Source organism: Syngnathus floridae, chromosome 12 (assembly GCF_059516105.1).
Source record: "Syngnathus floridae isolate MCC-2025c chromosome 12, RoL_Sflo_1.0, whole genome shotgun sequence".
Classification (NCBI taxonomy): domain Eukaryota; kingdom Metazoa; phylum Chordata; class Actinopteri; order Syngnathiformes; family Syngnathidae; genus Syngnathus; species Syngnathus floridae.
Window position 1 is genome coordinate 12790049 of NC_142424.1, and position 127784 is coordinate 12917832.

General features: G+C 43.9%; 2 protein-coding genes and 2 long non-coding RNA genes across 7 annotated transcripts; 2 read left to right on the forward strand and 2 right to left on the reverse strand.

Moving 5' to 3' along the window:
- Positions 1-3275: 3275 nt before the first annotated feature.
- LOC148390092 (uncharacterized) lies at positions 3276-38844 on the forward strand. Of its 2 annotated transcripts, XR_015861550.1 has the most exons (5): positions 3276-3774; positions 29567-29976; positions 37949-38086; positions 38223-38387; positions 38466-38844. It is a non-coding gene; the product is annotated as an uncharacterized LOC148390092 (long non-coding RNA). The 2 variants fall into 2 exon arrangements; XR_015861551.1 differs by lacking the exons at positions 37949-38086; positions 38223-38387; positions 38466-38844 and adding an exon at positions 31368-31523.
- megf10 (multiple EGF-like-domains 10) lies at positions 10861-99563 on the reverse strand. 3 transcript variants are annotated; one of them, XM_088391144.1, is made up of 25 exons: positions 98968-99563; positions 91514-91667; positions 86154-86255; positions 83751-83851; positions 82603-82695; positions 76684-76930; positions 74466-74586; positions 70123-70259; positions 67539-67751; positions 66818-66920; positions 61729-61849; positions 38425-38588; positions 38220-38322; positions 37938-38084; positions 33081-33215; positions 32853-32981; positions 32617-32745; positions 32373-32501; positions 29823-29951; positions 29475-29699; positions 22375-22481; positions 22181-22295; positions 21910-21954; positions 21604-21819; positions 10861-12503 (listed from the first exon to the last, which is right to left on the reverse strand). In XM_088391144.1, the coding sequence occupies exons 2-25, from the start codon at positions 91630-91632 to the stop codon at positions 12337-12339; spliced, it is 3297 nt and encodes a 1098-aa protein (XP_088247270.1). In that variant the 5' UTR covers positions 91633-91667; positions 98968-99563; the 3' UTR covers positions 10861-12336. The 3 variants fall into 3 exon arrangements, with proteins under 3 accessions (XP_088247270.1, XP_088247269.1, XP_088247271.1); XM_088391143.1 differs by having other exon boundaries at positions 66746-66920; positions 98968-99562; XM_088391145.1 differs by lacking the exons at positions 38220-38322; positions 38425-38588 and having other exon boundaries at positions 66746-66920; positions 98968-99561.
- A 718-nt stretch (positions 99564-100281) lies between these two features.
- Positions 100282-108440, forward strand: chsy3 (chondroitin sulfate synthase 3). Its single transcript, XM_088391146.1, has 3 exons — positions 100282-101385; positions 102455-102738; positions 103671-108440. The coding sequence occupies exons 1-3, from the start codon at positions 100719-100721 to the stop codon at positions 105234-105236; spliced, it is 2517 nt and encodes an 838-aa protein (XP_088247272.1). The 5' UTR covers positions 100282-100718; the 3' UTR covers positions 105237-108440.
- A 1243-nt stretch (positions 108441-109683) lies between these two features.
- LOC148390095 (uncharacterized) lies at positions 109684-113207 on the reverse strand. Its single transcript, XR_015861842.1, has 2 exons — positions 112760-113207; positions 109684-110790 (listed from the first exon to the last, which is right to left on the reverse strand). It is a non-coding gene; the product is annotated as an uncharacterized LOC148390095 (long non-coding RNA).
- Positions 113208-127784: the final 14577 nt, after the last annotated feature.

Consider the following 127784-nt stretch of genomic DNA (forward strand, 5'->3'; position numbering starts at 1 on the left):
CCTCAGCTGTCATCAAGAAGGTTCAGCAAGATTCAAGATGGCAGCGTCTACACTTCCTACAGTAAGGACCGGAAGCTTATGCTGGCCTTCTACCACTCCTCCATTGAGAGCCTGCTGACGTACTGCCTGACCGCCTGGTACGGGAGCTGCACTGCTGCAGATAGAGGGAGGCTACAGAGGACAGTCAAAGCAGCGCAGAGGATCGTTGGCTGCCCTCTCCCCTCCCTCACGGACATATACAACACCCGGTGCATCAGCAGAGCTCGCAATATCATCAAGGACAACACACATTCCGCCTCCCAGCTGTTTGAGCTGCTTCCTTCTGGGAGGCGCTACAGATGCATCACCACAAGGACTACCAGACCGAAAACCAGTTTCTTCCCGAGAGCCATCACCACACAGAACTCTGAGAGGAAACAACACCAGCTATAAGACATTACCAATGCACCTTTATACTAACACTGTCACTGCTGCTGTCAATACGATGTGCATGAAGGAATGGGGTCAAAATGAAAAAGGCCTGCCTAGCTACAAAAACAGATGTGCTCAAACCTCATTGAATAAAGTACATAAGCAGACAAGTATATTCACATATTAAATCAATAAAAGAAAAATGTTAAGCATATAATTATACCTACACACCAAATCAATAAAGAAGACATAACTAGACATTTTTGATAAGTGGTAAGGAGAAAGGTTTTTATAAACTTAATGATCTGATATATATTTCTGAGCACTTTGAAATAACAAATGTCTTTTGATATATTGCCTAAATAGCTTAATGGCCCTTAAGGAACTGTGTAATGCATGCCTGATGTTTTTCTCTAAATCATGGAGACGGCCAGAGTCGTCTTGACCGTTCACTACTTGATTGTATCTTATGTTTTGACTAATGCTAGATGCCAGTTTTTGATTACTACTGAACGCTCTGCACAGAGGGAAATATTTTTCCTAACAAAGAAAGAATGAGGTACGACAGTGTATGTCCAAGATTGGAGAAGAATGTTCACAGGAAAGTCACGTGGAGATAAAACCAGCAGGTGCCAGATGGAGCCAGCCAGGGACTCGGCCAAAGATGATCGCCAAGGCCGAAAGACGGAATGGAAGACAACAGCCCCCACACACACCGAATCGCCCATAACCAGCACCCACTCCCATGGCGAAGTTGCCCGACCCCAAAGACTCATCACCCATCAATCTCGGCCCACAATGTGCAACTTAATATAAGATGATCAAAGAACCTTGAACGTTGCCTTTTCTGAATGGAGACTTTCTGCTCTTGAAGGGCCCAGCGCTGTATTGTACGTTCCTGAAAACAGACCTTTTTGAACAAGAATTGCGATTGAACTCAACCAACCTGTGTAAGTCTAATTTCTGCTTCAGTGTCTTAGCATTTTCCTAAATCTGAAGAAATCAAACGAGCACACAGTGAGTAAATTGGATAACAGGTGATTGGCAATGGCTTTTGCCGTGAGGCGCAGATAGCGCGGTCCCTAAATTGTGGACAAAATCCAACATGCAATAACTATTTATTATTTACTTCCTGTACTTTACCTCATTCATGTTTATATAAATAGCCATATTGTATATACTGTAAATAAGATTCTTTCACTTTTTTTCCATTACGGTCCCTTTATACTTCTTAATTTTTGTAATGTTTATTTTTTGGGGATTTCTTTTTTCTACCTTCTCACTGCACTGGAAAGGGAGAAGCTCTCCGATCTTGTTGTACAATTGCATTGTAAAATGACAATAAAGGGCATTCTATTCTAAAACCAACCCAATTCATAAACTCAAATTACATATACAGTAATCCCTTGTTAATCGCGGATAATTGGCTCCAAAAACCACCCGCGATAAGTGAAATCCGCGAAGTACAGTCACCGTCTCATATGTACATTTTTTTTATCTATACATTTTTTGTGTCATTAAATGTATATGAAACCATTTAAGTGCATATTTTATTATTAGAACATTAAATAATTGTTTCAAACAAGTAAATAATACATTCATAGTATAAATAACATCCAGAAATGTTTGTATAAATATTGAAAATATAAATATTATACGTGTGTGCGTGTAACAAGAAGTACTGGGCAGGCTAACGAGTTGGGGGAAAGATGCTAATTCGCGATCATGCTAATACACGAAAACGGACCTCTAAAGGAATTTAAACGAACATTTGGAGCAATACTACATTGTCCTAAAGGTTAGACACATGTGATCGTTCATTTCTCTTGTTAGGAGACCCACTTACATCGTCAATGACTCCTGTACCACTGTAACCGACATATGTACACGAACGTAAAACAGGAAGTGGTATCGCCTGAAAACGGTCTTCAAAATGAATCACCCTACCTCAAATCAAAGCACGGCTGAATAACATAAATAACATGGAGAATTCTTAACACATACTGTAAATATTTTTTTAGCACAACTTTTAATATGATAATTTTTTTATAAAAAGGTACAAGGGTACGTATTGCAATTGTGTGGGTACTCCTTGCCTTCTGCTGGCGTGTGGGCAGGTTTTGTGCCATAATTCCTCAATTTAGAAGTTTTATTTTGACTTTTACATTTTTTTAATTTGGAAAAAAATCCGCGATGTAGTGAAACCACGATAAACGAACCGCGATGTAGCGAGGGACCACTGTACCTGCAAATCAGTGTGACTTCTGCTGTTGCCTTTGCAAGACCAGTTCAGATATGCGTCATCACGAATTTACACGACATTCAGGTGTGTTTGGACCTCCGCAGTGGAGGCTCTGCCGAACCCCTGGGACCGACTGCCCGAACCTCTAGGGTTTGATCGAACACAGGTTAAGAACCACTGCTTTAACAGTATTTGCATGTGATTGCGTGAACTCTATAAAATAAAATGGCTCAAAACCTTTTGAGCAGACAATGTAATTTAGGATTATTTTTAATTAAATTATATGGCAACAGGGTTGAAATTAAGGCAGCGCTTCTCTATAATTTTCTGTGATGCCCCCCCGAGGGAGAAGAAAACATCTCGCCCCCCCCATGTTATTAACATTAAAGAAAAAAAATATATAAATAAAAAAGCTCAATTTACAACAAAGAATTACTATTAATAACATTGTTTTTTAGTCTGTAACAGAACAGATTCCGTGCACTTTGCCTGCAATTAAAAATAAATTATAATTATTTAAACTATAAATATTCTTGACCAACTGCGATTTTATGCTGGAAAAAATACAATAAAATAATAAACATACATAATATTAAATTAAATAACAGCAATAAATAATATTCAATTCAAAGTCATCAGCAACATTAACTCAGGAGCTATCAGGATTGAGTTGAGCCAGGGCGACCAAATGCAGCTTGAACCAGGATTTATTGAAGGGAAGGGGGAAGGTGTACAAAGTAATCGGCGGAAAGAGGCTCACGGACAGCGAGCGGGAAACGGGATTCCCCTCGTACCAAGCGCAGACTAGGAAGAGGTTCTGACCGGGAGCCTGCACACGAGACCCGGTGAAGACACAACAGGCGTGGACACAAACTGGAAGTAACAGGAGACACCGACGGAGAGGAAACACGCGGACAGGGTTTAAATACATGAGGGAGCAGGTGACAGTCATTGCGGTAATGAAGGGGTGTGGCCGAGGGAAGTTGCCGGCTGAGCGTCCTCTGGCACGGGCGTGACAGGAGGACAATATATAAAACATTTTAACCTACAAAACAAAAATGAATAAAACAATTTGTGCTCAAAATGAGGCAGCATGACGGAGACCATATCCACGGCTGCAGGTAGTATCAGCTCTTCTGCAACGGTGTTTTTTTTTTTTTTTTCTTGCACTGACCAATTTGGTACGCTGCTTTATATGATGCTTACAGTGCTTCCTGATTGACTGAAGTAGCATTCACAAAGTGGGATGATTGTTGGCAATATTCAGCCCATTTTCGCTGAAAAACCTCAAGCGTGATTGTGGTGCAATGACTTCATAAGTGCCGCCTTAATTTATTTGGCTTCATACTGTCTGCTGCCAACATTGTAAGGCACAGTAAATCGTAGTCGCACTGAAGCCGAGCGCTACGTACGCTTCGTCATATTTCCTTGTCTTAGCTTTCGTGTGACTCTCAATCTTATCTCCATCTCTCTCCGCCGCTCCTTTCAACCCTGTTCAGTATTTTGCCATGGTGTCCCACTGCACTTGTTATCGCCTGCTCTGTGCTGTGTGCCTATGTTCCGTGTGCTCTACAATAGTGTTGGCTCGTGAGTGACTGATTCGTTCATAAAGAACAAATCTTTTCAGTGAATGGGAGTGAACGACTCACTTCCTAAAGTGATTCGTTCTTTTTTTTTCTTTCATATAACTTCAACCAGTAGGTGTCAGTAATGCCCATTGAAGCTAGTGCCACCTTGCCTTAAAACAAAGCGAAGAAGAAAATGACATAACGACCGTTCACGAACGAGTCGTGAATTGCATTTCCCGTTCACCAACGAACGATTCTGTGAGTGAACGAATCACTCAGTGAGTGAATCACTCACTGAGTGATTCGCATTTCCTGTTCACCGCGAGAACGGATCAATGAGGGAACGAATCCTGGCTTTACCGTTCGCGAACGAGTCAATGAGTGAAATGCCTTCCTATGCATCAACGGATCAGTCAGTGAATATGTTGCGTCTCCTGGCGTGAACTATGTAAGCTAGAATGTGGATTTACAATTTACTTATAGTAGGTTTTAAATAACGTGTATGCATATATATGCCTAAATGTTGTTATCCAATATATCGACTGCAGTTTCACATTAGATTGCTGGTTTGAGATGTACTTTTATTATTATTATTATTATTATTATTATTATTATTATTATTATTATTATTATTATTTTGATAAACATTTATGTTCTAACTTGTCTGGTGTTTTATTCCTTGTTTTTATATTCGCCAATCAAAACATAAAAATCAGACATTTGGTTAACTGCTTTATATGACAATATGTATGTGTTTTACGTTGTTATATGAGTTGGTGTCCCCAAAATTAACAAATGTCAGCATATCGTTTTTTTTTTCAACCGTTTATTCAAACACAAACACATTCAAAATTAAAACATCGGCATAAAGTGTGTCGGCTGGCAATGGCATAGCGGCAATGCTGTTTGTCACTCACTCGTGAATCTTCGCGAACGACCAATCAGCAGCGCCAGCGAGCGTTAGATGGAGCAGGGAATTTACGAGTCAGTAACGTAATTTCCCGTTCACGAACGAGTCAGTTACGCAATTTCCCGTTCACGACCGGGTGAGAGACTGTTGCCAACGGATCAGTGTAGGGTGTTGTATTATAGAAAGAAATGTGTTAATTACCCGAGCCAATTATTACTATATATAATAATTTGTGTGCGTTTGTGTGGGTGGGGGGCGTTGTTGTGTAGTTGTATTGTTTGATGTGTATGGGTTGTTTCCACTGAATGTAAAAAAAAAAAAAAAAAAAGCCGTATCAGAGTGTATGTTTGTGTGTGTGTGTGTGTGTGGGGGGGGGGAATTCATTGAACGATTCGTTTGAACGAATCTTTTGAGTGAACTGATTATAAAGATCCAGTTCACCCAAAAGAAGTGGAATGCACATCACTACTCTACAAGAGCGACTACTCCTTCCAGTGATACCGCCACTCCCACCTACTGCAGTGGATGTCTAATTACCCTTTAATCTAGTACAGCCAAAAGAAAAGCATGTTCCCTGGTGTCACACGCGCCCCCCTTGGTATCGCACCGCTATTTGAGAAGCACTGATAAGGTAACAGTAACATAACATATTGTGATCACATAACATAAAATGATGACTAAATACAATATTTTTTATTATAGATGTTCATATCCACCGTATTCCTGGTGTCTGTCCTGGGTTAACAAAAGTGGGTGGGCCTTCCAGTAAGAGACTGCACCCCCTTTTCCAAGCAATCATTACCCATCATTACATTGACAATTGTGTTGCATGCCTTGGAACCTTCTTGGCTGCTGGTGGCTGTACTTATGATAAAAAAAAATGTAATGTTACTACAAGCGCATGTTTTTAACTAACTTTCCCAGACGTGGTAAATGTGCTGTTTTGAGTAATAATAAATATATAAACAATCACATGATGTGTACTTGTGTATGCTTTAGAAATTCTTTTGTGGCTTCTGAAATGAAACCTTTGAACAATGGCATCCCTCTGACACAGGAAGTAAACTAACTACAAAAATGTCGGGGAAATCCAACTCAAACATCTGAATTTAAGGTTAATCAGAGGCACTTCAAGTGGTTGCAGGTGTAAGACTACAGTTTAATATGAGTTTGAATGTGACTGGTTAATTCTGAACAGCCACATCCCCAGTTATTGGAGGGTGTCCACAATTGTGATACCACTTTATCTCAATTGTTTTAGCTTCTCTGTAAAATATATATATTTTTTATCCTCAAATTCAGTTATACGGACGACAGGTCACAAGAATAGTCGATAACATTTTGAAATTCATCTTGGTCTCATATTTTAAATAATGAAAAAAAGATGTAATTTGAATTCGTTTGCATAGACACCGTCTATGTTCAATGTGATCACAATGATGAACAAAATAAGAGTTGGGACAAAAATACAAGCAAAATAAAAGCAGATTGGAAATGGCTTTACAATTTAGATAATATAAAAAACAGTAAACAGTACTCAGAAACAAGACAATGTTTTTTTTTTTTTTATTACACCAGACCAGATCAGAGTATGCACTCTATTTATTTTTTAGTAAATTCAAAATACAGAGTCTTGAAATTGGTTTTCTATCCCATGTTAAGACAGGTAATGAATGACATTAATAACATGCAACAATCATGATGAATGTATGTACTTAATCCATATAGGGCGCACTGCATTATATTATTATGCAGGACTTGGGGTAAAAAAATAAAGTCACGGGAACGAAAGAGTGTTTGGTTGTACTTTCCTACTTTTCTACTATTTAACCATGTACGTACTATACTGTACTCACATTGTTGTTAATCGATACTCATCTGCAAAACCATCAATGTCCTTATTATCCATCCATCCATTTTCTGTACCGCTTGTCCCCACGGGGGTCGCGGGCATGCTGGAGCCTATCCCACCAGTCATCAGGCAGTAGACAGGGGACACTGAACCAGCACACAAAGACAAACAACTATCTGCACTAGCCCTCACAGGGGCAATTTGGAGTGCCCAATCAGCCTACCACGCATGTTTTTTGGGAAGTGGGAGAAAACCGGAGTGCCCGGAGAAAACCCACGTGGACACGGGACGAACATGCAAACTCCACACAGGGAGGAATCAAACCCACATCCTCTGAACTGTGAGGCGGACGTGCTAACTAGTGCCCCACCGAGCCGCCAAGTCCTCATATTGTATATTCAAGTTAAACAGTTGGGCAAGTTCGCCCTTACATACCTAGTTCCTTCTCGTCTTTGTCTCGTCGTTGTCACATTGCTCTTCAGCAATGTTCCCCGCCTTTCCAGAAAGCTTGAATTGTGCCTGGTAAGCATGTCTCTTAGAGGGTGCTAATGCTTTTTGCTTTGCATAAACCGATAGTATTTATTTATCAATGGCGGCGTAGGTTCATACTCTACGTATTATGTACTGTTCTCTGATTGATTTACGTAAGTTTACGTACAACGTAATGTCCTCTGATTGGTTCATTGCGTGTACATATACATATTAGGTCTCTAAAGATTGTGGAATTGGTCCACACAAAAGGCGCACATTATTGAAAGGTGTACCTTCGGTATTTGAGAAAATGAAAGGCTTTTAAGTGCGCCTTATGGTGCGGAAAATACGGCACATTAGGGTGACACTGTTAGGATGTGGAAATGTCTGACCACTTCAAATAATTCTAACTTAAAGTTAATTTTTTGAAGAAAATATTATATTATAATACAAATTATAAATAAAATGATATATGTCGTTTAGCTAAACTTCATGGGTTCATACATTTCAATTCTGATTCAAAGTATTTGTTCTTTCCTTTTAATTGTAATTAATCAAAGGAAGTGCTTAAAAGTTGTGCTCTTGTCACTGTGCTTGATTTCTTAGATTTGCTGCTACTGAGATTCCAGCTTTCCAAATACCTACCTTAGTAAGCCACGTTAGTCACATGTCCTCTTTTAAGTATTCACCAAGTATGCTGTTGTATGTGTTTGGTGTTCATTAACTTATAGGGCTGGTTTCGTTTTCAAAAAAAAAAAAAAAATGCTCCTACAAATTGCGTTGGGTAAATGAAAATACAATTAGGTGGGCAAAATGTATTGTTTAATTCATCAATGAAAGCCTGTAATTTATGTATACTGACTGATAAAGGCTTCTAAACAACTTTTCCTTTTCATGGCACACGATTAATTTTTAATAATGCGCCATTTGCACCACGGGTTGCTTGAAAGAAATATAGAAATCTGATCCTGATGCTGAGCTCACTTCACAAACTGCAATTATCCATATGCTGTACATACTTGTATGTTTGACATACTAATACTTAAGTGGATAATTGAATCTCAGTGAACCTTGGAGCTCATTGGATGAATTGCAATCGCTTGGCGAGACAGATACATTATTTTAAGAAAATACTACTATGACAGATAAATCAAGACAATTACAGAACTGTATAAAATATATATATATAAAAAGTAATAACATATTGTAAGGAAGAGAATCTTATGCAGAGCTACTGTAAATGGCACCAGATAGTGACATAAATGGAAGAATATTTTATCTACATAATTTATGCATATGCATGATTAGTCAAGAAAGTGGTAAAAATGGGGCTTATAATTTGTGATTATTTTAACAGGAAATTTGGTAAAGCGCCCACCTTTGTGTAACATACAAAACACAACAGAAATAAATCATTTCAGAGGGAGTACTTGCACTTTCACTCAGTTTGCATTTACAAGTGTTATAGACTTTTGTCACGTATGCTGCCTCTCCTCCTTGAGCCCCAGACTTTCTCCTCCTATGTACGTATGTCACAGACACATTCACATTTAGCTCAAAATAACTGTCCTCTTGTCAAATTTGTACTTTTTTTGCAACATTTTCTCACTTATGTTGTTTAAGATCATTAAACACATAAATATAATAAAAGACAACCCAAGTAAACGTTAGTTGCAGTTTTTAGATGGTGATTTATTAAGAGAAAACTATGATTCAAAGCTAATTCATCTTATAAGGTTATGCTGCAGCATTTCAATCAGATCCAAGTCTGGTCTTTCAGTCCAAAATCTTGTTTTTGTTTTATTTTAAGCCATTCAGAATTTTATATGCTGATGTGCTATATTGATAGTTTTCGTGATGCGGAACCCAAATACTTTTCTTTTGAAGTAATAAAATGATGGCCAAACGATTATCTGGTAAAGAGCAGAATTCAAGTTTCCATCAATCCCAGAAAACCATCCAGGTTCTGAGGTGTCAAAGCAACCCCTAAAGTCTAGGGCCTAGAGTCCCTAGACCAGGAGTGTCCAAACTTTTTGCAAGGAGGGGCAGATTTGATAAAGTGAAGGGGCCCGGGCCCGTTTTTTCGGACATTTTTAACTACAAAAATTTCATGCAAATACTCACTGTTCTGCCTTTCATTCATACCTGAAGAGTCAGATACATTGACCATGAAATACCTTCAATTTACATGAGTTTAAAATTATTTTTGCCTCATGAACATTTTAAACAGGAGTTATAAGTAATGCAAAGTTGTTTGTTATTATTAAAACTTAAAACAAGTGAATTTTGCTCATCGTTTACAATATCTTTCAGAATGTAATAGTTTGTGTCACGTCTACAGGTTCATAACATCAACAGTATTAACATGACCACTTCGTAATGTTTAATATTAAGTAATATTTACTTTTGACTCACAGCCCCGTGTGAAGAATCGCTGTTGTGATGCCAGTTTAGCTTGGAGCTGCTTCACTCCCTGTTAGCTTGTCGTATGTGTTAGCATGTTTAGTCTGATAGTGTCTCTTTAGGTTGAAATCCTTAAACAAGGCAACCATCTCTTTACAAATTAGACAAACACAATTGCCTTGATTTTCAGTGAAGAAGTATTGTAATTGCCATTTCTCTTGAAAGCAACGGCCCTCAACATCAACCTTCCTGTTTTCTTTGCAGTCACCATGGCAGAAATAAGCAGAGAAGAGAGGTGATAGGAGGTATTACAGTTTCAAGTTTCATTTTTTTTTTTTTTTATTCAGTTTGACAGTGTAGGCGGGCCATAAATAATATATTATAAGACCGAAGCTGCAGGCCGTATGAAATCTCACCGAGGGCCGGATTTGGCCCGCGGGCCGGACGTTGGACATGTTGCCCTAGACAATCACACCATGTTGCACTGTTGGTATGATGTTATTTTTCTGAAATGCTGTATTACTAACAAAACACAGACCTTCGACAAAAGTTTAACTTTCTTTTTGTCAGTCCATAGCATATTGGCCCAAAGGTTTTGGGATTCAGGAAGATGTGTTTTGCAAAACGAAGACGAGCCCTTATGGGGTTTTTTGGCCAGCATACTGGAGTCCCAAAGCTTTCAGAATGACTTTGCAGCACATTCCAAAACAATAGATGTCACTTATTTTATTTCTCAGCTGTTCTTGAATTTCTTTAGAACATCGCTTTTTTTTTTTCAACTTTTTGAGACGTTTTGGGCCGACTATATAGTATTTTGTCAAATAGGTTCCCTTTGGGCGAATTCTTGACTGATCAGTGTCTGGGGATGATCAATCTTGGGTTTGGTCCATGAAAATGAACTAAAACACAGTAAAGTCATGCTTTAACAAGTGAGGGCAACTACTTATTCACAGAGGGCCATATAGCTTTGAATAGTTTTATGTCGTAAAAAATATCAACACCATTTAAAAACTGGATTTTCTGTATTTATTGGCTATTATTGTGTAGCTTCTATATTGGTTTGATGATCTTAACGTGGGGGAAAATTAAAATAAAAAAAAAGAGAAAGGGCCAAAACCTTTTACTGGTACTGTAGATAAACATTTACCTTCATCTGAATCTGCATTTATATTCCTCTCAGAGTTTCTTTTTCTGTTCGCCAGAACCCACACTTGTGTGCCCTCTTTTGTAACACTATCTGGATAAAAGAAAATCTTTTCTAATCACATAAAGTAAATCTGCCTGTCCCTGGTTTGCTCTTGGTTCCTCCTTCCCACACCGAACTGCAATAAATTTTTCCTTTAGCAGTTAGTACCTGAAAGGTAATAAAGAGCATCCGAGTCAAAGTAAAAAGAAAAACACTGCTAATGTACAAGAATAAAGTTATAAGATGAGAAAAGGTTATAATATTGTGAGTATTGTAATTTCAACTAGTGAGACAAGCACCTCTCCCCTGCCCATCTGCTTACCACCATACAGTACTGTATCAGGTAATATTTAAAAAAATTAAAAGCACTGTTAGTTGATGATCAAACACCCCAACAAAAGCGATTATATTAGTATTTGTACCTCTTTGACATGGACAAATACAATAGTTATGTCAAACTGTTAACATTGATGCTGGTGATGAAGCACAACAAATGTTGACTTACACTGATAGACAAGTTTTCACATTCACGTGAGTGGGAATTTATTTTATTCAATTTAGTCAGTGTTTCCCAACCTTCCCAAGGTACCCATTTTTATCCATTCCAAAAATCTCATATCGCACAAACAAACCAAATATCACAAAGCATGCAAAAATAATGATGATGTTGTCTCAATTTACTCCTTGATTTACTTAGTTTTGTGTGAAATCTGTGTCTGTCTAATAGTAAACAAACCTAATATACTTGCAGGAAGCCATTACATATTCTGTTGTATGAAAGGTAGCAAGTGGATAACTTCTGCAATCTAATAGAAAAGTGTTGAATTGTTCTGAGTGTCACTGTTATGATAAATTTGGAGTTAACAATTTTTGGACAAATGCAACATTTTAAAATTTCCTGCAGTACTGCTGATGAGCTTTCACGACACATACAGTAAGTACTATAAGCTATAGCAACGCGGTTGGGAATCACTGAATTAAAGTACAATGTGTATTTGGAATGTGAACCGCAACTTCTCAACTATTAGACAGATGTGTCCGGCCGGAAACACAATTTTATAAAATAGTCTGAGGTGCTACATATTAAACATATAAAATTATTTCATTTGACTTATTATAAAATGATTTCAGTTGAAAATAAAAACTGTAAAATTATGTTTTGTATACCCACTATGTTTACAGATATTATAAAACAAACATGTGAAAACACAATATGACAAAAATGAAAGAATGCAAACTTTTGATGCTTCCACTTGTGGAGGTACAAAACTTATTACTCCCGTGAGTCTCTCGTCAGTCACTCTCCAGCTCCTTTGGCTCTGACGTTGGACTTTCTCGGGTTGGTAGTACATCATAGTGACAAGGAATGTGGCTGTTTTTTGGTAGATCATATGGGTCCTGGCCTGGCTGCATGCAGTCGCTACTTTGTCCAGTGCCATGAACAGTGCTTACAGTTGGCTCTGAAAAAAAGACACAGAAGATTACGTGACATTCATTTATTGAATAACTACTACAATAATTATTAGTCTGCTCCATAAAAAGGAAAAGAGACATGATCATTCTTATTACCCATAACTGATAGGGAACCAAAGTAACAAAAAAATCATAACAAACTGCGAAAGTTTGGGGTACGTACAGGCTGTGAAGTAAATGTAAGCAAATCAAAAATATACCTGACAAGAAAAGTAGAACTGTAATGTACTTACAGTTTATACATTATAGTACAAAGTGATGTGGTCATTTAATCAAAGAGTAATTCACACGTCCTATCAAAATATAGTGGTAAATGCTAGCAGTCCGTCCGTCCGTCCGTCCATCCATCCAGCCATCCATCTACAAATAAATAGTCCATCCATCCATTTTCTATACCGCTTGCCTCCACAGGGGTCGCGAGCGTGCTGGAGCCTATCCTAGCAGTCATCAGGCAGTAGGCGGGGGACACCCTGAACTGGTTGCCAGCCAATCGCAGGGCACATAGAGACGAACAACCATCCGCACTCGTACTCACACCTAGGGGAAATTTGGGGTATTCAAGTGCCCTACCAATCATGATTTTGGGATGTGGGAGGAAACCAGAGTGCCCGGAGAAAACTCACATCGGCATGGGGAGAACATGCAAACTCCACACAGGGTGGAAACGAACCCTCCTTACTCTGAAGCAGAAGTGATAATCAGTGCACCACTGTGCCACCCCCAAATAAGTAGTGACGTACATATTTTTAGTTGTCATTAGCATATTTGGTAATCCAAAAGTAATTAAAAGTACTCAAGCTACTTTGATAATATGGTAGATTATATTAATTATATTAGATTATATTAATAACTAAATATTTTAACAAGCAACTAATAACTGTATTGCAATACACTTTTAGAGCAACCCTCCCAATCTTGGATATATATATCTATAGATATATCTATAGATATATCTATAGATATATAGATATATATATCTATATATATATAGATATATATAGATATATCTATCTATATATATATATATATATATATATATATATATATATATATATATATATATTTATATATATATATATCTATATATATCTATATATATATAGATATATATATTTCGATCTCTTTGTGTGTCTTGGCATATGAAGAAATCGACAATAAAGCAGATTTTGATGAAACAACCAAATAAACAAAACAAAAAACTATCCATCCATTCATCCATCTTCTTCCGCTTATCCGGGGTCGGGTCGCGGGGGCAGCAGCTTTACGAGGGACTCCCAGACTTCCCTCTCCCCAGCCACTTCATCCAGCTCATCCCGGGGGACATAAATTATATATCAAATAATATATCAAATTATATATCAAATAACAGCTGAGAGACAGTCTCTCCAGCGCGTCCTGGGTCGTCCCCGGGGTCTCCTACCGGTGGGACATGCCCGGAACCGTTCTGCCCTACCGTCAATTCATCTGGCAAATGTCCGCTCCCTGGCGAACAAGATGGACGAACTGCTGCTCCTCACTTCAAGGAACACGGACTTCAGCAGATCCGCCGCGCTGTGTTTTGTTGAAACGTGGCTTAGCGAACGAACCCCCCACCACGCCATGGAGTTAGCTGGGTTTCGGCTAACGCGTGCAGATCGCAGCGCGGAGCTCTCCGGAAAATCAAAGGGAGGTGGTCTCTGTTTCTATATTAATGAACGTTGGTGTACTGATGTCATGGTGTTGAAAGAGTTTTGCAGCCCTCTCCTAGAAACACTTTTCATAAACTGCCGGCCGTTCTATTCACCACGGGAGTTCTCCTCGATCGTCATGGCGGCTGTTTACATCCCACCACACGCACGTGCGAGTGAAGCCACGCAGATGCTGGCTGACCAGGTGACAGACATGGAGAAACTTCTACCAAATTCACTAATCATTGTTCTGGGTGATCTTAACAGGGCGAACCTCGCACACGAACTCCCCAGATACAGACAGCACATAACGTGTCCCACCAGAGGGGCACAGACACTGGACCACTGCTACACCGTAATTAAGGATGCATACCACTCTGTGGCTCGTGCAGCTTTAGGACTCTCGGACCACTGTCTAGTTCATCTGATCCCTGCCTACAGGCAGAAACTAAAAACTTCTAAGCCTGTGGTGAGGACTGTCAGGAAGTGGACAGTGGAGTCAAGGCAGAACCTCCAAGCCTGCTTTGACTGCACCGATTGGAGAGTTTTCGAAGCTGCAGATTCAGACTTGCATGAACTCACTGACACTGTCACATCATACATCAGTTTTTGTGAGGATCTGTGTGTGCAGACTAAGACCTTCTGCACGTACAACAACGACAAACCTTGGTTTACACCGAACCTTAGGAGGCTGCGCAAAGTCAAGGAGGAGGCCTACAGGAGCGGCGACCGGGACCTGTTCAAGCAGACCAGAAACACACTGAACCGAGAGGTCAGGAAAGCCAGGAGGTGTTACGGGGAGAGCCTGGAGAGACACCTCTCTGCCAATCCTGATCCCTCAACAGTGTGGAAAGGCCTGCAGAGCATCACGGGCTTCAAGAAACAAACCCCCCGTCCTGTGGAGAGCCCAAGGCTCGCTAACCAGCTAAACAGGTTCTACTGCAGGTTTGATCGGTCCTCCCACACAACGGGACTTCCTGCAGCACAATCCACATACTCACCAACCCCCACAACTGCTCTGTCCACACCTCCATCACCGTGGTCACCGACTCTCTCTCTTGCAGAGGCCGCGCCCGCACTCCAGATTCGCGAGGAGGAAGTGCGCCAGATGTTCCGAAGACAAAAGATCAGGAAGGCACCGGGCCCAGACGGCGTGTCACCTTCCTGCTTGAAAGTTTGCGCTGAGCAGCTGGCGCCCACCTTTGCACGGATCTTCAATCGTTCCCTGGAGCTGTGTGAGGTGCCCGCGTGCTTCAAGAGCTCCACCATCGTTCCAGTGGCCAAGAAGCCCGCCATCACAGGTCTAAATGACTATAGACCTGTTGCACTGACATCTGTGGTCATGAAATCTTTCGAGAGGTTAGTGCTGAACCACCTGAAGGATGTCACGGGCCCCCTGCTGGACCCCCTCCAGTTTGCCTACCGGGCAAACAGGTCGGTGGATGATGCGGTCAACATGGGACTGCACTACATCCTGCAACACCTGGACACCCCAGGAAAGTACGCCAGGATCCTGTTTGTGGACTTCAGCTCGGCGTTCAACACCATCGCTCCTGACATCCTCCAACAGAAGCTCATCCAGCTCGCGGTGCCTGCCTCCACCTGTCAGTGGATCACCAGCTTCCTGACCAACAGGAGACAGCGTGTGAGGCTGGGGAGCATCACATCTGACACTCTGACTACCAACACTGGAGCCCCTCAGGGGTGCGTCCTCTCCCCACTGCTCTTCTCCCTCTACACCAACGATTTCTCCGCAAGTGACTCTTCTGTGAAGCTCCTGAAGTATGCAGACGACACCACTCTCATTGGACTGATCCAGAACGGTGATGAGACTGCGTACAGACAGGAGGTGGAGCGGCTGGTCCACTGGTGCAGCCAAAACCACCTGGACCTGAACCCGCTCAAGACCGTGGAGATGACAGTGGACTTCAGGCGAGGCCCTTCACCACTTTCACCCCTCACTATCCGCAGTAATACTATTCTCTCATCAGACACCTTCAAGTTCCTGGGAACCACAATCTCTCGGGACCTGAAATGGACCGGCCACATAGACTCTGTCCGGAAGAAGGCCCAGCAGAGGCTGTACTTCCTGAGAAAGCTCAAGAAGTTCAACCTGCCGCGGGAGCTGCTGAAGACCTTCTACACTGCCATCATCCAGTCTGTCCTCTGCACCTCCATCCCTGTCTGGTTTGGATCGGCCTCCAAACAAGACAAGCACAGACTGCAACGGACAATAAGGACTGCAGAAAAGATAATTGGAATCAACCTCCCATCTATTCAAGACTTGTACCTGACCAGGACCAGGAAACGTGCAAGTAACATCTCAACAGACCCTTCGCACCCAGGTTGCAGCCTGTTTGAACTACTCCCCTCCGGACGCCGTTATAGAGCTCTGTACACTAAAACCAGCAGACACAAAGACAGCTTCTTCCCCCAGGCTGTCGCTCTGATGAACTCACACCACTCTTAGAGTCTCAGAGTCATTACTGTGCAATAACATCCTGCTTTCCACACCTTTTTTGTTTACACTGTTTGTACTATGTGTCCTCTCTGCATCCATTGCAGCCTGGTCATCCTAGAAGAGGGACCCTCCCATCTGTGGACTTTTCTCAAGGTTTCTCATTTCCCATAGCTGGAGTTTTGAGTTTTTCCTTGCCCTCTTGGGAGTTTAAGATCTGGGGATGTTTGAGAATATCTTTCGTTCTTCACATGTGCTGAGTGTTGTTGTTAGTCACCTAAATGTTGAACAGAGGCTGTGATTTACCGAAGTCAAATTCCTTGTTTGGCACGCTCAAACATGGCGAATAAAAAACTCTTGAATCTTGAATCTTGAATCTTGAACACCTCCCCAGGGAGGCGTCCAGGAGGCATCCTGATAAGATGCCCGAGCCACCTCATCTGGCTCCTCTCAACGTGGAGGAGTAGCGACTCTACTCCGAGTCTCTCCCGGATGACCGAGCTTCTCACCCTATCTCTAAGGGAGAGCCCGGACATCCTGCGGAGAAAACTCATTTCGGCCACTTGTATCCGGGATCTCGTTCTTTTGGTCACGACCCATAGCTCGTGACCATAGGTGAGGGTAGGAGCGTAAATCGACCGGTAAATTGAGAGCTTTGCCTTTAGGCTCAGCTCTCTCTTCACCACAACGGACCGGTACAGGGTCCGCATTACTGCCGACGCTGCACCGATCCGCCTGTCGATCTCGCGCTCCATCCTCCCCTCACTCGTGAACAAGACTCCAAGATACTTGAACTCCTCCACTTGGGCCAGGTTCTCATCCCCGATCCGGAGAGGGCATTCCACCCTTTTCCGATCGAGGACCATGGACTCGGATTTGGAGGTGCTGACCCTCATCCCGACCGCTTCACACTCGGGTGCGAACCGTTCCAGTGAGAGCTGGAGATCACGGCCTGAAGAAGCCAACAGTACCACGTCATCTGCAAAAAGCAGAGATGTGATGCTGAGGTCCCCAAACCGGACCCCCTCAACGCCTCGGCTGCGTCTAGGAATTCTGTCCATAAAAATTATGAACAGAATTGGTGACAAAGGGCAGCCTTGCTTACTGCGACTTACTGCCGGAAATGCGGACCAGACTCTGGCATCGGTGATACAGGGACCGAACCGCCCTTATCAGTTGGCTCGGCACCCCATACTCCCGAAGCACCCTCCACAGAACCTCCCGAGGGACACGGTCGAACGCCTTCTCCAAGTCCACAAAACACATGTGGACTGGTTGGGCGAACTCCCATGCACCCTCGAGGATCCTGCCGAGGGTGTAGAGCTGGTCCACTGTTCCACGGCCAGGACGAAAGCCACACTGCTCCTCCTGGATCCGAGGTTCGACCTCCCGACGGACCCTCCTCTCCAGCACCCCTGAATAGACCTTACCAGGGAGGCTGAGGAGTGTGATCCCCCTGAAATTGGAACACACCCTCCGGTCCCCCTTCTTAAAGAGGGGAACCACCACCCCAGTCTGCCAATCCAGAGGCACTGTCCCCGATGTCCACGCAACGTTGTAGAGGCGTGTCAGCCATGACAGCCCCACAACATCCAGAGCCTTTAAGAACTCCGGGCGGATCTCATCCACCCCCGGGACCTTGCCACCGAGGAGTTTTTTAACTACCTCAGTGACTTCGACCCCAGAGATTGGAGAATCCGCCTCAGAGTCTCCAGGCCCTGCTTCCTCAATGGAAGGCGTGTAGGTGGAATTGAGGAGGTCTTCGAAGTATTCTCCCCACCGACTCACGACATCCCGAGTCGAGGTCAGCAGCACGCCATCCCCACTGTAAACAGTGTTGATGTTGCACTGCTTCCCCCTCCTGAGACGCCGGATGGTGGACCAGAATTTCCTCGAAGCCGTCCGAAAGTCATTCTCCATGGCCTCACCAAACTCCTCCCCCGCCCGGGTTTTTGCCTCAGCAACCGCCGAAGCCGCGTTCCGCTTGGCCATCCGGTACCTGTCAGCTGCCTCCGGAGTCCCGCAGGCCAAAACGGCCCGATAGGACTCCTTCTTCAGCTTGACGGCATCCCTTACCGCCGGTGTCCACCAGCGGGTTCGGGGATTCCCGCCACGACAGGCACCAACGACCTTACGGCCACAGCTCCGGTCGGCCGCCTCAACAATGGAGGCGCGGAACATGGTCCACTCAGACTCAATGTCCCCCGCCTCCCCCAGGACGTGGGAAAAGCTCTGCCGGAGGTGGGAGTTGAAGCTCTTCCTGACAGGAGATTCTGCCAGACGTTCCCAGCAGACCCTCACAGAGCGTTTGGATCTGCCAGGTCGGACCTGCATTTTCCCCCACCATCGGAGCCAACCCACCACCAGGTGGTGATCAGTTGACAGCTCCGCCCCTCTCTTCACTCGAGTGTCCAAAACATGCGGCCGCAAATCCGATGACACGACTACAAAGTCGATCATCGAACTGCGGCCTAGGGTGTCCTGGTGCCAAGTGCACACATGGACACCCTTATGCTTGAACATGGTGTTCATTATTGAAAATCCGTGTCGAGCACAGAAGTCCAATAATAGAACACCGCTCGGGTTCAGATCGGGAGGGGGGGGCGTTCCTCCCAATCACGCCCTTCCAAGTCTCACTGTCATTGCCCACGTGAGCATTGAAGTCGTACTCCGAGCTGCCGTTTGGTGCATAGACACAAACAACAGTCAGGACCCGTCCCCCCACCCGAAGGCGGAGGGAGGCTACCCTCTCGTTCACCGGGGTGAACCCCAATGTGCAGGCGCCCAGCCGGGGGGCAATAAGTATACCCACACGTGCTCGACGCCTCGCACCGTGGGCAACTCCAGAGTGGAAGAGAGTCCAGCCCCTCTCGAGAGGGCTTGTACCGGAACCCAAACTGTGCGTGGAGGCTAGTCCGACTATATCTAGTCGGAATTGTTCTGCCTCGCACACCAGCTCGGGCTCCTTTCCAGCCAGAGAGGTGACATTCCATGTCCCAAGAGCCAGCTTCTGCAGCCGGGGATCAGACCGCCAAGGTCCCTGCCTTTGGCTGCCGCCCAGCTCACATTGCACCCGACCCCTTCAGCCCCTCCCACAGGTGGTGAGCCCATGGGAAGGGGGACCCACGTTTCCATTTCGGGCTATGCCCGGCCGGGCCCCATGGGCGAAGGCCTGGCCACCAGACGCTCGCCTTCGAGCCCCGCCTCCAGGCCTGGCTCCAGAGGAAGGCCCCGGTGACCCGCGCCCGGGCGAGGGAAAACTAAGTCCATTTATATCAATCATCATAAGGGGCTTCTGTGAGCCGTGCTTTGTCTGGCCCCTCACCTAGTACCCGTTTGCCATGGGTGACCCTACCAGGGGCATGAAGCCCCCGACAACATGGCTCCTAGGATCATAGGGGCACGCAAAAAACTACATCTGGAAAAAAAAATTCCAGACAAAACTGGATGAGGCCGCTCTAAATGGGAAGGGCTTAAGAAAAATGGCACCAAAAAGAAACGCATATTTTGCAGGTAACAAACTTCAAGTTGTAAAATATGCAGCCGAAAACAGTAATAGAGCAGCAGAAAGAAAGAACCGTGATGTACCAAAGCATTACTGTAATTTGAATTTCAAGTGACGTCAGTGGCACGGCGCAGCGCAGCACGGCAGTTGTTTACATAAAGGACAAACGTACCGGCATCATTAGCGGCTTTGTTTCTAAGTGACACGGAGGACGCAGAGATTGAAGGAATTAAGGATTTGGAGGTTTAGTTTGAAAAACTATTATGGCTTTTACGGACGCCCGGTCCTACTCTACTGAGCTCTCTTTCACTTCAGTTGATCGAAGTCAGGGGCCGGCGCTCGGCCGTGTAGCTGTCCGCGGATGGTGCATGGGGCTCGGACATGGCTTTTACGCACACCCGGTCCTATTGTATGGCGCTCTCTTCCACATCGGTGGCTGGAAGTACACGCTGCCACACGCTTGGAAGTTTGTTTTGTTAAATAAAGAGCCGTTTACCAAACCCACGTCTTTCCTTGTACTTTGTTAACGCTACAATATAGTTATATAGTAGATTGGTGGAATAACGACGAGGCTGACGTCAGGACGCACACGCGGCGTTGTTGACAAAGGACAAGGAATTTGATCGATGGATTTAATGATTTAAAGTGCACAGATGGTTTGATAATATTGCTTATATAATAGTTATTTGAAATATAATTTATATATCGTTATAAAGGCCTGTGGAATATTTTGAAGTGCAAGCGCCGTCAGCCGCGCGCACCCATTGTTGACAAAGAACGATTGATGATTTAATGAATTGGAGTGACACCAATGGTTTTATAAATGTGTTATTTATGTAATAGCTCTCTTTAATAACTCTATATGTTATGTCAGGCCCATTCTCAGCTCTTCGTTTGTGTTTGTCACGTTAGCATACCTATCGTTTAGCCTGTTGTTGCTATCGTATCGAACGATCGATGGATTTAATGAATTGGAGTGACACTGATGGTTTTATAAACATGTTATTTATGTAATAGTTGTCTTTAATAACTCTATATGTTACGTCAGGCCTGTTCTCAGCTCTTTGTTTGTGTTTGTCACGTTAGCTTACCTATTATTGTTATTGCTATCGTTTAGCCTGTTGTTGCTCGTTCATGACTGTTCTTGGTGTGGGATTTTGTCAAATAAATTGCCCCCCAAAATGCGACTTATACTCGAGTGACTTATATATGTTTTTTTTCACCTTTTGGGGCATTTTATGGCTGGTGCGACTTATACTCCGGAGCGACTTATAGTCCGAAAATTACGATATATATGTGTGTGTGTGTGTGTGTATGTGTGTGTGTGTGTGTGTGTGTGTGTGTGTGTGTGTGTGTGTATGTATGTATGTATGTATGTATGTATGGATGGATGTGTATATATGTGTATATATGTGTATATATGATCAAAAACAATTTTTTCAACACTTGCTCCTCACCAATTTCATAGACATTCTTGTTATTGGTCAGACTGCTGCTACTAGAGATTTCAGCGTAGGGTGAATCCCGTCTGGCAGGTGACTTCATTTCCACATAGCCACATTCAGTGTTTTTTGTTGTCAGTATTGGAGGGTCCTTGATAGTGGCGTAGGGGTTTTCAGAACTGTTCAGGGAGCTGGAGCTTCCATGATATGGTATGCCTTCTTTCGCCAGGTCTGTACAATGAAACAGAGCCATTGTAAAAAACACTTTGAATTAAACTGGCAAAATTGGTCAATTGTGGACTGTGTATCATCAGAACTTACCTCGCAAAGATTTCCCCATGCATCTTCTGTCAACTCCGCAAACTCCTGGTTTGGAGAAATACAGAAATTGAAAGCAAAGTCAGTGAATGGAAGAAATTAAATTGTCTGTCGCCAGTGTGATCAAGTTTTTGCAATCTCATAGCAATGCAGTGGAAATTCCTTCACTTTCATTTTAAATCAACAATTCCATCAACCCGACTTTTAGGTTATAGTTTTCACTTTCAATTTAAATAAACAATTCCACCAACCCGACTTATAGTTTGTAGCTCACCAAGTTCATTGAAGCAGTCCCTTTGTTTCCAGCCAGCCGGCAATGTGCCAGTGGCATCAGCAAGAGCATATCTCTTTCGTCCTTCCACATTCTTCAAGTTCATAAATATGTTGTTCTTGGCCAACAAAGTACAAATAAATACAATTAAAGTGACAACAGTTATCCAAAGTAATGCATACATAAAAAATAGATACTTTTCCATATGGAGAGTTATGTTGTGGGGTAGTGCACTGGGTCAGAGTGTGGTAGCTGGGATTGGAGAAGTAGTTACTGGGGTGCACATCACGTGGTAGATTAGCATCTGAAAAGAGTGAAATTTTGAAATCAATAATTCATCATCGTCATCCTATTATATTCGTGAGACAAAGGACTGGAGAAGGAAAAAAAACAGTCCAGATCAGTGTTCCCTCTAATTTTTCAAGTGTCTGTGCAAACACACAAGCTCCCTGTGCACACTGTGGACCACTGTGTGCAACACCGAATTAATTAATTAATTAATTAATTAATTTCGTCATTGAAAACTTTAACTTGCTCGTATTTTTTTTGTGACACGTTATTCCTTTTCTGTCGGTCTTTTGCGCTCTCCCGCAATAATGTACCAATCCCCTGTCCCATCTTCAATCTTTGTAGAATTCCAACAGGTTTCAAATGACATTTCTGCTGAATGGGACGCTTGAGGTAGTCCTACTTCCATTCCTTCCATATTTTTCCCTCTGTAAACTTGCCCGCCACTTTGGCTTTACTGCATGTTTTGCAGGAGACCTTTCTCATTCAAAAAATAGAAAATCTCACCCAGTTTCACCGTTTCCTCTTGTACCTGCACACACTCCGACAGCCAATTTTAAAACAACTCCTGCATCTCTTGTTTATTTTGACTTGGTGAATGGTTTGTTGCTGCTCATTCCTTTCGCCATGATTTGCTAATTTAGCATTTGCATCGCTTGACGCCGCCGCACTGTCGTTAGTTAGGTAACCTGTGTGGCACGGATGGGCAGGACAAATGTTCAGGCACTGTCAATCCTATGATTGGCTGTGTAGCGTAAGTGAACCATATCATATGATTGGCTGCACACCTGTCAATTATTGATTTACACTACAAAATGGCACAAAAAGAAAATCATTCGTCCATTTAATTAGATTAGATAAGATTAGATTAGATTAGATATTAATCCCCTCCTTGAGTCGTCACCTTATCGTGATGGAGGGGTTTGCGTGCCCCTATGATCCTAGGAGCTATGTTGTTGGGGGCTTCATGCCCCTGGGTAGGGTCACCCATGGCAGACGGGTCCTAGGTGAGGGGACAGACAAAGCACGGCTCACAAAACCCCTTATGATGATTAAGAAAATTGGATCTAGTTTTCCCTCGCCCGGACGCGGGTCACCGGGGCCCCCCTCTGGAGCCAGGCCTGGAGGCGGGGCTCGAAGGCGAGCGTCTGGTGGCCGGGCCTTCGCCCATGGGGCCCGGCCGGGCACAGCCCGAAAAGGAAATGTGGGTCCCCCTTCCCATGGGCTCATCACCTGTGGGAGGGGCCAAAGGGGTCGGGTGCAGTGCAAGCTGGGCGGCGGCCAAAGGCAGGGACCTTGGCGGTCTGATCCCCGGCTTCAGAAGCTGGCTCTTGGGACATGGAATGTCACCTCTCTGGCTGGAAAGGAGCCCGAACTGGTGTGTGAGGCAGTAAAGTTTCGACTCGACATAGACTTAGACTTGCCTCCACGCACAGTTTGGGTTCCGGTACAAGCCCTCTCGAGAGGGGCTGGACTCTCTTCCACTCTGGAGTTGCCCACGGTGAGAGGCGTCGAGCAGGTGTGGGTATACTTATTGCCCCCCCGGCTGGGCGCCTGCACATTGGGGTTCACCCCAGTGAACGAAAGGGTAGCCTCCCTCCGCCTTCAGGTGGGGGGACGGGACCTGACTGTTGTTTGTGTCTATGCACCAAACGGCAGCTCAGAGTACCCATCCTTTTTGGAGTCCCTGGAGGAAGTGCTGGAGAGCGCTCCTTCTGGGGACTCCATCGTTCTACTGGGTGACTTCAATGCTCACGTGGGCAATGACAGTGAGACTTGGAAGGGCGTGATTGGGAGGAACGCCCCCCCCTCCCGATCTGAACCCGAGCGGTGTTCTATTATTGGACTTCTGTGCTCGACACGGATTTTCTATAATGAACACCATGTTCAAACATATGGGTGTCCATGTGAGCACTTGGCACCAGGACACCCTAGGCCGCAGTTTGATGATCGACTAGTGGTGTCATCGGATTTGCGGCCGCATGTTTTGGACACTCGGGTGAAGAGAGGGGCGGAGCTGTCAACTGATTACCACTTGGTGGTGGGTTGGCTCCGACGGTGGGGGAAGATGCAGGTCCGACCTGGCAGACCAAAACGCTCTGTGAGGGTCTGCTGGGAACGTCTGGCAGAATCCCCGGTCAGGAAGAGCTTCAACTCCTAACTCCAGCAGAGCTTTTCCCACGGCGGGGGACATTGAGTCTGAGTGGACCATGTTCCACGACTCCATTGTTGAGGCGGCCGGCCGGAGCTGTGGCCGTAAGGTCGTTGGTGCCTGTCGTGGCGGCAATCCCCGAACCCGCTGGTGGACACCGGCGGTAAGGGATGCCGTCAAACTGAATAAGGAGTCCTATCGGGCCGTTTTGGCCTGTGGGACTCCGGAGGCAGCTGACATGTACCGGATGGCCAAGCGGAACACGGCTTCGTCGGTTGCTGAGGCAAAAACCCGGGCGTGGGAGGAGTTTGGCGAGGCCATGAAGAATGACTTCCGGATGGCTTCGAGGAAATTCTGGTCCACCATCCGGCGTCTCAGGAGAGGGAAGCAGTGCAACGTCAACACTGTTTACAGTGGGGATGGCGTGCTGCTGACCTCGACTCGGGACGTCGTGAGTCGGTGGGGAAAATACTTCGAAGACCTCCTCAATTCCACCTACATGCCTTCCATTGTGGAAGCAGGGCCTGGGGACTCCGAGGCGGACTCTCCAATCTCTGGGGTCGAAGTCACTGAGGTAGTTAAAAAAACTCCTCGGTGGCAAGGTCCCGGGGGTGGATGAGATCCGCCCGGAGTTCTTAAGGGCTCTGGATGTTGTACGGCTGTCATGGCTGACACGCCTCTGCAACATTGCGTGGACATCGGACACAGTACATCTGGATTGGCAGACTGGGGTGGTGGTTCCCCTCTTTAAGAAGGGGGACCGGAGGGTGTGTTCCAATTACAGGGGAATCACACTCCTCAGCCTCTCCGGTAAGGTCTATTCAGGGGTGCTGGAGAGGAGGGTCCGTCGGGAGGTCAAACCTCGGATTCAGGAGGAGCAGTGTGGCTTTCGTCCTGGATGACTGCAAGGTTCGACAGGACTGGCTGCAAGACATATGATGATGTGGTAGGACATTTGCCGGTTTCTTTTTGGATGCCTAATGACACATTGGGTGAATGTGTCAAAGGGGGGTGGGGTTACGTTTGAATGAGTAAGTAGATATAAAATTTAATTGTGACATTCAATGTTTTTCGGATTCACTTGTTTTTGAGGCTTTAACAGGACGTGCCAGAATTCAACAGACAGTGATGGAAGGAGCAGAAGAAGCATCTCGAAAGCAAAGTTAATGGGAGATAACAATCTGAAATGGAAGCAAAGCGTGGTAACAATCTAGCGACAGTAAGGGTTAAGGTCTATCAACGGAAAAGCATGAATGATGACAAATCATAAAGCTAATAGGAATTAGACTGCAGCACAATAGACAACAAATGTTTGAAAGGTAATTAAATAAAATAGGAAATTGGATCAGAAACAAGGAATAGGGAAAATTTCTTAACACATGAATGCATTGAAGCTGCTATTAAAGGGAAAGTATTTAAGAACACATTTCGACGAAGATAAGGTACATACACAAATTGGTTGGACAAAACTGACGGGACTGGTACCAATTTGACGATATTGAGAAAAAAAAACTAAATCAAAGAGGAAATTTGGAGAGAAAATTAGTATTTGGACTGGGAAAGAGTGATTGCTGAGACGTGATTGACAGGACTTCAGACAGTGACAGCTGGAGCAGGAAAGGCTAACTTGAACGGCTAGCAGTTACTCTGCTACAAGAGAAATCGTGCGAGACTGACAGCATGATGAGAGATAAGGGAGATAATTCATAACTCCTGGGGGGAGTGTTGTTTGTTTGTTTGTTTGTTTGTTTGTTTGTTTGTTTGTTTGTTTGTTTGTTTTAGGTTCACGCGGGCTTCGGGATCATAGGAGTAGATGCAGGGACGCTTGGAGGTTCTATTGAACACTCCGATGAGACGACCACCACCAATCATCCCCGTGCCCCGAACAACCCCAAAGGAGAAGAATTGTTTGCTGACGACCGGTTATGGAGATGTCGTTTACTAGGGAACTCCTGAACGCTGACCGGGGCCTGGGAAGAGACTCTGAGGACGGTGAAGTGGACATAAAGATCTTGGATGGACAGCAGGCCCTGGGCAGTGATCCCAGAGCAATTCACGACTGAACATTCAGTGGACTGGACTTTGCATCGACAGACACATACATATGCAAGGGGGGCAAAACTAAGAGCATTTCAACTTTGCAGTATGCTGTGATATTGTGTCAATATTATGTTCTTCATTACTTTATCAAATGACCACATGTGGCATTATTTTAATTTGTCACATGACTAAAAGATTCACATCAGCGTCTGCTGTCCAGAATATCAGGTTGGCCCAGCGTGAACAAGATGAGTGGGATCGCCTTGCGTAAATCGCCTACCTGTCTATTTTTCTTGACGATCCAGAACAAAATACATTCCATTATAACGAACATAGCCAAAGCAAGATGAAGGGCTGCAGTTCTGATAAACTCTGGAATGTAAACTTTCATGTTTTTCGATGGTACTATACTATATTGTGTAAGCATATACTCATTTATACACATATGTAGTTATTAGTTGATGTTTTGTTTTCCCATGAATTCCAATGATAAACAGGGGGGAATGTTGGAAATGATATACTTTTTATCATTGGATTCTATGTAACTACTTTTGTGTGCAAGATTCTCCGCAGTATGTGACCATCTGGCCTCGTGAAAATGACTTGGGGGCATATGGCAGTCATTAGCCGCGCTATACAATAAGCCCCACAGTTAGCTAGACATGTGCAGATCATGTGATTGTCATGGGACGGCTGAAGCAGACAAAGGTCTTACTTAAGTCATGAGTACGGCACAGCAATGTATTCCCAGAGGCACTAAAGACTACATTTCCAATTACAGGGGAATCACACTCCTCAGCCTCTCCGGTAAGGTCTATTCAGGGGTGCTGGAGAGGAGGGTCCGTCGGGAGGTCAAACCTCGGATTCAGGAGGAGCAGTGTGGCTTTCGTCCTGGCCGTGGAACAGTAAACCAGCTCTACACCCTCAGCAGGATCCTCGACTTCGCCCAACCAGTCCACATGTGTTTTGTGGACTTGGAGAAGGCGTTCGACCACGTCCCTCGGGAGGTTCTGTGGAGGGTGCTTCGGGAGTACGGGGTGCCAAGCCAACTGATAAGGGCGGTTCGGTCCCTGTATAACCGATGCCAGAGTCTGGTCCGCATTTCCGGCAGTAAGTCGGATTCGTTCCCAGTGAGGGTTGGTGTTGGAAATGATATACTTTTTATCATTGGATTCTATGTAACTACTTTTGTGTGCAAGATTCTCCGCAGTATGTGACCATCTGGCCTCGTGAAAATGACTTGGGGGCATATGGCAGTCATTAGCCGCGCTATACAATAAGCCCCACAGTTAGCTAGACATGTGCAGATCATGTGATTGTCATGGGACGGCTGAAGCAGACAAAGGTCTTACTTAAGTCATGAGTACGGCACAGCAATGTATTCCCAGAGGCACTAAAGACTACATCTTTGTTGAGCTAATGGTCATGAGACGTCCATACTGCCCCGTCCATAAGAGTACCCCCTGTGTCCTGTGGTAATGGGATATAGCTATGGAATGTTTTTCTGTCTGGAAACCTACTCGACCATGCCCCTTTGTTTCTCTCTCAATAAAAGGCACGGCAGAACTCACAGCAGCGCGCGCGGGGTCTCAGTCACACTTGCTGTGTGTCTGGACTGCGCCCTTCTGCGCAGAAGAAAACGCCAAGCCAAAAAGACCTACCGCCTCTGAGATTGATTTCTGTTAAATGTTGTCAACCCAACAGTTGGACTCCGCCAAGGCTGCCCTTTGTCATTGATTCTGTTCATAATTTTTATGGACAGAATTTCTAGGCGCAGCCGAGGCATTGAGGGGGTCCGGTTCGGGGACCTCAACATCGCGTCTCTGCTTTTTGCAGACGACGTGGTGCTGTTGGCTCCTTCAGGCCGTGATCTCCAGCTCTCACTGGAGCGGTTCGCAGCCGAGTGTGAAGCGGTCGGGATGAGGGTCAGCACCTCCAAGTCGGAGTTCATGGTCCTCGATTAGAAAAGGGTGGAATGCCCTCTCCGGATCGGGGATGAGATCCTGCCCCAAGTGGAGGAGTTTAAGTATCTTGGGGTCTTGTTCACGAGTGAGGGGAGGATGGAGCGCGAGATCGACAGGCGGATCGGTGCAGCGTCGGCAGTAATGCGGACTCTGTACCGGTCCGTCGTGGTAAAGAGAGAGCTGAGCCAAAAGGCAAAGCTCTCAATTTACCGGTCGATTTACGCTCCTACCCTCACCTATGGTCGCGAGCTATGGGTCGTGACCGACAAAACGAGATCCCGGATACAAGCGGCCGAAATGTGTTTTCTCCGCAGGATGTCCAGGCTGTCCCTTAGAGATAGGGTGAGAAGCTCGGTCATCCGGGAGAGACTCGGAGTAGAGTCGCTACTCCTCCACGTTGAGAGGAGCCAGATGAGGTGGCTCGGGCATCTCATCAGGATGCCTCCTGGACGTCTCCCTGGGGAGGTGTTCCGGCCATGTCCTACGGGTAGGAGACCCCGGGGACGACCCAGGACGCGCTGGAGAGACTATGTCTCTCAGCTGGCCTGGGAACGCCTTGGGATCCCCCGGGATGAACTGGACGAAGTGGCTTGGGAGAGGGAAGTCTGGGAGTCCCTCCTGAAGCTGCTGCCCCCGCGACCCGACCCCGGATAAACGGAAGAAGATGGATGGATGGATGGATGGATTAGATATTAATCAATCAGTGTATGCTGAATTTTATTTTGTGCGCAGCATGGAGTTTCTTGTGCGCAGAGACTGCGTGACCAGTGCGCAATTGCGCAGCTGCGCAGCTTAGAGGGAACACTGGTCCAGATCCAGTCCATATCTTTTTCCAAACTATATGTAATGGTACCTGTGGTGGTATAGTCAGTGGTCGCCCTCATGGCAGGAGTGTATGTCACTACTGGCATTGGAGGTTCTTTTCCTTTCTGCTTTTTCTTATAGATGATGAAGAGGAGAAGGAGAAAGAGCACAAGGAGGACCAGCACAATAATTCCTGCAATCGCTCCAATTTTATAGGTGTCCACCTGCACCGCAGCACTGGTGAAGGTGTTGAGGCTGTCAACGACAACACCAGCTACAGATCGGAGATGAGAAAGCAGTATCAATGTTAAGCTTCTTGTGTGTGTAGACATAGAGTATTCAATTAATATTACAGTGTACAATAGAATCATATATGCACACAAGTCTACGTCCTCACCTTGGTCACAGCGGGCTCCCTTCCAGCCGTTGTGACAGTAGCATGTACCAGTGATGTGATCACAGGTGGAGTTATTGAGACAGTCACACACCTGCCGGCAGCCATAACCATATGAACCAGGAGGACACGCTATAATATCAAGTAACACACAAAGGTAAGCGCATATTCATCACATCAGGATTTCAATACGTGGCCTCAGTAGGCTACTCCAAGAGCCAGTCCCAAACCCAGTTAAAAAAGACAAGGTAAACAAATGAACTAATCATACCTAATAGGAAGATAAAAGTCACAAATCTTTCTGTTGATGTTCAATTCAGTAAGTAAAAATCCATTCATTTGTCCAAATGTTTATATTGGTTATACTGCTCAGGGTTGCAGGGAGCTGGATCCTTTGCCATCTGAATTTGGGCAAAAGTTGCCCTATAGCCTTTCCCTGGACTGGTTGCCAATCAAAGAAATAATATATTTACCGTTTCAATTTCATACTACAGTGGAGCCTCGGTTTTCGACCACAAGCCGTTCCAGAAGGCTGTTCGAGAAGTGAATCGTTCGAAATCCGAATCATGTTTTCCCATTACAAATAATGAAAAAAACATTCCACGCAAAAAAACCCCGCCTTTTTTAAGCATTCTTTCATTTGCGCATTTTTGTCCGATCGCGCAACTGCAGCGCACCGCCGAACGCGCAACCGTCGCGCGTCGTCGACCACGCAACTGCGCAACTGCATCGCGCTGGTCACATTATTGTGACAGAGCGGTCGCTAAAATTTAGAAAATATTTTTAAAGTCCTAATGGACTTTCCAAAATGTAAGTGGACCTCAGTATGCAGGGAGCTTAATTTGGCCCGATCGCGCAACCGCAGCGCGCCGGGCGCTCACTGTCGCATTGCTATAGGAGCATCTTTGTGTTTTAGGATGGCTTTACTGCTCCCACTTGCTTCCTTTGGTGGCATGATTAGAGTTGATGCAATCCTCAGAGTAACGAGAATGTAATAACGAACGGAGTCAGTTGGCATGCGAGTCCTCTCGTCTCATCTCGCGAGGTTCGACAACCGAATTTCATCCGACATCCGAAGCAAAAAAATCTAGAATATTTTTGTTCGAATACCTATTTGTTTGAGAACCGGGACGTTCGAAAACCGAGGCTCCATTGTATTCTTAAGTCAGGCGATTAAAGAAGTACACCAGGGGTCAACAATCTTTTTTAAACGAAATTAAAATGTCACGCTCCTGCGTTTTGGCCACCTGTCAAACAAATCAGTTACACCTGCCTACACCTGTAACTTAAGCACTTAAAACCCGTAATCCCCGTCCTTCCTTGTCAGTCTGTCTCGTGATGCTACCCTATTGCTCACTGCTCTCTCTCCACCTGACTCCCATTGCCGACCTTGACCCGTCTTGTCTTGTCTGCCGCCTACCCTGACCTCTCACTAGTTTCTGACCACGTCTTGCGCGCCGCCTGTCCTGATCCCTTGCTTGTCCCCGACCACGACTCACTGCTGCGCTCCCCTGTGCTGCACGCTTTCTCCGCTCCTCTTTTCTCCAGGTGGTTGCTAGGCATCCACCACCCAGTCACCCCGTGGGGAGCAACCAACCACGCTGTCATCCTAGGTCACTGATTCCACCCGGCAGAGTCGTCACTCCAGCCGTTCCGGTATCCCAGCTCCCCTCGTTTCCCCTACTCCAAACAATAAACTCTGTCATGCGGCACTTGACTGTTCGGCTCTGTTCACGACATAAAATATAATTCTTAGGTTATGATCACTCTGAAGTAGGACTGTCACGAGCAAATATTTTTAGAATCGATCATTGTACCGATTATTCTATCAGATAATCAGATCAGATTTAATTTTGCATTGTTATTACTCAAATTGTTACAAAAAAATTTAAGAACAAACAACTGAGAATGTGCCAAATGTAACATATTAAGAGTTATTCAAATAACTATAGCATAAATAATAAGTTTATCAAACCATCCGCGTCATTCCAAATCATTAAATCCAATGAAATCATCAGCCTCTGTGTCACCTATAAACAACTCTGCTAACCCCGGAAGTAGAAGACGCGATGCTTCCTCTTCTACGTGGCTAATGTCTGACTCATTGTCAGTTGCATTTCCAATTATTCCACAGGCTTAGAGCGCCCTCAGGTGGTTTAGTGAGAAAATAACATGTGAAATTATATAATGTGTTAATAATAATTTCACGCAAGTCGCTCCTGCGTATAAGTCACAACTATGAAAAAAACTGCGACTTGTAGTCCGGAAAATACAGTAAATTATTGGATATACACGATTTCACCTTACATATGTGTTGTTTCAATATTTCTCTAAAATTAATGGATAAAAAAATTGCTAATGTTTTGTATTTTCCTGATAAAAACATACCTAAACTGCGCTAGTTAGTGAAAAATTAACCATCCTCAGTTTAGCCTCCCTTTAATCGAATGATATGAGCTTAATCCATAAGTAAAATTAATGACGTATAGGCACAGTTGCTACAAACAGCAGTCAAGAGAAACCATTAAGGGAATTATTTGATTGTTTACATACTTTGTTGACAGTGTTGGCCCATGAAGCCAGTACGGCAGGTGCATTGTCCATAGATGTGGTCACAGTCTGCTCCATTCATGCACTGGCATGTTTGAGAACAATCTTTCCCATAAAATCCTAATGGACAACCTGAGAAGGAGTCAAGACATGTCAAGCCAAAACACTGATTTAAGGAAGGGAATAATGGTAATCTGTAGTGACGACTGAGGAAAATAAAAACAAAGTCTATAGGTAGTCGACTGACGTTGTGTGCAGTAAAGGCCGGTCCATCCTGGTGTGCACTTGCATTCGCCATCATAGGCACTGCAATGGGCTCCGTTGTGACAGTTACATGTGTGGATGCAGTTGGGTCCCCATTGAGCAGGAGGACACGCTGCAATACATAGACAACTTGATCAAGTGTGCTGTGAGGAACAATGAAAGCAGCGTAATGCACCACAGCAACACCACATCGTATAGAATTCGAGGGAGTGAACTGACGCTGAGAGCAGTCACTGCCAATCCATCCTGGAAAACACTGACAGGAGCCATCAATAGGGTTGCACGTGCCATTGTTGGTGCAAGTGCAGCTCAAGGCACATTTCCTCCCGTAGTAACCACTGGGACAAACTACACAAAATACATCTTTCTTAAATAACATTTATGCTGCAGTGAAGTTGTAAGTTGACTATTTGGTCGGGACCACCAATATGCTGATGTAATGCTCACCCTCATTGCAAAGTCCCCCCTTAAAGCCTGGGAGACAGTCACACTGTCCACTCACATGGTGGCATGGTCCATTACTGTGGACACACTGGGGACACGTCTGACTGCAACGGTGACCAAAGTAACCTGGAAAGCATACTGAAAAAGAAAAAGGGAACCTAAGATTAGGTAGACTCATGTCTAATGCTCACTTCATGTTAATTACCACAGCAACCGTCAGCCCCACACCCCCAAAGAAATGTGTCAACTTTAATCTTTACTGTAGTAAAATCGTTGAATGCCCTTGACGTCATATCATGGAGAGTTGATCCCAATTTCCAGGTCAAATACACCTCTAAAGGAGCTCTGTATATCCTGAATGACAGCAGCAAAAAGTCTCCACTTCAGTGGGCATCTAAATGGTACTCATCATGTATGATCAGCTTTTATACACAGTTAGTTACCGTTCTTCAAAGTTAAAAAATGACCATGAATTGAAACTGATTCAATGACTATTATTTGCTATAGTAAATTAGGTTTTAAAAAAAGTAGCAAGGACGGAGTCCACGGTGGTCGACTGGTTAGCACATCCACCTCACAGTTCAGAAGTGCAGGGTTGGATACCGCATCTGGCCTGTGTGGAGCATGTTTTGCCTGTGTCCGGTTTCCACCCACATTACAAAGACATGCATGGTAGGCCAATTGACCACTCCAAATTGCCCGTGAGTGTGAGTGCGGATGGTAATTCGTCTCCGTGTGCCCTGCGGTTGGCTGGCGATCAGTTCAGGATGTATCCCTTTCAAAAGGGACGTTACTGTTCGGCTCTCAGCGGATGCTTCATGGCCGTTTGTCTACCATCGATCATCGGACACATAAAGTATGGCTGCGGATCAAGAGGTTTGTACGGCTTCGTGCACCAACTGCACCCTTCTCTTAGAGAGGTTGTCCCTGCTAGAGGTACGTGTCCGCCAGCTAGAGCAGAATAGTGCGATAACAGTAGATGTGGCGGACACAGACGCGGACTGTAGTCAGCCCACTAGCCCAGTTAGCATTAGCATTAGCCCCAAGCGGCTTGCTAATCGCAATGAGCCAGGTAAGACGCATAGCTGTCCAAAGTCATCTCGGTCTACTGGCCCTCGCACCTTGGTCATAGGTGACTCCATTACTCGAAATATCATGCTTAAAAATCCAGCCACGGTAATGTGTATTCCTGGGGGCAGAGCACCCGACAAAGAAGCTAACCTTAGGCCTAGTCAACAGCGTAGTTCCAACAACACAAGCTACTCGGACATAGTGATACACGTTGGCGCCAATGATGTTAGGATGAGGCAATCAGAGATCACAAAGAAAAACATAGCGAGGACTTGTGTTCTCGCCAGAAAGATGAGTCGGCATCGAGTATTTGTCTCTGGCCCCTTGCCTGGGAGAGGCACTGATGAGAGGTTTAGTAGATTAGTCTCCTTTAATCGATGGATGGCTGGGTTCTGTAAAAAGCAGGGACTGTATTTTATAGATAACTGGTTCTCCTTCTGGGGCCGCCCCGACCTGCTGAGGAAGGACGGCCTTCATCCTAACCGTGAAGGCGCCTTCACTCTTCCTAGGAATATAGATGACTGTTTGAGCCACTCATGACAGGTCACTTTAGAGCAGGGCGGGGCACAGGTGCCGAGACCACCTGTTAGGATGGGTTTGGAGTCTGTTAAGTTAAAGTTAACTAGCGCTTGGCTAGACTTCCAGCATCCACATAGCTCCTTGTGTAGACTAGAGCGTCACAGTTTGAATAGTGCTACAGTACACGTGAACACACTTTCTCCTGAGGTGGTAGATAAATCCAATCACTCCACCCCGACCGGTATCGCTGAGGAAACGGTGCCTGTTTCAGATAATATTACATGTGTACCAAATATTTACTATCAAATTCCCACGGTCGTATCGTCCCACCACGCTAATAAACATTTGAGAAGTGATGTCAGGCCTAGAGAACACAATCTTACTCGCATTTCGTTTAAAAATCCTTCGATAGATAGATTACACTTAAACTCGGTTTTATGAATATTAGATCGCTTCACACGAAAGCAGTTCTCGTTAATGACCTTATCACGGAACATAATCTAAATGTTTTTGGTCTTTGCGAGAACTGCTGCCGCTTAATGAGGCCTCGCCTCCAAATTTTGTGAGCTCGCACGTGGCGCATCCTCGAAAAAAGTGGGTGTCGCCTTCATCTCAAATTCCGATCTTAGATTTAGGCCTCGTTCGATTAACGTATTTAAAACATTTGAAGTTCTCACTGTCCGATCCACCGCTTTACCGTCATTTTGCTGTTATTTACCGTCCACCCGGGGCTTACTCTGGCTTCCTGGATGAATTTTCAGAATTTGTTACTGATCTAGTGACAAATGTGGATATTATAATAATCATGGGCGATTTCAATCCGTCCATCCATTTTCTATACTGCTTGTCCCCACGGGGGTCACGGGCGTGCTGGAGCCTATCCCAGCAGTCATCGGGCAGTAGGCGGGGGACACCCTGAACCGGTTGCCAGCCGATCGCAGGGCACACAGAGACGAACAACCATCCGCACTCGCACTCACACCTACGGGCAATTTGGAGTGCTCAATTGGCCTACCAAGCACGTTTTTGGAGATGTGGGAGGAAACCGGAATGCCCGGAGAAAACCCACGCGGGCACGGGGAGAACATGCAAACTCCACACAGGGAGGGTCGGAGGTAGAATTGAACCGGCACCCTCCTAACTGTGAGTCGGACGTGCTAACCAGTGTGCTAACCAGTGTGCTAACCAGTGCGCCATCGAGCCACTCTGGCGATTTCAATATCCACATGAATTTACCGTCAGAGCCACTTACTTCGGCGTTTCAGACTTTAACTGATACGTTTGGTTTTACACAAGCCGTACAGGCAGCAACGCATAAGAATGGAAATACCTTAGATCTGGTATTATCCCGAGGACTGGCAACCTCAAATATAACAGTACTGCCATACACTACTGTTTTGTCTGATCATTACTTGACAAAATTTGAAATTTTAGTTCTTTGTCAAAGACAAGAGAGCAATCAGATTTATAGCAGCCAATCGCTCAGTCAAGACCACCGATTACCGGCGCTGACGATCATGCAATAACCCTCTCAAATTTTAAAAGCGTGTCCCTTGAAAGGCTTACACAATTGGTTAGGGCGGCTAAACAAACAACATGTTTACTCGACCCGCTTCCAGCCAAACTATTTAAAAAATTATTTCAAATTGTAGAACCGTCCGTCTTAAATATAATTAATCTGTCTGTCTCCTCTGGGATAGTGCCAACAGCCTTTAAAACCGCTATCGTTAAACCGTTACTTAAGCGACCAAATCTTGACCCGGACTGTCTCAGTAATTATAGGCCAGTTTCAAACCTCCCATTCATAGCAAAACTTCTTGAAAAAGTAGTAGCGCAGCAGTTTATAGATTACATGGTCGCCAATAATCAATATGAATCTTTTCAGTCTGGTTTTAGAGCTAATCATTCCACTGAGACAGCACTTGCTGAAGTGACTAATGATCTCCTCATAGCTATAGATTCACACACACATTCAACACTTCATCGGTATTGTTACTACTCGATCTTAGTGCTGCTTTCGACACTGTAGACTTCGATATTTTATTAAAGCGTCTTAACAGTTGTGTTGGTATTTCAGGGTCAGCACTCGGCTGGTTCTATTCCTATCTATCAGACAGGACGCACCGAGTGGTCCATGGCAATACATCCTCTGAGCTCTATAATGTTACGTGTGGTGTCCCGCAGGGATCGGTACTCGGACCAATTCTATTTAATATTTACATGATTCCACTTGGGGACATAATACGTAAATATAATATTAGTTTTCAATGTTACGCGGACAACACCCAATTATATATGCCGTTATCGATGACAGATCCGCGGGACTGTTCTAATCTTGAGGCGTGCCTTGCGGATATCAAGCAATGGATGTCTCTCAACTTCCTTCGTCTTAACCCAGATAAAACTGAGATGTTAATTGGTCAAGCTTGTTATCAACATTTATTTAAGGAAACCACTATAACTATAGATAACCGTACTATCACTCAGAGCGATACAGTAACTAATCTCGGGGTAATATTTGACCAAACGCTCTCCTTTCAAAAGCACATTAAGAATATAACCAGAATTGCGTTTTTTCAGCTTCGTAATATTGCTAAGATTCGTCCGATCCTCTCGACCGGTGATGCGGAAACTATTATACATGCGTTCAGAACGTCGCGCCTGGACTACTCTAATGCATTATTCTCTGGTCTTCCTAAGTCCAGCATCAAAAGTCTAAAGTTAGTACAAAATGCTGCTGCAAGGCTGCTCTCGCAGACAAGAACATTTGATCACATTACCCCAATATTAGCCAACTTACATTGGCTCCCGGTCCATTTAAGATGTGACTTCAAGGTTCTTCTATTAACCTATAAATCATTGCATGGCTTAGCGCCTTCATATCTCGTCGACCTAGTTGTTCCTTATGTTCCGTCTCGTAACCTTCGTTCGCAAAACGCTAGTCTTTTAGTGACACCGAGGGCCAAGAAAATGTCTGCAGGGTCTAGAGAATTTTCTATTCGGGCTCCAGAGCTTTGGAATGCCCTTACTGGCATCTCTGACCTTAAAGGGATCTGTTTAAGTATCTCCAACTTAGAAGTTCACTGGCATCTCTGACCTTAAAGGAATCTGTTTAAGTATCTCCAACTTAGTGTCATCGTTTTTTCCATGTTAAATGCTGGAATGCTCAGATCGTTACTGTGCTTTCAAAACATCACTACGTGCACAGTGTATTGCTAGTACAGTGTCTGATTTTGAAATAAAGCACTTTATCAAAACATCATCACTTACTTCTCTGACAGGTGCTGCCTCTGTATCCTGGTGCACACTCACATGTCCCTTCATCAGGAGAGCAGGAGGCCCCGTTCTTACAGTTACAGGCTAGGGAGCAGTTTGGGCCCCAGTGGCCCTCTGCACATGCGCTGTCACAGTGGATACCTGTACATACACGTGTCCGCGCACACACACACACACCACACGCATGCACGCACACACACACACACACACACACACATACACGCCTTTGAATTGTGATTTTTCAGTGATGAGAAGACCCCATGCATTTTCCCTTACCAGTCCATCCAGCCAGGCAGTGGCAATACCCAGTGGCGTGATGACATCCGTCAGCATGACTACAATCACATCGCTCTTTACAGTCAAGGCCGTAGGTACCATCCTAGCCAAACGGCAATATTACCCATCACCCATCGGCCCAGTAATAATATCAATATAACAATGCAGGTATGTGAGGAATATTATAATACACAAGATTTTTCACCTGGCATTGCAGGTCACATTTAATTCCTCTCCAACCTGCAGCACAAGTACAGTGACCAGTCACTGCATCACAAGTGCCTTCATTCCCACACAGACAGGTCATGTTACAGCCAAGACCCCACGTACCGCTCGGGCAGTTGATGGAACAATCTACTCCATGCCACCCTGATTGAAAGATTATTATATTCATTATTTACATGAATGACATCATTTCACTATTCCTAAGGAGCAGTGGATACTCAATATTTTGATTGATTGACTGATTGATTGATGTATCTTTATTTTTATTATTTTTATTTTTTCTTTATTATTTAAAACATGGAAAATGGGGAAAAAAATCAATAAAACAATTAACACTTTAAAGCGCCATATCTAGTAAGTCATGAAACAAACAAATAAACAAAAAAAACAACAAACTAAAAAAAATACACAACAAAAAATGCTCGAAAAGGAGTAGGAGGAAGCATAGCTTTTTAGATTCCTACCCCTTTCTCACTTAATCCATTAAACTAATAATTCAACATCTAAATCAATAAAACGGAACACATGTAGACACACTTTCAGACTTATTTTCATTTTTGCTTGCGTGTAATGATTTTGTCTATTTATCTTTTTTCTCATACATGTTAAGAAACCAGTTTTTATAAACTTTTTTTAAGTTTTATGTTTGCACTATTTTTGTGCTCATTTTCGAGACAATTCCACAATTTCACCCCACAGACATTTACACACATACTTTTCATAGTTGTTCTGACTTTTACTCGCTTAAAATTCAGTTCCCCTCCCAAATTATACCCACCCTGCCTTTCCATAAACACATTTTGTATCCCACTTGGAAGAAGGTTATATCTTGCTCTGTACATAATTTGTGCTGTCTTGTGTTTGATCAGACCCTCAAATTTCAAAGTTTGTGTTATTATGAACAGTGTGTTTGTATGTTCCCGATATCCCTTGTTATTGATTATTTTTATTGTTCTTTTCTGTAACGTACACAATGGCTTTAGGTTGGACTTATATGAAATTTTTGAATTTGGGAATTTTGGGAATGTCGAGAATCATTCCGAATGTGGTTTGAATGTGCTGAATGAGGTGAATTTAAAAGGGGAATCACGTAAATGTGAAATGTCGAATCTGCCATTGAGAATGAATGGGGAAAAATTTGTCGTAAATTCGCGAACTTTGCGAAATCGGAAAATTTTCGGAACGAGACAAATGGAAGCGCTCATCTCGTGAATATTTGGAATACGTCAAAAGTGGAACGGAGTGAATCGGATGAATTATGTGGAAGAAGAAGCGGGACAAAAAAGTGGCGGGAATAAAATAGAAGAAGAATAATAACTAGAAAATGCAATTTCTGGAGAAATTGCGTGTGAAGGCGAATACTTTGAATCACTTCTTGGGGAATGATGCCGAATGATGTTGAAATGAGTTGAATTTCTTGAGAAATGTGGAAAATAGAAGTGTACTACAGAATTTTGGTGAATTTGGTTGAATTTCAAATTTGAAAGTTTGGAATTTTTGGTAAGTGGGAGATTGTGGAATAGGTAGGCAAAAGATGAACAGTTGAAAGTTGGAACGGGTTGAAACGGTTAAATAATGTAGAAGTTAGAGCAAATCTTGAATCCCCATAGAGAATGAGTGGGAATTAAAAGAAAAAACAATTGCGCCAAAATTTTTTGAAATTTGGAACAAAACGATAAAAAACGGCTTCAGGAGGTTCACTTTTGGGGTTAAAATGTTGAAACGGGTTCAATCGGACAATAAATGCAAAAGTTAGCGCCTAATGTAGCTATTTAGGGCAGTTAATGTTGAAATAAGGTCACTTCCGGTTTGATTTGGGTCACTTCCGGTCTATTTGGGTCACTTCCGGTTTGATAAGAGGCACTTCCGGTCTAGCTGAGGTCACTTCCGGTTTAATTGGGGTCACTTCCGGTTTAAAAAGGTCACTTCCGGTTTGATTTGGGGTCACTTCCGGTTTACTTGAGGTCACTTCCGGTTCATTTGGGGTCACTTCCGGTTTGATTTGGGTCACTTCCGGTCTATTTGGGTCACTTCCGGTTTGATTAGAGGCACTTCCGGTCTAGCTGAGGTCACTTCCGGTTTATTTGGGGTCACTTCCGGTTTAAAAAGGTCACTTCCGGTTTAAAAAGGCCACTTCCGGTTTAAAAAGGTCACTTCCGGTTTGATTTAGGGTCACTTCCGGTTTACCTGGGGTCACTTACGGTTCATTTGGGGTCACTTCCGGTTTGATTTTGGTCACTTCCGGTCTATTTGAGTCACTTCCGGTTTGAATAGAGGCACTTCCGGTCTAGCTGCCGCACTTCCGGTTTATTTGGGGTCACTTCCGGTTTAAAAAGGTCACTTCCGGTTTAAAAAGGTCACTTCCGGTTTGATTTGGGGTCACTTCCGGTTTACCTGAAGTCACTTCCTGTTTACCTAAGGTCACTTTCGGTTCGAATTGGGGCACTTCCGGTTCATTCTAGGTTCATTGGGAGCACTTCAGGGTCAATCCAAGATGGCCGCCACACTGGAAGTGGGGGTCAAGGGTTGAATTGTGTAAGCATAGTGGAAGTGGGGGTGAAGGGGTGAATATGGTAAGGATGAAGTGACCAAAGTGAATAAAGTTGGAATGGGTTGAATCGGTTGAAAAATGTAGAATTTAGAGTGAAAAAACGAAATTTTGTAGAATTTGGTGTGAATTTCAAAATAAAATTTTGGGAAATTTTGGTAAGTGGGAAGGTGTGGAATAGGTAGGCAAAAGATGAACAGTTGAAAGTTGGAATGGGTTGAATCGGTTGAAAAACGTAGAAGTCAGAGTACAAAAACAAAATTTTGTAGAATTTGGTTGAATTTCAAATTTGAAAATTTTGAATATTTGGTATGTGAGAAGTTGTGGAATAGGCAGGCAAAAGATGAACAGTTGAAAGTTGGAATGGGTTGAATCGGTTGAAAAATGTAGAAATTAGAGTAGAAAAACAAAATTACGAAGAATTTGGTTGAATTTCAAATTTGAAAATTTGGAATTTTTTTGTAAGTGGGAAGTTGTGGAATAGGTAGGCAAAAGATGAACAGTTGGAAGTTGGAACGGGTTGAATCGGTCGAAAAATGTAGAAATTAGAGGTGAAAAACGAAATTTCGTGAAATTTTGTCGGAATTTTTAACGTGAAAACGTGAAATTTTTGAATTTGGGAATTTTGGGAATGTCGAGAATCATTCCGAATGTGGTTTGAATGTGCTGAAGGAGGTGAATTTAAAAGGGGAATGACGTAAATGTGAAATGTCGAATCTGCCATTGAGAATGAATGGGGAAAAATTTATCGTAAATTCGCGAATTTTGCGAAATCGGAAAATTTTCGGAACGAGAAAAATGGAAGCCCTCATCTCGTGAATATTTGGAATACGTCAAAAGTGGAACGGAGTGAATCGGATGAATTATGTGGAAGAAGAAGCGGGACAAAAAAGTGGCGGGAATAAAATAGAAGAATAATAACTAGAAAATGCAATTTCTGGAGAAATTGCGTGTGAAGGCGAATACTTTGAATCACTTCTTGGGGAATGATGCCGAATGATGTTGAAATTAGTTGAATTTCTTGAGAAATGTGGAAAATAGAAGTGTAATACAAAATTTTAGTGAATTTGGTTGAATTTCAAATTTGAAAGTTTGGAATTTTTGGTAAGTGGGAGATTTTGGAATAGGTAGGCAAAAGATGAACAGTTGAAAGTTGGAACGGGTTGAAACGGTTAAATAATGTAGAAGTTAGAGCAAATCTTGAATCCCCATAGAGAATGAGTGGGAATTAAAAGAAAAAACAATTGCGCCAAAATTTTTTGAAATTTGGAACAAAACGATAAAAAACGGCTTCAGGAGGTTCACTTTTGGGGTTAAAATTTTGAAACGGGTTCAATCGGACAATAAATGCAAAAGTTAGCGCCTAATGTAGCTATTTAGGGCAGTTAATGTTGAAATAAGGTCACTTCCGGTTTGATTTAGGTCACTTCCGGTCTATTTGGGTCACTTCCGGTTTGATAAGAGGCACTTCCGGTCTAGCTGAGGTCACTTCCGGTTTATTTGGGGTCACTTCCGGTTTAAAAAGGTCACTCCCGGTTTAAAAAGGTCACTTCCGGTTTGATTTGGGGTCACTTCCGGTTTACTTGAGGTCACTTCCGGTTCATTTGGGGTCACTTCCGGTTTGATTTGGGTCACTTCCGGTCTATTTGGGTCACTTCCGGTTTGATAAGAGGCACTTCCGGTCTAGCTGAGGTCACTTCCGGTTTATTTGGGGTCACTTCCGGTTTAAAAAGGTCACTTCCGGTTTAAAAAGGTCACTTCCGGTTTGATTTTGGGTCACTTCCGGTTTACTTGAGGTCACTTCCGGTTCATTTGGGGTCACTTCCGGTTTGATTTGGGTCACTTCCGGTCTATTTGGGTCACTTCCGGTTTGATAAGAGGCACTTCCGGTCTAGCTGAGGTCACTTCCGGTTTATTTGGGGTCACTTCCGGTTTAAAAAGGTCACTTCCGGTTTAAAAAGGTCACTTCCGGTTTGATTTTGGGTCACTTCCGGTTTACCTGGGGTCACTTCCGGTTCATTTGGGGTCACTTCCGGTTTGATTTGGGTCACTTCCGGTTTGATTTGGGGTCACTTCCGGTTTACCTGAGGTCACTTCCTGTTTACCTAAGGTCACTTCCGGTTCGAATTGGGGCACTTCCGGTTCATTCTAGGTTCATTGGGAGCACTTCAGGGTCAATCCAAGATGGCCGCCACACTGGAAGTGGGGGTCAAGGGTTGAATTGCGTAAGCATAGTGGAAGTGGGGGTGAAGGGGTGAATATGGTAAGGATGAAGTGACCAAAGTGAATAAAGTTGGAATGGGTTGAATCGGTTGAAAAATGTAGAATTTAGAGTGAAAAAACTAAATTTTGTAGAATTTGGTGTGAATTTCAAAATAAAATTTTGGGAAATTTTGGTAAGTGGGAAGGTGTGGAATAGGTAGGCAAAAGATGAACAGTTGAAAGTTGGAATGGGTTGAATCGGTCAAAGAATGTAGAAATTAGAGGTGAAAAACCAAATTTTGTGAAATTTTGTCGAAATTTTTAACGTGAAAACGTGAAATTTTTGAATTTGGGAATTTTGGGAATGTCGAGAATCATTCCGAATGTGGTTTGAATGTGCTGAATGAGGTGAATTTAAAAGGGGAATGACGTAAATGTGAAATGTCGAATCTGCCATTGAGAATGAATGGGGAAAAATTTGTCGTAAATTCGCGAATTTTGCGAAATCGGAAAATTTTCGGAACGAGAAAAATGGAAGCGCTCATCTCGTGAATATTTGGAATACGTCAAAAGTGGAACGGAGTGAATCGGATGAATTATGTGGAAGAAGAAGCGGGACAAAAAAGTGTGGAGAATAAAATATAATAATAATAATAATAATAATAATAGAGAATGGTGTAGAATAACATATGTGTGAAGGCCATCGCCTTCACACAATAACTAGAAAATGCAATTTCTGGAGAAATTGCGTGTGAAGGCGAATACTTTGAATCACTTCTTGGGGAATGATGCCGAATGATGTTGAAATGAGTTGAATTTCTTGAGAAATATGGAAAATAGAAGTGTACTACAGAATTTTGGTGAATTTGGTTGAATTTCAAATTTGAAAGTTTGGAATTTTTGGTAAGTGGGAGATTGTGGAATAGGTAGGCAAAAGATGAACAGTTGAAAGTTGGAACGGGTTGAAACGGTTAAATAATGTAGAAGTTAGAGCAAATCTTGAATCCCCATAGAGAATGAGTGGGAATTAAAAGAAAAAACAATTGCGCCAAAATTTTTTGAAATTTGGAACAAAACGATAAAAAACGGCTTCAGGAGGTTCACTTTTGGGGTTAAAATGTTGAAACGGGTTCAATCGGACAATAAATGCAAAAGTTTGCACCTAATGTAGCTATTTAGGGCAGTTAATGTTGAAATAAGGTCACTTCCGGTTTGATTTGGGTCACTTCCGGTCTATTTGGGTCACTTCCGGTTTGATAAGAGGCACTTCCGGTCTAGCTGAGGTCACTTCCGGTTTATTTGGGGTCACTTCCGGTTTAAAAAGGTCACTTCCGGTTTAAAAAGGTCACTTCCGGTTTGATTTGGGGTCACTTCCGGTTTACTTGAGGTCACTTCCGGTTCATTTGGGGTCACTTCCGGTTTGATTTGGGTCACTTCCGGTTCATTTGGGGTCACTTCCGGTTTGATTTGGGTCACTTCCGGTCTATTTGGGTCACTTCCGGTTTATTTGGGGTCACTTCCGGTTTAAAAAGGTCACTTCCGGTTTAAAAAGGTCACTTCCGGTTTGATTTAGGGTCACTTCCGGTTTACCTGGGGTCACTTCCGGTTCATTTGGGGTCACTTCCGGTTTGATTTGGGTCACTTCCGGTTTGATTTGGGGTCACTTCCGGTTTACCTGAGGTCACTTCCTGTTTACCTAAGGTCACTTCCGGTTCGAATTGGGGCACTTCCGGTTCATTCTAGGTTCATTGGGAGCACTTCAGGGTCAATCCAAGATGGCCGCCACACTGGAAGTGGGGGTCAAGGGTTGAATTGTGTAAGCATAGTGGAAGTGGGGGTGAAGGGGTGAATATGGTAAGGATGAAGTGACCAAAGTGAATAAAGTTGGAATGGGTTGAATCGGTTGAAAAATGTAGAATTTAGAGTGAAAAAATGAAATTTTGTAGAATTTGGTGTGAATTTCAAAATAAAATTTTGGGAAATTTTGGTAAGTGGGAAGGTGTGGAATAGGTAGGCAAAAGATGAACAGTTGAAAGTTGGAATGGGTTGAATCGGTTGAAAAACGTAGAAGTTAGAGTACAAAAACAAAATTTTGTAGAATTTGGTTGAATTTCAAATTTGAAAATTTTGAATATTTGGTATGTGAGAAGTTGTGGAATAGGCAGGCAAAAGATGAACAGTTGAAAGTTGGAATGGGTTGAATCGGTTGAAAAATGTAGAAATTAGAGTAGAAAAACAAAATTACGAAGAATTTGGTTGAATTTCAAATTTGAAAATTTGGAATTTTTTTGTAAGTGGGAAGTTGTGGAATAGGTAGGCAAAAGATGAACAGTTGGAAGTTGGAACGGGTTGAATCGGTCGAAAAATGTAGAAATTAGAGGTGAAAAACGAAATTTCGTGAAATTTTGTCGGAATTTTTAACGTGAAAACGTGAAATTTTTGAATTTGGGAATTTTGGGAATGTCGAGAATCATTCCGAATGTGGTTTGAATGTGCTGAAAGAGGTGAATTTAAAAGGGGAATGACGTAAATGTGAAATGTCGAATCTGCCATTGAGAATGAATGGGGAAAAATTTATCGTAAATTCGCGAATTTTGCGAAATCGGAAAATTTTCGGAACGAGAAAAATGGAAGCCCTCATCTCGTGAATATTTGGAATACGTCAAAAGTGGAACGGAGTGAATCGGATGAATTATGTGGAAGAAGAAGCGGGACAAAAAAGTGGCGGGAATAAAATAGAAGAATAATAATAACTAGAAAATGCAATTTCTGGAGAAATTGCGTGTGAAGGCGAATACTTTGAATCACTTCTTGGGGAATGATGCCGAATGATGTTGAAATGAGTTGAATTTCTTGAGAAATATGGAAAATAGAAGTGTACTACAGAATTTTGGTGAATTTGGTTGAATTTCAAATTTGAAAGTTTGGAATTTTTGGTAAGTGGGAGATTGTGGAATAGGTAGGCAAAAGATGAACAGTTGAAAGTTGGAACGGGTTGAAACGGTTAAATAATGTAGAAGTTAGAGCAAATCTTGAATCCCCATAGAGAATGAGTGGGAATTAAAAGAAAAAACAATTGCGCCAAAATTTTTTGAAATTTGGAACAAAACGATAAAAAACGGCTTCAGGAGGTTCACTTTTGGGGTTAAAATGTTGAAACGGGTTCAATCGGACAATAAATGCAAAAGTTTGCACCTAATGTAGCTATTTAGGGCAGTTAATGTTGAAATAAGGTCACTTCCGGTTTGATTTGGGTCACTTCCGGTCTATTTGGGTCACTTCCGGTTTGATAAGAGGCACTTCCGGTCTAGCTGAGGTCACTTCCGGTTTATTTGGGGTCACTTCCGGTTTAAAAAGGTCACTTCCGGTTTAAAAAGGTCACTTCCGGTTTGATTTGGGGTCACTTCCGGTTTACTTGAGGTCACTTCCGGTTCATTTGGGGTCACTTCCGGTTTGATTTGGGTCACTTCCGGTTCATTTGGGGTCACTTCCGGTTTGATTTGGGTCACTTCCGGTCTATTTGGGTCACTTCCGGTTTATTTGGGGTCACTTCCGGTTTAAAAAGGTAACTTCCGGTTTAAAAAGGTCACTTCCGGTTTGATTTAGGGTCACTTCCGGTTTACCTGGGGTCACTTCCGGTTCATTTGGGGTCACTTCCGGTTTGATTTGGGTCACTTCCGGTTTGATTTGGGGTCACTTCCGGTTTACCTGAGGTCACTTCCTGTTTACCTAAGGTCACTTCCGGTTCGAATTGGGGCACTTCCGGTTCATTCTAGGTTCATTGGGAGCACTTCAGGGTCAATCCAAGATGGCCGCCACACTGGAAGTGGGGGTCAAGGGTTGAATTGTGTAAGCATAGTGGAAGTGGGGGTGAAGGGGTGAATATGGTAAGGATGAAGTGACCAAAGTGAATAAAGTTGGAATGGGTTGAATCGGTTGAAAAATGTAGAATTTAGAGTGAAAAAATGAAATTTTGTAGAATTTGGTGTGAATTTCAAAATAAAATTTTGGGAAATTTTGGTAAGTGGGAAGGTGTGGAATAGGTAGGCAAAAGATGAACAGTTGGAAGTTGGAACGGGTTGAATCGGTCAAAGAATGTAGAAATTAGAGGTGAAAAACCAAATTTTGTGAAATTTTGTCGAAATTTTTAACGTGAAAACGTGAAATTTTTGAATTTGGGAATTTTGGGAATGTCGAGAATCATTCCGAATGGGGTTTGAATGTGCTGAATGAGGTGAATTTAAAAGGGGAATGACGTAAATGTGAAATGTCGAATCTGCCATTGAGAATGAATGGGGAAAAATTTGTCGTAAATTCGCGAATTTTGCGAAATCGGAAAATTTTCGTAACGAGAAAAATGGAAGCGCTCATCTCGTGAATATTTGGAATACGTCAAAAGTGGAACGGAGTGAATCGGATGAATTATGTGGAAGAAGAAGCGGGACAAAAAAGTGGCGGGAATAAAATAGAAGAATAATAATAATAACTAGAATTGCAATTTCTGGAGAAATTGCGTGTGAAGGCGAAGACCTTCGCACTATTGTTATTCTACTTTTTTTGAAATGAAAGACGGGAATAATGAAAAACGGAAATTAATGATGATAAATGATGAATGAAATAAATGGGAAAAATAAGTGGTAAAAATAAAAAGGGATATAAATAATGATAAATGATGATAAATAAAATAAATAGGAAAAATGATGAGTGGGAAAAATAAAATGGTAAATAAATGATAAATTATGAATGAAATAAATGGGAAAATGACGAGAGTTACAAATGAAAAGCGTGAATAATGATAAGCGGGAAGAATAAAAAGGAAATTAAATTATAAAATAAATGGGAAAATGACAAAAGTTACAAATGATAAACGATAAAAATGATAAGCGGGAAGAATATAAAGGAAATCAAATTATTATACAATAAATGGGAAAATGACGAGAGTTACAAATGAAAAGCGTGAATAATGATAAGCGGGAAGAATAAAAAGGAAATTAAATTATTATAAAATAAATGGGAAAATGACAAAAGTTCCAAATGATAAACGATAAAAATGATAAGCGGGAAGAATATAAAGGAAATCAAATTATTATACAATAAATGGCAAAATGACGAGAGTTACAAATGATAAGCATTAAAAATGATAAGCGGGAAGAATAAAAATGAAAATAAATTATTATTAAAATAAATGGTAAAATGACAAGTTACAAATCATAAGCGTTAAAAATATTAAGCAGTGAATAAAAAGGAAAAAAAGCAGTACCCAGAGTTGGAATCGAACTCACGCGGGGAAGAAGCTCGAGTTAACAAGCGCCCGTGTTACCACCTGAGCTAATTTATTTGCTTTTCTGAAGTGGTGTAATTTGCTTAATGTCATGAATGTTCATGTTGAATGCGCCATTAAGAATGAATGCGTAATTTTACACCACAAATGTACTAATTATGCAAAAACGATAAATGTTTATGACGAAAAAAACTGCAGCCAGTGTCGTGTGAGTTTGTGTAATGGTGAGACGCCGGATGTGACACGTGTAAAATTCGAACCCACGCGGGAAAGTGGCTCGTGTTGAAATCGCCATTAAGAATGAATGGGGATTTAAAAGTCACAAATTTGCTAATTACACAAAAACGGCAAATGTTATCAACAAAAAAAATGGTAGCAAGCATGCCATGAATTTTTGGAATGTGTGAAAGTTTGAACGGGGTGAATCGGTTGAAGCATGTAGGACTAGTTAGGTGTCAAAAAAGCGGGCGGAATAAGTTGTTTAATAATAATAATAATAATAATAATAATAATAAAGTAGAATAACAATGTGTGAAGGCCTTCGCCTTCACACAATAATAATAATAATAGAGAATGGTGTAGAATAACATATGTGTGAAGGCCATCGCCTTCACACAACTAGAAAATGCAATTTCTGGAGAAATTGCGTGTGAAGGCGAATACTTTGAATCACTTCTTGGGGAATGATGCCGAATGATGTTGAAATTAGTTGAATTTCTTGAGAAATGTGGAAAATAGAAGTGTACTACAGAATTTTGGTGAATATGGTTGAATTTCAAATTTGAAAGTTTGGAATTTTTGGTAAGTGGGAGATTGTGGAATAGGTAGGCAAAAGATGAACAGTTGAAAGTTGGAACGGGTTGAAACGGTTAAATAATGTAGAAGTTAGAGCAAATCTTGAATCCCCATAGAGAATGAGTGGGAATTAAAAGAAAAAACAATTGCGCCAAAATTTTTTGAAATTTGGAACAAAACGATAAAAAACGGCTTCAGGAGGTTCACTTTTGGGGTTAAAATGTTGAAACGGGTTCAATCGGACAATAAATGCAAAAGTTAGCGCCTAATGTAGCTATTTAGGGCAGTTAATGTTGAAATAAGGTCACTTCCGGTTTGATTTGGGTCACTTCCGGTCTATTTGGGTCACTTCCGGTTTGATAAGAGGCACTTCTGGTCTAGCTGAGGTCACTTCCGGTTTATTTGGGGTCACTTCCGGTTTAAAAAGGTCACTTCCGGTTTAAAAAGGTCACTTCCGGTTTGATTTGGGGTCACTTCCGGTTTACTTGAGGTCACTTCCGGTTCATTTCGGGTCACTTCCGGTTTGATTTGGGTCACTTCCGGTCTGATTAGAGGCACTTCCGGTCTAGCTGAGGTCACTTCCGGTTTATTTGGGGTCACTTCCGGTTTAAAAAGGTCACTTCCGGTTTAAAAAGGTCACTTCCGGTTTGATTTGGGGTCACTTCCGGTTTACCTGAGGTCACTTCCTGTTTACCTAAGGTCACTTCCGGTTCGATTTGGGGCACTTCCGGTTCATTCTAGGTTCATTGGGAGCACTTCAGGGTCAATCCAAGATGGCCGCCACACTGGAAGTGGGGGTCAAGGGTTGAATTTTGTAAGCATAGTGGAAGTGGGGGTGAAGGGGGTGAATATGGTAAGGATGAGGTGACCAAAGTGAATAAAGTTGGAATGGGTTGAATCGGTTGAAAAATGTAGAAATTAGAGTAGAAAAACCAAATTTTGTAGAATTTGGTTGAATTTCAAAATTGAAAATTTGGAAATTTTGGTAAGTGGGAAGGTGTGGAATAGGTAGGCAAAAGATGAACAGTTGAAAGTTGGAATGGGTTGAATCGGTTGAAAAACGTAGAAGTTAGAGTAGAAAAACGAAATTACGAAGAATTTGGTTGAATTTCAAATTTGAAAATTTGGAATTTTTTTGTAAGTGGGAAGTTGTGGAATAGGTAGGCAAAAGATGAACAGTTGGAAGTTGGAACGGGTTGAATCGGTCGAAAAATGTAGAAATTAGAGGTGAAAAACGAAATTTCGTGAAATTTTGTCGGAATTTTTAACGTGAAAACGTGAAATTTTTGAATTTGGGAATTTTTGGAATGTCGAGAATCATTCCGAATGTGGTTTGAATGTGCTGAATGAGGTGAATTTAAAAGGGGAATGACGTAAATGTGAAATGTCGAATCTGCCATTGAGAATGAATGGGGAAAAATTTGTCGTAAATTCGCGAATTTTGCGAAATCGGAAAATTTTCGGAACGAGAAAAATGGAAGCGCTCATCTCGTGAATATTTGGAATACGTCAAAAGTGGAACGGAGTGAATCGGATGAATTATGTGGAAGAAGAAGCGGGACAAAAAAGTGGCGGGAATAAAATATAATAATAATAATAATAGAGAATGGTGTAGAATAACATATGTGTGAAGGCCATCGCCTTCACACAATAACTAGAATTGCAATTTCTGGAGAAATTGCGTGTGAAGGCGAAGACCTTCGCACTATTGTTATTCTACTTTTTTTGAAATGAAAGACGGGAAAAATGAAAAAGGGAAATTAATGATGATAAATGATGATGAATAAAATAAATGGGTAAAATGAGTGTTATAATGATAAGCAGAAAAAATAAAAAGGGAAATAAATGATGATAAATGATGATGAATGAAATTAATGGGAAATATAAATTGGAAAAATAAAAAGGGAAATAAATAATGATAAATGATGATAAATAAAATAAATAGGAAAAATGATAAGTGGGAAAAATAAAAAGGGAAATAAATGATGAAAAAAATAAATGGGAAAATGATGAGAGTTACAAATGATAAGTGTTAAAAATGATAAGCGGGAAAAATAAAAAGGAAATTAAATTATTATAAAATAAATGGGAAAATGACAAAAGTTACAAATGATAAACGATAAAAATGATAAGCGGGAAGAATATAAAGGAAATTAAATTATTATACAATAAATGGGAAAATGACGAGAGTTACAAATGATAAGCGGGAAGAATAAAAAGGAAAATAAATTATTATTAAAATAAATGGTAAAATGACAAGTTACAAATCATAAGCGTTAAAAATATTAAGCAGTGAATAAAAACGAAAAAAGAAGCAGTACCCACAGTTGGAATCGAACTCACGCGGGGAAGCGGCTCGATAATAAGCGCCTTCGCCTTCACACAATAATAATAATAATAAAGTAGAATAACAATGTGTGAAGGCCTTCGCCTTCACACAATAATAAAGTAGAATAACAATGTGTGAAGGCCTTCGCCTTCACACAATAATAATAATAAAGTAGAATAACAATGTGTGAAGGCCTTCGCCTTCACACAATAATAATAATAATAAAGTAGAATAACAATGTGTGAAGGCCTTCGCCTTCACACAATAATAATAATAATAAAGTAGAATAACAATGTGTGAAGGCCTTCGCCTTCACACAATAATAATAAAGTAGAATAACAATGTGTGAAGGCCTTCGCCTTCACACAATAATAATAATAATAATAATAATAATAATAATAATAAAGTAGAATAACAATGTGTGAAGGCCTTCGCCTTCACACAATAATAATAATAATAATAATAATAATAATAAAGTAGAATAACAATGTGTGAAGGCCTTCGCCTTCACACAATAATAATAAAGTAGAATAACAATGTGTGAAGGCCTTCGCCTTCACACAATAAAGAACAGCAATAACAATAGTGTGAAGGTGAAGACCTTCACACTAATAATAATAATAATAATAATAATAAAGGACAGCAATAACAATAGTGTGAAGGCCTTCGCCTTCACACAATAATAATAATAATAAAGTAGAATAACAATGTGTGAAGGCCTTCGCCTTCACACAATAATAATAATAATAAAGTAGAATAACAATGTGTGAAGGCCTTCGCCTTCACACAATAATAATAAAGTAGAATAACAATGTGTGAAGGCCTTCGCCTTCACACAATAATAATAATAATAATAATAATAATAATAAAGTAGAATAACAATGTGTGAAGGCCTTCGCCTTCACACAATAATAATAATAATAATAATAATAATAATAATAATAAAGTAGAATAACAATGTGTGAAGGCCTTCGCCTTCACACAATAATAATAAAGTAGAATAACAATGTGTGAAGGCCTTCGCCTTCACACAATAAAGAACAGCAATAACAATAGTGTGAAGGTGAAGACCTTCACACTAATAATAATAATAATAATAATAATAAAGGACAGCAATAACAATAGTGTGAAGGTCTTCACCTTCACACTAATAATAAAGGACAGCAATAACAATAGTGTGAAGGTCTTCACCTTCACACTAATAACAAATTCTCCAAAATTTTGTTTTTTACTCTAATTTCTACATTTTTCAACCGATTCAACCCATTCCAACTTTTAACTGTTCATCTTTTGCCTACCTATTCCACAACTTCCCAATTACCAAAATTTCCAAACTTTCAAATTTGAAATTGAAACAAATTCTCCAAATATTCATTTTTCAACTCTAAATTCTACATTTTTCAACAGATTCAACCCGTTCAAACTTTCAACTGTTCATCATTTCCCTACGTACTCCACAACTTCCCACTTAGCAAAAATTACAAATTTTCACCACAAATTCTCCAAAATTTCGTTTTTAATTCAAGTAATTCAACTCACTTCAACATCATTCGGCATCATTCCCCAAGAAGTGATTCAAAGTCTTCGCCTTCACACGCAATTTCTCCAGAAATTGCTGTTTCTAGTTTCTATTGTGATTGTTTCCATAAGCTGCTGTAAATTGTCCCCAGCGCAGTAGATGTTTGTGTCATCAGCAGATAATATGCATTTCATTACTTTAAATACATTACATAAGTCAGTGATATAGATTATAAACAGTTTAGGACCAAGGACAGACTCTTGAGCTACTCCACATGTTATGGGCAAAAAATCAGATACATGATTTCCATTTTCTACAAATTGCTGCCTGTTGCTTTAGTAGCTCCTCACCCACTCCAGACCAACCCCTCTGATGGCATATCCCTCCAATTTGTTGTATAGAATGCCATAATTTATTGTGTCAAACGCTTTCTTTGGCTCTATGATGATCCCCATAACTTGTTTTTTATTATCTATGTATGCCATTTGTGATGTTCTCTATAAGATCCATTAGTGCCATTGTTGTTTATCTGTCTTTCCGGAATCCATATTGACTGTCAGCTAAAAGCTTATTTTTTTTCAATGAAGTTGTCTACTTTTTATGTGAACAGTTTTTCAGGGATTTTGGAGAACCGACAGAGTAGAAATACTGGCCTGTAATTCTGTCACGCGCAGGCATCGCTGACATCTCGACCACGCCCCCTTGTCACCGGAATCACCCCCACCCGGCACGGGCTCATTTGGAGCGCTATATCAGCGCAGCCAGCGCAACACTCTCCGTCAGCTTCTCCCTTTGATGTCCGTGTGTGCACTGGTCCAAGTAAGCTTGACTCCCCGAATTATTCCGACTCGATTATTGTCCCGTTGGTCTTGTTCGTCCTGCTCCCCAGTCAGCCGCTACCCTCCTCAGATCACTCCCGTCTGCAATCTGCTGTCGCTAGTGAAGAGTCCCGGCAATCACCCCGGCTCCTGGTCCGCCATCCAGCCATCCCCGCCCAACGAACCCTGCTTCGCCCTTACACCGCTCCAGCCCTCCACCGCTCCCCTTCCCCTTGACAATAAACTCTGTGTCGTCACCGCACTTGGCTTTATTGTCCGTCCGTTACAGTACAAGCTGACCAGCACCATGCAGCCAGCGAGCGACCCAGACGCATTGTCCCGACTGGAGCGGGCTGAGACCGCTGTTAGCAGCCTGTCGTCCGATCTACGGACCCTCCTCTAGATGGGGTAACAACAGCAACAACAGCTGCAGCAACAACAGCAGCGGCAGATCGAGCTGCAACAGCGGGAGATGGCCCGGGTACTTGATACCCTCCAAGACCTGGCAACCCAGCAGGCAGCCCATCATCCGGCCCTGCCCACGCCTGGTTCCTCACACACGGCCCGACCGGCCCCAGAGGCTAGGAGGATCGTGGGCGTGCCGGAGCCCCGCCTTGGCAACATTGAAAAGTTCAGCGGCGATCCCAAGTACATCTGGGCTACTGTTACAAACTGCTGTATCATGTTTGGTTTCCAGCCAGTCACCTTTGCGTCCAAACCAGCCAAGGTGGGATTCGTGTTGTCACCTCACGGGCGAGGCGCGATTGTGGGGATTAGCCGGGTACGAGAGGGGGGCCCCGTTTTGTGACAACTTCGACGACTTCGTGGAGGAATTACTCCGCCTGTTTGACCTGGGCGCCACCGCCGAGGACGCAGCTGAGGAGTTGGCGACGTTGTGCCAGGGAAGCCGCTCGGTAGCCAAATACGCCCTAAAGACGGGATGGTGGCATACGATCGTCCCAAGACCCTGGAGGAAGCGATGGACCTCGCAGCCAGAGTTGATCGCCGGATCCGAACGCGGAGGCGCGAACGTGAGTGGAGATCGCCACGCGCACCACGTCGCCACTTCCCCTCCTCAGGGCAGGAGCCACCGACCGCACCTCCAACCGAGCCGATGGAGCCGGGATGCTCGTCTCCTCCTGGAGGAACGCATCAGACGCTTCATGCAGGGTTTGTGCCTGTTTTGTGGGAAGGAGGGTCATCGTGCTGCCAGATGTCCATCAAAAGGCCAGAGCTCACGCGGCGTCGGGGGATCCACGTGAGCTCGACCGGCACCCATTCTTACAGTACCAACACGTTCACGTTGCAGGCTCGCATTCGGTTTGCTGCGGGTGGCTGCAACGTGACAGCCTTGGTGGACTCCGGAGCGGAAGGCAATATGATGGGTCTTGGGCTGGCCTGTCAATGGGGAGTTAAGCTCCCGTCTCTGAGCCCTCCCATTTCTGCCACTGCCATTGATGGTCGGCTGATCGGCGAGGTAACGTCCATCACGAAACCGATCGGGTTACTCGTTTCCGGTAACCATCACGAAACGATTCAGTTTTTTCTTCTGCTACTCCCAGGGCAGCGGCTCGTTCTGGGGCACCCCTGGCTGTGCCAGCACAACCCTGTGCTGGACTGGGAGGTGGGTATTGTGCGGCAGTGGAGCGATCGCTGCCATCATCAGTGCCTGAAAGCGGCCATCAGCGCGCCCGGAGGAACCTCACTCATCCGAGGCCGGACCTTTCCAAGGTTCCGGCCATCTACCATGAACTCTGAGATGTCTTTTGCAAGACCAAGGCAACCGCTCTTCCTCCTCATCACTCTTACGATTGTGCAATCGACTTGTTACCCAGCACCTCTTCTCCCAAGGGCCACGTCTACTCACTGTCCGCTCCGGAGCGCAAGGCCATGGATGAGTACATCCGGGATTCTCTGGCGGCAGGGATCATCCGGCCCTCCTCCTCCCCTGCAGGAGTGGGATTTTTTTTAGTGGACAAAAAGGATGGCACGCTCCGCCCGTGCATAGACTACCGGGGACTCAATGACGTCACTATTACAAACCATTATCCACTGCCCCTCCTCTCATCCGCCTTTGAGAGCCTCCAGGGCGCCACCATCTGCACTAAATTAGATCTCCGTAATGCATACCACCTGGTGCACATCCGGGAAGGAGACAAGTGGAAGACGGCGTTCAACACCCCGAGCGGGCACTACAAATATTTGGTGGTCCCGTTTGGACTCACCAATGCCCCGGCCGTCTTCCAGGCCCTCATCAATGACGTGCTGAGAGACATGCCAAATCAGTTCGTCTTTGTGTACCTAGACGACATCCTAATTTTCTCCCGCTCTCCCGCCGAACACATCCGCCAGGTGAGGGCGCTGCTGCGCCGTCTCCTCGAGAAGTCTCTGTTCGTGAAGGCGGAGAAATGCGAGTTTCACGTACCCTCGGTCAGGTTCCTCAGCTACGTGATACGAGCGGGAGCCATCGAAATGGATCCCGAGAAAGTGAGGGCAGTCACGTCTTGGCCCGTCCCTGAGACCCGCAGAAAGCTGCAACAATTTTTGGGCTTCGCGAACTTTTATCGCTGCTTCATTCGCGGCTACAGTACAGTGGCTGCTCCTCTCATGGCCCTCACCAGCCCCGCCTCTCGATCATTCAATGAGTTAAAGAAGCGGCTTACCTCCGCCCCAATCCTTCGTGTGCCCGAACCCGAGAGACAATTTGTGATCGAGGTGAACGCCTCAAATGTGGGCGTCGGTGCGGTGCGTTGCCAGCACAGCAGCCAGGACGATCGTCTCCATCCATGCGCCTTCTTCTCTCACCGCTTGTGATCCGCAGAGCGCAACTACGACGTCGGAAATCGGGAACTCCTCGCCGTCAAGCTGGCTTTGGAGGAGTGGAAACATTGGCTAGAGGGCACCACCTTGCCGTTCATTGTCTGGACGGATCATCGTAACATCGTATTTGAGATCGGCAAAGAGACTAAATGCCAGACAAGCTCGGTGGGCCCTGTTCTTTGGCCGTTTTAAATTTTCACTCTCTTACAGACTGGCGTTCTGCAACGCGAAGGCGGACGCCCTGTCTCGTGTATTTGCTGGAGGAGAGGAGGAACATGGCCCGGCTCCCATTATCCTCCCGAGCTCAGTTTGGGTCTCATGGGAGATCGAGCGCCAGGTGGAGGCGGCCTCACGTGGCTAACCTGGTCCCAGGAACTGTCCGGAGGATCGGCTGTTCGTCCCGGAGGATCTGCTGTCATGAGTCCTGCAGTGGGCGCAAAACGTCCGCCTTGCCTGTCCTCCTGGAGCTGCACACACAAGGTACGTGGTGGCCCAGCGCTTCTGGTGGCCCACCTGAAGGGTGGACGTCAGCGATTATGTCCGGGCCTGTCCCATTTGCAACCGCAGTAAGACTTCTAATTGTCCCCCGACCGGGCTGCTCCAACCTTTGCCCATTCCGCGGCGGCCCTGGTCCCACCTGTCCATTAACTTTGTCACAGGGCTTCCGCCCTCGGACAGGAACACGGCGGTACTTACGGTAGTGGACCGCTTCAGTAAGATGGCTTGTTTTATTGCCCAAGCTTCCGTCGGCTAAACAGACCGTGTCAATCCTGTTGCACGAGATCTTCCGTCATCATAGCATCCTGCGGGACATTGTCTCGGACTGCGGTCCGCAATTCGCGGCCGTGTTCTGGAAGGAGTTTTGTCGGCTCCTAGGGTGCACGGCAAGCCTTTCTTCGGGGTTTCACGCACAGACAAATGGACAAGCGGAGCGCCTCAACCAGGAGCTGGGCAAGGCTCTCCGCTGCATGACCGCCAGTGATCAGCACGGGTGGGCCAAGCAGCTGCCATGGAAAGAGTACGCCCACAACACTCTTCACAGCTCGGCAGTAGGACTTTCCCTGTTCCACTGCGTCTTCAGGTACCAGCCGCCCTTGTTCACTCACCAGTAGTGGAGTGCGGGGTGTCCGTCGGCCCTGGCCTGTGTCCGCCGCTGCCATCTGATCTGGGTGAGAGCCCGGTCTTCTCTTCTACGCTATAAGTTTCAGGATACACATGACAGGCGAACAAGCGCTGAATGCCAGCCCGGTATACAAGGCGGGCGAACGAGTGTGGCTCTTGGCGCGGGATTTGCCGCTACGAGCGGAGTCCCGCAAGTTGGCGCCTCGCTTCGTCGGCCCGTTCCCGATCCGCAAGGTAATCAGCCCATCCGCCATCCGTCTGCGCCTTCCGAGTTCCATAAAGGTCCATCCCACTTTTCACGTCTCGTGAGTGAAGCCCGTCTTTGAAAGTCCCTTGGCTTCAGCATGTGTCCCGCCTCCACCCTGGCTCGTCGAGGGAGAGCCGGCCTACACCGTGCGCCCCCTGCTCCGGTCGTGTCAGCGCAGCCGCGGCTTTCAGTACCTGGTGGACTGAGAGGGTTACAACGACGCGCACCGCGCTTGGGTGCCGGCCCGCTGGATTCTCGACCCTTCACTTATTGCGGAGTTTCACCGTCGGCACCACGACCAGCCCGGTCTTTGTCGGGGGCGTCCGAGGCGGTCGGAGGGAAGGGACGGCCCGAGGCGACCTCGCTCCCCAGGCTCGGCGCTTTTGCCTTCCGCACCTGTGGCTTCGGCGCCCGCCGTGGAGTCCGACACAACTACGGAGCATTGAGTTTTTGTCCATTCTTATACTTTTGTATTTCAGCTGATTTATGTCTTTGGGTTTCCAGTAGTTACAGTGAAATACAATAAATAGAGGCAAATGGTCACTGATGCCATTATATAAAAGCCCACTTTCTGTATTGTTTTCCGTACTATTTGTAAATATGTTATCTATTAATGTAGCACAATCAGAAGTAATTCTACTAGGTTTGGTGATTTGGGGGTATAAGCCCATACTATACATTGTATATAAGAAATTTTCTGTCATTTTATGCTTTTTTGGATTTAATATATCTATATTAAAATCCCCACAGATAAACAAAGTCTTCTGCAATGATCTAGATAACATGTTTTCGATCCAGTTTTCAAAAATATCAATACTTGATGCTGGAGTTCTGTATACACAGCTCACAATTATATTTTTAGTTTTTTCCATACAAATCTCCACTGTGATACATTCCACCAGATTATCAACAGCTGATGTCCTACTCTCCACTACCTCATCAAACGTGTGAAGACCTCTGCTAGGTCTGTTAAGATCTGGCCAGAGGGGGCTGACGCTGAGATGGGTCAACGGCTGCAGGACACCGAGTGGAAGAGGTTTGCCACCCAGGCCAACAGGGACTCCGTCATTGATATTGACTCCTACGCCTCCTCTGTTGTGGATCACATCAATTCCATCATTAACAGTGTCACCACCACCAAACGGATTACCATATTTCCAAATCAGAAGCCGTGGATGAACAGCGAGGTCCGTCTACACCTTAAGGCACGTGACACTGCCTTCAGATCTGGGGACAAGCAGGCCTACTGCTCAGCCAGGGCTGTCCTGAATAAGGCAATAAAACAGGCCAAGCACAGCCACAAGCTAAAGGTGGAGGATCATTTCAACAACAACGATCCTAGGCGCATGTGGCAGGGCATCCGGGCCATCTCGGACTACAAACCCTCCATCAACCCCCCCCACTGCAACCAACCCCTCCCCGACGAACTCAACTATCACTATGCCTGCTTCGACAGAGACAATCAGGAGACGGCCACCAGGATTGCCCTCCCTGCTGATCACCAATCCCTCACTCTCTCAACCACTGAAGTGTGCGCGGCACTGAAAAGGACAAATGCACACAAAGCAGCTGGCCCTGATGGCATCCCCGGCCGGGTGCTCAGGAACTGTGCTGAGCAGCTGACTGAGATGTTCACCGACATCTTCAACCTGTCTCTGGCCCAGGCAACTGTTCCGTTGTGCTTCAAGACCACCTCCATTGTGCCGTTGCCTAAACACTCCTCTGCGAAGGCCCTCAACGACTACCGCTCAGTTGCACTCGTCTCCCACTTCATAAAGTGCCTCGAGAGGCTGCTCCTAGGTCACGTCAAATCTGGGCTCTCACCTTCTCTGGACAAACACCAATTTGCCTACTAAGCAAACAGGAGCACGGATGACGCCATCTCCTCTGCACTACATGCAGCCCTCTCCCACCTGGACGAGAGCAACACCCATGTGCGGATGCTGTTCATCGACTTCAGCTCTGCATTCAACACCATCATCCACTCCAAACTCATCACCAAACTTGGCAACCTTGTGGAGAACAAGGACCTCAACATCAATCCCTCTGTCATCAACTGGATACTTGACTTCCTAACCAACAGACCCCAGTCCGTTAGGTTAGACGGCCTCACCTCCTCCACCCTAACCCTGAGCACCGGCGTCCCACAGGGTCACGTGCTGAGCCTCCTCCTCTACTCCCTGTACACCTACGACTGCACTCCTGCGCATGGCTCGAACACCATCCTCAAGTTTGCAGACGACACAACGGTGGTGGGCCTCATCAAAAACAACGATGAAACGGCCTACAGGGAGGAGCTACAACACCTGACGACGTGGTGTGCCAACAACAACCTGGCCCTCAACACCAAGAAAACCAAGAAGCTCATCGTTGACTTCAGGAAGACTGAGGCTGACACACTCGCCCCCATCCATATCAATGGGGAGGAGGTTGAGCGGGTCGCCAGCTTCAAATTCCTGGGTGTCCAGATCTCCAATGACCTCTCCTGGTCCCTCAACACCTCGTCACTGGTCAGTAAGGCCCACAAGCGTCTCTTCTTCTTGAGGAGACTGAGGAGAGCCCATCTGTCTCCTCGAATCCTGGTGAACTTCTACCGGTGTACCATCGGGAGTATCCTCACCAGCGGTCTGGTACAGCAACTGCACAGCCGCGGACCAGAAGTCACTGCAGAGGGTGGTGAAGATGGCCCAACGCATTATCGGCACATCACTTCCTACCATCGAGTCGATTTACCAATAACGGTGCCTGAAGAAGGCACGCAGCATCATCCAAGACTCCAGTCATCCCAACCACAGACTGTTTACTCTTCTTTCTTCTAGGAAGTGATACCGGACTCTTTGGGTCAAGACGAGTAGACTGAGGAAAAGCTTTTTCCCCTCTGCCGTCATCGCCCTGAACTCCGCAGCACAACATCCCTGTCACCCCCCTGAACTCTTGTCATTCTGAACCCTGCAGCACAACAACCCCACCCAACAACACCTGTATTACATGCATATACTGTCCATATTTGCATATAATCTATATATTTATTCATCACTCTTACTCCGCTTGTACATATCTGTTCATTTTTGGTTATACTGACACTATATATATTTATAACCCTGTATTTATAATTAGCATTCTAGTACCGCCTGCAAATATTTGTTCTACTGCACCTTATTGTAAATACTTAGTCTTATCTGCACTCGGCCCTCTTGTATATTATCCCGCATAGTATAACTCACCTCATATTTACCTGATTGCACTGTACCTACTGCTTAGTATTCTTTTTACTCTGCACTTTACTGCTTTTTGCACTTCTGGTTGGATGTCAAAGTTCTTTTCGCTGTACTGTACTTGTGCTGTACATTGACAATAAATTTGAATCTAATCTAATCTAATCTAATCTAATCATCTGTGTAGTAAATGCAGCTGTTTCCTATATCATTGAGTAGGTTGTTATTATTATTATTATGTTAATGTTTTTGTTTCATTTTTATTAGGCGACCAAAAAAGTATTTCAATGTCATAAACAATCGACTCTAACGGATGACCCCTTTCCCAAATGAGTCAAATAAAGGGAGGTTACACAGTAGGTACTTATGTTCCTCTTCTTCAGCTCACCTGGTTTACAGAAGCAGGATCCATCCGCAGGTGAACACTGAGCTCCATTTTTGCAATTACATACAGAGGAGCAATTCACGCCATAAGAGCCTGCTGGGCACGGGACTGAACAGTCTAAACCCTGGAAAAAGGAACGGTTAGGCAAGATTAGAGGACTCTACTCCAAGGCTAGATTTACTTTAAAAGGTTCAGGTGCTCCATTTTCTTTAGCTTTTAAGTGGCCTGTTTCACATACTTGTTTTGGCAGCAAGAGAGAAAAAAAAACATCTAAAATTGGATAGCCACAAAATCAGACATCTTCCAAATGGGTAAAATGGTGTCACACGCCTTGCCACCTGTCACTCTGCTGGTAACCTCCCACCACACTGCCAGTCGTAATCGCGCCCACTCATCACTTCGATCACCTGTGCCTGCCTCTGCTCATCGGCTGATGAATATTTAAACACCACATACCCATCACTTCCCTGTCAGTTCGTCCCCGTATGCTATTCGCTTGTTCCTGTGTCGTGTGCCTTGTTACCTGCTCTGAGTCCCAGTTGCCGACCTCACTTTGTGTGCTGACCAACTAAGCCCGAACACCACCTGTCCTGCACAACTGCCCGTCCATCGACCAAGCCCAAACACCACCTGCCCTGACCGAGTGCACAATCACCGACCATGTTTCAGCTTCGCCCCCAGAGTTCCCCAAGCTCGATCTTCCCCGATCCCTCAATAAACAGTGTGCGTCATTTGGTCGCCCTGCTCGTCTGTCCCTGATAGTACGAACTGACCATGTCGCAACCAGCGCGTGCTGTTATCCCCTCTCCTTCCATGGAGCGACTGGCTGGAAGAGCTCTCGGCCCAGGTCCAGAACCTCACGCAGCTGTCCAGCAAGCGCTGCAGGGCAAAGGAGTCACCGCGTCAGCTCCTCCGCTCATCTGTCCGGTCTAGCTGCGTCCGCCCGCCGCAGCTCCGGCTCAGCTTCCCCGATGTCAGTTCCGGGCTGCCCGGAACCCAAGGTGGGGAATCCAGAACGCTTCGAGGGCAATCCTCAGCGAGTTCGGCCATTTCTGTCCAGCTGTCGGTTTCAGTTCGCACTCCAGCCTCAGACATTTACCTCAGAGGGAGCCAAGGTAGGGTACACCATCACTCACCTTACCGGTAAGGGGGGACCGCCGAGTTCAACCGCCAAACTCCCGCTTGCGCTTTCTTCTAGGAATTTGCACAAGAAATGATCAAGGTCTTCGAGTTCAGTTCCTCCGTCGCCGAGGCATCGCGGGAGCTTTTTCGGATCGTCAGGAGAGTCGCCCGCTTACTGAACACGCCCTGAACTTCAACATTGCAGTTAGCTGAAGTTCGTGGAGCCCGTCCTCCGTGGTCGACATCTTCTATGAGAGTCTTGACGACTACATGAAGGGCGAGCTCATGTCATACGAGTTCCCCGCATCGCTAGACGAGGCAGTTGAGCTCGTGACTCGTATCGATCGCCGCATCCAGGCGAGGCGGAAGGAGCGGGGTGGACGCCACTCCACGTGAGTTCAGGATCGAACCCTGAGGCAAGGTGACCGGACCGTTCAAGGGCTGTCCCGAACAGATCGAACGGATGGAGCCGATGGAGATCGGTCGGGCTTCTCTCTCCCCGGAGGAGCACCAGCGTAGGCTTTGTGCCTATGCCTGTACTGCGGAGGTGAGGATCATCGAGTGGCAACGTGCGGGGCGGGGCTCACGCAGCGTTGGGGAATCTGCATGAGTTCTGCCAATCTCTCCTCTCCCACCTGCTGTAAGACCGTGTTGCCACTGCGTCTCCAGCTCGACTAAGACACCCACACACTAACCGCCTCAATAGATTCCGGCTGGGGCCGGATTCTTCTTTGTCGGGAAGAAGGACGGCACGGTCCTTCTATGCAGACTATCGCGGCCAAAATGACCACTGTGAAGAACCGGTATGCTTTGCCTCTCTTGTTCTCGGCATTTGAGCTTCTTGAACAAGCCACGATATTCACGAAACTGGATCTGAGGAACGCCTATCATCATGTCTGCATCAGAGAAGAAGACGAGTGGAAGATGTTTTTCAACATCCCCAGCAGCCACTGTGAGTACTTGGTGGTTCCGTTCGGCCTCACCAACGCATCTGCTGTCTTCCATGCTCTGGTCAACAACGTCCTCTGAGACATGGTCAACCGCTTCGTATTTGTCTACCTCAACGACATCCTCATCTTCTCCTGAATGATATCTGAACACCTTACCCACGTCCAGTCCGCCCTCCATTGCCTCCTCGAGAAGTCCCTGTTTGTCAAGGCGGAAAAGTGTAAATTCCATGTGAAGTCGGAGTCCTTTCTTAGCTTTGTTAGTAGCCGAAGGGCGCATCCAGATGGACCCGACAAAAGTGAAGGTCGTCACGTCCTGGCCGGTTCCTACCACCAGAAAGAAGCTACAACAATTCCTCAGGTTCGCAAATTTCTATAGACGTTTCATCAGAAACTACAGTTCGGTCACTTCACCACTCACCGCCCTCACCAGCACCTGCATCTACTATCATTGGAATACGGCTGCCAACAAGGCGTTCTTTGAGCTGAAGACACGTTTCACCTCCATCCCAATTCTTCGAATGCCTGACACAGGACTACAGTTCGTGGTCGAAGGGTAAAAAGACGTGAGCGTCCTTTCTCAGTGCTCCAGTCCGGACTACAAGCTATACCCTTGTGCTTTCTTTCACGCTGGCTATCCTCGTAGGAGAGGAACTACGACATTGGCAACTGCAAGCTTCTCACATTAAAATTAGTCCTGGAGGAGTGGCGGCATTAGCTGGAGCGCGTAGCCACCCTTTTCATTGTGTGGATCAACCACCGCAACTTGGAATATCTACGTTCAGCTAAGAGGCTGAACTCCCGCCAGGCTCGGTGGTCCTTGTTCTTTGGCCTCACAGACTGGGGTCCCGTAACACCAAAACTGACGCCTTATCGAGACTGGCACAAGGAGACGAGCGCCCTCGGAAGGCATCAGCAACTCTTCTCCAGGAGTCAGTTGTGGTCGCAGCCATCTCCTAGAGCATCGAAGAGCGAGTGAAGTTGGACATTCAAGACCAGTCCAGTACAAGCACTTGCCCAGATGATCACCTGTTTGTCCTCAATAATCTGTGCGCGCCCGTCCTGCATTGGGCGCTCGACTGCCACCTTGCCTGCCATCCTGGAATTGCTCGCACCAAGTTCTCTGTGGCTCAACACTTCTAGAACCAATGATGGGGGAAAATATCCGGGACTACATTTGGGCTTGTCCTACCTGCAACAAGTCGTCTAATCGGCTGCCAGCCAGCCTGCTCCAACCCTTGCCTGTGCCTCACCGTCCCTGACCTCATTTGTCAATTGACTTTGTCACCGGTCTTCCTCCGTCCGAAGGGAACACAGTTGTGGTGAATCGGTTCAGTAAGGTGGTGCGTTTCATTCCTCTTCCAAAGCTGCCCACAGCCAAGCAAACCGCTCAGATTCTGCTTCGAAAGGTGTTTCGCTACCATGCCCTCCCGCGGGACATCGTTTCCGACTGTGGACCGCAGTTCACCTCAACCTTCTGGGCCAAGTTTTGTCGCCTCCTGGGGGCCACGGCTTTACCTTGGGGTTCCACCCCGTCCAAGAGGCTGGCAGAGCGTCTCAAACAGGAACTATGTAAGTCCCTACGCTGCATGTCTTCCAGCAATTAACAAGGATGATCTCAACAAAAGCCCTGGGTGGAGTATGCCCACAACGCGCTCCCGCGCTCTGCCACAGGCCTGTCACCATTTCACTGCGTTTACGAATATCAGCCGCTGCTCTTCATCTGCCAAGAGAGAAACGCTGCCTGTTCGTCTGCGTTGGCGCGTGTCCTTCAGTGCCACCGGGTGTGGATCCAGGCCCACGCCAGTCACCAGCTACGCCTGCCAGGCCAACAAACATCAGACGCCAGTGTCGTGTCACTGCTCCGGGTCGGCCGGACGGTGTGTTTGTCAGCTAGGGACCTTCCTTTTTGGGTGGAGTCACGCAAATTGTCGCATTCGTCAGTCCGTACCCCGTCTGCAAAGTGATCAATCCCTCAGCAGTCCGGCTTCGTCTTCCGAGCTCCATGAGGGTCCATCCTACATTTCACGTTTCCCGGGTGAAGTTGGTCCATGAATGTTTGCTGACTCCTGCGCCCGTGCCTCCCTGGCTTGTCGGTGGGAACCCCGTGTATGTTGTTTACTCCTTGCTTCAGTCCTGTTGGCGTGGCAGAGGAATCCAGTACCTGGTCAATTGGAAAGAGTACGACAACTCCCACCGCTTGTGGGTTCCGGCTCGATGGCTTCGCTACCTGTCCCTCATCGAGGAGTTCTACCGCCTGCATCCTAACCAACTGGCTCGCTGGCGGGGGCGTCCGAGGGGTACTGGGAGTGCCGCAGCACCTGGTCGCACACGGCGCGCTACGCCTTCTGTTGTGTCTCTCGCTCCAGGTATGCCGGTGCCGTTGCTCCCGGATTTGGCTACTGACGTCGTGGAATCGGACACCTCTACGGAGTACTGATCCGCTGCGGCGTATTGATCCGCTACCCACTTGTTCCTGTGCCCAGCTCTGATTCCCAGCTGCCGACCTCGCTTTGTGTACTGACCGACTACGCCGGAATGCCGTTTGTCCTGACCAACTGCCCGTTCATCGACCAAGCCCAAACGCCGCCTGCCCTGACTCACTATCACCAACCATGTCTCAGCTTCGCTCCCGGAGTTCCCAAGCTCGATCTTCCCCAATCCCTCAATAAACAGTCTGCAGCATTTGGTCGCCCCGCTCGTCTGTCCCTGTTAAATGGACAGTCTTCAATGAATGCATGTTTTTGTGAAGCAGAAAGGAATCAGAGTGCCCAGAGAAAACCAAAACTAGAAAACCACAGCCAAGAGTTGAACCTCAGAACCGATGTGCTAATCTCAAGCACAGCGCAATGCCAGTATTTAGACTCAAATAAGGCAAATAATCTTCATTAACAGAATGACACATCTGGCTTTAACACATGACTAAAATTGGAAATATTGAAAAAGATTACCAAGAAGCCTGGAGCACAAATACATTTTCCTGTTACACTGTGGCAATCTGCACCATTCTGGCACTGGCACACCTGCTGACAGGACTCTCCATAGAATCCTGGGGTACACGTCTCATTGCAGTAGAGTCCAGACCAACCTGACAAACACGTACATTCCCCAGACATTGGATGGCAGCTGGTAACAGAAAAATACAGCTTATTAAGGACAAAATGTTTTCTGTTTGCTTGATATTTCGATTCTTTATTCATCCACCAGTTTTATATTCTGCTTGACCCAATTAAAAATATTAAAATAATTTTGCAGTAAAATCCACCTGTTTTGATCCATCCCAGAGGGTGGCCATTTTGCCTTGTACATCAACTTTCTGTTGACTGAAAATGACATCAAAGTGCCTAAGGACTAATGACCATGACTCTTGTGTTTTCTGGGTTTGGTCATGTGACATTTTGGCAAGCTGAGCCATTAGGAATTGAGATGTCATTTTTACCTGCCAGTATGTATCAGTACAAAGCAAAATGGCTGCCCCTTGAGAGGAAAATGGGTGGATTAATTAATGTTCCACAAACGCAATATTAACTAGAATACTGTGTTTCGGGGGCGAATTTTATTGTCAAGAAAATGTTTGACTTGACTTCCCCTTAAAGTCCAAAGGAATCCAACAGTTTGACTCTGAATCAGTTTACTGCAATTTTTCTTCCAAGGGAAGTAATCGTTGCAAAAGTCGCATCGTGACATTAAAAGTTCCACACTCGAACATTTGGATCACTTGATGTGAAGTACTAAATACTGTACCTCTGCGTATTCTGGGCATTGCATGGACACTTCCTATCACACAGTAGGCCATAGTTTACTTTGGGACACAGTTGAACGTCACACAACTCGCCTGTGTAGCCTGGCTCACACAAGCAATTTTCATAGTTATGGTAGCATTTGCTGTTGTTTTTACAGTGACATCTCTTTGTACAGCCAGCACCATAAGTACCAACTGGACATTCATCCTGACACCTGTCCACAGAAATGCACAAGGTCACACAAAGGTTACATATTTCAAAAGATGTGATCATGCAGATTTATTTTGCAAAAAATTATCTTGGAAACTAGTTTTATTTATACCAGCATGCACATTGACATATCACACTTTATTTAGTATATGGCTCATTCTTGGCAATTGATGACTTTTCAGTGACAATCAATAACAAAAATGTACACATTTTAAAGTTAGAACATACTGCACATCAAGTTTAATCGTGAGAGCGTTCCTAACATGGGAACATAGACAACACTTGATAGTCTTGGATGGATGGATGGATGGATGGATGGATGGATGGATGGATGGATGGATGGATGGATGGATGGATGGATGGATGGATGGATGGATGGATGGATGCACACACACACTCGTACGAGATCTTTAACTACACCAAAGCCTATTGGTCAGATTCCTCAAATTTAACACGTCGCTGGCAAAGCACTGCAAACAACTAGTCCAATTAATCCCCTTTCATATTTGTTCCATATTGTCAAGGGGCCCTCACTGGGTTGTTAATGGTTTCCAGAAGGTTAGGGCGCGGCATGTGCTGTTGATTTCCAAGCAGCGTTATACCACGATGTTTGGCTTCACTCAAACCCTTATTTACGCTTAATGGGCACATGGACAGGCTATTCCTGTCTCATCACTGGCTTGCTTAAGTATATGGTGCATGCCCTCTGATATTGCTAATTATATGGACTTCAAAATGTGGTGGGTTCTCAGCGAGGTTTGTCCAAGAAAACACTAACAAGGTTTGTTGGTTTTGTTTTCTTTCTGTGATTGTCCAAACAATGTGAAAGGACAGGAAGATATCATTTGAGTTAAACTTTGCACTGTTATTAACAAGCTGTAAAGTTTGCTCACCTAACTATACTCTAGTGTTAATGAGGACAGATCATAGAGATAGTAACCGAGAAACACCCTGAAGACTTAGACCCAAGCTCAAAAATATGAATCAAAGATGAATGAAACAAACATGAACAGTTAATATCATGTCTGACAGTTTACAGTTTGTGCCAGAAGATGGATCGAACAGAATGACAATTGTTTGATTGTTTTAATTTACTTTTTACACCAAAGGGAGCAGCGCTCAAATTTCGATGTACCATATTTTCCGGACTATAAGGCTCACCTAAAAACCTCAAATTTTCTCAAAAGCCGACAGTGCGCCTAATAGTCAGGTGTGCTTTATATATGGACCAAATTCTGGCCCGCGGGCCAAATGCGGCCCGCGTCTAAATTTAAACTGGCCCGAAGCATTGTGACATAAAATCAATCATAAGTGGCCAGCTGAAGACTATGACTCATGAATCAAAAAGACTATGATCATTATTTTGTGATTATAAAGTAATTTGTTGCGTCTGAAGTTGAAATAAAAAAGATAAAATGGAGAATGATTTGATTTGGATTAAATATCTGACACGATGCAACCTGGCCTGTTTACTGGAGTCACAAACACCAATATCACCCTTCTTATCCATACAACAATAACAATGAAACAAACTTAATACATCTAATAAAAAATAATTCAACTTTCATAAAATTGTTTATTTGTTATTCTTAATCTTTAACGTTAACTTTTCAAGTTTACTGATCTATGACTGTTTTGTTTTGTACTTATTAAAGTAGGCTTTACATTTATTTATTTATTTTGTGTTATGTGATATTAACATTATTGATATATTGTTATTGTTTTCACGATTTCAAGTTATTATATTGTGATTGCATTAATGCTGCACCTTATAGTCCGGTGTGCCTTATATATGGACAAAGTTTTAAAATGGGCCATTTATTGAAGGTGCACCTTATAGTCCGGTGCGCCTTATAGTCCGGAAAATACGGTACTGTGTACAGCGACAATAAAGGTGATTCTGATTGATAGAATAACAAATCATAGCATAAAGCTCTTTTTTTCTGTTGGAGCGAAATGTGTCTCTTGCTGATAGTTTTGCCCACTCTACCTTTTATGCAAGAACCACACTGGAGACAGTTTGCCCAGTTTACTCTTGCAAGCGGAGAAAGCCATCAGCACACTGTGTGGTGTAGAGGTACTTACTCTTGCAAGGGAATATTTATTGAGAGAAAGCAGGGTGGGGGTGAGAGTGAGCAGGTTTTGGGGGTCACCTCTGCAACCTGGTTAATCAGTGCAGAGGGTCTTAGCTCTTTGTTTTACAAGGTTGTGGAAATAGATACTAGTGGAGCATGTTAGATAACTAACTAAGCAAGAATGTTTCCACATCGTTTGGAAATTTTCAACAACTGAATGTGGAAACTTTCCACGAGTCAAGGAAAGGTGGAAGGTTCTAACAAAGTTAATGATTCTAATTTGTCAACCCTAACACTTACCGTTCTCCCATGTATCCGGGGCTGCAGAAACACTGTCCAGTGGATGAACTACAGAAGGCATTGTTGTGGCATTGGCATTCCTGGGAACAGTTTGGACCAAATCTTCCTTCTGGACATGGTTGTCCACATACTGTACCCTATCAAATAAAACAATACATTCATACAATAAATAATGAATTATATACTATATATTAGAGAATTATCTGATAGATGATAGATGACAGACGGACGGACAGACGGACGGACGGACGGACGGATGGATGGATGGATGGACGGACGGATAGCTTGGTAGGTAGGTAGGTAGGTAGGTAGGTAGGTAGGTAGGTAGGTAGGTAGGTAGGTAGGTAGGTAGGTAGGTAGGTAGGTACACACACACAGTGCACATGTTTAATATTTTCCACCTAACTTGGTGCAAACATGATTAATGTCCCCCTTGGTTTTGATCCCTCTGCTTTAGCTTTATCTATCGTAAAATGTGTGGTGTGTTATCCACAAATTAGTGTTACAGGTCAGGACTATTTCAACACTTTGGAAAACACTAATATTGCAATAAAGAATTTGTGAGACGACAAAATGAATAAAGAATTTGAGAGACGACAGAATGAATGTCAATGTTATTTGCTTGTGTTAACGTAGACTTCTAGACAGGATGTGGTTTGCCAATGTTAGGATAAAAATTCGAAGCTAGAGAAAACAAAATGCCCGTCTCTTTCCAAGCTACAGAAATAGTCATACAAACCGCAATGACACACTGGCCAGAACTCAATAAGGAAGTTTCCTCATATTTTCTTGAAGTCTTGCTTTCTTCCTACAGGACTCACTTTCACTTTCTCTATTTACCCGCTAGATGCCCATTTTTATAAAGAGAATAGGAATGTCTCCATATCTTATTCCCCATTTCACTTATTCATCATTTCAAATTCCCAACTGCACAACACTTTAGCGCTTGATCTTCAAGTACGCAAATTGTGCCAAACGATAGGAATAGATGTGAATAAATTGTTTGGGTTCACCTACTATGCTCAATGATTCTAATTTCATCTTAGTCTGGGTTGTAAGGCTTGTTAGGCTGAGGTTGGTGTGGAGGAATTTGGCTTTTTAAAAGAACATATTTAGCATGAACTTTAATGGGATTGGGTTAGCACTGTTGTCTTGCTCTAATGCTTACTAGCCCTTCATTTTAGCTTGTTGTGCTCGTGATTTTGTGGGAACTCTCAGTCACTTCTTAAAAGAACATATTTAGCATGAACTTTAATGGGATTGTGTTAGCACTGTTGTCTTGCTCTAATGCCTAGCCCTTCATTGTAGCTTGTTGTGCTCGTGATTTTGTGGGCACTCTCAGTCACTCGGGTTTCCCCATAAGGTGGGCACAGAACACCCAGGGTCACTTCACCTCTAATAACTGTGGCAAGGCATCATGTGCTTTACTAACTAGAACACCAAGGATGCATAATGCCCTGCCAGATGCCCTCCGCTACTTCTTTGCTCTGTTTGAAGAAACCAGTAACAACACCGCCAATAGGAGACACACCACCACCTGATTACACGCCACTCACCCCAACAGATGTGAGGAAGACTATGCAAAAGATTAATCTCTGCGTACAAATGTCCAGGGGTCAGGTACTGAAGATTTGTGCCTACCAGCTGCCTGAAATGCAAATGGTCTTTTTTAACAACAAAGCCTCTACACCTACAGTATTATCCTTTAACCCAAGAGCTCCACAGAAACTGCTTTGAATGGCTATCGGCCAATAGCCCTTATGCTGATAGTCATTAAAGGCTTTGAGAAGATGATCGTGATTTGAATTGAAAACTTCACTGATGCCACTGGTAACCCTCAGCAGTACACCTACAAGAAGGACCGCTCTGACACTGATGATGCCATCTTAGCATACAGCACCTAACAGCACCCACAACACCTGAGGAGCAAACTGGGTCCTGGACTTCCTGACAAACAGACCACAGACTGATCAGATTCACAACACTGTCTCTTTCCATTGGCCTCATGACTGGTTCCTATTGGCTTTTATATTTGCACTATAGGATCACGATTCTATTATTTTCTGTTGCATTTTATTCCTACCCCGAAAATCTATAATAAATGACATAGGGACTAGATATAGTAATAAATTCTGCGCCATAACATGAGTAAATGTGTGATGGATGCTATGCCAAAAAAGTTCATTGTCATATTCATAGTGAATCATGACATCTCCTCCAACATTCAATGTTACACATTATGAATATTTTTCTGGAATTGAGAAAATCTTCCACAAACACACTTTTAAATATTTCAGACAGTATTTCCATAAAAGGGGAAGCTATCATTCAATAACAACATACCATATTTTTCGGACTATACTATTTTTCATAGTTTGGGTGGGGGGGCGGCTTATACTGAGGAGTGACTTATATGTGAATTTTTTCATCAAATTTCAAAAATTAAAAACAAAAAAGTGAAACCGCGATAAACGAACCGCAATGTAACAAGGGATTACTGTAATTTGAATTTCAATTGATGTCAGCAGCGCAGCTGTTTACATAAAGGACAAAGATTCGATCACGGGATGATGAAGATGACGAAGGGCCCCACGTACTACCGGCATCATTAGCGGCTTTGTTTGGAAGTGACACGGAGGATGAGAGTTTGAAGGATTTAAGGATTTGGAGTGACACAGAAGGTTTGAAAAAGTATTATGGCTTTTACGCACGCCTGGTCCTACTCTACGGAGCTCTCTTTCACCTCCGTGGATGGAAGTCGGGGGCCGGTGCTCGGCCGGGGGGCTGCCCAGGGACGGTGGATGGGGCTCGGTCATGGCTTTTACGCATGCCCGGTCCTAATCTACGGAGCTCTCTTTCACCTCCGTGGATGGAAGTCGGGGGCCGGTGCTCGGCCAGGTGGCTGTCCGGGGACGGTGGATGGGGCTCGACATGGCTTTTACGCACGCCTGGTCCTATTCTATGGAGCTCTCTTCCACCTCCGTGGCTGGAAGTGCCACTTCCGGGAATGGAAGTCCACGCCGCCACACGCCTGGAAGTCGACGCCGGTGCTTGTGTCCTTGTACTTTGTTAACGCTACAATATAGTTATATACTAGATCTGTGGAATAACGACGAGGCTGACGTCAGGGCGCACGCGCGGCGTTGTTGACAAAGGACGAGGAATTCGATTGATGGATTTAATGATTTGGAGTGACACAGATGGTTTGATAATATTATTGCTTATATAATAGTTATTTGATATATAATTTATATATCGTTATATGGGCCTGTGGAATATTTTGAAGTGCAAGCGCCGTCAGCGGCGCGCACCCATTGTTGACATAAAGGACGATCGATGGATTTAATGAATTGGAGGGACACAGATGGTTTTATAAATGAGTTATTTATGTAATAGTTATTCGAATAACTCTGAATGTTACGTCAGGCCCGTTCTCAGCTCTTTGTTTCTGTTCATGTCACGTTAGCATACCTATCGTTTAGCCTGTTGTTGCTCGTTCATGTCTGTTCTTGGTGTTGGATTTTGTCGAATACATTTCCCTCCAAATGCGACTGATACTCCGGAGCGACTTATATGTTTTTTTTCACGTTATTGTGCATTTTACGGCTAATGCGACCTATATTCTGGAGCGACTTTTCGTCCGAAAAATACGGTATGTATTTTTTTCCCACTATCAGTTCTCTGATGTGCGATGACAAGTCGTCCCAATAGTTATTTGATATATAATTTATATATCGTTATATGGGCCTGTGGAATATTTTGAAGTGCAAGCGCCGTCAGCGGCGCGCACCCATTGTTGACATAAAGGACGATCGATGGATTTAATGAATTGGAGGGACACAGATGGTTTTATAAATGAGTTATTTATGTAATAGTTATTCGAATAACTCTGAATGTTACGTCAGGCCCGTTCTCAGCTCTTTGTTTCTGTTCATGTCACGTTAGCATACCTATCGTTTAGCCTGTTGTTGCTCGTTCATGTCTGTTCTTGGTGTTGGATTTTGTCGAATACATTTCCCTCCAAATGCGACTGATACTCCGGAGCGACTTATATGTTTTTTTTCACGTTATTGTGCATTTTACGGCTAATGCGACCTATATTCTGGAGCGACTTTTCGTCCGAAAAATACGGTATGTATTTTTTTCCCACTATCAGTTCTCTGATGTGCGATGACAAGTCGTCCCAATACTTTTGCTCATCAAGTGCAATTCCTAGAAGGTTTCTCAATCATTTTTGTTTGTTGTCGTTATAACAACCCGTAAAAGTACACATTTTATAATACAATAAGTAAAAAAAAACATTTTTTTTTTCTGGAGAAAGAATGTTAGAGATGTGTGCATACCATCCATCCTGCTGGACAAGAGCACTCTCCACTCACATGGTGACATATGCCGCCGTTCTGGCAAGGACACCTCTCTTCACAGTGCTGTCCATGTTTACCCGGAGGACATACATTCTCACAACTGCAGAGAAAACCCAACAATATTCACGTGCAAACATATAGTGTTCAGACAATTTCTCCTTGGAAGATCAAAAGGTACAAACAATTTTTGTTGTTTTTTTAAATTCATTATTTAAATAAATGATCAGGTTATTCAGGCTGTGTGAAAGGGAAGTAACCGGAGTACACTCAGTACAAAAAAAAACGAGGCTTTGACTGTGTGACAGACAACTAAACCACATGCCACACTAAGCAGTCATTCAATAGACTCCGTTGCCAAATCCATTTGTTCTGTTTGGCATTATTAAACCAACAAGGCATTGTGTGAAGATGCTGAGTCATCTTGTCACACTCACTTCAAATAAAATTTGATGGCCTCTCTATGGTGGTAAGAGTTTGTTCTAGAGCAGACCTGGGCAAAATACGGCCCGTGGACCACATCCGGCCCTTTGTGCGTCCCTGTCCAGCCCGCATGAGGCCAAACGTCAATTGTATTTGATTACAACTTAATTAAAAAAAAAAAAATCTGTGTCGTGCATGCAATACAACTGTTTTGCTTTTATTTTGAAAGGCATCGCACTTCTGTGTAGCGTACGAGTATGTGAGCTGTGCGTGAAGGTGAACAGTGCGAAGAAATGCTGCCCTCAGAAAAGAAAAGTTGACAAGGAGTGCCGTGTTTTCAAGACATGGACTGCCAAGTATTTCTTTACAGAAATGAAAGGTAAAGCCGTGTGCCTGATTTGTGGTACACAGGTCGCTGTGTTCAAAGAATATAATTTGAGTCGTCACTACACGACCAAGCATGAGAAAAAATACATCTTTATCTGTCTGATAAACAGCGCACAACAGAGGCTGATGCATTGCTAGCAAAACTGCAAGCCCAACAAGGACTTTTTATCAAACTTCACACCCAGAGATGCAGCGGCTTTGTCATTTGAGGTAAAGTTAAAGAAGTTAACAATAAATTGTACTGATTAATGATTGTTTTTTTATTTGACCTATACACCACAATTTCACAGAGCTTAATATAAATATAAACAGAATAATTGTATTCTTCTAATTACCAGTACCAGCTATTTAAAATAAATAATTTAGTGCATTTTACAATGGAAGAAAATTGAGCAGGTTTAAGTTATCATAGGTGTGGCCCTCTGACACAACTCAGGTTTTTCATGTGGCCCCTTGTAAAAATTAATTGCCCACCCCTGTTCTAGAGCCTTGACAATAGCCCAACGCCAGAAGACTTTCTTAAAATATAACATTACTGTCTCCAATATTGCTTCAGGTAAGGGGGTGATAATCAATTGACAGTAAATTTTTTAACTATACTGTCTTGCCTTCGGTTTGTAAAATGCAGCTGCAGATTCTGGCTTTGAAAACAGCAGCTGTCTTGTTATAATGACATTGTCATGCTGCATCAGGCTGCATGAAGTCATGGAAATATGTGACTGCTACATCATTGCCTAATTGTGGTGAGCATTTTCTACATTAGTGAAATAAACATTGGTCAACAAACACTATTGTTTGTTTTTACTTGGAGAACAACAATGTCCAAAACAACATTGGGACTCTACAGGCAGTAGTAATCTGTTGTAATTACAATTACAAAACCCTTTTGGGTTTTACTCCAGTTAGACTACGCCTCCTTGGTAATTACGGTGACTTCTAGGTTGTTGTGTCACTGAATCAGTGTGAGCATATCTCCTGCAGTTCCAGCTTCCTATTTACCTGCACCCTTGCACACAACATATCATAGTTGGAAGCAGTTAAGACTGTCACATGGGCTACGAGGTCGAGTCACTGACCGCCCTGCGTGTGCTTGGCTCAGGGAGTACAAAGAATAGGAACCATTTTGGACAGATTTGACCTTTCTCCCGCATTTAGGAGAATAATAAATACTCCATGAGCGTGTCTCGATCCTACTGGCACTCAATAAATAATTCAACTGAGAATATGCAATCTTCCATGAGTTGCTGTTAAGCATTAAAGGTTCCCCCTGAACTTGTCATGCTCATTAGGTAGCGGACTGTCAAATTAATGATCGCAGGGAACATGGAATATTAAATAATCATTTTTAGGATTAGAGGCAAAAAAAAGTCAATTTCACACTTGAACTTACAAAGCTCCAGTGTATCCTGGTGAGCACTTGCATTCTCCAGTCACATGGTGACAATTAGCCCCATTTCGGCACTGGCATTTCTGCTGGCAACCATTACCATAGGTGCCCACCTTACACACTTCCTCACAACGCCATCCCTTGTATCCAGGAGTGCAGATACAGGCGCCAGTAATGGGGTTACATAGAGCTTTGTTCTGGCACTGACATCTGTTACTGCAGTGGGGACCCCAGTGGCCACTGTCACAAGCTGAAGAAAATGGCAAAAACAAACAAACAAAGGGTTAGAATGTATCAAACATGCAATATGCAACATTAGATCTGTCCTTTTTAAATATAATTTAATCTTATCTTGCATTGTTTAAATGCATCACAATAATCAGAAAAAATACATCTAATAGGGGTGATAAAAAAACAATCTGAATTGGAAAATATTTTTTTATTTAAAAGATATGAGTGCATCAAGTCAAAGGGAATGTTCCACCTTAAATTATATTTAGATACAAATCTTTGCAGTTTTATCCAAATGCTTAGGAGAGATTTTCTTTTAATTTGATGTGATTGTCCATTCTATTGTCTTTTGCTGCTCTAATCAGTCAATTTCCCACAGTGGAATTGAGTCTTATCTTCAAACATACTTAACTGATGACCAAAATTGACCGTGACTAATTTGCACACTAGTGAAAAGTCGCCTTTCATCGTTTATCCATGGTGTATTATGTAGACACACAAAATGTACATTTGCAATTTCTGTTCTACCCATAGCATCACTGCAAGTTTCTTTCTTTAACTGTGTGTGATGTTAGGTCCTCTTCAAAGCCAAAGGCACACGTAATCAAGTCTTACTTCGCTGGAAGGCATAACATGCCAAATAAAAAGACTGCTTGTTTTCTAATGAGCTTGTCCATGGAGGCAGTTAACAGTTTAAGGGGTAGATGAAAATCTAGCCTTTGGTGTCCAAACTGATCATACTACATCTTTAATCTAACAGAATATCTCGAACTAAATCATTTGAAACAGTGTATTATATTGAGAGAGTAAATGTAAGCGTTTATTTTTATCACAATCTGCCATGACTCACAAACCATTAGTTTCAGTGTTGCAGCTGTGGAGTTAGCATTAAAAGCTAGGCAGGGCAATCTATGGTGAAATCTATCCATTTTAAAATATTTCCTCTCCCAATCAGTGACATCTAATTTACTTCTGTCCGTTATTAAACTTTAATCAGGCCAGTCCTTAAACTTCTGGGTCCAATTTCCCATACCGGGTTTAACAATAGTTATAGATTAATTTACATTTTTAATCCAGGATTCTGTTGAATTAACTTTCTGAAATTTGGATTAAAATAGCCTAGTCAAGTTAAATCATCTCCTGTCTTGAAAAAAGACTATAGAGTGAATCAACGCCTATTTAATTAAGCCTGAAGGCTCAGCTTCAGAGCAGAGGTTAAATGCTTCGCACTGTCCATGGTGAAAGTGAACTTTGAATACATCAATGACACTGAGACCACCAAAAAAGACAGAAAGATTTCTCAAAGAGACGTAACCCATACAAGTACTTACAGTATAACCTTGAGGGTTTTGACATGTTGTTTTCCACAGTAAAACAGCAGATTTGAGTGGTGAGCGTGAATGAACTGTTTGCAAAATAGTGCACAATGTCTACAAAGTATTATGTGAATTTTTAAAGGATTACATCAGCTGTGTGTGCGTGCGTTTGCGTGTGTATGTGTTTATTAATCCATCTATCCATTTTCTATACCGCTTGTCCCCACGTGCTGGAGCCTATCCTAGCAGTCATCGGGCAGTAGGCGTGGGACACCCTGAACTGGTTGCCAGCCGATCGCAGAGCACACAGAGACGAACAACCATCCGCACTCGCACTCACACCTACGGGCAATTTGGAGTGCTCAATTGGCCTACCAAGCACGTTTTTGGGGAAGCGGAAGGAAACCGGAATCCCCGGAGAAAACCCACGCGGGCAAGGGGAGAACATGCAAACTCCACACAGGGAGGGCTGGAGGTGGAACCGAACCCGCAGTCTCCTAACTGTGAGGCGGACGTGCTACCCAGTGCGCCTGTTTGTATTAATAATACATACAAATGAAATTATAAAAACGTGTCCAACCAGAACACAAATAAAAGAACTGTATCCTTCAAAACTGCTTTTACATGAATAATCGTGGATTTTTTGGGGGGGAGGGGGGTCAGATCCTCTTTTCACCAAATAAACTCAGCTTGAAAGTGAATACTGTATGCCCAGAATGCTAATTAACACTATGCCAGTTCAACATTCGGAAGCTGTTCAAGTGATTAACAAGCTCCTTTTCTTCTGCCTGCATTAGCCTGCTTCAGACTGACCTGGTAAAAAAAACCATACTTCTTTATTCTCAGGCAGTCTCGTTGTGTGTTAAGGATACAGGGACAGACAAAGGGGATTAGCGATACTAAAATGCACACATGAAATCCTTGTGCATTCACGTCCACCTGCCCTGGAACCTTTATGAAACCTGACCTGGATTAAAGAAAGGCCAAACTCCAGGCGTTTGAGGCTCCTTATCCACTTGCTTGACAACAACTGGTTCTTATTCATCTGTCTATTCGGGACGGCTATGAAAAACATAGATATATTGCTGACAATGGACAAAGGATTGGATAAAACTACTACATGATTGTCAAAATTATCATTAGGAAAATGTTGCGTACTGCTGATGTCAAGTTTTAGAAATTCAAGTTCAGCTGTTTTTTTTCCCCTCAGCGACGGACAGTCCACAAAAGAGATGGAAGGGGGGTAGGCTAAGTGGAGAATGGGAATGCAAGTGTTTTTTTTCCCATCGATTTAATGATTCACAGTCTACCAAGCATGGCACACTCACAGGCAACCGTTTTTTTCACTGATACAGAAGATTCACAAGGAGTGAAAAAAACATTCTACTGCTTCCCTGAACTGTTTTGGAATGTGTGTTCTCCTCTGGACACATTAGAACTGTTTCATCAGTATGCAGTGTTCTGTGGTGATTCTGTGGTGTACAAGACAAAAATAACATACAAGCAAACCAAACAAATGAAAAGAACCCAGTGTCATTTGTTTGTTCCATTTTCAATTGACAATGGAAAATGTAATCATGACTAATTGTATTATTTGTTTTTTACATAGGAATAAAAAGCTGTAGTATTATTATTTTTACATTTTACTAATGTCAATGTATGACAAATAAAATGGTTAAAATTAATAAGTATTATTAATAACTAATTAGTAACCTATCTATTTAATTTAATCAGATGTATTCTCTTCCTCTCTTTTGTTATCGTTTTTGTCGTGTCCGATATTTATATTGTGTATCTGTTTATTTATGTATTTAACTGATGGCAACTTAATTTCCCCCTGGGATCAATACAGTAGTATCTATCTATCGATCTTTCTATTTTCTATACAAAAATACTTTATTCAGTATTTACAGTATGCATGCTAAAGCTAAGGTCTCAAAAGCGAACGTCAAAATATTTTGGGCTGTTGTCATGTGTCCTCAGTCACAAGCTCCACTGCCCCAAGACATTTCCCGCCACACAATTTTCTGCTATTATTCGTGCTCCCCTTTGAATCCAGCTACCCCCATTTCCTGTTATTGCGCCCTAAATTGATATTCAGATGTATTGTTAAGGGCTGTTGACCTGAAAAACACAGTAAATACCTCACATCCTGTGGTCTATTTTGAGAAAACGAAAGGTTTGATTGAAAAGTTATACACAATGGCGCTATACTTAATAACTGACAACATAATCTGCTGGAAACCTTGCATAATCCATAACACTTCCAAACAAAACTTTGCTTGTGTCTCGGCGAAAGCAAAACATACACCCAACTAGAAGTCACTTCACATTCTGCACTGTTACCATATTTAAATTACTGGTCAGACGTCTGGGGAAACACTTACAAGCGCTACCACTACCACCATGGTTAAAGCAGTGCATGTTTATACTGCAAAAAAGGAAAAGAAAAAAAAAGGGCCATGAGGAGCATACATGTATAATGTTGTATTTCTCCACTGCACAAAGCAATCTAAAGTTGGGATCTTGTAGACTCTAAAACTGCACAATATATAGGTTTGGTCGCTTTTTTCAAATTATGTTTCAATGACTTAGCAATGAGGCTTTACTGTATAACTTCATCCACTTGCTTGACAGCAAATTGTTCTAATTTATCTGTCTACTTAAAATGGCCACAGAACACCATACTACTGACGATGGTTAAAGGGTCAAATGACTTTGATTATGGATAAAACATGGATGGCATACTTTCTTCTGATGTCAGCTTTAGGAAACTTAACTTTAGCTGTTGATTTGTTTTGTCTCCTCAGTGACAGTCCCCAAAAGCAGTGAAATGAGGGTCCACTAAATGGAGAACAGGTTAGTTAGGTCATCCTCAGACGAGCTTCCATAGTAGAAGCTATACATTGCTAATAATGACTGTGGGACGCAGCTCCTCACAGGATCCCCATTCCAACCCTTAATGCTGAGTGTCAAGCAGGGAGGCATCGGGTTCCATTTTATAGTCTTTTGGTATGACCCAGGGATTAAACCCACGACCTCCCAGTCTCAGGGCGGACACTTATACCACAAGGCTTCTGAGCTGGACTGAAAGTATATTTTTCCCCCCATCTCTTTGGTGATTATGCAGTCTACCAAGCATATCGTACTCATGGAAAAGAGTGTTCTAACTAGCTGAAGGATTCACAAAAAGAGCGAAAAAAGCACCTGTTGTGTTCTATTCCTTTCCCAAACGGTGTGGGAATGTGTGATCTCTTCTGGAGTTCAAAATGCCCCAATAATTATCTGAATAAATACAATTTGCTAATCAGTTTTGAGATACTGCTCATAGTTCTGCAAAGATGGTTATTAATGCGAATACAAATAGTTTTTTAAAAAAAAGCATGTTATGATGCTTAATTTCAGCTTTCTTCATTTAACATGGTTCATATCATTCTCATTTTTGGGAGTGTGTGTTGAAAATGTTTTTCAATTGTAACATCCCTTCACTTGACACTATTTGCTCTTATTCATTTCTAATCAAATGGCTGTGTAAAAAAGGTGCTTTCTTCAGATTCATTATATTCTAAAATGTTTTTCAGTTATTTAGCAGTTGTGCCCAATAACCCGAACCAGAATTGTCGCGTCTATTGCCGTGCGAGCCGCAACACCTGTCTGTATTTGTCACAGTGTGGGATGTTTCTCAAATGCTAAACAACTCACTATACTGCCATTTACATGAATGCCCTTCAATCAGCAAACAGTCAGTGAAAAAGGCCTGCTGTTAGCAACTATAACTGAAATAACCATCTATTCATTTTTTTTTTTTTTTTAAAGCAAAGCATTGAATTCCCCACTTATAGCAACCATCCATCCATCCATCCATCCATTTTCTGAACTGCTTATATTCACGAGGGTCGCGGGTGCACTGGAGCCCATCTCTATCTCCCAGGCAGGTTATAGCCTGAACTGGTCGCCAGCTAATCACAGGGCAACAATAAGCAACCATTCACACAAACAATCACACCTAAGGACAATTTAGAGTACAAGTGAAAATTTCAACTGTCCTGGATGCTGTAGCTCCTATGAAAACTAACACCAATTTATATTGACCTAAAACACTTTCGAGGTTGACTATGAGGGTCATTACTTTGAAATCAAAGTACTCAAAGGCAGAGCTTAAGTGGAGAAAAATTTAACTCCTAGCTCCTTTTGAACTGTACAGACAATGTTAGTAAGTTAGTAAAAGCTTGGCAACAGTTTTCTTAAACCATTAGGAATAACCTAAACAATAATATAGTCTATATGTTTTTCCTCTTCTAACACTTAACAGAACATGAGGCTCTCCCAAACAAAGACTTGTCACCTCACAGACAGCAACAGCTGGAGGACTTACTGCTGGAGCAATTGGACCCCCCCCATCCAGGCTCACACTGGCAGGTGTTGGGGGCCACACAACGGCCGTGAACACAGCTCTCTGAACAATGAGCTAAAGAGGGAGAGAGAAGGATGTAAGGCAATGTGTGAATCAGAGAACATCTACTTTGCTTGTTGAAGGGACGCACGCATACTGTAGTGGATACTGGTTTGGAAGCACAACAATTTGACTTGACTTAAGTATCAGTACCCCATGTTGCTCCACTTCTTCCATTATATAAGAGAAATTACATATTTTATTAAATGAAATGCATGAGAAGCTAAAATGTTGCTGCCGTCATTTAGAAGCGGAAAAACCGGATAACCTTCAGTTAATTCTGAGTCTAAAATGTATGATCTCTGTCTAGAATTAAAACCTGGAAGAGTCCATGAGCTACTATAAGTTGCTGAACGTTAACTTATCTAGCTAAATTTGGATATGTTAGCCATTGTATTACTTTGTTCAGACAAAGTCTTACCTTAGCAAACTTTTCCGACAGTTTCGGCAGCAACAAAGGCAGAAGTTGCTGCTGAAACTGTCGGAAATGTTTGCTAAGGTAAGACCCACAACCCTTGTCTGAACAAAGGAATACAATGGCTATCATAAATGAAGACATAAGCAACACAATTCATCTATTGGCTATAGATTTCTTCAAATAAAACATGGGGGAACATGCAAACTCCACACAGGGTGGGGCAGGAGGTGGAATCAAACCCACACCTTCCGAACTGTGAGGCGGCCATGCAAACCAGTCCCTCACCGTGCCGCCTATTATTATTATTATTATTATTATTATTATTATTATTATTATTATTATTATTATTATTATTATTATTACTATTATTTCGATCAGGCTTTTAATCCGAATAAAAGTGTCCATATAAATGTAGCCACTATGGGGTGGTGAGTGTATGTATACATATATAATCATTTTTGTAAGTGTGGCTCTATGTTTGTAATGATACAGAATATTTTGACTGAGGCTTGAATCATGTCAAATAATGCAAAGCGTTGTGTTTCATGTGATCATTGTTTCAGCTTTGGTGGTGGTGATTTTACAACACATTGTCCATTAAAGCAGACGAACCAGGCTTTTTACGCAGCTGTAAATTTGTGAAGATACTCACGAACACAAATTTCTCCATTTTCAAAGAAGCCTGGACAGCACTGGGATTTCCTACGATGCATAGTCTTCTCTCCTCTGCGATACGCAGTCCGGTAGCTTACCCTTCACACAAACAGGAAGGTCAATTGTCCAGTGAGATGAAGACCAGTTAGGTTAGATTCCATTATGATTATAGAGTTGACCCCCGAATACCTTTGGCTCAGCACCTGCAGACTTGCATATTTTTCATAGCTCCATCCATCCATTTTCAACACCTCTTATCCTGTTCAGGGTTGTGTACGTGCTGGAGCCCATCCCAGCTGATATTGGGCGAAAGCCAGACTACACCCTGAACTAGTCGATTTTCGTAGGTATTTTTCTTTGTGTTTTAGGATGGCTTTACTGTTCCCACTTTCTTTTTTTGGAGGCATGATTAGGGATTAATACAATCCTCAAATTAACGAAAATACAATAACAACGAACGGAGTCAGTCGTCATCCGGGCCGCGCAGTCGGGTTTTCTCGGGTCCTCTCGGCTCATCTCGCGAGGTTCGACCTCCGAATTTTTGTTCGATTACCGAAGCAAAAAAATCGCGAATTTTTTATTAGAATTCCGATTTGTTCGAGAACCGTGACGTTCGAAAACCGAGGTTTGACTGTATATACACGTGTATTTTCCGGACTATAAGTTGCTCCAGAGTACAAGTCGCACCAGCAATAAAATGCATAATAAAGAAGAAAAAAATACATAATATAATAAAAACATAATAAAAACATATATAAGTCGCACAGGAGTACAAGTCGCATTTTTGGGGGAACTTTATTTGTCAAAATCCATCACCAAGAACAGACATGAATAGGCAACAACAGGCAAATTATACAGGTTGTTAGCGTTACATAAACACAAAGGAAGAACTGAGAACGTGCCTGACGTAACCTATTAACAGTTATTCAAATTAGACGTTTATTAAACCATCCGTGTCACTCCAAATCATACAAGTCACTTAAAAAAAAAAACGCCGCTGCTGACTCCGGAAGTACATGCGGTGCTGACGTTGGACTCATCGTCAGTTATATATATATATACATATACATATATATATATATATATATATATATTCAATTATTTGCAAAACCCCATGTCCAGCAAGCTGGCTTGTCCAGCAGGCTGTATACATTATACTGTTATATCAATGATGAGTTTCCACAATTATACTTCAATGAAAAGAGATTCAGGGTTTGTATTCCTGAGACTTGGAATGTTGACTAAATTGTTCTGATTAATGAATAATCCATCCATCCATCCATCCATCCATCCATCCATCCATCCATCCATCCATCCATCCATCCATCCATCCATCCATCCATCCATCATCCCTCCCTCCCTCCCTCCCTCCCTCCCTCCCTCCCTCCCTCCATCTATCCATCCATCCATCCAACCATCCATCATCCCTCCCTCCTAATCCCTCCATCCATCCATCCATCCATCCATCCATCCATCCATCCATCCATCCATCCATCCATCCATCCATCCATCCATCCATCCATCCACCCATCCACCCATCCATCCATCCATCCATCCATCCATCCATCCATCCATCCATCCATCCATCCATCCATCCATCCATCCATCCATCCCATGCGCCCGTGCCACACTCCTTCCAGCCGGGAACTTTCCATGCACTCTTAGACACGCCACTCTCATCAAGACAAGCACCTGCGCCTGTCACGACCAGTTAGCCAGCCACTATTTAAACACCGCACTACAGTCATTGTCAGTACGACCCCAAATGCTTGTGCCTTGTTCCTTGCCCTTTGCCTTGCTTTGTCCTAGTTGCCGACCCGTCTTCCATGTACTGACCGACCAAGTTCTTCAAGTGTTCGCACTTCGTCATCCTGCTCGCTCTTTCCCATGACAATCCATCCATCCCATCCACTTTTCTTGCAGCTGGTCTCCACTGTCAGATGAGCGCCAACAGTAGAACGACAATTGTGGAGAAGTCATACTGCCTCATCCGTGTGCACAAAATTACAAATCGATATTCATGATGCCATGCCCAATTGAATGAGTAAATGAATTGCGACTCATTAGTGCACAGCACTACTGCTTATGTCGTCTGTTGCCACATCATCAAAAACTATTACAATGCTCTGATCACATTAGAATCACTACTTCCATTTTTGAACATATGTGTCTCCATGCAAGCCATACTCGCCTGCTTGCACATGTTTGCGAAATTACCAACACCCGGTCTAACCTGCCTCTGTGCAGATTTACAACGGGCCCCACGCCAAACTTTCATTGTTCATGAAAATAGAGGTAGGACGTTTACCTTTAACGTTTGTGAACAAGGAATGGCAATAATGAGAATAATGTAAAATCGAGAAATAGTCGAGAAAATGATTGCCACTGATGTGATCCTCACCTGTGTCTGGTACACTTGAACCAGTTGAGGATGTCTGTGCAGCTGGTGTAATAAATCTGGTCAAAAGGATGGGCATAGGACTCTTGCACTGTCACTGAATATCTGAAACCACAGGAAGAGAAGGAGACAAGAAATCAGACATAAATGACTGTCAGAATCTCTGTGTATGTGTAGAGCTTTCATGCATGACATTCTACCGCCCAAGTTTATCCAAAAGGAATTTTTGTGGTTCTTTGGGATTAACTATACCTCTACCCTACCCTTGCCCACTGTTAGGACAGGCTTTGTTATACACTATTAGATGGAGGGGTATAAGGAACCTTTTTGTGACCATTCCATGTGACCAATTTTGAGACCATGTTTAGTATGTAAACAATATACAGTGTCCATATGCTCAGAATGTGTCAAGGCAAAATAAAAATCAATCACCATTCATGAACCCAATGCTCCAAATAGGTATGCATTGACTTAGTTCACTATAAAACCAGTAGCAGTATTATGTATTCAACTATTGTTGCTCTAGTGGTGCCTTGAGATTCAAGTTTAATTGCTTCAATGACCATGCCAAAGCACTCTCATTTCAGATCATTTTTCATCATTGAAATGAATGCAAATTCCTACCCACAGAATATCTATATTGTCTTTAATAAGGAGAGATCTCACACTGATATTATACTACCGTATTTTCCGGACTATAAGTCGCTCCGGAGTACAAGTCGCACCAGCCATAAAATGCATAATAAAGAAGAAAAAAAAACATATACAAGTCGCACCGGAGTACCAGTCGTCCTCTGTGTCACTTATAAACAACTCCGTTGACTCCGGAAGTAGAGGCTGTGCTGACGATGATTTCCATGGATTTGATGATTTGGAGTGAGACGGATGGTTAGATAAACTTGATATTTATGTTATAGTTATTTGATATACCGTATTTTTCGGACTATAAGTCGCATTGGGGGGGTGACTTATACTCAGGAGCCACATATGTAAAATTATTCACAAATTTTTACTTGATCATTAACACATTACTTACTTACTAGTATAGTTGATCACTTCACATGTTATTTTCACTTTAAACCGCATGAGGGCGCACTATGGCTGTGGAATAAATGGAGCCTCACTGACAATGAGTTCCATTCATTGACTTCCAGATTTAGGAGATTTAATGATTTGAAATGGTATCATCTGAAAACGGCCTTCAAAATAAAGCACCCTACCTCAAATCAAAGCACGACTGAATAACATAAATAACATGGAGAATTCTTAACACATACTTTAAATATCTTTTTAGAACACCTTTTGTTATTATAAAAATTTTAATAAAGTGTCATGTCTCATCCCCAGTTTTGCTATGTGTCTAGGTTGCCATAGTTTCTGTTCGCGTCGCCCTTCCCCTCCTGTGTCACCTCAATCAATGTAACAGCGATCACCTGCCTCGTGTTTCGTGTTTTGTATTTAAGTCCTGTCTGCCCCTCACTCCCCGTCGGATCATTGCATGTGTTGTTGTTGTCGTAATGTCTTCACGTCCTTTGTGTCACGTTCCTGTCAGTTAGTCCTCTATTTATTTTGTTAAGTCATGTCAGTTTGCCGAGTGTGTCTCTGAGTCCTCCAATAAACCCTGGTCCAAGCTGCATTTGGTCGGCCTGCTCCATTCGTTCCATGACAGAATGAGCCGACCACTATAGCGACCAGCGCCTGGACCAGCCTCCTCCATCAGCTCCCGCTGCGACGCCCGATCCACGTCCGTCGTCCGAGCATGTTCCAGCGCCATGGGCTCCGCGGCCGCCATCGGACTTCGCTCCCGCGACGCCGGACCCTCGGCCGCCATCGGAGTGCTTCTGGCACCAGCAGCTCCGTGGCTGCCGTCGGACTTCGCTCCAACGACGCCGGATCCGCGGCCGACATTGGAGTACCTCCCGGCGCCATCAGACTCGCGGCCGGCATCGGGCTCTACCCCAGCGTCGCAGGACCCGCGGGCGCCGGCAGACTTCAAGCCAGCTGCGCCGGACCCGCGATCGTCCCTTGCCCCACTCCCACTCCTGCGGCGTGTGGTGGCTCTTGCTACCGCGCACTGCTCTGCCTTTCAAATGCCGCTGATCGCAGTCCGGACTTCCAAACGCCGCCGATTGCGGCTCTGACTTTTTGTATGCCGCAGATTGCGGTTCGTGTCCCTAGAGTTGCCGCCGATTGCGGTTCGTGTTCCAGAGTTGCCGCGGATTGCGGTTCGTGTTCCAGAGTTGCCGCTGATTGCAGTTCGTGTTCCAGAGCTGCCGCCGATTGCGGTTCGTGTTCCAGAGTTGATGCCGATTGCGGTTCGTGTTCCAGAGTTGCCGCCGATTGCGGCTTGTGTTCTAGAGTTGCCGCCGATTGCGGTTCGTGTTCCAGAGCTGCCGCCGATTGCGGTTCGTGTTCCAGAGTTGCTGCCGATTGCGGTTCGTTTTCCAGAGTTGCCACCGATTGCGGTTTGTGTTCCAGAGTTGCCGCCGAGCGCAGTTAGGACTTTGCCCTGGCCGGTTAGGGCATTTGGACTGGTGCACTTCCCCCCGCCCCCCTGTTCGCCGCGTGGGGGTTTTGTTTTTTTGGGACGTCGGGAGCCATCCCTTGTGCGGGGGGTACTGTCATGTACTCGTCCCCAGTTTTGCTATGTGTCTAGGTTGCCATAGTTTCTGTTCGCGTCGCCCCTCCCTTCCTGTGTCACCTCAATCAATGTAACCGCGGTCACCTGCCTCGTGTTTCGTGTTTTGTATTTAAGTCCTGTCTGCCCCTCGCTCCCCGTCGGATCATTGCATGTGTTGTTGTTGTCGTAATGTCTTCACGTCCTTTGTGTCACGTCCCTGTCTGTTACTCCTCTAGTTATTTTGTTAAGTCATGTCAGTTTGCCAAGTGTGTCTTTGAGTTCTCCATTAAACCCTGGTCCAAGCTGCATTTGGTCGCCCTGCTCCATCCGTTCCATGAAGGTTAGAGTATACATACTGTAAATATGTTTTTCGAACTGTTTTATTATTATAACGATTTTTCTATAACAAGTTATAACACTCTTAAATGTGTTTTTTGAACTCTTATTAATATAAGAATTTTTTTATAAAAAGGTACAAGTGTATGCACTGCAATTGTGTGGGCACTCCCCGCCTTCTGCTGACGAGTGGGCAACATTTGTAACATAATTCCTCAATTTGAAAGTTTTATTTTGAATCTGTTTTTTTTTTTCAATTTGGAAAAAAAATCTGAGATGTAGTGAAACCGCGATAAACGAACCGCGATGTAGCAAGGGATTACTGTAATCTGTACTGCAACTAACGATTAGTCCGACGTCAGCGGCGCAGCGCAATCGCGGCGTTGTTTATATAAAGGACGAAGGATTCAATCAATGGATTTAATGACTTGGAGTTACAGAGATAGTTTGATAAAATTGTTGTTTATAGTTAAATGGGCCTGTGGAATAATTTGAACTGCAACTGACGACGAGTCCTATGTCAGCGGCGCATTGCACACGCGGCGTTGTTTACACAAAGGACGAGGAATTCCATCGATGGATTTAATGATTTGGAGTGACACAGATGCTTTGATAATATTGTTGTCTATATGATAGTTATTTGATATATACTTTATATATCGTTATATGGGCCTATGGAATAATTTGAACTGCAACTGACGACGAGTCCGACGTCAGCGGCACGCTGCACACACGGCGTTGTTTACAGAAAGAAGGACAAATTGGATTGATGGATTTAATGATTTGGAGCGACACAGATGGTTTGATAAACATGTTATTTATGTTATAGTTGTTTGAATAACTGTTAACGTTACGTCAGGCCCGTTCTCAGCTCCTCGTTTGTGTTCATGTCACGTTAGTATACCGTATAGTTTAGCCTGTTGTTGCTGGTTCATGTGTGTTCTTGGTGTTGGATTTTGTCAAATAAATTTCCCCCAAAATGCGACTTAAACTTCGGTGCGACTTATATATGTTGGTGCCAAAACCACCAGTAAATGGTGTACTGCCCATGGCATTACTGTCCTCGATTGGCCTGCCAATTCCCCTGACCTGAACCCCATAGAGAATTTGTGGGGTATTGTGAAGAAGAAGCTGAAAGACACCAGGCCTAACAATGCAAATGAGCTAAAGGCCGCTATTGAAGCATCCTGGGCATCCATAACACCTCAGCAATGCCACAGGCTGATTGCATCCATGCCACACCGCATTGGTTGCAGTAATCCGTGCAAAAGGATTCCCAACCAAGTACTGAGTGCATTAATGGACATTTTCAAATGTCTTTTTACTTGGTCTGAGGAAATATTGTAATATTTTGAGATAGGATATTTGAGTTTTCTTAAGCTGTATGCCATAATCAGCAATATTAAAATACTAAAAGGCTTGCAATATTTCAGTTGATTTGTAATGAATCCAGAATGTATGACGTTTTTGTTTTTTTAATTGCATTACAGAAAATAAAGAGCTTTATCACAATATTCTAATTTTCTGAGACAGTCCTGTAGGCCTGTGGAATAATTGGAACCGCAACTGATGATGAGTCCGACGTCGATGTACGTACTTCCGGAGTCAGCAGCAACATTGTTTATATGTGACACAAATGACAAAGATTTTGATGGATTTAATGATTTGGAGTGACACGGATGGTTTGATAAACTTGTCATTTATGTTATAGTTATTTGAATAACTGTTAATAGGTTAGGTCAGGCACGTTCTCAGTTCCTCATTTGTGTTTGTGTAACGTTAGCATACCGTATCGTTTAACCTGTTGTTGCCAATTCATGTCTGTTCTTGGTGTTGGATTTTGTCAAATAAAGTTTCCCCAAAAATGCAACTTGTACTCCAGTGCCACTTATATATGTTTTTTTCCTCTTTATTATGCATTTTATGGCTGATGTGACTTGTACTCCGGAGCGACTTATAGTCCGGTAAATTGCTCCTGAGAATGTCGCACCCCCGGCCAAACTATGAAAAAAACTGTGACTTATAGTCCGGACAATACGGTATATAAAAACATAGTAACGATAATAAATTATTTGAATTTAGACCAAACATCTTGTGCTTAATTTCCATCTTTTCGACAGTACTGTACTACTGCAACATACTAATTACTGCAATCTTAGTCATTTTTCAAGGTTAAAGCATATGTTTTCTATTCTTCTATTTTGGGGTAAACAAAAGTGGAGCGCAGCTAGATACTTGTGCACTGACTGAACAAATATTGAAAGTGCAGCATTATGGTGAGTCGCTACGTATCGGCATAGCATTTTTTGCAGAGGAGTGGAGTGGAACGGTAGATCGGGCTGAAATAGTGTTGTGTCATTGTGTCACACCCCTGGTTTAAACACATACAGCAAATGAGCAGACAAACCTCTCCCAGTGGCTGCAGACATTTGGATCTTCCAGGTTCAGGGAGGAAATGATGCAAGGCAGAAAAAAAAAGGCCACAGCCAACAAGACTGTCCCGTGGCACTGTAGCCGCATGGCCATCTCACCCAGCACTTAACCTTGACACACTTTGACACCTGGAAAAGCAGACAGAATTTTTTTTTGCTTCACTCAACATTCAGTAATGATTTTTACTTTTGTTTGAAATAAACAAAACTGGGTCAAATAATACAAATTTTCAACACAATTTGCACCTGTATGTTTGGTACTGGAACCAGGGATACAGCAGAGGTATTTTTATGACTACAATGAGTGATAGAGCTTTACAAAGACTTGATGTCACAAAACACCAGTCTAATTAAAGTTTTTTTCAAAGCCTTTAAGAGGATTAGTATGATCAAGCAGAAAATGACCTTTTTGTCTAAAAAAAGCAATAGATCTGTCATGAGAGATGAATCTCAAATAAATACTGCAAAGTTAGAAGGTTTGATTAGATAAGAACTTTTTGGCCAATCTTCTTGTTACCTGTCAGTCATATCTCCAAAATCATTAGATCATATTTTACACACACACACGCACGCGAGCGCACACGCACGGACGCACGCACGCACACAGACACGCACTCACACGCACGCACACACATATATAAGTTGCAGTATTTGTCTTTACGAGAGCCTTGTTAGACTGACTTCATCACTTTTTTAGTAAATTGGTGATTGTCAATGAGCACGATTTCATGAGAAATAAATTGGGGTACTGTAGGTTGTTTGTATTGTGCCTTTACATGTATTTTTTGAGGGTAGCAGAACCCATCTTCTCTGGTTTCATTTGGCTGAAGAAGCACAGCTGCAGCCACCAATGTTGGAACACCCCCTCCACAACCTACCCAAAGACAACTGCACAACTGCACAAACAAGGGCCGTGCTGTGCGTGTGAAAGGCTCCAGATACCCCAAAAGGAGCAGACTTTGCAGATCTGCGTTTCAAGTAGCATGATACTGACGCTTCTCCGTCTCAGTTTAAATGGACTGGCGGGAGCTGACACCTGGAGATCTATTTTTGCACATGCACATGTGCGCTCAGTGTAAAAAGTGGCGCATCTTGACTTTTGTGGCAGGTCAAGTCTAGTTCACTGTGTTTTGGATAGACTATGCTGTGCCATACTAGGGGTTGCGGCGGACTGAGGGTATTTTCTTTTTTTACGCCCCCGCCACACCTGACTGAAAGTAGACTAGACCTTAGACCAGCTTGGAGGAGGTCTAAGTTGTGGCACAGGTGGTGTAATGCCATTTTAATGGATTGGATTGAGGTACAGGCAGACAAATTTGAAGCTCTGCTGATATGTGCTACCACTGAATGACTGCTAACTCACAGCTGTCCCTGTCTGTGTGTTTGTATTCTGTGTCGCATGTGCATGTGTGTACCATGTGCATGTGTGCGTCCTGTCTAATTTGATTGACTATGCTGTGTTCAGTCTTCCATCCTCAACTACCAGCCAATTGTCTCGTGCAGTCTAACGTGACTTTCACTTTCACCAGGAAAGTATCGCTGTCTGGGGTGGTAGCTGCACTGAATACAACATAAAGGTCCTGCAGCACATAGTGAACACGGCTGATAAGATTATTGGTGCTTCACTCCCCTCCCTGAAGGGCATTTACACCTCCCATCTCACCCACAAGGTGACCACGATTGTGAGTGATTTGAGTCACCCCGCTCACTCTTTGTTTGATCTTCTGCCCTCTGGGAAGAGGTACAGGAGCCTGCGCTCCCGCACAGCCAGACTCACCAACAGCTTCATTCTCCAGGCTGTTAGGATTCTGAACTCTCTTCCCCCTTCTGCATTGTTATTTGTTTATTTATTATTTATTAATCTCTCTTATTTATTCATTGTTTGTGCCTTCTTGTTTTATTTTCTTGTGTTGTTTACTTGTATGTACATTGTGAACTATGTCTTGTCACAGTGGGATAGTGGGAACGTAATTTCGATCTCTTTGTGTGTCTTGGGCATGTGAAGAAATTGACAATAAAGCAGACTTTGACTTTTTTTACTTTGACTTAAAACAGCCTGATCATGGATAATTTCACTTGATAGAGGTTAAAGTTACAACATATCAGATTGATATGAAAAGAAATCCCTAAGGAACTTCACTTGTATACAGAGACCACGTTCATGAAAATGTGCCTGATTCTATCTTGGATAAACGACTCAGCTCTTTAAGCAACATTTGATCAGATTTGATTGATAATCTTCAGAATCAGAGATCTCTACTTTGGATGACCTAATGCATGAGCTTACTTTGAATTCTTAAATTTTAGTTACCGTATTTTTCAGACTAAGCCTGTGGAATAATCAGAACTGCAACTGACGATGAGTCGGATGTAAGCCACGTAGAAGAGGAACCGCTGAATTTTCTACCTCCGGAGTTAGCGGAGTTGTTTAAAAGTGACACAGAGGATGAAGATTTCATTGGATTTAGTGATTTGGAGTGACACGGATGGTTTGGTAAACTTGTTGGCATGTTATTTACGCTATAGTTATCTGAATAACTCTTAATATGTTACGTCAGGCACGTTCTCAGTTCATTGTTTATGTGGCATGTAACGTTAGCATATGGTACAATTATTCAGCCTGTTGTTGCCTCTATTCTATTTTTATTTTAAATTGCCTTTCAAGATAACATCTCTGTCTTGGTGTTGGATTTTATCAAATACATTTCTCACAAAAATGTGACTTATACTCCAGTGCGGGGGCGGTACGGTGGCACACTGGTTAGCACGTCCGCCTCATAGTTAGGAGGGTGCGGGTCCAATTCCACCTCCAGCCCTCCCTGTGTGGAGTTTGCATGTTCTCCCCATGCCCGCATGGGTTTTCTCCGGGAACTCCGGTTTCCTCCCACATCCCAAAAACATGCTTGGTTTGGGCACTCCAAATTGCCCTTAGGTGCAAGTGCGAGTGCGAATTGTTCGTCTCTGTGTGCCCTGCGAATGGTTGGCAACCGGTTCAGCGTGTCCCACGCCTACTGCCCGATGACTGCTGGCATAGGCTTCAGCACACCCGCGACCCCCGTGGGGACAAGCGGTATCGAAAATGGATGGCTGGATACTCCAGTGTGACTTATATATGTCTTCTTTATTATCCATTTTATGGCTGGTGCGACTTATAGCTCGGAAAATACGGTAACTAGAACTTTCCAGTGGTACCTTTTAACTTTGATTCCGTAACAATAACAATTTTCACACTACATACCTTACATTCACAACTTTTTCACAATAGCTTTATCCTAAATAAATCGTAAAATATAGAGGGTCAAATAGTGTTTCAGTCATTGTACACACACATCCGTAACGTGTGTGATTTTGACAGGTGCAACTTGTTAGACTCTTTAAAGGCACTTCAGTACTGTTTGTTCAGTCTTTCTCCAGTGGAAAACTCACAACACTCAAAAGAAGAACAGGTGGTCCATTTGGAAAAGCTATTCAGGAAATGATGGGTGACTACAATAAAGTAAGTCTAAAATGATGAAATAACATCTTTAGATGAATAAAACATGTTTATCAATTACTCGGAATTCAAGTTATTTTTCAAGCTACTAAAATACGTAGTAGCCTACAACACGTATTAAGAGCATTGGCTCTCCACTGTTGTCACGTTTGGGCCAGCATTTTCCTATTGTTGCAGATTGTAACCCACTTTGTAAGTTCAAACAATAAAGAATACATTTTGTTGAAATTATTATTTATAGTATATGTATCATGTATATATATATTAGCCTATTCATACTATATTTTCAAACACTGTTTCAAATAAGTTTGATGTAGCGTCTGAAGCATATGACTCGCCATAACTCCTCCAGCCAGAGGCTGCACTACAGCACTGTGTTTGTTTACAGTTTTGACAAGTATCTTAAGAGTGAGACAGCGGCACTTCTGTGTTTCAACCGACTTTTGGGTCCAACCTTCCAGTTGAGAGTCACTTATTTAGAGTAATGTTGGATTATTCTATTCTATTTTCACCTCATTTCACAGAAGCTATAAAATTCCTTTTGACAACAGAAGAGGTCACCAGTCACGATTTTTGCAACAACTGTAACACACACACATTCTCTCAATGTATAGCCTACTGTCATTGTGCAATGAAATATGAGCAACCAGTGATAAAAAGATTTAGCTACAATGTTGATCTACAGCAGGGCTGCAGTTAACATTTATTTTGATAATTGGCTGATCTGTTGATTATTTAATTGATGAATCAGATTTTTAAAGACATTTTAATTTCCAAGCCTATTTTCAAAAACATGGCATTGTTTCATCCATCCATCCGTCTGTCCGTCCGCCCGCCCACCCACCTGTCCCTCCCTCCCTCCCTCCCTCCCTCCCTCCCTCCCTCCCTCCATCCATCCATCCATTTTCTGAACCGCTCGTCCTCATCTGGGTCTCGGGCGTGGTGGAGCCTATCCCAGCTGACTTTGGGCAATAGACGGGGGACAAAACTGGTTGCCAGCCAATCGCAGGGCACTCAGAGACGAACAACCATCTGTACTCACAATCACAGAGTGTTCACTCTGCCTACCATAATGTGGGAGGAAACCGGAGGAAACCCACGCAGACATGGGGCAACATGCAAACTCCACACAGGAAGGCTGAAGCCGGAATCGAACGCACGACCTCTGCACTGTGATGCATAAAGTTGTGACATACGCTATTGTTTCAGATAAGAAATGCATCAAAACAAAATGACAATGAATTTTGGCATGAATCAAATCCACAACCTCTGCACTGTGAGACAGATAAGATAACCAGTGCATCAATGTGCCGACTCCTGGCTTCATATTGTCGGTTCATTGTTTGTGTTAGTGCGAGCGGTCTGATGCCAAATCAATTCTAGTTAAATCAAGTCTTTTTGCTTTGCGTTTGTTACTCTAAACAACAGGTGTCAAAGTCAAGGCCCGGGTGCCAGATACGGCCCGCCACATCGTTTTAGGTGGCCCGCGAAGACAAATTGTGCATTGAATTCCTATGTCAATTCCAAATTTTCACTTTAAAAAAAATAGAGATATTGATAGCAATATATAATATTTAAACAGTATTTATTAGTCTCTGTTTGAAAACTAGTTATTCATCAGTTTGATTGGTAGCCTATACTACAATATGAGACGTTCATACATTTATTTGGGTTGACAATTTGAATGGCCCTTTGAGGCAAACTATGACAATGATGCGGCCCGCGACAAGAACAAGTTTGACACCCCTGCTCTAACCCATGTTGTTTTGGAGTTTTGTTGATTTTGCAGTATTTATAATTCTGAGTACCTTTTTTGCTTTTTTGGTTATTTTGAGATTAAATTGCTTTTTGAGCACTTTACAAACTGTGGGCACAAATAATGTGGAGAACTTTGTGAAGCGGTGCGGCACCAACCACTTTCTCCTCAACATCAGCAAAACCAAGGAGTTGGTGGTGGATTTTAGGAGGAAAAGAGGGACGTCAGCCCCTATCACCATCAAGGGAGTGGAAGTTGAAAGTGTGGACTCCTACAGGTACCTGGGGGTACACTTTAACAACAAACTGGACTGGACCGACAACACTGAGGCTCTTATCAGGAAGGGGCAGAGCAGAATGTTTTTCCTGAGATGGCTGAGGTTGTTTAATGTTTGTAATAGGCTACTGAGAATGTTTTACCAGTCAGTGGTCTCCAGTGTCCTGTTCTTCGCCGGGGCCTGCTGGGGAGGCAACATCTGTGCCAGGGAAGCTACCAGGCTGAACAAGCTGGTGAAGAAGGCCAGTTCTGTGGGTTGGACAGCCTGGAGGTGGTGGTTTAACAGAGGATGGGGAAAAAACTGGCAGCCATGTTGGCCAATCCCTCCCATCCACTGCACATCGAGCTGACCCCCGTCAGAGCACAAAGAGATTTGGGCAGTCGTTTATTCCAGCTGCACTCCGACTTTACAACCAGGCCCGCAGGCACGGGGAGACCTGAGCTAGAGTTGATAGGCTAACTGACTTGGGACTTTTTATCTGCACATGATGCACTTTAGTAAACTACCAGCTTGCACTGCATATTTAGTGGACAAGTAGTTTGTTTATATTTATTGCATTGTGAACTCTGTTTTTCTGTTTGTCTTCCTCTTTTTAAACGTCGTGAGCTGTTTGACAACTGATTTTCCCCAGAGGGGACAATAAAGATTTCAATCAATCAATCAATAATATTTTCCTCCTTTTGATAACCTTGCCCCATTGAAAGATGCTTAAATGACTAAAAAACAGTTTTAGAAATTGTATTAAAAGTCAAAAATTGTATTTCTTTAACTCAATGCACAAACCCAAGTCTAAATAGTGTGCCCTAAGTATTGATACCTAGCTCAGTGGCCTAGTAGTAGAGTGTCCGCCCTGAGACTGGAAGGTTGTGGGTTCAAACCCCGGCCGCGTCATACCAAAGACTATAAAAATGGGACCCATTGCCTCCCTGCTTGGCACTCAGCATTAAGAGTTGGAATTGGGGGGTTAGATCAACAAATGATTCCCGAGCGTGGCACCGCTGCTGCTCACTGCTCCCCTCTCCCCCAGGTGATGGATCAAAATCACATGGGGATGGGTTAAATGCGGAGGACAAATTTCACCACACCCAGATGTGTGTGTGACGATGATCATTGGAACTTTGACTTTAACATAAATATTGCACGTTCAAATTTTCGGTAAATGTAAAAATAAAAAAAAAACACCCATAAGCAGATATAATTGAAACACAGTATTGAAGCATCGCACTTATGTAACAAAACCATATTTGGGACCCCACCTGGAGTCAGAAACACTTATGAATGATTATCCAACATGTTTGGCAATGATGACCAACACCAAGCCTTTTACACAGCAGTGTGTACCACAATGATTACCACAAAATTGTTTACAAATACTACCACGACTATTCATTCACGGAGCTTTTGTGTCCTGTACGCAAGAGCGGGTGATGATTTGACAAAGAATCTGATAAAAGGCTGGTCAAAGGGAAATGTTTCCTAATATGATTTATAAGCTTTTAGCAAAGAATAAAAACACTGGTCTGGTTAATCTTTTACTGTAATTTTGTTTTCTGACAACTGTTCTAGCCAATTGAAGGGGGAGATGTACAGTCGTTAACATGGCAGTTTTAGATGTTTATGAAAAAGGATGGAAAAACGGCAAGCGTATAACAAAACTGCGCGCAAATTATTAGACACGTAAATGTTTTTAATAATATACAAATAGTCTTATGGGACGAAATGTGCCCAATTGCTTCATTTTTCTCTGTAAACAATGTGTGTATGTTTAATGACAGAATTACAACAAACCGCATGACTTAAAAAATTGAGGTAAATTTAATATATTAAAAACTTGAGTGTCTATGTGCCAATGCTTTTGAGAATAATTCTAAAAACAAATCCAGATATAAATAAATAAAATTACCTTCTCTATGAAAGAATATCAATCCTGTCCTGCCTCATGAGTCCGTCTTTAAATACAAATGGTGGTGGTGTCCTTTAGTAAGCGATAACAAATTATATTGCTGTTTCTCTGAAAAGCTTGAAAATGCAAGTTGGGGTGATGAAAGACACAACTTGAAAATTCTCCTTCGGATGCGAAACGTACTCTCTGGAGTACAGCAAGGGTCTTTCCTGCACCCAAAACACTTGCATACTATGGATGTGACGTCACTAGTTTCTCAACCACTGAGATTCTCTACTTCTGGGGAAATAAATGCGGCCAGGCGCCACTATGCCCAAAATTACAAATTAAAGCAAAAGTATCCTTACTGGGTTTAAAAAACATTGTTGGTCCACTTGACACCTTAAGTTTAAACGTTTGCTCTAAAAAAATCTAATTATAGATGATGCTCGTAATGTGAGGACAAACGACATATCTCCTTAATCCAGCATCTACATTAGTGTAAGATATGATCCCATCTCGGTGTGTTAGACACGTGAATTACAACATTACCATATGGTATAAGTTAATAAAATCAAGTTAATAAAATCAAAAGTTGGTTCTTCACATAGGATTTTGCAGTCGGAGGTCGAACTAGTACAAAATGCGGTCGTTGGTCATCTTGTTGGCTCTCCTGCCACCTTTTGGGTGACTCGTTTAGTGCAGCTTCTGAAAGTATACATACTTTTTTGGGGGGGGGGACTACATATTGGTCACATACAATCCTAGAAAATAATGTACTGCCACAATACCGGAGTATTTCTACCTCCTCCCGAATCGCTCCTGTGTTTAAATGAGATAATAAAAAGAAAAGTCCTGGCCCCTACACCACCTTATTTACTACTTTTGACAATTGACTACGAAGTTAACTCTGAATTTCGTCTGCTGCAATAGCCCTACCGCCCACCTCTATGAAGTTCACTGTAATGCGGATGAAGTCGGAATTAAACCGGAAACTGATTTCCCAATTTTTGTCAGATTGAAACAAGCCAAGTGCATGGAGTATGATGCTTATTGACGTGATAAGGCTCTCGGTGGGGGAAATGATTTATGTGAGATTTGTAAAATTAGTTTTAAAACGTAACCACAATTTAAATAAAATGGTCAATGGAGAGATCGATAAATGGGCAATTTAGAAAGAATAAACGTCATACACGTAATACTTACAGAGACATCTATTATTGTTTTCTTTTAGTTTTCACGAATCTTCGTGTTACTCCTTTAAAACAAGTTTTCTAAAGTGAACGTTTGAGCAATGTTGCGGAAACGTTATTTTATTTTGAAAAGGCAAACATCTTCCTGGAAGTCTTGCTTGATGTGGACCACAGAACAAAAGATGGCATTGGCAAGTTACCTTCTTCCTCCAATCGTGGAATCAAGACCCTATGGAGAGGACTTGATTATAATCGACTACACTGCAGTTGACTTTGAACTGGAAAGTGCATCGGTGATCAGGTTGTTTATCCGATAGAAGTGATTAATCTTCCAACGACTTCGTCGTAGCTATTAACGGTGGAACATTGAACGACGTCTTTAGAATTGATTACAGCTTGGGAGTGCTGTATTTCGGACCTTATGGCAAATTAGCAAATGGCTTTAGGCAGGTGAATTGAGCATGGAGTTGACCGCAAGACGAACGTGACATTTAATTCCCGTGAACAATGCTAGCAGCAGCGGAAAATGTGTCTTTCCACATTTGGTAGGACACTACTATTGCCCTCCGGAGATGTTGGATGTCCATACACGTCAGCAGCTCTCTAGACAACGACAGCATTCATACAGCAACACTCCATCCACCACAGGTTTACATTCTTAAAATAGCCATGCATTTGAAATCAAGGAAACAGTGGACAACCGTCCTATTTGGTGTCATTCTCGGATTCACCGCGTGTTCTTGGTTGATTTTACCCCAAGTTCTAGAGAGTAAACGTAATGAATCTCCCCAGTGTTCGTGGAAAAGTGAGTCTGCAGTCGGAAAAATATCGGGAAACCTTGCGGACTCTGCGGCCGTCGACGACCGGGGCAGTCACGTTTTCAAAAAGGAAGAGAACAGACCATACAGTCGGACGAACAGTAGTGCAGACAACGGGAGGCCCTTGAGCCGACCTAAGCAGTTCCTCTTTGTGGGCGTGATGACAGCGAAAAAGTATCTGGCTTCTCGTGCAGTGGCAGCGTTCAATACCTGGGCGCATTCAATTCCTGGAAAAGTGGAGTTCTTCTCTAGTGCTGGCTCCAACAATGTGGACGTCCCTGTTCCTATACCGGTGGTTTCACTTCCAGGCGTGGATGATTCTTATCCTCCACAGAAGAAATCATTTATGATGCTGAAATATATCCACGATCATTATCTGGATAAATATCAGTGGTTCATGCGAGCAGACGATGATGTATATATAAGAGGTAATTGGCAAAATTGCCGTTTGTTTGTATGGAATACAGATTCCCACCGTTAATATTATAATGACATTTAACCTATTTCCCTGTGGTTACCATATCATTTTATGTGATTAAAATAGTTCGTAATGGATGCAGCCATTTCATTTGTGTGAGCATGTAACCTGTAACAAAAGTAACAGCTGAAGTAAACAAGTTGGTTTAAACAAGTTTGATGAAGGTTAACCACAGCGAATGACTGTGTGCGGTTTGATCACATCGGTTATGTAGAGTATGCCATAATTTTACTAAGTTCATCTTGTTCTTCCTTTTTTTAATCACTTCACTGGTTTCTTTTATATCAAACAAATTGTTTTAGTTTCATTACCTGACATGTTTCGGCGGTTTCTTCCGCCTTCATCAGAGTGTCACAGATGTGATACTGACGGGTCTTTATCAGCTGATGGATGAAGGCGTGGCTCACCTGTCAGATTTGACAGGTGAGTCACGCCCTCTGCTGTCCATTCACCGTCACTATCACATCTGTGACACCGATGAAGGCGGAAGAAACCGTCAAAACATGTCAGGTAATGAAACTAAAACAATTTGTTTGATATAAAAGAAACCAGTGAAGTATGCCATGTTTAAGCCTGTATCTCATTGAGACGCAGTGGTTAGTGAGGGTTTGTGCACGACCTGAATATTGATTTTTCGCTAGGGATTGTTCAAGATCTCAAACGGTCACAAGGATGTTTTTGAGCATGTTCAAAACTTCTGCAACAAGTAAAACGGTTTGCAATCATTTGTAACTGCAACCTTTTGGGAACACTGACGAAATAGCAACATTCGCTGTGTTTGCATACACTCACAGGTCAGTGAGCTACGGGCTTTAAGAACCAACACCGACATGGAAAAGTTGCACTAACCACAGTAAAGTAAACCACAGTCCTTACTATGTGAGGCATTTGCATTTACATCAATCAGACTGAAGTGTTCATGCATTTGATCTTAAACTACTTGACTACAAGTATGTTGTTTTCATATTTTTCTTGGGACTTCATTAATTTATACTTCTACTTGCCTTCACCCCCTTTAGGTGAGAAGCTGGAGTTGTTTCTGCGTTCTTTGAATAGCAGCAAGCCTCTTTATCTTGGCCAGACTGGCCTTGGCATGGCAGAGGAATTGGGCAAACTAGCGCTTGAGCCTGGGGAAAACTTCTGCATGGGCGGACCTGGGATGATCTTCAGCAGGGAGGTTCTACGCAGGATGATACCGCACATTGGTACTTGTCTCAGGGAGCTGTACACAACCCATGAAGATGTGGAAGTGGGCCGGTGTGTGCGACGCTTTGGAGGGACACAATGTGTGTGGTCCTATGAGGTATTCAACCGTTTTCAATACAAATGTATTTACTTCAATGAAATGAATTGCCACTGAAACATTGACCACAGATTTCAATGAGGCTCCTATGGTGTAAACATTGGTAGAAAATTAATCTCATAACTAATAAAAGTTTATGGTACACTGTGTATTTACGTAATATAACCATTAAGATCGAAGTCATGAACCAGGGATTAAAAGTTTCACCTATGACTAGGAGAAGAGCCGAAATGAATGAATGAATAAGGGGGAAATGGATTTTGATTAATAAGTGATCGCACCAAATAAAATTGTTCCAGTTTAAAATATGTTGAGATACGTATTGCTTGTTCTTTTATTTGAGTGATACTTTCAAAAGTGATGCCACATTTACAGTAACCTACTGACAAGTAAATTAATATTGTCAAATTACAACAGGAAATTCATTGTATCATGTCCTCTCAAACTGAGCTGTACCATATGGAATCGAATGTAAACCCACTGATTAGAACCAAAATAAATTTTAAAAAATTGTCCTTAAATCATATTGTATCGAGATTGGGATCATATCATCTTTGATTGGCAATATGCACATGCCAACCTTTGACTGAAGGTGTGGTTCTTCTGAATACATAGGCACAAACCCAGGGGGTCATCTGACCTGGTGATGTGGCTCCCCATGGGACCACATGAGGTCACATGCAGGATTGTTCTAAAAATAGGTCATAGTTCACAAGTGATAGGAAATTAGAGATATCAGAGTGCCCCAAAAACAGAGGGCTGGTGCGCAGTGTAGGTCCTCCAAACGGGTCACGGTGCGTCAGGCAGTCCAAATGGAAACCGTTCAAGCCCGAGCTGCTGCAGAACACATTGCGTGTATGTGTGAATTGTGGTGTGTGAATTGCTGAATTTGTATAGCGCAAGTTCTTATCATTTGAAAATTCTTTCCACAGATGCAGCAATTGTTCTATGAGAATTATGAGCACAAAAAAGGTTTCATCGATGAGCTCCACAGTAGCAAGATCCACAATGCCATCACACTCCATCCCAACAAATGGCCTGCTTACCAGTACAGGCTCCATAACTACATGTTGACCCGCGAGATCTCAAGACTTCGCTACCACACCATTCTGCTTCATCGGGAAGGCCTGACTATGACTCACCTCAGTGACACAGAAATGTTGTGGGAGGACCAACAGCTGGGAGGACCACCGTCTTACATGCGCTATCAGCCCAGTGACCGAAATGATGTTATTGAGTGGGAGTTCCTCACAGGCCGCCATATTTATTCGGCTGTTGAAAACAAGATGCCCCGCCAAAACCTTGGAAACGCTCTTCGAACTGCACTAGATGATATTGTACTCCAGGTCATGGAAATGATTAATGAAAATTCAAAAACTCGTGGCCGTGTCATAGATTTCAAAGAAATTCAATATGGCTACTACAGAGTGGATCCAATGCATGGGGCTGAATACATCTTAGACTTACTGCTTCTGTACAAAAAACATAAGGGACGTAAAATAACTGTTCCTGTGAGGCGTCACGCATACCTTCAGCAATCTTTTAGTCGACCGTTCTTTCATGAAACTGAGGTGTTAAATGTGGCGGACCTTGTGACTGCTATCAACTCTGAATCCCAGTCCTTGTCTTTTCTACCCAACTCTTTGAAGTTCTTGTCTCGTTTCCAGTTCTATGAGTCAACCAGGGAGCTATGGGAGAAAAGCCCAAGGAAAGTTAACATTCTCGTCCCCTTGTCAGGTCGTTATGACACTTTTGTCCGTTTTATGGAGAACTTTGAAAAAGTGTGTTTGATACCAAAGCAAAATGTTAAACTCTCAGTGATCCTGGTGGACAACGAGAGCAATGATAACAAAGGAAAACATGTTCACTTAATCAAAAATTACAACAAGAAATATCCCAAAGCGGATCTGTCAGTCATTCCCATGACTGGGAATTTTTCCCGAGGGTTTGCGCTAGAGCTTGGCTCCTCACTGTCAGATAATGACACCCTACTCTTCTTTTGTGATGTTGATCTTATCTTTAATGCAGATGCTTTGCAGCGCTGCAGAGATAACACTGTTCAAGGGAGCCAGGTCTATTTTCCCATCATATTTAGCCAGTATGACCCTAAGATAGTGTATGCTGAAAAGGCCCCAAGGGAAAACAGTTTTGTTCTAACCAAGAAAAGTGGCTTTTGGCGTGCATACGGCTTTGGAATAGCCTGTATTGTGAAGAGTGATTTGTTAAAAGCTGGTGGATTTGACACTTCCATTCTTGGTTGGGGTTTAGAAGATGTAGACCTTTTCACAAAGGTTATTAACTCTGGTTTAAAAGTGTTGCGAAGTCAGGAGCCGGGAATAATACATATTTATCATCCTGTCCATTGCAACTCAAGTCTTGATCAAAAGCAACTCAAAATGTGCCTTGGGTCAAAAGCAAGCACTTATGCTTCAACAATGCAGTTAGCAGAGCTGTGGATGGAAAAACACATTACAGTGTATAATAAAACTTTATCCTGACGTTCCTGTCTGCGTATACCGCCACCATACAAGTTGACCTCTTTTCGAGAACACAATCAGCAATGGACAATACTGTATATTGTATGTGTTGCTTTTGGTTTTGGAGCTATTCTCTGGACAATGATTCCAAAGAATCTAGGACTATTTTCTTCAAAGCGAAATTAAAATAAGCAGACCAGTTGCAGTTGCGAGCAGCAAGTAATACAATATATAAAAGGAAGTGGGACTTTTAAATTCAATGTAATTTGAGACTCATTCCACTTGAACATTAATTCGTGCATTAACTGTACAGTTGGAATCTACTTTTTCTTATGTAACTTTGGACCGACAATTTGGACCCAATGTTAGAAATCTGTTTCAATGATTCATGCTTTTGTGGGTCTACCTCTACACCAGTGTTATTTTATTATCTTTAAAAGGACCTATTTAAAAACGAATCAAAAAGTGCTTTTCAGTGTAGATTTTTGTATTGTGGGATGATATGAAACTTGTCAGCGAGTCAATTATATAATTAGCAATGAGAAGTGTAGATTCATTGTGACTCCCCAATTTATTTCCCATATTGTAATAGTAGAATTATTAGTTCATATTTTACATCCCCTTTTTGGTAATAGTATATACAATGCAATGTATGTATTGTGTATATGTATCATGTTGTGTACTGTATATGCATGTGTGCATATACTTTACGTGTGTGTGTGTATATAGACATACATTTCACCTGTTTGTATATGTGCATATACAGGTGCTGGCCAGTAAATTAGAATATCATCACAAAGTTGAATTATTTCAGTAATTGCATTCAAAAAGTGAAACGTGTACAATATATTCATGCATTGCACACAGACTGGTGTATTTCAAATATGTATTTCTAAGTGACAACTAATGAAAACTCTAAATTCAGTACTTCAAAAATTTGAATACGGTACCTCAGAGAATTAGAATATTACGTTGTGTTTTTGTTTGTTTGTTTTTGTTTGTTTGTTTTAAGAAATGTTGGCCAACTGAAAAGCATGAACATGAAAAGTATGAGTATGTACAGCACTCAATACTTGGTTGGGGGTCCTTTTGCCTCAATTACTGCATTAATGTGGCGTGGCATGGAGTCGATCAATCTGTGGCATTTCTCAGGTGTTCTGAGAGCCCAGGTTGCTCTGATCGTTGCCTTCAGCCCTTCTGCATTGTTGGGTCTAGCATATTGCATCTTCCTCTTCACAATACCCCATGGATTTTCTATGGGATTAAGGTCAGGCCAGTTTGCTGGCTAATCATGGACAGGGCTACCATGGTCCTTAAACCAGGTACTGGTGGTTTTGGCACTGTGTGCAGGTGCCAAGTACTGTTGGAAAGTGGAATCTGCATCTCCATAAAGTTGGTCAGCAGCAGGAAGCATGAAGTGCTCTAAAACTTCCTGGTAGACAGCTGCATTGACCTTGGAGCTCAGAAAACAGAGTGGGCCAACATCAGCAGATGACATGGCACCCCACACCATCACTGACGGTGGAAACTTTACACTGGACTTCATGCAATGTGGATTCTGTGCTTCTTTGCTCTTCCTCCAGACTCTGGGGCCTTGATTTCCAAAGGAAATGCAACATTTACTCTAATCAGAGAACATAACTTTGGACCACTCAGCAGCAGTCCAGTCCTTTTTGTCTTTAGCCCAGGCGAGATGCTTCTGACACAATCTGTTGTTAAAGAGTGGCTTGATACAAGAAATGCTACAGCTAAAACCCATGTCTTTCATGCGTCTCTTTGTGGTGGTTTTTGAAGCGCTGACTCCAGCTGCAGTCCACTCTGTGAATCTCCCCTACATTCTGGATGGGTTTTGTTTCACAATTCTCTCCAGGGTGTGGTTATCACTAAAGCTTGTACACTTTTTTTCTAGCACATTTCTTCTGTCCCTTCAGCTGTCTATTAATGTGCTTGGACACAGAGTTTTACCAACAGCCAGCCTCTTTAGCAATCACCTTTTGTGTCTTTCCCTCCTTGTGCAAGATGTCAATGGTTGTCTTTTGGACAACTGTCAAGTCAGAAGTCTTCCCCATGATTGTGTAGCCTTCAGAACAAGACTGAGAGCTCATTTAAAGGCCTTTGCAGAACTTTTGAGTTAATCAGCTGATTAGTGTGGCACCAGGTCAGGCTTCTATATTTAACCCATCCATCCATTTTCTGTACCGCTTTGTCCCCACAGGGGTCACGGGGATGCTGGAGCCTATCCCAGCGGTCATCGGGCAGTAGGCAGGGAACACCCTGAACTGGTTGCCAGTCAATCGCAGGGCACACAGCCATCCGCACTTGCACTCACACCTAGGGGCAATTTGGAGTGCTCAAACGGTCTATCAAGCATGTTTTTGGGATGTGGGAGGAAACCGGAGTGCCTGAAGAAAACCCACGTGGGCTCGGGGAGAACATGCAAACTCCACACAGGGAAGGTCGGAGGTGGAATCGAACCCGCACCCTCCTAACTGTGAGGCAAATGTGCTAACCGCCTTATATTGAACCTTTTCAAAATATTCTAATTAGATACTGAATTTGGTGGTTTCATTAGGTTTCAGTTATAATAATCAAAACTAAAATGAATAAACACTATCAGTCTGCGTGGAAGGAAAGTATACAGTATACAAGTTTCACTTTTTTTAATGGAATTACTGAAGTAATTCCACTATTCGATGATATTCTAATTTACTGGCCAGCACCTGTATGTATGTAACACAATATACTGTATACACACCATACATTTCAAAGAGCAGCTCAGGGAACATGCTGGTACTAGTGTCTGCTTATCCCCATAGCTAGATGACTGGTTCTCACTGACATGCTCATGTCAAGAGATATGCCCAAACCCATAAAGCTGGCCTGGCACGCATGGTTGATATGGCTTTTGCAATAAAGTGGAACCAACCCAAAACCAAAAAAAAGGCTTTTCTAGCTATTGAGGCAGTGTCTATTTCTATTTCCTGTCATAGTCATTGTTGCAGACTTTTATTGGCTTACATTCATTTAGGGTTTGAGCTTTGGGGTAAATAAATCGAGGATGTTTCAAACAGATATCCACTACAGTTAATTTTTTTGCATTTCACTGTACACAGAAGCTACATTATAATACCTATTTAAGATTTACCACACATTCCGTATCAGATGAATGGAATATTTAAATAGCAGCAGCCATTTCTTTCTCATTAAAATGAAACTAAAAACCTATTGACTGTGACACTGTCATAATTTATAGGTTACATTAGTTTAAGAATAAAAATTATCACTATTTTTTCATTGAATTTTTATGATATTACATTTAGTGGACAGTGTTCGAAATGAGTGTGAAAGCAAGCAGTAGAAACCTGAAACAACCCACTCCAACATACTGCTCATGGTCAATGAAATGGAATTGTTGTATGTATAAAAATTCCACCCACCCTTCAGTTTATGTTGCAATCTTGTGCCTTTATATATGTGATGATGACTGTTTAGTCATCCTGCATTACCGGAATGCAGCTTAGTTTTCTGGTTTAGAAACATTTCGTCATTCTGCAGGACTTACCGAAACCAACACAGAGGTGGATAGAGTGACCACATATTTTACTCAAGTAACAATATCAAAATACAGCCGTTGGTAACTAAAATAATAAGATCTTTATGATATGAAAAAATGTAAAAACAACTGAAATTTATTTTTGCATTGTTCCTAAGAGGAAAGAGAATAAGAACTTCTGCTTTCAGTGGATTTCTCAGTGCACAGGTTGTTGTGGTGGATCCTCTTCACTGGAAAAAAAAAAATCATCACACTATTTTTTAAAACAAAACATGCATATTGTATTATATACACCAATATAACTTGATGAATAATTGATCAAGTGTCAAGTGTGTGTTTTCGTAGGCCTATAGATAAACTGATCCGATGTCGGTCAAACTGTCAGCACGTCGCCCTGGGGAAAAAAATGAAAATACATAGTATGTACACGCCGCGACAGATGAGAAGGGCCTGTCTGTAGGCCGCGAGACCGAGGCATGGTGATAAAAGGAGGCGAATAATTTCTCCTCCAGACACATACAGTAGGTGGCAGCAAAGGACTTTAAACATTAGATGCCTACCGCCAATAGAAAGACACCTGTCACATTATTGTGACAGAGCCGTCGCTGAAATGTAAAAAATATTTTAAAAGTCCTAATGTACTTTCCAAAATTTGAGTGGACCTCCGTGCGCAGGAAGCTTATTTCGGTCTGAATGCGCCACCACGGCGCGCCGGACTCATTAGTGCAGGGGTGTCCAAACTTTTTGCAAGGAGGGCCAGATTTGATAAAGTCCCGGGGGCCAATACTTTTTTCAGACATTTTTAACTACAGAAATTTCATGCAAATACATACTGTTATGAAACAAATTTCATTGTCCCAATTGTCTTTATTTTTTCAAATGACAAAATAACCAAATATAAGCCACTCAGGCAGATCAAAGTCAAAGTCTCGTTTACTGTCAATTCCTCCGCATGTCAAGACACACAAAGAGATCGAAATTACGTTTCTCACTATCCCAGGGTGACAAGACAGAGTTCACAACGCACATACAAGTAAACAACACAGGAAAAATAAAACAAGAAGATGAACAATAAGAGTGATAGCACGCTAGCCGCTCCCGATGCACAGCGGAGTCCGGAAAGATGACAGTCAACCAGGTCACTGTGAACACGAGCACACAGCAGGCACGCACTGTCCGGTTCGTGGATCCTATCAGGCGAACGCAACCCATCTTGTCGTCCCGCGAACGAACGTACGCCAGGAGAATGGAAGGCACGGCTGGGCGAGCTGGGTTGGCCGCAAGCCTGGCCCGACGTCTCCGCGCCGCTGCCGACGCATCCCAACAATGCTCCAGGACGGAGCAGTTCGAGCTCACGGCGCAGTCCAACCGGGGGAGGAAGAGCAGGCCAGTCCGGCGTCGCTCCATGACGAAGCAGTCCGAGCGCCCTTAATCTCTCCGCACCAAAGTCCAGAACGCCATAAAACCCACTTCCGCCGATGTTGAGCAGAACATGCCCGCCACACTAGTAGCACGACGTATCACACGAGACTGTTAGGTTACGGATTCTAGTTATTGATCTGACTCTAAATTGCGATCAACACTTAACACATAAATTGCTATGTCCTAATCCACACACTGGCGCACCTAACAATTTTGCGAGTTCGTTCTGTCAAAGAGAAGACCAGTAGATCAATTAGACCAAATTTACAAATTATTTATTCCTGACAAAGCGCACTAATACAGGCCTGGGTCCCGGGTCCCTCACACTAAAACTCGTGCGTTTTTGTGACCACCAAAAGACGACACATTCTTCCGGGTTGCCCAGTTTTAAAGAAACACAATATGAATATTAAAGCATGCAAAATATTGTGAGATGATTGGTCGACGGCCATCTCCTCCCCGCGTCGGCGCTATCGCTGAGGTCAGGTGGTTGGGTTTTCCCCTCGAAGGCCGGTCTCATAGACGTGCTGTTGTTCTCGTTCCTCACCGACCTTGAGATGGTCTCCTCCGGTACTCCCTATCCGGGCCTATTCCACAACACTTCGAAGAAAACAAGTTCATGCAGTTTGCCTGCACATTCCTCGGCCCCCACCAATCCACACGAGCACTCCAATACTAGATATTATATTAATATAATTATAAGTTTAACACAACCTTAAAAATATGTTTGCAAACTGCCGAAAGCACATTTCCCTTTAAGACGAACACACACCAAACTGCCGGACAAACACTCAGTAAACACTCACAAAACACCGAACGGGACAGGGAGTGGCCGCTGCGTGTGCACGCGCCGCCATCTTGAACCATGTGAACAACTTTAAAAACACAAATCCTGCCTTTCATTCATATCTGAAGAGTCAAATAACATTGAACAAACTGTATGAAATAATTTACAAGAGTTTAAAATTATTTTTGCCTCATGAACATTTTAAACAGGAGTTATAAGTAATGCAAAGTTGGCTGTTATTATTAAAACTTAAAACAAGTGAATTTTGCTCTTGTCATTTAAAATATTTTTCAGAAAGTAATAGTTTGTGTCACGTCTACAGGTTCATAACTTCAACAGTATTAACATGGCTACTTCGTAATATTTAATATTAAGTAATTTTTACTTTTGATTTACTTTTGACTCACAGCCCCACGTGATGAATCGCTGTTGTGATGCCAGTTCAGCTTGGAGCTGCTTCACTTTGTCAGCGCGGTCACTCCCTGTTAGCTTGTCGTATGTGTTAGCATGTTTAGTCTGATGGTGTCTCTTTAGGTTGAAATCCTTAAACAAGGCAACAGTCTCTTTACGAATTAGAAAAACACAATTGCCTTGATTTCCAGTGGAGAAGTATTGTAATTCCCATTTCTTTTGAAAGCGGCGGCCCTCAATGTCAACTTTCCTCGTTTTCCTTGCAGTCGCCATGGCAGAAATGAGCGGAGAGGGCTGGTGCTGCCTTTTGGTAATAGGAGGAATTACAGTTTCAAGTTTCATGATTTTTTTTTTTTTTTTTATTCAGTTTGACAGTGCAGCGGGCCATGAACAATACATTATAAGACCGAAGCTGTGGGCCGTATGAAATATGACCGGGGGCCGGATTTGGCCCGCGGGCTGGACTTTGGACATAACTGCATTAGTGTAACAACGCCGGCACACAAGTAGAAAATATTCTAATATAAAATAAACTTCGAACTTTACCACGGCGTACGGCCATACTACCCTGAGAACGCCCTGAGAAGCTAAGCAGAGTTGGGCCTGGTTAGTACTTGGATGGGAGACCGGGTCCTTTAAGCTTTTTTTTTTTTTTTTTTGCACTTCAATCGTTAAAGTAAATTTTGACAACACCCATCACGTATGGCATTCGGAAACGGCAAGCCTAGTTTTAACTCCGATATTGAAACTATAACTCGAGTTTCAAACCTATATTGTATGGTGTCATCCATAGCATTGTAGTTCACGTCTTTAACGCTAAAAGGCAGACTATGTACAGTGAATAAAGAGGCTGGCTCCCTGTGAACTCAAAGCAGCAGTCTATTTGTAAAAGAACCCAAAACAACACATTGTGCTTCCATATAGGGTTTTTCTCCTTTTCATGACACTTACTTTGATACAGCAAAATGCAGCTCGCAATGGCAAATTCGTGTTACCATATAAAAACCTGTCAATAATTTTTCATGATAGCTATGTTTTCATGAAACGCCAAAAGTCTTGGAAAAAAGGTGAATTTTCAGGGGCGATTGTATCTATAAAATGCAAATCTTTATTGCCATTACGTATGGCATTCGGAAACTGCAAGCCGAGTTGTAACTCCGACATTGAAACTATAACCCGAGTTTCAAACCTATATTGCGTGGTCATCCATAGCATTGTAGTTTACGTCTTTTACCGCTAGAAAGCAGACTATGCACGGTGAATGAAGAGGCTGGCTCCCTGTGAACTCAAAGCAGCGGTCTATTTGTAAAATAACCCAAAACAACACATCGCGCTTCCATGTAGGGTTTTCCCCATTTTCATGACACTTACTTTGATACAGCAAAATGTAGGTCGCAATGGCAAATTCGTGCTATCACATAAAAAGCTGTCAATAACCTTTCATGATAGCCATCCCTGCGAGCATTTTGACGTCTAATAGACGTCTATATGCTAACCAGACGTCTCGGCTAAAACACGTCTAAAAATGGTCTAAAAGTGTAATAAATATAGACGTCATAGACGTCTATTAGACGTGCGTGTCTGTGCGTGTCGCCAACAGCTTCTACAATGATTAACTCGATGTACATCAGGCACCACCCATTGTAGACCTTGGGATTACTCTGTAAAAGAAATAGGAATATGGGGAAAGAAACCACGACTACCTGTAAAATAGTTTTTCCTTGATGCATCTCATGTCAGTCCCACATTTCAAACATGAAGCAATCGCACAGGAACGAGCAGACAGTTTTTTTTTTTTTATTTACCAGCGCTAACAGAGCAGTCTTCCTGAGGGGCCTCTGCACGAGTCACACGAGCACGCATATTGAACGGTGTCATTGTCATTTGTGTAGAGTATACAACAGAAAAAAAAATGTAAACATTGAGCGCAGCCACCACATCGTAAGCCTTCACACTGTTGTCTTTTTTTTAATCTACAGTACAGATGTCAAACTAATCATACCTGTCCATGGTCTGGGAAACATGCAGGTCTTCAAATCAGCGGCCTCCTAACGCAAGACTGCGTTGCAATCTGTATACAAGGATTATGAACAGTGTCTCAGAAGAGTGGAATTAAGAGTAGACAAAATTGAATTGAGGACTTTTTTCTTGTAAATCAAGCAAAAAAGTAACTGAAAAGTCAGTAACTTTGACAGCACAGCAATTAAACAAAACAGAACCCTACAGGTTCCATTTGTAAGGTATCAAGAGTGAAGTGGGGATCACAACATCCAAAATTTTGATTAACCATCTCCAAGCTTAATCATTCTGTCATTCAGTCTTGCATCCTGTTTGTCATTTATTTCCTTGGACATCATGTCAAAGGTCTCCAGATCAGACACGGGCACCATCCACTCTCCGCGTCACATTCTGAACGAGAGTTGAGGCTCCTCAGCCCAGGGATTGCCAGAAGGGGCTCAATGATGACCTTCAGAAACTCTGAGAATATAGATAAATGAACCACTCTCCAATGATAAACTTTGCCCAGTTTGAAAAAAAAAAGATGGCATTCTGTCTGTGCCTTTGAATGTGGTGCAAATTAATTTGGCTGTTGTACATATCCAATCACGTTATTTTAAAATAGTACTGATAAAATTGCTTGTTCAAAAAGTTGTTTGTTTATTTTTTCGAACATTTAAAGAAATACAAGAAAAAAGTAGAAAAATACAGAAAATTATAACTCCATAGTACAATAGAACATAAAACAAAAAATTAAAAAATGATATTGCATTATAATTTTCCCTTTATAGTAAATTCATATTTGTTCAAAAGGGAGTAGAAGGAAGCCTAAGCTCATCTGACTCTACCTGTCAGGTTCAGGGGTGGAGCATGGAGCAGGACGACCAAGTGCAGCTTGGACCAGGGTTTATTGAGGGAAAAGGGAAGTGGAACGAGGCATCGAGGGAAACAGACGAGAGCTGGCAAACTAATAACATGACAGACTGACCGACAGGGATTGCAAACAGACACAGACTCGAAACAGACAGGAACCACAAGGACAGCAAACGGGACGACATCGACGATCCGACAGGGAGTGAGGGGCAGACAGGACTTATATACACGACAGGTAACGAGAGGCAGGTGGGAATAATCACACTGATCATGGGCACACAGGAGGGGAGGGGCGAGCACACAGACACACGAACAAAACTATGACACGATCGGGGACGAGTCGTGACACTACCCCTTGTAACTACATATGTTTCCCTTTGATTCTGTCAAGATTTGACCATAGTCAAATATATTAAAAAATAAATATATATTTTTTAAATAAAGACAAAAGCAACTTAATCAACTTCACGATGTCATGGTGTTGAAAGAGTTTTGCAGCCCTCTCCTAGAAACACTTTTCATAAACTGCCGGCCGTTCTATTCACCACGGGAGTTCTCCTCGATCGTCATGGCGGCTGTTTACATCCCACCACACGCACGTGCGAGTGAAGCCACGCAGATGCTGGCTGACCAGGTGACAGACATGGAGAAACTTCTACCAAATTCACTAATCATTGTTCTGGGTGATCTTAACAGGGCGAACCTCGCACACGAACTCCCCAGATACAGACAGCACATAACGTGTCCCACCAGAGGGGCACAGACACTGGACCACTGCTACACCGTAATTAAGGATGCATACCACTCTGTGGCTCGTGCAGCTTTAGGACTCTCGGACCACTGTCTAGTTCATCTGATCCCTGCCTACAGGCAGAAACTAAAAACTTCTAAGCCTGTGGTGAGGACTGTCAGGAAGTGGACAGTGGAGTCAAGGCAGAACCTCCAAGCCTGCTTTGACTGCACCGATTGGAGAGTTTTCGAAGCTGCAGATTCAGACTTGCATGAACTCACTGACACTGTCACATCATACATCAGTTTTTGTGAGGATCTGTGTGTGCAGACTAAGACCTTCTGCACGTACAACCACGACAAACCTTGGTTTACACCGAACCTTAGGAGGCTGCGCAAAGTCAAGGAGGAGGCCTACAGGAGCGGCGACCGGGACCTGTTCAAGCAGACCAGAAACACACTGAACCGAGAGGTCAGGAAAGCCAGGAGGTGTTACGGGGAGAGCCTGGAGAGACACCTCTCTGCCAATCCTGATCCCTCAACAGTGTGGAAAGGCCTGCAGAGCATCACGGGCTTCAAGAAACGAACCCCCTGTCCTGTGGAGAGCCCAAGGCTCGCTAACCAGCTAAACAGGTTCTACTGCAGGTTTGATCGGTCCTCCCACACAACGGGACTTCCTGCAGCACAATCCACATACTCACCTCCCCCCACAACTGCTCTGTCCACACCTCCATCACCGTGGTCACCGACTCTCTCTCTTGCAGAGGCCGCACCCGCACTCCAGATTCGCGAGGAGGAAGTGCGCCAGATGTTCCGAAGACAAAAGATCAGGAAGGCACCGGGCCCAGACGGCGTGTCACCTTCCTGCTTGAAAGTTTGCGCTGAGCAGCTGGCGCCCACCTTTGCACGGATCTTCAATCGTTCCCTGGAGCTGTGTGAGGTGCCCGCGTGCTTCAAGAGCTCCACCATCGTTCCAGTGGCCAAGAAGCCCGCCATCACAGGTCTGAATGACTATAGACCTGTTGCACTGACATCTGTGGTCATGAAATCTTTCGAGAGGTTAGTGCTGAACCACCTGAAGGATGTCACGGGCCCCCTGCTGGACCCCCTCCAGTTTGCCTACCGGGCAAACAGGTCGGTGGATGATGCGGTCAACATGGGTCTGCACTACATCCTGCAACACCTGGACACCCCAGGAAAGTACGCCAGGATCCTGTTTGTGGACTTCAGCTCGGCGTTCAACACCATCGCTCCTGACATCCTCCAACAGAAGCTCATCCAGCTCGCGGTGCCTGCCTCCACCTGTCAGTGGATCACCAGCTTCCTGACCAACAGGAGACAGCGTGTGAGGCTGGGGAGCATCACATCTGACACTCTGACTACCAACACTGGAGCCCCTCAGGGGTGCGTCCTCTCCCCACTGCTCTTCTCCCTCTACACCAACGATTTCTCCGCAAGTGACTCTTCTGTGAAGCTCCTGAAGTATGCAGACGACACCACTCTCATCGGACTGATCCAGAACGGTGATGAGACTGCATACAGACAGGAGGTGGAGCGGCTGGTCCACTGGTGCAGCCAAAACCACCTGGACCTGAACCCGCTCAAGTCCGTGGAGATGACAGTGGACTTCAGGCGAGGCCCTTCACCACTTTCACCCCTCACTATCCGCAGTAATACTATTCTCTCATCAGACACCTTCAAGTTCCTGGGAACCACAATCTCTCGGGACCTGAAATGGACCGGCCACATAGACTCTGTCCGGAAGAAGGCCCAGCAGAGGCTGTACTTCCTGAGACAGCTCAAGAAGTTCAACCTGCCGCGGGAGCTGCTGAAGACCTTCTACACTGCCATCATCCAGTCTGTCCTCTGCACCTCCATCACTGTCTGGTTTGGATCGGCCTCCAAACAAGACAAGCACAGACTGCAACGGACAATAAGGACTGCAGAAAAGATAATTGGAATCAACCTCCCATCTATTCAAGACTTGTACCTGACCAGGACCAGGAAACGTGCAAGTAACATCTCAACAGACCCTTCGCACCCAGGTTGCAGCCTGTTTGAACTACTCCCCTCCGGACGCCGTTATAGAGCTCTGTACACTAAAACCAGCAGACACAGAGACAGCTTCTTCCCCCAGGCTGTCGCTCTGATGAACTCACACCACTCTTAGAGTCTCAGAGTCATTACTGTGCAATAACATCCTGCTTTCCACACCTTTTCTGTTTACACTGTTTGTACTATGTGTCCTCTCTGCATCCATTGCAGCCTGGTCATCCTAGAAGAGGGACCCTCCCATCTGTGGACTTTTCTCAAGGTTTCTCATTTCCCATAGCTGGAGTTTTGAGTTTTTCCTTGCCCTCTTGGGAGTTTAAGATCTGGGGATGTTTGAGAATATCTTTCGTTCTTCACATGTGCTGAGTGTTGTTGTTAGTCACCTAAATGTTGAACAGAGGCTGTGATTTACCGAAGTCAAATTCCTTGTTTGGCACGCTCAAACATGGCGAATAAAAAACTCTTGAATCTTGAATCTTGAATCTTCACAGCATATTACGGTATCCTGTCAATATTTTGTCCTTATACATTTTTTTAAACTTAGGTAAGGTACTACAGTTCTTTAGTTCTTTACTGCTGGTGTTCCATAATTCCACACGTTTAACTGTTATACAATGTAACTTTAAGTTTGTTCTCACCAAATCTCTTTTAAACATAAGTGTTCCTCTTAAATGATAGGTACTTTCCCTCCACTCAAACGACCTCTGGATACTGTTTGGCAATTCATTATTTTTTATTTTGTACATGAGTTGGATGGTGTACAAATTACCCTTCCGTGAGTCGTCACCTTATCGTGGTGGAGGGGTTTGCTTGCCCCTATGATCCTAGGAGCCATGTTGTCTGGGGCTTCATGCCTCTGGTACGGTCACCCATGGCAAACGGGTCCTAGGTGAGGGGCCAGACAAAGCACGGCTCATAAGCCCCTTATGATGAATAACATAAATGGATTGTGTTTTCCCTCGCCCGGACGCGGGTCACCGGGGCCCCCCTCTGGAGCCAGGCCTGGAGGCGGGGCTCGAAGGCGAGCATCTGGTGGCCGGGCCTTCACCCATGTGGCCCAGCCGGGCACAGCTCGAAACGGAAACGTGGGTCCCCCTTCCCATGGGCTCACGACCTGTGGGAGGGGCCAAAGGGGTCGGGTGCAGTGTAAGGTGGGCGGCGGCCAAAGGCAGGGACCTTGGCGGTCTGATCCCCGGCTGCAGAAGCTGGCTCTTGGGACATGGAATGTCATCTCTCTGGCTGGAAAGGAGCCCGAGCTGGTGTGTGAGGCAGAAAAGTTCCGGCTAGACATAGTCGGGCTTGCCTCCACGCACAGTTTGGGTTCCGGTACAAGCCCTCTCGAGAGGGGCTGGACTCTCTTCCACTCTGGAGTTGTCCACGGTGAGAGGCGTCGAGCAGGTGTGGGTATACTTATTGCCCCCCAGCTGGGCGCCTGCACATTGGTGTTCACCCCGGTGAACGAGAGGGTAGCCTCACTCCGCCTTCGGGTGGGGGAACGGGTCCTGACTGTTGTTTGTGTCTATGCACCAAACGGCAGCTCAGAGTACCCCCCCTTCTTGGGGTCCCTGGAGGAAGTGCTGGAGAGCGCTCCTTCTGGGGACTCAATCGTTCTACTGGGTGACTTCAATGCTCAGGTGGGCAATGACAGTGAGACCTGGAAGGGCGTGATTGGGAGGAACGCCCCCCCCCCCCTCCCCCGATCTGAACCCGAGCGGTGTTCTATTATTGGACTTCTGTGCTCGACACGGATTCTCTATAATGAACACCATGTTCAAACATAAGAGTGTCCATGTGTGCACTTGGCACCAGGACACCCTAGGCCGCAGTTCGATGATCAACTTTGTAGTTGTGTCATCGGATTTGCGGCCGCATGTTTTGGACACTCGGGCGAAGAGAGGGGCGGAGCTGTCAACTCATCACCACCTGGTGGTGGGTTGGCTCCGATGGTGGGGGAAGATGCCGGTCCGATCTGGCAGACCCAAACACTCTGTGAGGGTCTGCTGGGAATGTCTGGCAGAATCCCCTGTCAGGAAGAGCTTCAACTCCCACCTCCGGCAGAGCTTTTCCCACGTCCCAGGGGAGGCGGGGGACATTGAGTCCGAGTGGACCATGTTCCGCGCCTCCATTGTTGAGGCGGCCGACCGGAGCTGTGGCCGTAAGGTCGTTGGTGCCTGTCGTGGCGGCAATCCCCGAACCCGCTGGTGGACACCGGTGGCAAGGGATGCCGTCAAGCTGAAGAAGGAGTCCTATCGGGCCGTTTTGGCCCGCGGGACTCCGGAGGCAGCTGACAGGTACCGGATGGCCAAGCGGAATGCGGCTTTGGCGGTTGCTGAGGCAAAACCCCGGGCGTGAGAGGAGTTTGGCGAGGCCATGGACGGCTTCGAGGAAATTCTGGTCCACCATCCGGCGCCTCAGGAGGGGGAAGCAGTGCAACGTCAACTCTGTTTACAGTGGGGATGGCGTGCTGCTGACCTCGACTCGGGACGTCGTGAGTCGGTGGGGAGAATACATCGAAGACCTCCTCAATTCCACCTACACGCCTTCCATTGTGGAAGCAGGGCCTGGGGACAATCTCTGGGGTCGAGGTCACTGAGGTAGTTACAAAGCTCCTCGGTGGCAAGGCCCCGGGGGTGGATGAGATCCGCCCGGAGTTCTTAAAGGCTCTGGATGTTGTGGGGCTGTCATGGCTGACACGCCTCTACAACATTGTGTGGACATCGGGGACAGTGCCTCTGGATTGGCAGACTGGGGTGGTGGTTCCCCTCTTTAAGAAGGGGGAGCGGAGGGTGTGTTCCAATTACAGGGGAATCACATTCCTCAGCCTCCCTGGTAAGGTCCATTCAGGGGTGCTGGAGAGGAGGGTCCGTCGGGAGGTCGAACCTCGGATTAAGGAGGAGCAGTGTGGCTTTCGTCCTGGCCGTAGAACAGTGGACCAGCTCTACACCCTCAGCAGGATCCTCGAGGGTGCATGGGAGTTCGCCCAACCAGTCCGCATGTGTTTTGTGGACTTGGAGAAGGTGTTCGACCGTGCTCCTCGGGAGGTTCTGTGGAGGGTGCTTCGGGAGTACAGGGTGCCGAGCCAGCTGATAAGGGCGGTTTGGTCCCTGTATCACCGATGCCAGAGTTTGGTCCGCATTTCCGGCAGTAAGTCGGATTCGTTCCCAGTGAGGGTTGGACTCCGCCAAGGCTGCCCTTTGTCACCGATTCTGTTCATAATTTTTATGGACAGAATTTCTAGGCGCAGCCGAGGCGTTGAAGGGGTCCAGTTTGGGGACCTCAGCATTGCGTCTCTGCTTTTTGCAGACGACGTGGTGCTGTTGGCTTCTTCAGGCCGTGATCTCCAGCTCTCACTGGAGCAGTTCGCAGCCGAGTGTGAAGCGGTCGGGATGAGGGTCAGCACCTCCAAATCCGAGTCCATGGTCCTCGATCGGAAAAGGGTGGAATGCCCTCTCCGGCTCGGGGATGAGATCCTGTCCCAAGTGGAGGAGTTTAAGTACCTTGGGGTCTTGTTCACAAGTGAGGGGAGGATGGAGCGCGAGATCGACAGGCGGATCGGTGCAGCGTCGGCAGTAATGCGGACTCTGTACCGGTCCGTCGTGGTAAAGAGAGAGCTGAGCCAAAAGGCAAAGCTCGCGATTTACCGGTCGATTTACGCTCCTACCCTCACCTATGGTCACGAGCTATGGGTCGTGACCAAAAGAACGAGATCCCGGATACAAGCGGCCGAAATGAGTTTTCTCTGCAGGATGTCCGGGCTCTCCCTTAGAGATAGGGTGAGAAGCTCGGTCATCCGGGAGAGACTCGGAGTAGAGTCGCTACTCCTCCACGTTGAGAGGAGCCAAATGAGGTGGCTCGGGTATCTCATCAGGATGCCTCCTGGACGCCTCCCTGGGGAGGTGTTCCGGGCATGTCCCACCGGTAGGAGACCCTGGGGACGACCCAGGACTATGTCTCTCAGCTGGCCTGGGAACGCCTTGGGATCCCCTGGGATGAGCTGGATGAAGTGGCTGGGGAGAGGGAAGTCTGGGAGTCCCTCCTGAAGCTGCTGCCCCCGCGACCCAACCCCGGATAAGCGGAAGAAGATGGATGGATGGATGGATGGATGGATGGATGGATGGATGGATGGATGGATGGATGGATGGATGGATGGATGGATGGATGGATGGCTGGATGGATGGATGGATGGATGGATGGATGGATGGATGGATGGATGGATGGATGGATGGATGGATGGATGGATGGATGGATGGATGGAACAAATAAAAACTCACCCAGCATGAAATACCAATAGAAATGAATGCGGGTCTTTTTAGACCCATGTTGCGCATTAGAGAGGGGGTGCATATGTTGCGCATCAAAGGGTTAAGTCCAAGCTTGAAATCGATTGATAATGAAATGGACAAACTTTGCAGGACAAAACAACAGCTCTTACTGAAAAACCTCAAAGACTCACCTTATAGTAGCTGTCCTTAGTGTCTTTTTTTTAATTTGTCTTTTAAAAGCAACGTGCATCGACTGAGCAGTGTAATTGTTGCGGACACTTTTACTTCGACTTCTTCTTTGTCTTGTTTTTTTTACGATGGCACACAATTTATGCACGTGTTTGCCCATAGCGTTTCGAACGAAGCAATACAATATTGCAATCCCATCCAATTACAGCTGCATGGTTTAGGGTTCAATATTTCATAATTGATCGATTTAATTTCGGCATCTATAGAATAACCAAATATAGACTTCTATATCAGGTTACAGAAATAACCACACTTCACAGGGATCATCGGGTGAGAAGCTCGGTCATCCGGGAGAGACTCGGAGTAGAGTCGCTACTCCTCCACGTTGAGAGGAGCCAAATGAGGTGGCTCGGGTATCTCATCAGGATGCCTCCTGGACGCCTCCCTGGGGAGGTGTTCCGGGCATGTCCCACCGGTAGGAGACCCTGGGGACGACCCAGGACTATGTCTCTCAGCTGGCCTGGGAACGCCTTGGGATCCCCTGGGATGAGCTGGATGAAGTGGCTGGGGAGAGGGAAGTCTGGGAGTCCCTCCTGAAGCTGCTGCCCCCGCGACCCAACCCCGGATAAGCGGAAGAAGATGGATGGATGGATGGATGGATGGATGGATGGATGGATGGATGGATGGATGGATGGATGGATGGATGGATGGATGGATGGATGGATGGATGGAACAAATAAAAACTCACGCAGCATGAAATACCAATAGAAATGAATGCGGGTCTTTTTAGACCCATGTTGCGCATTAGAGAGGGGGTGCATATGTTGCGCATCAAAGGGTTAAGTCCAAGCTTGAAATCGATTGATAATGAAATGGACAAACTTTGCAGGACAAAACAACAGCTCTTACTGAAAAACCTCAAAGACTCACCTTATAGTAGCTGTCCTTAGTGTCTTTTTTTAAATTTGTCTTTTAAAAGCAACGTGCATCGACTGAGCAGTGTAATTGTTGCGGACACTTTTACTTCGACTTCTTCTTTGTCTTGTTTTTTTTACGATGGCACACAATTTATGCATGTGTTTGCCCATAGCGTTTCGAACGAAGCAATACAATATTGCAATCCCATCCAATTACAGCTGCATGGTTTAGGGTTCAATATTTCATAATTGATCGATTTAATTTCGGCATCTATAGAATAACCAAATATAGACTTCTATATCAGGTTACAGAAATAACCACACTTCACAGGGATCATCGGTTGTTTAAAACAAAGCAATACAACTTATGGACATGTTGGATTTGGTTCACAATTTAGGAAGCGCACTATCCGTGCCTCACGGCAAAAGCCACACAATACAATTTACTCCTTGCATGTTTGTTTTCTTTTGCAATGTAAGGAAAAGACTGAGACACCGAAACAAAATTTAGACTTACACAGGTTGGTTGAGTTCAATCACAATTCTTCTTAAGAAAGCTCTGTTTTCAGGAAAGTACAATACAGCGCTGGGCCTTTCGTGCGACCATGCTCAAGAGCAGAAAGTCTCCATTCAGAAAAGTTCAAGGTTCTTTGGTCAGCTTATATTCAGTTGCACATGCCGGTGTGGGCCGAGTTTGATGGGCAATGAGTCCCATTGGTGGGGCAAGTTCACTGGAGAGTTTGATTCCATGGGATTGGGTGCTGATTCGGTAAGAGCATGGGAGTGGGTGCTAATTCGGTGAGAGCTGGTTTCGTGGGGTTGGGTGCTGATTATGGGCGATTCGATGTGTGCGGGGGCTGTTGTTTTCCTTTTCGTCTTTCGGCCTTGGCGATTATCTTTGGCCGGGTTCTTGGCTGTCTCCCTCTGGCACCTGCTGGTTTTATCTCCAAGTGACCTTCCTGTAAACATTCTCCTCCATTCTTGCACATACACCTCGTCCATTCATCATCCTTCCACTTTTGTCATTTTGTACGGACTTATGTGAAGTTTTGTGTGTGACATCATCAATTCGTTAATGTTCCCTGACTATGCAAAGTTCTTACTCACCACTTACCATGCATTTGTTTGTTTGTCACATTCTTAGTTTAGTTATGCTTCCGACCGTAGTTTTCATTATTAGTCAAAACATTTTCTTTCTGTCCAGAACATTGAATAGTAATCCAAGGCTGGCGTCCAGCATTAGGCAAAATACGACGTCACATCAAGCATTAATCAAAACATGAGATATAATCAAGTATAAAACATTTTTAGACACCTCGGGCCATGTCCGTGAATTAGAATAACATCAGGCATGCTTTAAACAGTTCCTTAAGGGTCGTTATGCTATTCAGGCAATATATCAACAAACATTTGTTATTTCAAAGTGCACAGAAATACATATCAGATCATGAAGTTATAAAAATTTTATCACCATATATAAGAATGTCTAGTTATGTCTTCTTTATTGGTTTGGTGTGCAGGTATAATTGCACGCTTAAAATGTTTCTTTTATTGATTTAAAGGGCTAGAGACATCCCTTTTTTTTCAATTAGAACGGAATTTGATAGAATGTATAAAGTGAACACATTTGCCGCATTGGAAATTAAAAATGGACACCGATTACTAAGAATAAAGCTGAAATGAAATGCCAGTTTATCGATCGGGTCCCGCACGAAGCCAAACTGGCGGCGCCATAACTGTGACGTCACAAGTTGTACATCTGGATGTCAACAAACCCAAACAACATGGCAGATGATAGCGACAGCTCCGTTTCTAGCGGCAATATTAGCATCATTTCATCCGATTCAGAAACCTCTTTTGACGCAGAATATGATGAATTTAGCAGTTCACTTGGGCTGAGCTGAGCACATTTTCTGAATTGTGCCCCTCCCGTCACTCTGGTTAGGTTGGCATAGTAAAAAGTGCTCTTGGGGGCTTTAGAGTGCCGAGTTGATCTCGGCACATGAAGACATGACCACCTGCAACGTTTGATTTAGGTTTTATAAGCATTTTTAATTTTATTGCTTAAATCGCATTTTCTCGACGAGCTGAGCACGTTTTCTGAATTGTGCCCCTCCCGTCACGCTTCGACATACTTTTCAAAGTCAGTCTCAAAGTCTCCTTTATTGTCAATTCCTCCGCATGTCAAGACACACAAAGAGATCGAAATTACGTTTCTCACTATCCCAGGGTGACAAGACAGCGTTCACAACGCACATACAAGTAAACAACACAGGAAAAATAAAACAAGAAGATGAACAATAAGAGTGATAGCACGCTAGCCGCTCCCGATGCACAGCAGAGTCCGGAAAGATAAGACAGAGTTCACAACGCACATACAAGTAAACAGCACAGGAAATATAAAACAAGAAGATGAACAATAAGAGTGATAGCACGCTAGCCGCTCCTGATGCACAGCAGAGTCCGGAAAGATGACAGTCAACCAGGCCACTGTGAACACGAGCACACAGCAGGCACGCACTGTCCGGTTCGTGGATCCTATCAGGCGAACTCAACCCATCTTGTCGTCCCGCGAACGAACGTACGCCAGGATAATGGAAGGCACGGCTAGGCGAGCTGGGTTGGCCGCAAACCTGGCCCGACGTCTCCGCGCTGGCCCCTCTTCACTTTTTGTTTACATTCACTGAAGCTAAACGCGTACAACTTGAGATGTCATGAGACGTCACTTCCGGCTGGCGGCTCGGTGCAGTCAAACTCGTCTGTGCGGCAAATTTAAATTATATTTTTCAGAGCAACAGCTTCCTTTTCGTTGTTTCGAGCGTCAATTTATATTTATAAGCCCATAAGCTAACTAAAACCGATTTATACATATACCGGTGTCTCTAGCCCTTTAATGTGTGAATATACTTGTCTGCTTATGTACTTTATTCAATGAGGTTTGAGCATATCTGTTTTTGTAGCTATGCAGGACTTTTTGTATTTCGACCCAATTCCTTCAAGTTCAAGACAAAAATTGCTCATGATTGTTCAGCCGTTGGGGGCTTGGCACGCCCACTGGTGAGCACAATTCTCACCCCCTTTGCAGCTCTGCTCCGTCCGGGGAGAACCTGAAAATGTCTACCGCGCGGTCGTTGTCTTCAGTGGCTCAGGGTAGACTACCTGGCCACCAATGGGGAAGAGGATTATTCTGCCTCTGTTTGAACTGGGGGCGGGGGACGCTGTCGATGGCGGATCTGGTTCCTTGCAGGAACCCTTCACTGGGGCGCACTGGGACAGATGATACCACGTATCTCCTTTGCCGGCCAGTCGGACGGCATGTGAGATGCGCTCCACCACTTCCAGTCCACCTTGGCTCCGTCCACCTCCTTTTCAGGACCTTCGGCCAGACCGATGGGGGTATCTGGACCCCGGTCTTTGCTTCGGTATCCGGAGTAGTTTGCTGAACAAATCTGGAACCATAAAACTGGACAATTGTTCTGAGATGTGTGTGTGTGAGCGCTTACCCCCATCTGGATCCGCTACCGAAGGAGCAGCAGCATGTCCGGAAAAACAGCAAAAACAGCACCTTTTCTGCACCCTTTGCAATAGTCTTTTGAAATGTTTCTTCTGCTCCTCTCATCACTGTGTGTTGAATTCTTACATGTCCTGTTAAGACTCCAGAAAAATTACATTTGACAAAACATTGAATCTTACAGTAGACTAAATTATTCTACTCCGCCCCCCTTTTGACACATTCACGTAATGTGTCAATAGAGTTGTTGGGGAGCGAACGGGACCAGCAAGGTGTCCCGAACACATTATCATACCCATCCCGGCTGGACTCGATGGTCCTGTCTTGTCCAACCACACGTAACGGGCCTTCTCTATTGAACCATTTGTTGTTAATGGTGCCCCTGAGCAATCATCAAATCCTATTTATCCCAATTTGTACTATACTTACAGGCGAGAGGAATTTCATCCTCAATTGTGATCACGTCACCTCCACAACAACCTACATAGGCCATTCATGTGCGCACACACACATACAAACTAACAGACACAAAGGTGCCCATTCATTCAACAGCACAGCTCAATCCCTGTCCCACAACATGTATAACTTCATGATGGCCGTGAGCAGGCAGACATTAAAGTCCACCAGGCCTCAGTTACAGTCGTGCACATCCCATGTCGTACATGCATTCTCTGCCTGTCCTCATTCATTCTTCCATCATCCTGTATTAATCTCACTTGCTTCCACGCCCTCAGCACACACCTGGAGTGGGTACGACTCCACTCTGCGCGCAGCCACAACAAGGGAAGCAAGAGGGGGGCCCAGCACTTCCATACTGATTCATCCCAGCCTGGCCAGTACTGGGACAATCAACAACCGCACCAACCCAGCAAATAGCTACCCGCAGAGTCTAGACCCCCGCACCTCCATCAGTCTTCCCCACAATCAAATTACAATATCACCCACATTCCAACATCCGTGGAGACAATAGAACAGAACGGTCCAGGTGCAACACCACGCTCTTACAGCCTTTTCACAAGCAAATTACCACAATATCACACTCCCCCTTCCACAGTCCAGTCTCAGTGGAGACAATGGAAGGCAGAAAGGCACAGGTGAGACACTGGAGGAGGAACCTCCTGCAGTCCTTTCACAAGCAAAGCACAACAATCGCTCTCCTCTCCCCCTCACGATCCAGCAGCAATGGAGACAATGAAAGACAGAAAGGCACAGGTGAGACAAAACACACAGCCCCCCCTCCAATCTCACCAGGCCGACTCCGGAGCCAGTGCCGCGCCTGCACAGAGCCAACAAGAGAGGGAAAAAATATCAAAAAATAACAAACAACAAAAGCCAAAATCACATGTCTGCCGGGAGTTTCACAATGGCCAAATGATCACACACACATTCAAAAAATGCCGGGAGAAAACGCAGCGGCTAAACGATCACACATACACATTCAAAAAATGCCGGGAAAAAACGCAGCAGCTAACTGATCATACATGCACATTCAAAAAATGACCTCCGACCCAAGGCGGCAAGCCTCACCTGAAAGTGGCCAAAACTTGGAGTCACTTGGAGATAAAACCAGCAGGTGCCAGAGGGAGACAGCCCAGCCAAAGATGATCGTCAAGGCTGAAAGACGGAAAGGAAAACAACAGGCCCCACACACACCGAATCGCCCATAATCAGCACCCACCCCTACGGAACCAGCTCTCACCAAACCAGCACCCACTCCCATGGAATCAAACTCTCCTGCGAACTTGCCATACCCCCTGACTCATCACCCATCAAATTCACCAAGGCCGAAAGACGAAAAGGAAAACAACAGCCCCCGCACACATCGAATCGCCCATAATCAGCACCCAACCCCACGGAACCAGCTC

Bases quoted from the DNA above. Each gene is read 5' to 3' on its own strand.
- megf10 (XM_088391143.1), bottom strand. From the start codon at position 91,632: ATGGCCATGCGGCTACAGTGCCACGGGACAGTCTTGTTGGCTGTGGCC. The intron at 83,852-86,153 runs GTGAGGATCACA...GTTTGTGTGAAG, and splicing joins TTCAAGTGTACCAGACACAG to GGTAAGCTACCGGACTGCGT. The intron at 70,260-74,465 runs GTATGCACACAT...TTTATTTGATAG, and splicing joins CTTGTCCAGCAGGATGGATG to GGTACAGTATGTGGACAACC.
- chsy3 (XM_088391146.1), top strand. From the start codon at position 100,719: ATGTCCATACACGTCAGCAGCTCTCTAGACAACGACAGCATTCATACA. The intron at 101,386-102,454 runs GTAATTGGCAAA...CACCCCCTTTAG, and splicing joins CGATGATGTATATATAAGAG to GTGAGAAGCTGGAGTTGTTT. The intron at 102,739-103,670 runs GTATTCAACCGT...TTCTTTCCACAG, and splicing joins AATGTGTGTGGTCCTATGAG to ATGCAGCAATTGTTCTATGA.